At 58.1% G+C, this 113486-nt stretch overlaps 3 protein-coding genes across 4 annotated transcripts; 1 reads left to right on the top strand and 2 right to left on the bottom strand.

The window, feature by feature from the left end:
• Positions 1-1481: 1481 nt before the first annotated feature.
• On the top strand, positions 1482-18585 carry TNFRSF25 (TNF receptor superfamily member 25). The gene is made up of 10 exons (XM_084651509.1): positions 1482-1668; positions 9644-9875; positions 10252-10383; positions 10600-10752; positions 12238-12316; positions 13913-13971; positions 14555-14641; positions 14803-14840; positions 15442-15607; positions 15815-18585. Exons 1-10 carry the CDS (start codon positions 1639-1641, stop codon positions 16099-16101), a joined length of 1263 nt encoding a protein of 420 aa, XP_084507635.1. The 5' UTR covers positions 1482-1638; the 3' UTR covers positions 16102-18585.
• A 2773-nt stretch (positions 18586-21358) lies between these two features.
• On the bottom strand, positions 21359-99628 carry ESPN (espin). Of its 2 annotated transcripts, XM_084651632.1 has the most exons (14): positions 99164-99628; positions 92525-92718; positions 69886-70072; positions 68990-69172; positions 68113-68244; positions 65123-65342; positions 61867-62138; positions 49119-49280; positions 48252-48456; positions 33731-33876; positions 31533-31808; positions 22007-22086; positions 21903-21914; positions 21359-21698 (listed from the first exon to the last, which is right to left on the bottom strand). In XM_084651632.1, exons 1-14 carry the CDS (start codon positions 99455-99457, stop codon positions 21551-21553), a joined length of 2511 nt encoding a protein of 836 aa, XP_084507758.1. In that variant the 5' UTR covers positions 99458-99628; the 3' UTR covers positions 21359-21550. The 2 variants fall into 2 exon arrangements, with proteins under 2 accessions (XP_084507758.1, XP_084507759.1); XM_084651633.1 differs by lacking the exon at positions 21903-21914.
• LOC311532966 (espin-like protein) lies at positions 26446-28149 on the bottom strand (the record flags this gene model as incomplete). The annotated part of the gene is made up of 1 exon (XM_084651993.1): positions 26446-28149. The coding sequence occupies one exon, from the start codon at positions 28147-28149 to the stop codon at positions 26446-26448; it is 1704 nt and encodes a 567-aa protein (XP_084508119.1).
• Positions 99629-113486: the final 13858 nt, after the last annotated feature.

The following is a 113486-nucleotide window of genomic DNA, read 5'->3' as shown; positions in this document are numbered from 1 at the left end:
CTAGAATCCAGCCCCGGCTACTTCGGGCACGCCAGCTCCAGAGCACCAGGCATTGAGCTTCCTGGGTCCCGTGAATGCTGGGAGGTGGCAGAGCTGGGGTTAGGCACCATGGGGCAGGCCCCAGCCTGGGGGTCCAGTTCCAGCCGTTCTCCCATGAGAACTCCTTTGTGCTTTTCCATGGCGCTAGGCCCAAGGAGCAGAAGCTGGTGTAGGGGCGGCGTGTGGCTACTGCCAGCTGGGCCTGCAGTGCGGGGGGTCAGCCTCACTCACCTGCTGCGGGAGAAGACCGCCCACGGCTCTGCTCCCAGGTGCCAGCCACAGGGGTGGTTTGACTTCTATACTTGGGGCGGGGCAGCAGCACCAGGCAGGTCAACTGGGCCATGCGTGTGTGTGGTGAGGGGGGATTCCATGCCTGCCCAAGGCTTGCAGCTTTGGGGGGCAATGCCTCTGCCCCCCAAACTATACCCATGGTGCCAGCGTCCCTGGCAAGAGGCTAGGGCATGAACCCTCGGCTGCTTCTCTGCAGCCCTGCGCGGGAGCACGGGGCCAGGGCTCTGGGCTGATGGACTATGAGACGAGGCAGGCTGATAAAACTGCCAGGTTCTCTTGAGTTTTAGAGTCTCCCCCTTCCCTGGCTCCATGGCAGCACGAGCCCCTTGCTGGGGCAGGGGCAGGGCAGCTGTGGTTGTGCTGGCCTGGGGCGTTTAATGGCTCCCTGGGAAAACTCCCAGCCCTTGTGTGAGGCCCCCCATCCCCCACCTGAAATTTGGGGTTTCAACTCAACCCCTTTTTGTGACATGTGCCTGCATTCCACAGAAAGCTCCGAGTTTCCAGCCAAAAATGGGGTCCAGAGCCCTCCCTGGCCATCGCTGGTGAGGGCAGGCGGGCAGAGGCCGGCGTGCTAGGACCCAGGCCAGGCCTTGGAGAACAAAGCCACAGGTGGAAGGGGGCTGGGCCCCGGCCCCACCTCGGGCTGTGGTGCAGGAAGCCAGGGTGATGGGCTGGAGCCCTGGGCTGAGGGGTAGTGTTCGGGTGCATTCGCTGCCCTCTGCTTGGGGTGGAGCTGCCCTTTCTCCACAGCCCCAAGGTGAGGTGTCCGTAGGCTTTCTGGGAATCAGGGTCGGCCCTCACTGTGTGGGGCTGGGGCTGGGGCTGGCTGGGCTGTGCAGATGTTTAGTTGCCACCTGGCAGTGCTTGCCCTGGAGAGGCGGGTTGCAGGAGAGCCCCAGGCCAGCCCCGCTGGGAGAAGGCTCTGGGCCTGGGACTCACCGGCTATGGGACATGTGGGAGGGGGCTGGCTCCCGGCAGGGAGGGGCAGGAGCACCAGCCCCTGCAGCTGTGCTGCCCCTCCCCCTGCCCATCTGCTTCCATGCCAGCTAGGCCCCTCCCCGCATTCGCACCGCCCTCGGTAGCTGTCGTGGTTTCACACCCCCCGGACTCATTTCCAGAAATGGATTTCCTCCCACAAGGGCTTGGTGTAAAAGCCTCAGCTGAGCGGGTGTGAGCTCACTCGTCGCCAGGGGGGTTACTGAGAGCATGGATTAGCTGCTGCCTCGCTCTGCCGCTGGGTTGTGACCAGCTCCCGCGAGTAACCCCCGTACCCCGCCCCGGCATGAGCTGGCTTTCTAGGGCTCGAGGATGGAGAGCTGGGCTCTGAAGGCAGCTGGGGTAAGTCCTGCTCACTCTGGGATGTTCCTCACTTGCTCTAGAGTGAAGCAGGAAGCGCCCAGGGCTGGTGCAGCCTTGCTCTGGGAAGCTAGGGGGAAGTAGGAGAGGCCAGGAGATCTGGCTGGGGATGAGGGCCAGATCTCAGCATCGGTTAGTTTGGTTCCTACAGGCCAAAATCTGGTTTCTCGGTCTGAGCTGCTGCTTGGTATCTCAGGCATGAGGGACCCAGTCAGTGGACTGCTGATGCCCCCATGAGATCTTGGGAAGTTTACAGGAAGGCAGCTGAATTCACTGATGCAGGCATTGCTTTAGAGCCCCAGGGGCTTTCCAGGAAAGGGAAGACAGGGAGGAGAGAAAATGAAAGTGTGGGGGAGCCGCCTCAAGTTAACAATAATCATAAATTCATTCATCCCGAGGGCTCTGGAGCTCTTTACAAACTAGGTATGCCAGGATCACTTCCCCAACCCTAAAATGCAGCCGCCTCTGGGCTGCACACTGAGCCAGCCAGCAGAGAGCAAAGCTTGCTGTATTGTGTGTCAGGCTGAACAAACTCTTGGCGGCAGGGGCCGGGTCTCCACCCCATATGTGTGCACAGCACCCAGCCCACCCTGCCCTGGCTGCTGAGTGCCATCATGGTTCACATGAGCAATAAGGAGACCGTAGGCGCTATTGAGGACACGGGATGGGGTGTTTCGTGGGCAGCCCAGCTGCTGGTGTCAGAGTCCAGGGGCTGAGGCCTGAGTCCTGCGCTTACAGACGAAGAAAGGGGGCTGTGCTGGGGGGCCTGGCGGAGTCCTGCATCCTGCTGCAGCGAGGACTTGTGCTCTAACTGGCTTGGCAGGAAGTTGGGGTTTAGTGCCTTACATTACTTCACACCCTGGCCAGCGGGCTGTGTGCAGGGCTGCCGTCAAGTGTCCTGCTCAAAGGTCACTTTTTAGACCAAGCTACGGCGGGGTGGGACCGGGGTCAGCTGGTGCAGGGGGCTGCACTCAGCCGGGCTCGGGTGCCGGCGTGCTCCCTGTGCCAGCCGAGCCATGTACCTGTGGAGCCTGGGGGCCGCCCTGGGCTCACTTGCATGGGGCTGGGGAGGGAAGCAGCCGGCTCTGCCCCACTGGCTGCCTGCTTGTAGGAGCAGCCTAGGAACGTGGCTGGGGCCTGCTCACTTCCCAGGGTGCTTCTGTCCAGCCTCTGCTTGGGCGGTAGGGCCTGGGGCTACCAGCTGCGTTTCCTGGCCTGGAGCCCCTCCCTGCTTTGCGCACTGGGCCCACAGCCGCTCGCGCTGGGGGGACAGAAAGGCTGTGACTTCAGCCCCTGCTACCAGCCTGGAAGGGCTGTTCTCGGGGCAGGACGCTCCAGGCCCCTTCCACGGGTGCCGCTCCCCACCTCCGCCCAGCCCTGCTCCAGCCCGGTTGCTTTCCTGCCGCCCTGCTGGGCCTGCTTAGGCGAAAGTGCTTTTCTTTAAAAGGGCAGCACCTGCCCAGCTCCCCTCTCCGCAGCTCTCTGCCCCAAGGGAACGGGGAGAAGAGCAGGAGCCCGGCTCTGCACCTGGCTCTGACAGACAGTGGCTGACTGGGCCCCAGCGTGGCTCATTCATGGGCACATGCTGGCACCCTGTGGGGCAACGAGCTGGCTGGCGTTGCCAGGACAAGGCCAGCTGCAGCTGGCCGAAAAGGCTCCACCAGGCGCCAGCTCAGCAGGGAGGCTGAGGAGACAGGTTCCCCGTCCCCTCAGCACTCGGCTGGGAGGGGCGTGGGGGCCTTGGGCTGCTACTGCCTGCAGTGGGGTGAGAGCTCAGGCCGGGGCTCTCCGCTGGAAATTCACTTGAGCAGCATCTTGGGGTGACGGAGTGGGGAGTGCGAGGGGGTGACGGGGCTGAGGGGTGGAACTGTGCAGCCACGGGGGGACTGCAAGGCCACAGGGGGCGCGGGTGTGAGCCTGCGGAAGCGAGGGAGCGTGGCCATGGCGTGTGGCGCGAGGCTCCTTTCAGGGCAGCCCAGCGTGTGAGATGGGTGCAGCTGGCTGGGGGAGCGGACCCTGCCCTGTCCCTCACCGAGCGGGCACATGGCCCGTTCCCCAGCGGGGAAACACGAAGGCAGGCAGTGGGAGCCGCAGCAGCCGCCCGGGGGAAGATCGCACCTCGACTCAGCAAGGCACCACTGACTCAGCGAGGGGGGCGGGAGGAGGGGCCCAGGCCTCCTCCCGAGCCTGCCAGCGCCAGGCCACGATCTGATCATGGAGCTATGCAAATGGGTGAGTTCATGGGCAGGTTCCAGCACAGCTGTGACAGATTTAAGAGAAAATGATGCAGCCCTTTAATCGGGGCTATCTTCACCCGGAACTCCGCCCACGGGCCAGAATCTCCAGGAATCCACACCCACGTGGCGGGGCTGGCAGGGCCCTGCAGCCCCTTTGTGGAGTGTCCGAGGGCCTTTCTGGGGATAAGGGCATCCCCTGCCCTGGCACGGGGGTTGGGGGGCCAGGCTCTGGAGAGCTGTGCGTGGGAGAGCAAGGGGGCTTGACGCTGGCCCGCCTGGTGCCACGGGAGCTCGGTGCGTGGGCGGGGAGAGCCGTGGGCCAGCGGGGCCTGTGCTCAGCCACCATCTCCAGGTGCTGGGCGGGCAGCCAGCAGGGTCTGCGTTACATCCTGGGCACCAGACCCGGGGCTGGACAGCCCAGGGGCGCCAGGGCCAGGACCAGACCCAGCTGTCATGTCTGTGGCATCCCGCCCAGAGTGACAACACACCATGTACCAGGCTCTGTGGTGGCTGGGGGGCGGGCGTGTGGCCTTCGCCTGGGGCAGGCTCCCTCCTACCCGGGGTCAGGGGCTGTGGCCGGTGGGCTGGGCATGCATCTGAGGAGGAAGGGAGTCAGGGCCAGAGCCCATCAGCTGGCCCCACGGCCGGTGCTGGAGTGTGGGCTGGCTGCCCCGCCGGAGCCACTCAGGGAGCTGGTGGGCCACGCCATGGAGCTGGCTCGTATGGCTGTGTTGTGGTCTGCAGTGCCTGGAGCCCCCTCCTTTCTGCCCCCCCCGGTCAGGGCCCCACTGCGCCAGGCTCTGCCTGCGCAACACAAAGCCTCTACCTCGAGGCGCTCGCACTGAGGGCTTGGTGACCGTCAGCTCTTGGGGGGTGGGGGTGGGGGGGCACTTGTGCGCTCATGTGTGTGTGTGGGTGCGTGTGTGTGCGTGCAGCCCGCAGCACAACAGGCCCTGAGCCGCAGGGCGGCCCCGGGCACTAAACCCTGAGCGGTACCAGGGCGCGAGACCCACCAGCGCCCTGGTGCCCCGCAGAGGGGTCAGCCCAGCCCGCAGCTGGGCCCAGTGGCCTTGGCCCTGGCATGCTGCTCCCCTCCCTGCGGGGCTGTCAGGGTGTGGCGCTCCCCGGCGGCTCCGGAGGTGGTGTGCAGCCCTGACCTACTTGGGCGGCACGTACTTGGTGCGATACCATCAGAGGCGAGGGGGAGCTGGGCCCGGCTTCCTCTAAGGGAGGAAATCACCTCAGCACCACGGCAGAGATTAAATAGGAGACTGACATTAACCCTCTGCTGCCCTGCCCGCCCCAGCGTGGCCCCCTCCCACGGCCATGGTCTCCGCCTAACCCAGCAGAGCAGCTCTGGGGCAGGGGCTGGGTACGGTGGGGCAGGGAAAGGCGAGGCAAGGAGCCCCGAGTGCCCCAGCCCATGGGCACAGCGAGTGACATAATCATGTCCCATGGGAGGCCCTGGGCTCTCCCTGCTGCCCAGCCCTGAAGGCCAGCGGCCAGGCCGACGGGGCGACGCCTCCTTGCCCTGGGGCCAGTGGAAGTGGCCGTGTGGTGGGGGCTGGCCCGCCCAACGCTATCCCACAATGCCAGGCACACGCGCAGGCTGGTGCTGTCACTCCCGCTGAGTGTCCCATGCCCCCTTTCCCCAAAGCAGCCCCCACACCTCCCCCGCCCAGGGGGGGCCGGGAAATCACTGGCAGCACGAGACCGCCCCCCCAGGTGCCCCTGCAGCCCCGGGGTGCCTCTAGCTCCAGCCACAGTGAGCCGAACAGCTGGGAGCAGCCCCAATGGCTCAGGGAGGTGGAGCCGCCTCAGCGAGGAGATGGGGCCGTGGGGTGGGGGCAGTCAATGCCAGTGGAACAGGGCCCTGGGGAGAGGCAAAGCCTGTCCCTGGTGAGGCACTTAGTGCTGTTGGGGCAGGACCTGGCCATGATGCTACCCGCAGCTCTCCAGCCCTGTAGGGAGGGCAGCAACACACACACCCCTGCCCTGTTCCAGGGGAATAAGGGGGGCCAAGGCGGGGCTTTGCTTGTGGCTGCGTGGCACACACTGGGCATATGTGAGAGCAGTCTAGGAGCCCCAGAAGCTGCCCATGGTGCCCCAGGGGCAGGGGCCTGGGCACCATCTCTGCATGGCACCACATTGCTGATGAAAGAACATAAGAACGGCCTGACTGGGTGAGACCAAAGGTCCATCTAGCCCAGTATCCTGTCTTCTGACAGTGGCCCATGCCAGGTGTCCCAGAGGGAATGAACAGACCAGGTGATCACCAAGTGATCCATCCCATCGCCCATTCCCAGCTTCCGGCAAACAGAGGCTGGGGTCACCATCCCCGCCCGTGCTGGCTAATAGCCGTTGATGGGCCTGTCCTCCCGGAGCGTATCGAGTTCTCGTTTTAAAGCAGAGCCATGGGGCCTGGTTCGCACTCACTGAGGCTGTGTCTCAGGACTGCCCCGCGCAGCGTGGCCTGGCCACAGACTCAGGTAGGGCGCGGCGCTGGCCGGTTGCCCTGATCTGGGTAGAGCAGGGTGGCCAGGAAGTAAAGGAGCAGCCAGAGATGCCCAGCTCAGACTGGCTAGGTTCAAGCTGCTGAGGTAGAATATCAGGGTTGGAAGGGACCTCAGGAGGTCATCTAGTCCAACCCCCTGCTCAAACCAGGACCAATCCCCAACTAAATCATCCCAGCCAGGACTTTGTCAAGCCTGACCTTAAAAACCTCAAAAGAAGGAGATTCTACCACCTCCCTAGGGAACACATTCCAGTGTTTCACCACCCTCCTAGTGAAAAAGTTTTTCCTAATATCCAACCTAAACCTCCCCCACTGCAACTTGAGCCCATTAGTCCTTGTCCTGTCATCTGCTACCCCTGAGAACAGTCTCGATCCATCCTCTTTGGAACCCCTTTTAGGTAGTTGAAAGCAGGTATCAAATCCCCCCTCACTCTTCTCTTCCGCAGACTGAACAATCCCAGTTCCCTCAGCCTCTCCTGGTATGTCATGTGTTCCAGTCCCCTAATCATTTTTGTTGCCCTCCGCTGGACTCTTTCCAATTTTTCCACATCCTTCTTGTAATGTGGGGCCCAAAACTGGACACAGTACTCCAGATGAGGCCTCACCAATGTCGAGTAGAGGGGAACGATCACGTCTCTCGATCTGCTGGCAAAGCCCCTACGTATACATCCCAAAATGCCATTGGCCTTCATTGGTGCTGGCAATGCCCTGAGCTGGGGCTGCAGGGCCCTGCCTTGTGCCTGCCTGACGGGGCCCACAACCTGCTCTCTGCTGGGCTTGCCCTACACCAGGTCTCCTCCCGGGGATGGGCCAGGCCCTGGGCCTGCGCTGGGGGATCCCTGGGCTCTCGCAGTGGCTTTGTGGCTCTGTGGCAACAGGGGGGCTGGACCCCGGGGGCTGACGAGCTGGGTGGTGTCCCTGTGCGTGGGAGGGGATCCCTGAGCAGGGTTGCCAGCGCCCCCGGTCATCGCTTGGGCCTGCAGGCGCTGCAGGGGGCTGTCTCCACACCAGGCCACGGGAGCGTTCCACCCCGGGCTCCAGTAAGCTGCCACGCCAGGGAGCTGGCTGCTGCCAGACCACATACAGTCCTTCTTGGGATGGGACCCGTGAGACCGGCCCCACTGCCGCCTGGCTCCCAGCAGAAAGGAGGCTGCTCGTGGCCTGGCCTGGCCGCTGCCAGCCCAGTCCTGCCTGTGCCCAACCCTGCCCCGCTGCTCCATATCACACCCCTATGGAGATGGGTCTGGTCCCACCCTGGTACTGAGTTTGGCTCTGTCAGGCGGCATGCGGGGAGTGCTGGAGGCCCAGAAGGGCGGTCGCATCCTGCCTGCACAGCATCCTTCTTGGAGCCGCGGCAGTGGGGGGCGGGGCCCTGCCGACAGCCTCAGCACGCTAGCTGGGCTGGGAGCCCCACTTCCGCTCTGCTGAGCAGCCTGCTGCCACGAGCACCGTGCCCGCCGACTCCTAGGAAAGTGGTTAGCTCAGAGCCACTTACAGGAACAACTGCCCCAGGATGCTTATGCAACACTTTTCGGTGCCCTTTCAGTGTTAACCACACGGCCCATTTCTCCTCCTTTACCAGAATCTGTACCTATGGCAGGAGCCTGGCCTGAGGTCGCCCCTGCTTCCGGCCAGGCACCTCCGCACCCAGTGTTCCCTGCAGTGGCTCGGTGAGCCAGAGGCTGCTCTGCGCAAATGCCACACGCCAAGTGGCTGACACAGGCAGGGGAAAATACCCGGCAGGGGCTGGCAGGGGGCATTCCCAGGGGGAGGGGGCTGAGTGCTCTGGTGGGTTAGTCATGCAGAGCGCTCCACAGCCGCCCTGCCAGGAAGGGCTCCGTGCAGTGCTCCTCGCTGGCAGCTTGGCTCATGCAGGTGCTGGCCCCAGCAGTGTTGCCAACTTGGGTGATTTTAGCACGAACCTCATGCTATTTGGTGTGTTCTTAAAGCTCCAGCTCCTGGAGTCAAGTGACTGCTGAGCAGCTCGCCTTTCAGTAACAAACCCAGCAAGTGTCCTGCCCTGCTGGGTGTGGGGCAGCGCCTGGAAACAAGCCCCAACTGCAGTCCACAGCTGCAGTGGCTGGGACTTGACGTAGGGATGTTTCAGTCAAACTCAGGCCCTAAATCCAGCTGGGCTCACGTATCACCCATGGCCCCAGCCCGGCTTTCTCTCCTGACCCCCTGAGTGGTCCCCAGTGGCGTACTTGGCACCCCTGCTACGCCACAGGACAGCTAGCCCTGCCCTTACATCAGCTGGGCACCTGCAGCGGGATCAGGCTCTGCGTTTGACAGCACGCAGGCTGACAGGCAGGGCAAGCCTGGGGGTGGGAGCAAGGGTGGCTGGGTGGGCTAAGCACCATGCTAGCCCCAGGCCCGGGTGCAGGGTTTTCCTGCCGCATCTCCCAGTGAGGTTCAGGACCATGGTTGTTCCAGGACACAGGCCCCTTGCAGCTGCAATGCACTGACTCCCTCTAGCGGAGGAGCTGGGGCACCCTCACCTAAGCCAAGTGGGTTTGGTTGCAAGGGCTGATCACTTACTACTGGAACAGTAGCACCAGCTGCGATCAGCCCCCAGGCCCCCTCCCCATTATAGCAGGCCATGCACTGACCCTCAGTGAGAGACAGTTCCTGCCCTATAGAGCCGAGGCAGACAAAGGGTGGGAGGGGAAACTGAGGCACAGGGTGCAGCCGGTTCCACGGTGACTTGCCCAAGGTGACCCAGCAGGTGTGGAAGGGCCAAGAATAGCACCTAGGCCCGCTCAGTCCCAGGCCCCAGCCCTCCCCACTGGCCTGGGAGAGTCGAGAGTGCATCTGACTCCTGCACTGCCGTGGGGGATGCTCCAAGGTTCCTTCTGGTTACACCTCCCCCAGGCTCCCATGCGACAGGGTCCCCCGGAGGGCAGCGATCACAGCACCTGCTGCTCTGGACTCCGCTGGAGCCTGGGTGGGACGAGGCAGTGGGCTCTGGTCAGCCTGTCCCACCCTCGGCGCCCCAGCGCTCGGTGCAGGGCTGGGCACGAGCTACAAGTGTCAAACCAGGGCCAGCTAATGAAGCGTTAGCTGAAGGCTCCTCTTGCCAGCTGAGGCCTGGCTGCTGCTGCTGACCTGTGGCCGCCCCTCGGTTTGAGCTCTGGGCTCCCAGAGGGCGCGGGGCTGCGGGTGCAGCAGCTCCAGTCCCTGGCAATGTTCCCCTCTCTGTTCCTAGGGCTTTCTGGCTGCACTGCTGCTGACGGGCAGTGGGTTCCCGTTGTTGGGCACCCCGAAGCCACGGGCGGCCGGGGCTGCCAGCGAGCCCAGGAGGGCGAGGAGCCCGGCTGACTCTGCCGTGGGGCTGCACCATCACCAGCGGCACAAGAGACACGTGGCTAGAAACAACTGTGCGGCTGACCAGCTCTGGTACTCGACAGACAAGCTCTGCTGCCAGAAGTGCCCGGCAGGTGAGGCTCGGCACACCCCCAGCCCAGCACCAAGGCTGTGCCCGGCTCAGCGCTCTGCAAACAGGAGCGAGTCCGGCCCCGTGCGCCGGGGAACTGGGCCAGTGGTTTGCTGAGGTTACAGAGGCGCCACGGGCAGCGCCCGGACCTGACTCAGGGCTCCCTGCTCTAGTCACGGCACGAGGACCCCCCTCCAGGAAGGAATGGGGGGGCAGGGGCAGGGCATTGCTCCAAATCACGGGGCGCGCAGAGGCTGCTGCTGGCCTGGAGGAGCCGACCCAGTCAGCCAGCCCGAGCCCCTGGGTATCCCGGGCCACCCCCGACCTGCACAGCACCTGCGACTAACCCGCACGCTCACCCCGGCTGGTGTTGTTTGCAGGAACGTTTATGAGGGCTCCCTGCACGAGCCGTGGCTATGACACGGCCTGCGAGAGCTGCCCGCACGGCACCTACCTCTCCTTCCAGAACCTGGAGCGGAAATGTCGAAAGTGCTCCGAGTGCCACGCGCAAGGTAAGGCGCTGGGCAGGCCCCTCGCTGGGACGGGAACCCAGCCGCCCTAGCACTGAGCCGCCAGCCTCTCGGCCAGCCCTTCCCCACCCCACTGGCCGGGGCCCTCGAGGGGCAGGAGAGAGCCTGGGGAACGTGGGCCACACTCTGAGAAGGAAGCAGCCCCCTTCCCTTCCCCTCCGCACAGAGGCCCGCTCAGGAAGCCTGTCCTGTGTTCAGCTTCCCAGGTCGTGCTGAAGAACTGCACTGAGACCAGCGACATCGAGTGCGGCTGTGGGGCCGGCCACTTCCGGCAGTGCACGGACCCTACCTGCAGAGACTTCACCTGCCAGGAATGCCGCAGGTGCAAGGGCAGGGTCACCCTTCAGAACTGTGAGTGCCCAGAGCACTGCCTGCTGCCTTTGGATCCTGGCACTGGCCCCTGCTGCTGTCCCTGTCCCACTGAGCCCCGCGCAGCTCCCCGCCTGCCCCCTGCGCTGCCCCACTGCCCCCCGAGCAGCTCCCCGCCTGCCCCCTGCGCTGCCCCACTGCCCCCCACGCAGCTCCCCGCCTGCCCCCTGCGCTGCCCCACTGCCCCCCGAGCAGCTCCCCGCCTGCCCCCTGCGCTGCCCCACTGCCCCCCGAGCAGCTCCCCGCCTGCCCCCCGCGCAGCTCCCCGCCTGCCCCCTACGCTGCCCCACTGCCCCCCGCGCAGCTCCCCGCCTGCCCCCTGCGCTGCCCCACTGCCCCCCGAGCAGCTCCCCGCCTGCCCTCTGCGCTGCCCCACTGCCCCCCGCGCAGCTCCCCGCCTGCCCTGCTGCCCCCTGCACTGTCCCACTGCCCCCCGAGCAGCTCCCCGCCTGCCCCCTGCGCTGCCCCACTGCCCCCCGCGCAGCTCCCCGCCTGCCCGCTGCCCCACTGCCCCCCGAACAGCTCCCCGCCTGCCCCCTGCGCTGCCCCACTGCCCCCCGAGCAGCTCCCCGCCTGCCCCCCGCGCAGCTCCCCGCCTGCCCCCTGCGCTGCCCCACTGCCCCCCGCGCAGCTCCCCGCCTGCCCCCTGCGCTGCCCCACTGCCCCCTGAGCAGCTCCCCGCCTGCCCTCTGCGCTGCCCCACTGCCCCCCGCGCAGCTCCCCGCCTGCCCTGCTGCCCCCTGCACTGCCCCACTGCCCCCCGAGCAGCTCCCCGCCTGCCCCCTGCGCTGCCCCACTGCCCCCCGCGCAGCTCCCCGCCTGCCCCCTGCGCTGCCCCACTGCCCCCCGCGCAGCTCCCCGCCTGCCCCCTGCGCTGCCCCACTGCCCCCCGCGCAGCTCCCCGCCTGCTCCCTGCGCTGCCCCACTGCCCCCCGAGCAGCTCCCCGCCTGCCCCCTGCGCTGCCCCACTGCCCCCCGCGCAGCTCCCCGCCTGCCCTGCTGCCCCCTGCACTGCCCCACTGCCCCTCAAGCTGCTACACCCGCCCTGCCCTCCCCGCTTCGCTGCGTTGTGCCTGCCCCCCCCAGCCTCGCTGCGTTGTGCCCCCCCCAGGCTCGCTGCGTTGTGCCCCCCCTCCCCAGGCTCGCTGTGGCCTCAGGCCATGGCCCAGCTGGCTGAGGGAGTGCTGCTCAGTGGTGGGCTGCCATCTCCGACGCCCGCTCGGCCTACAGCCCACGCGAGGGGCGAGGGAACAGCTTTGCCTAGGCGAGCACCTGGTGGTGTGAGCTCAGCGCCCGGTGTCTGAGCCGACGCTGACCCAGTCCCTCTCGCCCAGGAGAATGTGCCGAACGCCAGCTGCTGAGCCCCTGCCGACCTGCAGCCTGCCAGCGAGGACAGGCCTGCCTCCCTTACCCCCAGGCCACACCCCTCCTCGCTGGCAGGCGCTAGCTATGTGCAATGTTTTTCAGGTTCAGAGGAGGATGCCCAGTGTGGGGACTGCCAGCCTGGCTTCTACCTGGAGGGCAGCGAGTGCCGAGCATGTGCCACGTAACTACCCTGGGCTTTCTTGGTTTGCTTCCCCCTACAGCTCTCCCATTAGACACCATCCTAGGGGATTCACCCGGCAGATCTCAGCACACTGGCTGCAGATGCCAGTCCAGCTGTTAATGAGGCGAGCTCTGTGCCCCTGGTGGTCTCCATGCCTCCCGCTGGGCAGGGGCCCTCCAGCAGGCTGGGACAATAGTTATGAGCCCCAGAACTTCACAGTGATGGTTTGTCAGCAAACTCGAGCTGGGAAGTGCCTTATCTGCGATGCTCACCTGCCACAGTTCAGTCATCCCATCCAAGAGCAGAAGCACTCTCAGGTGACTGGCTGACCACTCACACTGTCACTAGCAAATACCAGTCCCTGGGGTTCGCAAAACCCCCTGGTGTGAAACAGACGTGACCCATCCAGCAGAGCCTGTGTGTGCAAGACATGGAGCCATGTGCAGACACCAGGGTGATGGACTGGAGAACAGAGACTAGGGCTACACTCCAGATAACATGGGGATTGTCTACATGTCGCATTGTTCCTGATTAACTCCTGTCACGGAGTCCCTGGGCGATGCTCTGGAACTGCTCCCTACGAAGCCAGGCAGGACTCTGGGGAAGTCTCCTTTCTGGGAGCAGCCTGTCTGCAGGGCACACAGCTCACACAGCTTCCCCCTTCCTGGGTCTGACCTCGGAGCATTCAGCATCCTCTGCCCCTCCATGCGCTTCCCACAGCCAGTCCGCCCAGGCAGGCTCCTGAGGAAGCCAGAGGGTCCTGCCCCCCAACTTTGCAGTCAGACGGGACTCTCAGCCAGCCAGTAAAACAGAGGTTTATTAGATGACAGGAACATGGTCTAACACAGAGCTTGTAGGTGCAGAGAACAGGACCCCTCAGCTGGGTCCATTTTGGGGGGCAGTGAGCCAGACAACCGCATCTGCAATTCACTCCATGTCCCAGCCAGCTCCAAACTGACTCCCCCTCCAGCCCCTCCTCTCCTGGGCTTTGTTCCTTTCCCTGGGCCAGGTGGTCACCTGATTCCTTTGTTCTCCAACCCTTTAGCTCTCACCTGGCAGGGGGGAAGGGCCCAGACCATCAGTGGCCAGGAAACAGGGTGTCGGCCATTCTCTGTGTCCAGACCCCTGCACACACCTGCCCTCTAGGGCTCTGCAATGATCATACACCCTTACCCCACCCCCTAGATACTTCAGAACTGCCTAGGGGAAACTGAGGCACCCCCACACTATTCAGAGGAAACATTAAGAACAGTCCCGCTTCGTCACAACTCCTTGGTCTGGAATCGGAGTGGCCACACATGGAGCTGGTCAGGCACAGCTAGTACACTTGCCATTCACCCCCTGCCTTAATCTGCATTGACTGTCATGTGTAGACAAGCCCCTAGTCAAACCAAACAGCTGTCTGGTGTTGAGCACCAGGGGGCGTGGGAAGGTGTCTCCAAAGCCGCCCATGGAACGTGGCAGGCCTGGCGGTGGGACACTGGCCCTGACCGAGCCGCACCGGACCTAGTGCCAAGACGCTCGCTCTCCCGGCGCTCTGGGAAAGGACAGGTTAGACGCCCACTTTCTGTTTCTCTTCACCATTCTCCTCTGCAGCCAGAGCCCCGAGAAGTGCGGAGAAGCGTGCGGCAGGCCATGTGGTGGCAGCAGCCAAGGTAGGTGGGAGGGTGGCTCATGGGGAGGCGCTGGCATGGCATGGCATGGCAGGAACGGGGGGTGTCAGGACAGGGGCGGGCGCTGGGCCAGGATGTGCTCAAGGGGCTGCAGGCTCTGCCTGGCCTACAGGGGCGAACGCAGGTCTACTCGGGGGGGGCTTGGGGCGGGTACTGCAGGGATTCAGCGCTCAGGGGAGGCCCTGCCTCCTCGCACCATTGCCTAGCCAGGAGCAGTGGTATCGAGCCCCCGGAACCCACATGCTCGTCACCGGCCCCCAGCTAACCTCGCTGCGGCTCCATCCCGTCCCCTCCTGCGGCTCGCTGGGGCAGGGCCTGGTCTGAGTAAGTGTCCTGTGATTCCTGAGCCAGGCAGCCCCTTGTGCTGGTGTCCAGGGCGGTGTGTGCCGGGAGCTGCGGCCAGGCTGAACTCTGGCACTGCTGGGCAAGACCCCAAAGCAGCTGCACCGGCAGGAGCAACCCCAGCCTTGCCTAGGCTGTCCCTGGCGCCAGGGCTTCAAGGGGGAGGTGAGCAGAGCATGCTGCAGGCAACTGAGCTGGGACCTCCCCTGCGTCTTTGTTTCAGGCTTCGGGCTGGAGTACGTCCTGCTGGGCCTCATGGGGCCCCTCTTCCTGGGAGCGCTCGTCATCTACCGCAAGAGGAAGATTCTCAGTAAGGATTCCCCAGCAGCTGGTAACCCACCCCCGCGATGTCCTAGTGATTAGCCTTCCCCTCGCGTTCGACTCGGAGTCTTGCACAGCAGAGCCCCTGGCCTGGGCTAAGGGAGGCCCTGTGCTCAGAGTTGACTAATGGCTCCGTCTCTCTCCTCGCAGGTGAGGCCGCAGCAGTTAAAGACTCGAGGCTGCAACAGGTGAGAGCCCAGGCCGGGCACACAGGATCTGGCCTGGGCCTAAATGCATTGAGCATGCTGACTGCGACCCTTTGCCTGCGCCATCGGCGGGGCCCATGCGGGGTCTGGCTGCCCATGGCATGCGACAGTGCTCGCCCAGCCCCCCCCACGCTGCTTGGGATGGTCGTGGCTGCTGGCCCTGCTTGTGCTGCGACCTGGAGGCTGGGGGCATTTGCAGCCATTTATGGCTAGTTTGGATCCAGATGAAGGGCCGTAGTTCTCCCCTGCAGGCTGGTCATTGGCACGAGGAGATGCGTTCGATGGGTCTCAGCTAGTTCCCAGTGAGCAGGTGCCCACCCCCGCTCAAGGCCCCCTCACTGGCAGCCTCAGCAGAGGGGCTGGGGACTGAATGGACGAGGCACTTTCTCCCTCTTATTTCAGAGCAACTTAACCTGGCCCAGGGTGTCTGCCCAGCCAGGAAGCCCCCACCCCCTGCCCCGGCCTGGTAGGGAGCTGCCCCTTCGGCAGCCTTCTCCCCTGCCCTGCCGCACCCGGCTGCTGGCTCCCCGCCCGCCAAGAGATCAAGGCTTCCCTCGCAAACAGTGGCTTCTTTCTGTTCCAGGTCTCAGCGTGTCCGTCTGGCACCGCAGAAAAGCCCCTGGAGTCGCAGGGTTTGCTCCACCTTCAGATCACGGAGCCATCGCAAATGAACGGCAACGCCTGTCCAGTCAGGCCCCTCGGCAGCCAGGACACCTGGGAGTCGCCCGCCAAGCCCCAGGACACAGCAAGTAAGCCACGCACTGCAGAAAGGCGCCTTGTGCCACGGCACATACAGCCACCCAGCGGCTTGCCACCATCCAAGCCCCCCACCCGGGGCACCGGGGCTGGCACAGGCATGCCATACAGCTCATCGCTGGCTCCCCTTCAGCTCCTCCTTCTCTGCAGGGCTGCTGTGCCCCGGGCTCTGGCTGACGCTCTGTTCCGCTGTCCCGCAGGGCCCCTCCCTGGCGTTCTCCCGCAGGGCAGCAAGCTGTACGACATCATCAACACAGTGCCCGTGCGGCGCTGGAAGGAGTTCATGCGGGTGCTGGAGCTGCACGACGGCGAGATCGAGGTGGTGGAGCTGGAGTTCACCCACGTCCGGGACCAGCAGTACGAGATGCTGAAGAGGTGGTACCAGCAGAAGAACGCCACGCTGGAGTCCATCTTCTCGGCCCTGGAGCGCATGGAGCTGGCCGGCTGCGCTGAGGAGCTGAGGCAGCGGCTGCAGAGGTGCCCGTGAGCCTGCCCAGCAGCGAGTGGCTGAGGCTGCTAGCCAGGGCTGGCTTCCCCGGCTCCCCTCCATGGGTTCTGACTTGGGACGGGAAGGAGAAGGCCTCTCCCAGGCCAGTGAAGCCAGCCCTGCTGTCGCTGTGGGCAGGGCCTGCTGTGGCCTGGCGCTTGGAGGAGCAGGTCTGGCTGCTGCTCTACATCCAGGAAGCTGCGTCCCTGGCCCCGAGTGCGGGAGGGCAGGTCTCTCAACGCCCGCAGCAGTGTTGTGCCCGGGGCCAGCACAGGCCCCTCTGCACAATGGCGGCACTGGGACGAGAGGGGACACACAGCGGGCAGCACCACTCCCTCCCCTTGTAAGGAAAGCCTGCAAGTGCCACCCGGCTTCACATCTCCGCCCGCGAGGAGCCGGGTGTGCGGATGGCAGCAGAGCTGTGCCGGGGGTCACCCTGCGAAGGACAGCGGGGGGAGCAATGCACCCCTGGAGCCACAGACTTGGTGGTGGCAGCCGACCAAGGCAGGCAGAGGGTCGGTCTCAGCATCATTGCCTCTGTGCTGCTGAGTCACGCTTCCCTCGCCCGGCCCTCAGCCTCAGCCGGGCTCCATTTCCAAACGGGCCTCTCCAGAACCCCCGCCCCACAGGACGCAGGCCCTGGAGAGCCCTCTGCACCCTCCCTGGCCGTGCCCAGTGGCAGGACGCAACAGGCCCTCTCCTGGAACCCCAGCTTTCCCTCTGAAGCGGGAATCGGGGGCTTGATGGAAAGCCCCTCCCGCATCCTGCTAGGTTTGCAAATCAAACCCTGCTCACCAGCCCCAGGAACAGGGCATGGAGCGTTCCCGCACTGGTTTGCATTAAGCAGCCATAGCTAGGCTGAGCACCACGGAGCAGCCCAGTGCGGGGGCTGCAGGAGAAGCCCAGGAGGGCTGGAGCACCTGCTGACAGCTTAGTGCTAACTCTCCCAGCCGTGGCTGGTAGTTTGGGCAGCTTCCTAGATCCCATTGGCTAAGGAAGGGAGCGTGTCTCCTGGCTAGTCAGGGCACCAGGCAGTCCCCTGGGCCCTGCTGCTGAGTCAGGGCATGACCTTGGGCCAGTCAGCTCACCGCTCTGGCCCTATTTCCCTGTGTGGGATGCTGCTAACCTGCGTCAGGCAGCGGAGCTCACTGAGCCCCGGGGGCAGGAGATGCTGCCAGCAACAGGCTGGTCCTAGTGTCAATGCCCAGGGTTCTCTGGAGGAGGGGCTCAGGACCAAGCCAGATCAGAGTTGAGCTGAGGGGCCTCATCCTGTGCTCAGTGCTGACCCGACAACACGAGCACCTGATGAAGCAGAGGGATGACTCCTCTCGTGCTCCCTATGGGCTCAGCATCCCCTGGGGCTCCCCACTGCCCATACCCGGGTCCCTCGCCTGCCCCCAGCCTGCTTAGCGACTCTAAGCCACCCCAGGGAGATGGCAGCTGTTCTAGGGGCCTCACTCCAGGGCTTGCCGTCTCTGCTGAAAAAGGCACTTTGTGTGCGTGCCTGTGTGGCCAAACTCAGGAAGAAAAATGCTCGCCAAAAATGCTGCCTCCCCCGGAAAGAACACACCTCTGCACAGAGCCTTAAAGGGACAGGCAGCTGGGTGGCACGGCCCAGGAGACCTGCCTTGTTGGCAATCTGCAAAATTCCCCCATCACGTGGGAGCCTTTAAAAGCAGCTGGGCTGGATTACTGCCACCTGGGGCCTCTGCTCGGCCCAGGTGGGGGCAGGTTTTCCAATCCCCCAGTGGCCAGCTCAGCTGTGAGTGCGTTAGTCCAGCAGCCCCTGGGGGAGGGCTGGGGCGGGGGGATTGGAGCACTGTACCAGTAAGTATTGTTACTTATCTTCTGTAGACATTTTATGTCAATTATTTGTATTGCTGGCTCTGTCCTGCAGTAGCAGGGGCAGACTCGTTCTGTTCTTGTGCTGCAACAGGTCGGTGCCTCTTCCGAGCTGGGGGCTCTCCCCACTCGCTGAGGAGAGGTGGCGGTTTTGTACCTTATTTATACCCCATGTTGCCTTGAGGAAACCGATCAGAATTGGTTACATGTCACACCCACTGCTGCTGCTTCATAACTGAAAAGGGGTCTCAGCCCTCTTGCTGGGGAGAGGGGTGGGGAAGCCCTGCCTGGGTCTCTGCTAAGGAGAGGGTGCCTAACGATGGGTGTTTGTGGTGGGGCAGGTCATGCTGAGCCCCAGGGGAGCTGGAGATGCTCAGTGTCACTGAGGTCAGACCTTAGGTGCCCTAGCTCCTAGTGCTAGGGGCTTCAGTGAGCCGTGTCTCCGTGTACAGAGAAGGAGCAGTCAGCACCTTCCTGAGCAAGTCTCTCTGCTCCAGCTGGGCCTGGGAGCACAGGCTGCCTTGCGGCAGGCTGGGGCTGCGTGTTAAAGTGGGCTCTGGAATGCTGCAGGGAACAGCAGAGCTGGGGGACAGGGACCGGGCTCTTCCCCTGTGTCTGTAACTGACAATAAATCCGTGTGGTGTTGCCCAGCCTCAGGTGTGGCTTTTCCTCTGGGAGGGGCTGGAGGCCGGGAAATCCCCTGTCCCTGAGCTTGGGGAGAACCAGCTGCTCCCAATCCCTTATTTCTGGACAGTCCCAAATACCTCATGGACCAAGGAACCAAGCAGATGCTGGGGAGCTCTTGAAATGCAATCCAGAGGGCTGGGCTGATGTCAATGCATGTGGTTAATTTTGTTAGTGCTTAGCTAATGATAATATTTGCTAACTAATTACTGTTAAATGAACTAGACTCCCCTCTGGGCTGCCTTAATGAATTTAGCAAGCTGGCTCAGGGCAATTCAAACCCACTTACTCGGGTTGCCTAGGTCCTGCTCTCCTCCCCTCGCTTGGCTTTTTCTATCTGAAGTTTGGGTAGCTAACTAGAGAGAGGCAGGAATGCAAAGGGCCCAGCTGCCCTGCCACAGGAGGACAGGGAAAGGATGCTGCCTTCTGGAAGGAGTCCGTGGCAGGGGCAGATGCAATTGGAACCAAAAGGTCGGGTACCCCCGCGGGAGCTGACTCGAGGTTGTGTCTGTAGCAGGGCAAAGTCCTGGCCCTTGTCGCCTCTCCCAGAGTCCATATTTAGATAATATCAATTTTCCAGCTGGTGGAATCGGCCTTTGCTCATGAGCTGTCTTTGGCCTCAGCGGGTCTGTTGCTCTGAAGAGGCATTGTCCGGTCCCTTGGGAGCAGGTTGGCGCTGGGAATCTGTACCCAGTGCTGCACATTCATAGCCAAAGAAAATCCACGTCAACAAGAGAGAAAATCAAGGAACTGGCAGAAGCTGTCAGGGGGTGTTCTGTGCCCAAGCAGTTCCCTGGAGAAGGGGCAGGCCTGCCCCAGCTGGGCTGTGCTGGCAGGGTCCTGCCCCTGGTCACTTGTTCCTGCCCTTGCCATGGAATGAATATTGGGGGCTAATTTAAGTCTTGGATGTGACCGAATTGAAAGCAGAGCTGACCCCCCCCCCGCCCTAACTCCTGGGCAGGGGCAGCTCAGTGCTCTCTGCGTTGCTGGTCCGTGCTTTCCCCGGGTGGAGTAAGGGTGGGCAATCCCAGAAGCTGGGGCCCTGGGCACCCACCTCTGGGCCTGGAAGTGACCCGCTGGAACCTGCCCAGGCCCGGGACTGGAGGGGGAAGGGTATCAGTGGATGTCTGGTGCCTTCTTCCTGAAAACAAACAGATGCCCATGCGGCAGGGGCCGCAACAGGCTGTGACTCACTGGGCAGGTTGCTCAGCCAGCCCCGCACCAGGCATGGAAAGTCCCAGCAGCTTTACAGGGCTGGCACCCATGCTCAGGCTGGCTGCAGGGTTATCAGCTAGTGCGGGCTTCCCACCCTGCCCAGGATCCCAGACTAAGCACAAACCCACTGACAGGAGCCCAGGGCTTGGAAGGCAGGGCCCGGACCCACAGCGAGTGTTGGGGGCGGGGGTGAAGTTTGGTGGGCATGGGCCTGGAAAGCCAGGGGAGGAGGGAAGGGAGGGTTGGGCAGGGACCAGAACCCAGTGCGGGAAGGGGAGGGTTGTGGGGGCAGAGCCCAGGGGAGGGGGAGGGTTGGGCAGGGGTCAGTGGGGAGGGGAGGGTTGGTCAGGGGCCAGCAGAGTGGTTGGCGGGGGCTGGAGGAGAGCTGGGCCCAGCCAGTAAGCCTTGGAGTGAGGTGGGAGAAGCAATGTCCTGGCCATGCTCTGAGACTGCATTGGGCAGCACCCAGGCAGGCCCAGCATGGATGCAGGGGAGCCCCCAGGGATTCACAACAGGCCTCCCCCTTCCCTGCGGGGGGAAAGGCTGCCCCAGGCACAGGGCCAGGGTGGCGGTGAGGGCACACACCCAGCACTGCCCCTTCTCCCGCAGGCTGGTGCTCTGGCACTGGGACCAAGGGAGAGGGGCTGTTGGGGGAAAGCCACGAGGCCCAGCCAGCAGGCCTCATGCCCCGGTGCACACCCGGCAGGCGCTCGGAGAGCAGGGCCCTAGGCTGCGTGGATAGAGCTCGTTGTGTGGCGGGCGAGAGGGGACCACAGAAGGGAACAGGAAATGCCGGGAGGTGGTTAGTGTTTTATTGGTGAAGATGTAGAAGTTCTAGGTCAGAAACAAGCTGAAAATCTCCCTCTAGAAGCTCCAGGAAACACCAGACAAAAACGTACAGAAAACAGATCGGACCCCCCCTGTTCTAATGGCCATGGTGCCAATGCGGGAGCAGGGGCTAGACGTAATATGGCAGCTGAAGAAACGGCTCGCATCAGCCTGACAGGAGCACAGAACTGTTTTTAACTATAAATTTTCTTTTAAAATGTCCATTTTGCAAAATGAAAATGACACCCAAGCATGGTCTATACGCCAGCATCTACAGGGCACCAACAGAACATATATTAGTAGCAACTGACTCTATGTACACACAACGTTCAGCCTGTCTGCATAGCCTTGTAGGATCTCCACTATTCCTGGTAAAAGTATATTTTATGGTAAACAAATGACTGACAAGGAGTGGAAAGCCTGTGCAAGGGGACACTTAAAGGAATGCTGTTTCGTATTAAGGTGAAGGGAAGGTTTTATGTGGAACAGAACAGGCTACAGAGTCGACCATATTTACAGTCATGAGGCGTTTCTTTTGATCCCATTCACAGCTACTTACTGACTTCATTTCACTTGTGAGTTCCACTTTTGAAAACCTTACCCATGCCCTAAAACTCTTTCAAGCTAAGTTGTTTATGGACGTGGAACACCAGGGCGTTGCTAGACAGGGACAGAGTTCTCTGCGATATGTTAGTGGTTACACTTATTGCATTTATTTCATTAGAGGGATGGACACTAGGCCATTAGGTAGGAAATGACTTTTCAGCTGGTAGTGTCTGCAGCGGGGCAGAGCAGCTGGCCCCTCCTCGGCCTACTGAACAGCTCACGTTAAGGAAGAAAGTTCTTAACTTCACAAGAGGAGCAATGGAATATTGAGCGCCTAATGCTTTGCTATATCCCCTTTCTTGAGGATGATTTGCCTTTGCCAGGGGGCTAGTTTTGTTTCATCGTACCCAAGAGTCCTGAGCTTTTCTGACTGCTCTTTCTCCTTCTCTGCCTCTTCTCGCTTCAATTTTTCTTGCTCTTTTCTGTTTAGAAACAAAACAAACATGGGGGTGTTGGTTGCAAAGAGCCGCCTGAGGCTGAACTGGTCGGTGTGGAGCAAGGGTATAAGTAAAGCAAAGCACACAAGCCTGCTTAGTCTGGCCCTGCCAAGGTACAAAGACCTGGCCAGGAGTGAACATACTGGGTTCTTAGGCTACTTGAGAAGTAAATGGAGAAGCAGGACTCACCGTTTTTGCTCTCTGTGAAAACAAGGAGAAAGAAAATACAATTAGCTCCCAGCGGTACAGCTATTGGGCAACCACTGTCATGCCCCAGCCCAGGGACAGCTCACCTTTCCTCTTCCATCTTCTTCCGCAGGATCTCTCGCCTCCAGGCTGGCATGGTGGCCAAGCGAGCTTCTTCTTCCTTCTCCTGTAAGACAGTAAAAGGCATTAAGGAGGCCAGCGAGCACCTGTAGAGCTGGAGAGAGGGCAGAAGGGACAGGAGAGCTGATCGGTTAGACTAGGCTGGAGGGCACGTCTCGCCTAGGCCGGCCCTATGGAGCTGGACCAGCCCAAGCAGCGACGAGGGGAGATGGCAGGTCGATTGGGCAGGGCTGCCAAAGGGGGAGAGGGAATTCCATGGCTCTCAGGTGGCGATGAAGCATCTGGAGGAGTTTTGACCCAAGAGGCTGTGGGCAAAGGCAGAGGTGCCACCATTGCCAAGGGCCGGAGAGAACCCTGAGGACACATGGAAGGTTACAAAGAACGGGCCGTTGCCCCCAGAAAGGTGGGTGTGCAACTCACCCCAGGGAACACAGCAATGGAGAGCGAGGCACCACCACTGCCCTGACGCAGCAAGCCCTGAACAGGGAGTAGCTGTGGCTAGAGTCAGACAGCTCTGGGAGGGCCAGGCCCCACTAACACACGCACCCCCACCTGGCCAAAAGTCAGCAGAAATCTCCTCAGCTGAGCGGCTTGGCCTGGAGAGGAGGGACACTTGGATAGCTCCTGGTACCCGGGGCTGGCCAGAGCTTAGCAGAGCCGTTAGGCAAGGGGCCAGGAGCTCAATGCTCCACTTGTGCTGAAGGGCTGAAATTCCCAGGAGACATCGTGCTGAGCGGGACATGGGATCTGCGGCCAGCAGAGGTTGCTGCCTTGAAGGAGCTGGAGGGTTGTTTGTACGGGCACCATCCTGCCTAGGGCCTGCCTAAGAGCAAAGTAGAAATGGCACCGCATGGAGGGGCAGATGCATGCCCTGCTTCTGGCTGGCTACACACCGGGCTCCCCTGCTGGCTGGGAACGCCACATGGGCCTTTTTGCAAATAATCCCTCCAGCGTTCCCAGTGCACTGTCCATTGCTGCACGAGCTGTGTGTGCGTGGGTGGGTGTGTCCGCAGCCCCTCTGTCCAGCTTGCTAGGACAGTTCTCAGGCACAGCTGGGGGCATCTCTCGGGACCACGGCAGGGGATGGGTTGTGTGACTCAGTGAACTCGAGCCAGAGGAAGAGTGGTGGAGGATTGCTGCAAGCTGGCGATGGCTGATCTCAACACTGCTTGGCAGGGGAGCTCACACGCAGCCAGGACCAGACTGGTCCAGCCTAGGCAGTAGCCAGTGCAAGGTTCCCATGGTCTCCCCAGCACTCTGCCTCACCCTGCCTTGGAGAGCCCCTTTGGGATGGGAGAGGTTAGTTCAGCATCCTCCCTCTGGGCAGTTGGTGGCTTTGCCCATTAGTGCTAGCCCAGGGGATGTTATTTTAGTGTTTGATGAGGGAATGGGACTAAAAGCACCAGCCTCCCCCGGGCCACCAAAGACTTGGCCAACAGGACCGTCTTTCAGCCTTTACTTCCAGAGATAGATTTGAACGGGCAGAGCCAGGCCTGCTCTCCGTCCCAGCAGTGTGATCGCAGAGTAACTCCACAGGATGGGATCCTGGCCCTTACGCCTCAGTCTTCAGCCAAGTGCTAACGATGGGCGACCAAGATGGGACCCAGTGTGGGGGCGCAGATTCCCCCAGATCTACTGCTGCAGGCCTCTTATGCCTTCCCCTGGGGCACGTGGCGCTGGCTGCTGTCAGACACGGCTCTTGGGGCTCAGCCCCATGTCCCTGCAGCCGATCGCTGCTCCCCCAACCCAACCACTCCCCTAAGACTGAAAGAACGAACCCGGCCTGGTGTGGGACCGGTCGCCTTTGGCTACAGACAGATGGCTTCTTCTCTGGGGCACTCTGACCGCAACGCAGGCAACAGCCGAGCTCTTGGCATCGAAGGGCTGGGCAGGACTAAAGCCATGTGGGAAGTCCAGGGTTCGGCACATGGCCTGACTAATCAACAGTGCCACGCATCGGAGGCAGCACCTGTGGAGCGAGCAACCCTTCCCCTAACTCCCCCTTTCCCAGGTCGCTTGATGGTTTCCGAGGAGCCGGTTCTCACCACTGCGTGCCTCCGCTTTTATGTGCGTCAGCGGGAGAAGAGTCAGCGAGCTCTCGCCTGCACCAGCCCCCAGCCTCCCAGGCAGCGTTGGGGGTGTGACCTGGCGGGACGCTCCGTGGCATGGCTCTGCTGCCGTCTAACTCCTGCTTTGGTTGCGAAGAGCGATGCTCGCAGCCCCGGAGAGTCTGCCAGCCTCTCTTGGCTGGTGCGTCCCATGGGAGCGAGCTCTTGGATAATTCCTGGCTTGTGCGGGGGATGCTGGGAGAACAGCCCCTCTCGTGTCCCAGCGGGTTTTGGAACCGGGCTTGGCAACAGACCAGGCCCTGAAATGTGACTGGGATGGAGTTAGAGTCAACTACATCCTGCCCTACGAGCTCAGAGCTGGGGCAGCATTCAGGCTGGTCCTGATTTCATCTGTGTGTCTCCATGAGACAGGGCCCAACCCTGCCACCACTGAAACCACTGGCAGCAGGACTGGGCCTAAAGGGCCATGCCAGATGGAAGTTTCCCACACATTATGCTTGGATCACTCATCCCTGCTGTCTAGCCTGATTACTGGCCCATGGAAGCTTGAACCCTCAGGGCTACTCCCTGGGCTGGGGGCTCCAACAGATCAGTGTTAGCAGAAGTGAGTCTTGTCAGACACGGGGCTGCCCGCACAATCTCCCATTAGCAGGACCAAGCCATGCTCTCGGCACCAAACCAACCTGCTGCTTGACAGTGCAAGAGTGCCGTCCTTCAGGGCTTTCCTGCTGCTGGCACAGCTACGGTGAAGGATTTTTATATGCCACCCTCCCCCACACCCCCCATCTTTTCCTTTCTTTAAAGTTGGCTGTTTTGATGCTGCAGGAACCAGGCTAGTTGCTGGGCACTGGGCTTCAGGCCACATTCACCAGGACAAATATACATCTGGCCCTATTCCTTGGGTGTTTGCAGGACACTTGGCTTGGAACAGCCAGTGCCCCAGAGCAAGGTGTCGAGGGTCCCAAATCCCACTGAAACAGCCTCGACACTCCCTTCCGAGAGCAGAGAGCTTTATTCCTTCATTGTCACAAGCAGTGTCAGGGAAGATGCAAAACGCGCACAGACACACACTCCCCCCATTTAAAGCAAACCTCATTTCCAAATGTCTATACAATAAACACTCTGGTCCTATTTCCATTCCAAGCCATGCACATTCCACTAGGGCAAGCTTGGGACTCTTGGGAATCTTCAAAGAACAATGTGGTCCAAGTGGTCTTTAGTTTGAAAGCACACAGCATCAAAGGGAATTCTCCACACGGCTTTAACATGATACGGAATTGCTAATCTGGTTGCAGAACCATGCACTGTGAGACCAATTAGTACAGCACTCAGCCTGTGCTCAGTATGGACCCAGGGCAACTCTGGTGCGGTCCTCCGCCTCGCTAGAGGAAGGATGGGGATGCTCATACCAGTTCCTACTCCCAAATCACTCTCTTCCCAGCTAAAGGAAACATTAGCTAAAGAAGTGTCTGTAAAACGCAGAAAACTGGAGATAGCTCGTGTCATAGTACATTTGTCAGGGATTAGCTCTTCCTCCAGCTAATTCAGAACTACAGCAAATGTACACGCTGCTCGAGAGGAAAATCCATGGACCACCTCCTACGGAAAACGGCAAACAGCCACAGCGTCACGTGACACATGGTTACAGTCGCACCCTGGTCAGTTCAGCCAGCAGGGAGCACGCAAGAAGCTTCTCTTGAGAAAGAAGGACTCTGAGACGGTCCATGTAGGGAATTCAGGATTCAACAGAACAGTGCAGACTCTGGGACTAATCCTGCAGTTCTTATGCAAACCAAACTGCCATTGAGGTCACAAGTTGCTGAAGCCCATGGGAGTTCTGCCTGAGTAACAACTGCAGGATTGGGGCCCCTCTGACGCTACTTACATGAATACTAAATTGTTTCTATTCAGAGTCCCTAGTCTGCCCAGTAGAATCCTGTACTGGGTTCAGCCGGGGAATATGTGTTTCTTTGTTCTGTTTTATAGCTCTTCACCTAGCCATCACATAAAATGATTACAGGCCTCTCCCCAAAGTTTGTCTTCGGCTCAGACAGGTTGGGCTCAGTTCATCTTGGAAATACAATGGGTCCCTCAAATAATTAACTGAGCCAAACAGCCCTTGTCAAGTCCTCTGGGGCCGGCGCATGTTTGATTGTCCCCTGCTGTCACTGGAGCTGCTTCTCAGCCAGCAATTCCCTCTATGAGATGGACCAACATCCCACCTCAAAGAGGATGCGATCGCCTTTACCTGCGACTTGTGAGCCGTGCGGGGCAAGGGCACGGAGGCCCCTGCCTGCTTCTGAGACAGCGTGCGCTGGGCACTGCTTGGGGGGCGCTCAGATATCAAACATCTCCGCCTCCTTCTCTTTCCAGAAGGAGAAGCTACGGTCTATGTAGCGACAAATGTCCTCGTTGCTGAACTCCCCTAGCTCGGAGACTAGCTGGATGGAGCTCTCCCTGCTCTTAGGGGCAGGGGCAAGGCCCAGTTCATCGGGCGCTGGAGCGGGCTGTGGGGCATCACTGACTAAGCTCTGGGAGGATTCCTGATGGAGCAGCAGTGGAGGCTGGATTCCTGCTGGGAGCTCTGGTTCCGCTGCGGCCGCTGGCTCCGGCTCCAGGCTGTCCCCAAAGAACTCCTGTTTGAGATCTTCGAAGCCATCCAGCCAGTCCCGCTTCCCGGCCTCGATCTCCTCCATCACCACCTTGTGGAACTGGCGGATGAGCTCCCAGCTGTGGCTGCCCAGCCGGTCAAACATCTCGTAGCACAGAAGGTGCCGGAACTTCCTCTCCTCGCGGCTCATGCTCATCTCCAGGAGCTGGAAGTAGCCCAGCATGAAGAGGTCCAGCGTCAGGCTGCCGTATGCTGCTGGGGAGCCACAGACGTGCGGCAGGAAGTGCTCGGGCCAGTACAACATGCTAGCACGGCTCAGGCGGCGGATCTGCCGTGTCGGGACCTGGCTGATGATGGTTCTCCAGTGGGCGATCAGCTTCCCCACCACCTGCCTTTGCTTCATGAAGTACAAGAGCCGGTCATCCTCGCTGGGTTTCTTCCCGGTCGCCATGGGGAGCGGGGCGCTGACCTCTGAGTCGAGCGTTTCGGCGAGCCCCATTTTCCTCTTGGGGCGAGCGTGGCTAACCGACTCGGTGAACGTCCACTTCTTCCAGTGCTCCAGGAAGAGGTAGACGATCCGCTCCTTCCGCATGTCGATATAATCCTGCACGCAGCTCAGCTCCGTCTGCACGGGGAGGCTTCTGGTCAGGTGGTCGGCACTAAATAGGGCCTCCCCGAAAGGCTCCGTGGCTGCACTCTGTGTCTCTGTGTCTCTGGAGGGCCGGGGCCCAGCTTCGCAGTAGGGCAAGGGAGCCTGCTCTAGCGTACTGGGTGGCTCTATGCCATCCGCTGCAGCATCTTCGCTTAGTGCACTGAACAGATCGCTGCTCGTTATATAATCCTCCTCCAGGATGGGCTCTCGGCCGTAGCTGTATGGCATGGTTCCCACAGGCAGGGACCTCTTCCGCTTGTACACCCTGCTGGACACAGCCTCCAGCTGCTGGCACTGCGTGTGCAACTCATAGTTGGCCTTCAGGTCCTTCACCGACACACCATATTGCACAATCTCCTTCTCCACCTCCTCCCGAGTGCAGCTGAAGGACTGCGATCTCCCGATGTTAGCAGAGCCCTCTTTTAGCGGTGCTGCCTTGGGCGAGGTGCTCGCGGCCTGTCTCGTGTGCTCGGATGTGTCGGGGCTCACCATATCTGCCAGGTTGACTGCCTTGCCCCCAAGCAGAGCCAGGAGAATGGCCATGCTCTTTAGGAGAGTGGAGATCTTGCTGCACCAGGCCGGGAGGTCATCGGCTTGGCCTTGCATGCGCTTGGGGTTTGCCGTGAAATGCTCCTTTGCCAAGGCAGCAGAGAGTGGGAGGAGCTGCTGCATTTCGTGCCCCAGCTGTTCCAGCTCCGTCTCCACCTTCTGAACTTTGTGCATCACTTGGAGGCTCTCGATTTGCTTCTCAATGCGGATTATGTCCTCCTCAGTCATCAGCTGCCCGAAGGGTCCCAGAATGCCATTGTGTGCATGGGAATACCTCCAGCCTTCGTGATTGTAGTAACTCCCGGTCCCAAGCTAAGGCAGGGGGGGAAAAACATCTCCCTCAGGACAGAGCTCCACATTGTCCTTTCTCTGCACACGCTCTAGACTTTACATGTCCTTAGTGGTGTAATGGCAATGGGCAGGCTGGAAATACTGAGCGCAAGGAGAGGGCAGGGGAGTGTAGACAAAGGCAGACGATACAAAGCAAATGGAGTGAGGGAATGAGGCTGGAGGAGAGAGCCTTACTGTTTGCATCGCGCACGCTCTGCTGGAGAGAGAACTTTGCTAAGAATATCTTGTTGCTAGTCCCTGATCAAAGGATACAGCAGCAGATGCTTCCAGGAACCGCTCACTCATTACACCACTGAATGACCATGTAAGACATTTAAACCTGCAGTATCTTCTCCGTATGAAATGGGAGAGTTGAGGGGTTTGGCTTTGCTCATAAACCTCCCCTTGGTCCTCATTTTAAAGTAGAAAATGGCAGTTCTGTCCCACTGCCCAGCTTGGGCGATCGTTGGTTCGGATGGAGTGGGTACCCTCTACCAGCTGTTAATGGCTGATACGTGATCAGCTTTCAGCTCCGGTGACAGGCACAGCTCATATTCGATAGCCCCGCATGTGCTAAATACTGCAGTTTAAATGCATCTCAGAGTTGACCAGAGCACTGCAAAGAGCTCAGCCTCATGCAGAATGCTTCAATTCATGCAGAACTCTCCACAGCACACACAAATCTTAACGGGTCAAACGTTTCTGAAGGGAAGCAAGTCCTCCGTGTGAACAAGGCACGTATTGCATGCCCAGAAGGAAAACACTGGGGACTGGGCTTCGGCCTTAACAAACTGTGTCTAAACGAAAATCCAAGCCCAGAAACCAACTGGAGAAAAAGAGACTTTTCAAGCTGACAGCTCCAATAATGCCTTGCACCCCCAAATCACTGACTTTTAGGGTTACTTTCTAACAGCGCTGAGATGGCCTGGCTGGAGGGATTGCGCAGTGGCAGGGTTTTATGGTAAGTTTTAATGGATTTCTTTAGAATGAATCCTTCACAACTGACCATTTACACAGCTGTAAGAGCCCTGCCAGGGGTAGGTGGCTCCAGCCAAATGGAGCTGACGTCAGAACTGCTGAGATCCATTTGAGCAGGAATCTGAGGAAGGATGGCTCCCCATGAGGACCACGGGCACAACCAGGCCGAGTCCTGCCAGGATAGGCTAGCAGACCGTCCTGGCTACTGCCCCGGCTGTGAGCTCCCTCTTTTCCCGAGTCCAGCTGGCATGGCTGTTGCCAGGTCACTAGTCCCTTACCCAGCATGCTCTGGCAGCTCCTACAGCAGCGCTGGGGCTGAGCCATGGTCCCAGTTATCTACCCTGGAGCCCGTTCCATTAATAAAAAGCTTCCTGCTGCATCAGTCAGGGCTGAGATTTCTCAAAGCCCACTAGCTGCACTAACCCCCATTAACCTGGATGGGGGCCGTGCGTGGGACACTGATCAATTGTCTGGTCAGCTTCAGAAATCTCCGCCCAGCCTCCCTCTTCAGAGAATCCAGACGGAGCAAGGCAACGCACGCTGTGCCAGGGTGGGGGGAGCCCCGTGGTGGGAGTCGATACAGATGCTGTGGGGTGCAAACCCTCACCACACTCCGGTGGGAATGTCGCTGCAGTGGAGGGAGGGGCCCAGCTCCCCAGGGCTCTGTCCAGCGAAGGCGGATGTTCATGCAGTTGGGGGGAGGGTTCTTTCCTTTCGCCAGGAGCCAGATTGCTGCTGCTCATGCTACTAGTTGGACTCCTCCAGAGGGACCCGCGCTGTGGCCGGGTCTCTTAGGGTCTGGCGCTGTCCCCATCACCTCACCATTGTACTTGAGCTATTGCGCCTCCCATGCTAACGAGAAAATCCCGAGTCGATGCTGTGGAACACCCACCTCATCTGCAAAGGTCTTAAATACGGGTTGACCTCGATACTTCCCCTGGCCTCCCTGCCCAGTCTGTTTACCCACTTTGCTCCGCATTTGGTTTCTGCAACGAGCCCAGGCTGACATGAGAGCGAGCGTCTCTGCAGGGCTGAAAGCAGCCGCTCACTTGCCTCTGCTCTTGGACAAAGGTGTCAGCCAGACTGCATGTTCCTTCCGCCTGGGGCTGTCTCTCATGCTAACATGCCTTGAACTGCGGGTGGCTCCTACGTGGCCCTGCTCTGGTTCTCCAGGACATGCCAGCCAGCCTTGCCTTCCATGGATCCTGTCTCTGCAGCCCTTGGGGAACGGCAGTCAAGAAGCAGCTTAGCAAAGACTGAGCTCTGGGATGGCTTGTGGCTTCGGCTTGCCTCTGGGGAGGTTTTACATCACAAAGCCTTCTTCCCACTGTAGGGCTACCATGGCTGCCTGGAAGGACGGAAGCCTGTCTGGGTGTGTCAGGAATGAGTGCACACCTAGTGTGGCTGCTTGGGCCCTAGCGCAGCAGGGTGTGCGTGGGTACAGACAGACTGTGCTGCACAAGTGCACCTTGGCCTCCCGCTGTCGTACCGAGCCTCACTGATGTACTCGCTGAGCGGTTCCCCCTGGTGTGAGCAAGGATGGCATGACCCATCCCTTCGCTGGCACCTGAGCCAGAGCAGGTGGGAGCCTCTCCACTCATTGCTGGGGGTGGCCCCTCTGGGCCTAGGTGTGGGGGAGCCAGGCTGTCGAGTCAGACCCCGACCCCAGCACTCTCTGATGAACACCCTAAGTGAGTGGATGTGATGGCGTACCAGCTTGCAGCTGCTGTCTGGGCAATGCTGCGTAGAATGCAAGATGTGTTTCTGCAAGTGCAAAACCCTGAACTCCTGCCTATAGGCCCAAGGGAAACTGGGGGTTAACAGGTGGTTTATGGGTTAGACGCTGGGCTGTCTGCTTTTCCTGTAGCCATTGAGATAAAGTCGCAGGCGCTGTTGGATGCCCTTCTCTACTAGCTGGTCACGCGTAATGACTCCTGCTTGTTTAGCTTTATCAACACTAGGAGCTGCTGCCTGGAACCAGCCTAACCTGCACCAGGGCTGCTAGCCTGCACCAAGCCTTGATGATTGCCTCTCCCATAATGCACTTTGCCGGCTGGGAGGGATGAGGGGTTTTTCCTCTACCTGTCCCAGAGGCCCAAATCCTGCCCTGTGCAGCCCAGCTGGCCATCCTGTGTTTCCCCATCCCGCTTTCTGAGTCACCCTGAGCCGCCGGGTCCAACCCAAGGGCGGTTAGAACGGCTGCCTCAGGCCCCTCTCGCAGCCTCGGCCCCGTCACAGCACACGGCAGGGGATGGTCACAGCACACCGCACTCCAGCACGTGGAGGGCCCCCCTCCCTCTTACCTTGCGCTTTTGCTCCTCCTCTTCCTGGATCTTCATCTGCAGCTTCCGCACCATCACCTGCCTCTTCCACTCGGGGATGGGCCGCCCCTGCTCGTCGTGGGTGGGGATCAGGGACTCGATGTCCAGCTGGCTGGGCTGCCCCGAGGCCATGAGCGGCGAGTTGCCGTTGATGACCGGCTCAGGGGAGCTGGTGGCCCAGGGGACGGAGGCTGTGTCGGGCGTGGTCGGTGGGGTGAGTGTCCTTGCGGGGGACAGGGAGGAAGCTGCAGTCTCTAGCTGGATGGCAGAAAGAGGAGAGGGCTTTAGTTCAGGGAGTGGTGTGACACAAGGGAGATGCTATGTGAGAAGGCGCTCGCTCCGAGAAAAGCTACCCCTCTCCCCGCGGGAGGGAGCCCAAGATCCTGGTCATCCGTGGACTCCCTCTGCCCCGTGCTGGCAGTGCTCAATTTGTGCTAGGGCTTGCTGGGGCTGAGCCCCGGCACCTCTGGGCCCGGCACTTCAGAGTCCCAGCACCTCTAGATTTGCTGTGTAAGTTATGAAAGTTAAAAAATTGCTTGAGTCCTGTCCCCTCTGTCATTACAAAGTAAGTCCGGTGTGTGGGACTGTGACGAAGCGGGACTGTTCTTAACGTTTCCTCTGAATAGTGTGGGGGTGCTTCAGTTTCCCCTAGGCAGTTCTTAAGTATCTAGGGGGTGGAGTAAGGGTGTATGATCATTGCAGAGCCCTAGAGGGCAGGTGTGTGCAGGGGTCTGGACACAGAGAATGGCTGACACCCTGTTTCCTGGCCACTGATGGCCTGGGCCCTTCCCTCCTGCAAGGTGAGAGCTAAAGGGTTGGAGAACAAAGGAATCAGGTGACCTCCTGGCCCGGGAAAGGGACAAAGCCCAGAGGAGGAGGGGCTGGAGGGGGAGTCAGTTTGGGGCTGGCTGGGACATGGAGTGAATTGCAAATGTGGTTGTCTGGCTCACTGCCCCCCAAAATGGACCCAGCTGAGGGGTCCTGTTCTCTGCACCTACAAGCTCTGTGTTAGACCATGTTCCTGTCGTCTAATAAACCTTCTGTTTTACTGGCTGGCCGAGAGTCACGTCTGACTGCGGAGTTTGGGGGCAGGACCCTCTGGCTTCCCCAGGAGCCCGCCTGGGCGGACTCGCTGTGGGAAGCGCAGGGAGGGGCAGAGGATGCTGAATGCTCCGAGGTCAGACCCAGGAAGATGGGAGCCGGGTGAGCTGTGTGTCCTGCAGACAGGCTGCTCCCAGAGAGGAGACTTCCCCAGAGTCCTGCCTGGCTTCATAGGGAGCAGTTCCCGAGCATCGCCCGGGGACTCTGTGACAGGGACATTCTGTGCTGGGGAACCGTGGGGACCAAGCCCCTTCCTCCAGGTGTCTGAGCCATTCCGGAGAGGGGCTGAGCTTTGCCATTCTCCTCCCCTCGCCCAGCATCTGTTGTATGGGGCAGCGCCTGCCACTCGCTCGGTGCTTGTACAGCGCCTGGCACAGCAGATCCTGGGGCCTTGGGGTGCAGCGTGAGACCCAGAACTGAATTCTACAGGAGGGCTCAAACAGCCCAGGGACAGGAGCCTCTTTCCTGTCAGACCTGTTGAACCCGTCCATGCGGAAGCCTCACAGCGGACCCCGGCCTCAGGCAGCCCTGCGTCTGGGGGCCAAGCCAGCTCCGGGGGTGCTCTGGGGATTCCTCACCCCAGCACTCCCTAGGAGGGCTGGTGTCCCTGTTTGAACAGCTGCTCTTGGCTGGGGTAAGCCCTCTTCTTTGCTGGGTGCTCGGCTCCCGGGGGAAGGTTACATTGACTCCTGGCCAGGGCGCTCTGTGGGGAGGGGGTTCAGGGGCTGCGGGGGGGGTGGGGTGGGGGAGGCCTGCCATTGCCTGGGTTTTAGCACGGGAGTACCCAGCCCATTCAGGGCAGATCTCTGCCCATGACTCCCCAGGGCTGGGAGCAGCGGCTGTCTCCTGTGGAAAGTGCCCTCCCTCCTGGACCCCCAGCCCCCCCTCCCCAGCGGCTCCCTGCTTACAGCACAAAGCGGATCATGCTAAATTTTGCTGAGGATTCCAGCTGGTTGTGACAACTGCAGCCAATCAAATTTGCCGCCCTTAATTAAAAAGTTAATCCAGTTCCTAACCCAGCTCCCTGCCCCGTGGAGCTGAGCGGGGCCCGAGTGGAGTGGGGCCAGCCAGTCACCTACATTGGCCCCTGCCTGGCCGCTGCCTGAGAAGACAGTGGTGAGGCCTTTGCTCTGCGGAGTCGGCTTGAGGCTCTTCCCAGCCTTGATCTCTGCCAGCAGCTCGGAGTTGTCACCAGTTGGGGACATCATATTGAACGACTTGGAACCTGGCAGGAGGAAGAGGGGATGTGGTGAGGAGACTCACAGCAAACTCACCCCAGGGCTTTGCTAGGCCTGGCCCCCCAGAGCCTCGAGCCAGCGGATGTGGCCCCAAACTGCACCTTGGAGCTCAGCAGCTTCGGGCCACTTTGAACAGGGGGAGAGTAATCGCAGAGTCAGGGGCCCTGTGGGCAGCTTCGCTCCAGGCCCGCTGCTGCGGCTGAGCTCCCCTGCAGCAGGACGGGGAAGAGGCATTGCCCACGCAGGCAGCTCCCAAGCACCTGGGGCATTAGAGGTCAAAACCAACCCTGAAAGTGCGAGGCAGCTGGCACAGGTCCCAGAGCTGCTGCATTCTGCCTGCTGATGGACGGCAGGGCCCAGCCTTGCAACAGCTGAGTCTGGGTACAGCCCCCGGCCACAATCAGATGGGAGGGAAGACACGCTCTGAGCCATCTGAAATCACCTGGGGAACCTGCCCACCCTGAACTCTGAACCTGGAGATGAATCACCGTCTAATCTCAGCCATCTCCTGCAGCTGCTTCCCCTACACCTGCCTCTGGCTAAGCCTAGCGCCTCGGGTGCTTTGGGCCAGCTCACCCTCAGCTCAAGTGGGCTGTGCAGGGCAGAGGGCTCAGGAATCGCACCCCTGCTGGGTCCTCAGGAAGGGGTTTTACTTGCATGGGGTGTGGGCATGGTGAAGCCAGGCAGTGCTCTGCTGCCCCAGCATCATCCTGCTCTGGGGCCTAGGGCTCTTCTGGCCAAGTGGGGGGGTGGTTCCCCCAACTGCCTCCTCACAATGTTACTGCCCCACAACGGAGATGGCTCCCTGTTGCTCTGAAACGACCCCGAGCCCCAGCGGGGCCAGCGCCCAGGCATGACCTCCAAACACCTCCCTTTGGGGTGTCCTCCCCTCTCCCCAGGCTGGAACGGGGACTCTCTCATGAATTCCTTTCCTTGGCTGCTCCTATTGCCAACGCGCTGCCCCTCGGAAATGCAACTGATTCTACACCAAGTGCTACAACCTAATTACTCAGCAGACAAGGAAAATGAAGTTTAAAAAGATGCTCACATGTAGTTAAAGCACAGCACAGTGGGGTCCGGGTTAATGACTGGGCCCCCAAACACCACAACAAGACAAATCACGCAGCTCTCGGGGCTCCCGGAGCATTCCCCCCTCCCGCAGAGGAATATCCACAGGGGAGAAATCTCCTCTTGCCCTAGTGAAATCCTGGCTTCCTAGATCCAGAACAAGTGTGGCCCCAGACAATTACTGGGAGGGAAGGGTCCTCACTGCTCGGGGTTGTTTCAGAGCCACAGGGAGCCGTCTCTGCTGTGGGGCAGTACTTGGACTCAGCACTGGGAAGTCTGCAAGCCTTTCAGATACCAGAAAACACAAAGCAGGAAACCAGACGGCATCACCTCCTCCAGAGTGCAAACTCCACTGAGTCGCCAATGGGCTGAGTGGAGAAGGAGGCAATCAAAGGAAGGAGCTGGCTGTGTGCTGCCCTTAGGACCCAGAGCTCTTTCTGTGCCTCACGAGCTGATCCTACAGAGCCTGCGGAAACACCAGCATCTCCACCAGCATCTCCACCGTGCAGCCCCCTCCCTCCAGCCCGCGAAGCAGGGCTCCGCCAGAGAGCTGCACACCCTGGAAATCGTTCGACAGCCCTGTTGCCTTTGCGGCAGCAGGATTTCCCTGTCTTGACTGGTCACTTCTGAAATGAAGCCTCAGCAGTAACTCTGCAGCCAAAGTTAAAGACGTACTGGCTAAGAATAAAACCGAGCACACTCACACGGGAAGTCAGGAAATGGACCCAGCCTGGCAGCCAGGGGCAGCCCGGTTCCTAATGGCCCCACGAGCGCTGAGCTCTGCTGGCAGGCTGACTCAGCAACGGGCTTCTCTTTTGCCAGCAGCACTGCCGTGCCACTAAGCCCGTGCCCCGCGCCCAATCCCTCGCTACCAACCCCATACTTGCCTTCCATGTGTGAAGCAACAGTCAGGTAAGGTTAAGAAGGGATAAAGCCGGCAGCTGCGGGGTCAGAACAAGGTCAGCCAGGTAAGCCCAACTTTCTAGTGCTCTTGAGCTTCACTGAACAGTAAAATCCAGTCTGAGCGCAGCCCTGCCAGGGCCAGGCTAGCCCAGAGGAGAGCAGGGCCACCTGGTGCCTGAAGATGCCTGTCTGGTTGGTTGCTGGCGGTATCTACAGAACTATTCTCCCCTTGCTGGGTGCATTCAGCCCCCACAAAGCAAACCTTCAGCATACACGGGAGATGAGTTTGCCCTGCAGCCAAGTAGCCCTGTTTCTATAGGACGTTCTGATCATCTAACCTATCAGCAGTACCTGGTCCCACCGCTCTTGCAGGCAAACCATTGCTCTACAGCAGTTGGAAACACTAATATTCTGTGCGAGCTAAGAATTCTTGCTGCTCTTTGCAAAGACTTGCCCTGTTTTGCTTTGTCTACGGCTGTGCGTATTATGCAGCCCCAATGCTCCAGTTGACAAAACTCGCCAGCCCTTTTACCCACCATAGGTCCTGTGCCACGTGAGTGGAGTCTCCTAATGAGCCGGTATGTGGCAAGGAGGCAGAGTGCTTTCCCAGCTGTCCTCCTGCCGGAGCGAATGAATGGGCTGAAGCGCGTTTCCTTCTTGGCTGAGGCTGCGCAAGTGGACAAAAGGCTGTTTGGCTTTAATGGCCCACTTGGGAAAATGAAATGTCGTTAAGCGTCTGCTGTGCCCCCCAAATCCTCCTGGATTCAGTGGTAATAAGACCAAGCACTGAACGGCTGCCAAACTGTAAACAGTAATAAGCTGTTGATGGCAAAAGACATGGTGGTATTCACGTGTCCAGCTAATGCTGGCCGTATGAACATGCACAAAGGCTCCACTGTGCAGTCTGCAGGGGATTCATCTTAGAGCTTTTAGGGGTTTCCTAAGGAGCCAGGGCTCGAACCAGCCCAGTTGCTGCTGCTCTTCCCGATGCAGCTCAGCATGTGGGCCATGAGAGCTGCACCAGGCACCCCAGTCCCATTCATGTACCGACAGCACTGGCTACACTGAGCGCCCAGCCCTGGGGCCAGCCGTTACTTTGCAATTTCAGTAAAAGGGACGGTCACGCTGATTTCCTCACCCGCCAGTCTGACCCTGCTGCCGTCAAAGGCCCTGGCACAGCGCCTGGACTGCAACGCGACCTGGATCGAGGCCCCATGCTGCTACCAGCATCCAAATTACTGAGGCTGATGGCGCACTCAGGGAGGGGTTTTCCCTGGCTGCCAATGGCAGTTTTACCACTGATTTCAAGGGGAGCAGAGTTGGGCTAAAGCCGAGTACTTTGGAAAACCCGACCCTACTTGTGTGTGTTGCCATCCTGCTCTCTCTCAGCCCGGGCAGTGGAAGTGGGACCTTTGATGTGTTTCAATGTTGCAAATACTTGTGTTTGTTTAAAACAAACTATGACCCCTGCCATTTACTCCCCTCCCACTTCTGGGCCTGGCTAGCTCAGGGGAAGGAGACTCGTACAAACTCTCAGTGAGGGGCCGAGGTGCCTGCCTGGCCCATTCAGGCTGGACATGGGACAGCGAGTGCCCAGGTCAGAGCTCGGCTCTGTTTCCCCAGAGCTGGGATGTGCAGTCAGATTGCAAAGGGGTCCTGCTGGCCCATTGCAAACACCCCTGGCAGGTCTGCTCTGCCCTGGGGCGCCCCCAAGCTGTGTGGCCCTGGAGGAGTGTTAAACTGTGGGGTGTGGTGGGGAGACCCTCACAACCAGGCCGAGTCAATTAGCACAACTGGGGCCCCTGTTGGGGTGCACACAGAATGGGCCCTGCGGCCTCCTCCTTGCCACTTGCTGGGGTGGGTGCTGGGTCGGGGGGGCCAGGTCCTGCTGCCCCAGCCAGTGCTGCCAACCGCCGAGTTTCCAGCACTGCTGACTGTCCCTTTGGAAAGGGAGCATGGCAGTGCAGCCCCGGGTAAAGGTGGCGGAGAATGGAGTTTAGGTCAGCCGACCCCACCACACCCCTGCGTCACCTGGGGAGGGACCAGCTCCCGCCAGCGTCCGAACCCCGGATCCCGCGCAGGCGGCAATGAGCCGGTCTCTGCGCAGCACACACAGAGCTTGTTAGCCAGTCAAAGGGAGTTTAATAAACCAGGCTCTTGCTGAGCCCACAGCCCCCAGGCATCGGAGAGCCCAGAAACCCTCCTGCCCCAGAGCACAGCTGCACCAGCCGGCTCCTGCTTGACGAATGTCCAGCTGCTTTCAACATGTTGTTTGCTTTCCCTGGATGTGTCAGCACCCTAACCTTGCTCAGCCTGGCAGCACATCACTTCAGTCAGCACAGAGTTAGAGCCAGCAGGGCCCACCTCGGCCAGCTAGGGCCTACACCGTCCCGAAGGGATCAGACGGCAGCTCCTGGGACGCAGCCATCAGCCCCCACCCACCGCAAAGCAGGACAGATTAACCAGCCAGCGCCCGGTCACCCACTGCCAATAAACATGCACACGAGCTCTCCTAGCAGCTGTAGGCCTGCCCCTGGGAGCTGCTTTGGGTTTGTAGGAGCCAAGTGAGGGCTCTTCCCTCCAGGCCAGCCGCTTCCTCGCCCGGAGGACAGTGAGGACTGCCCCTCTCCATGTGGTGCCCTGGAGCTCCAGGCTGCTGTCACAACAGAGCAGCCTCTGGCATTAGGCAGATATTTCCTGCTTGCTGCTGCTCCAGCTTTTTGGGGTTCCCGCCTTTCCTGGGCCAACTAAACTCCCAGAGCCAAGCTGCTCTGTGTGTGTGTGGGCCCACTCCCAGTGATGTGAACGGGGCAAGGCTCCTAACACACGCCTTGCACCGCCGAGTCCAGGGTGAAGGTGTGGGCTAGGAAATAAACAGCTCCAATACGGAAGAGGGAGACCAGCCCCCGGCTGGTGATTAAACACAATTATTTTCATCTGGACTCCTGTGCCCCGCCTGCTAAAGCTCCTTGAGGGAAACTGCCATGCCAGGGGAGCTGGAGGGGGGCTGTGGTGGGAGTGGAAAGGCTGGTGCCAGGCACAGGGCCTTCTCTCGCGCACTGCACAGCTGCTCATAGTAGCAAGGCTGGCCACTTTAATGCCAGCTCCCAGTGCCAATCAAGCCTAACATGGCACGAGCGTGTGTCTCTCTAGTACGGTGCTAGGGCCCCTGACTCTGCCTGTCTCCTGCTGCATGGCAGGGGGTTAGTCACCTGGTCCCCCCGGACAGAGACCATAGTGGTACCAGGGGGCTGTGGGACTAGCAGCCTCAGTAGGTGCAGTCCGTTTCCCCAGGCGCGGCAGCCAGCTCCTCGTGCCAGCATGGGTCTGTGGTGCAGTGCCAGTTACCCTGGCAGAGGAGCTGCCCCCGGGGCCCTTTCCCTGGCAGCAGGTACCTGGCATGCTCACAGTAAAATGGACACTGTCCTCAACGGCCCATGACGTGTAGCGCACAGCCAGGGCCATGGCCCACCCTGGTTCCTGGAGTGGGGCTGTATCCAAAGGGGCTGGGGAAGACATTCACGGCCAGAATGAGAAACTCTCTGTCCTTTGGCCTCTGAGGTGAATCCCCCCCGATCTAGCTGTGGCTCCTGTCAGCAGCTCTGGAAGGGCCAGTTTCACAGCAGAGGGGATGCTACTCATCGTTCTGCACCCACGTCGCTGGCTCTTTGGGCACAAACCACAGCCCCTGCAGCAACGTGGGAGAAGCGGGCACGTGGACGACTACCCGACAGGTCAGTAAGCAGGTCCTCAGTTGGACCCAGCTTGTAGTTGTGGTGACGAAGTGGGACTGTTCTTAATGTTTCCTCTGAATAGTCTGGGGGTGCCTCAGTTTCCCCTAGGCAGTTCTTAAGTATCTAGGTGGTGGGATAAGGGTGCGTGATCCTTGCAGAGCCCTAGAGGGCAGGTGTGTGCAGGGGTCTGGACACAGAGAATGGCTGACACCCTGTTTCCTGGCAACGGATGGCCTGGGCCCTTCCCCCCTGCAAGGTGAGAGCTAAAGGGTTGGAGAACAAAGGGATCAGGTGACCTCCTGGCCTGGGAAAGGGACAAAGCCCAGAGGAGGAGGAGCTGGAGAGAGTTTCAGTTTGGGGGCTGGCTGGGGACATGGAGTGAAGTGCAGACATGGTTGTCTGGCTCACTGCCCCCCAAAATGGACCCAGCTGAGGGGTCCTGTTCTCTGCACCTACAAGCTCTGTTTTAGACCATGTTCCTGTCGTCTAATAAACCTTCTGTTTTACTGGCTGGCTGAGAGTCACGTCTGACTGCGGAGTTTGGGGGCAGGACCCTCTGGCTTCCCCAGGACCCCACCTGGGCGGACTGGCTGTGGGAAGCGCACGGAGGGGCAGAGGATGCTGAATGCTCTGAGGTCAGACCCAGGAAGGTGGAAGCTGTGTGAGCTGTGTGCCCTGCAGACAGGCTGCTCACGGAGAGGAGACTTCCCCAGAATCCTGATTGGCTTCATAGGGAGCAGTTCCAGAGCATCGCCCGGGGACTCCGTGACAGTTGTTCATGAGACAGAGCCTGGAAAATTGGCTCCAGCATTTTCCTTTTAAAGAGCAGATTAATCTGGAGGTATCAGCTCAGTGCATCTCATCAGAGCTCCCCTCCATCCAGCCTGTAAGCTCCTCGGCACTGGGACCGGATCTGCTAACATGCACAGTGCACATGGGGCTGGGTATGTGCCCAATCCTGCCCCACTGAAGCCACTGGGAGCTTTCACGATACTGGGAGGAGGATCAAGTCCCACATAATGGTCCTTCTCAAACCAATGTGTCATTGGTGGCCAAACTTGATGCCTCCCTCTGAATGTGGGAGCCTTGCTTTACACACAGGGGCTTGAAGCGTGTCTGATAATTGTCGGGCAGTAGAGTTGGGAGAGAATTGCACATGCAGAGTTAGAGGGAAGGGCTGGGTCACCAGCTAGGTACAACTACCCGTCTGTTACAGGAAAAGCCTCTAGAATGGCACCAAAAGTGGTCACTGTTCCATAGGGTTTCTAATCCCCCATTAGTATTATATAGACTCTGCTATGGAATTCTATAGGGTGGCTAAAAACAAGCCTGGAGAAATGATCTCATTCCTTATTAAATGCTACGGGGTTTCAGAGCAATTTCAAGAGAAACCTAGTCACTTTCTCTAGAATCCGACTGCCAGCAGACCTATTAAACCCTATGGCCTTTCTTTTGACGGGGTCTGTCTGCAAGTACTAGCATGGACCTGCACAGGCACGATACCCCCCTGTAGCCACAGCCCATGCTCCCCGTGGAGTCTCACCACTCCATGGAACAGGAAGCAAAAGAGCCCCTTGAGTCCTAAAGCTTGTGCAGAGGCAGCTGGACCAGGTGGGCAGAAAGTCCCTGTTCTAGGGAGCCCAGGGCAACAGAGCACTAAGGCAGCACAGCTCAGTGTTCTAGCAGGGAGCACTAGGCCAAGCGAGACGCAGAGGCAAAGGGATTTACTACCCTCTAAGTGCAGTGAGCGGGCCGTGGAAATGACAGCGGGCTGATGCTGAATATCTAGTTTGCGCCAGAAAATGAAGCACTTATACTGGCGATTGCTACATCACTGCCATTTGTCGAGACAAGGTTATTTGTTAATAGTTAAACACAAGGACTCCAAAGGCTCAGAGACTGAGCCCAGTGACATAGGGCAAAGCTCAGAGGCGTGAGCTGCTGACAAACAGCTGTTCTAACCCAACAGGAGGGGGGCAGTTTCTCATGGTAGCAACAGTGAGTAACTGCCACAAGCTTCGTTCCAGCTCCTGTGCCCTCCACCTGGAAAGTACAAACTGCACCCAAGTCCCCGAGCAGCAGCTGCCGAGAGCAAACGGCTGCATCACTGGTCTGGCTAGTCCACATCCAGAAAGGGAAAATTACCCCCCCAGCAACAATAACCACCAGCTAGCCATCCAGACAGGGCGACGTGGCAGCAAGCAGCAGCTTTCCCACATGAACAAGCCCTCCACCTGCACTAACGATGCATGGACGGAAACGACTCCCGACAGGGCAGCTTGAAGAGGTAACTAGCAGAGGGATGGTGTGTTACTTTGCTATCAGTATTTAAGTGGCTAAAACACAGTAACAAATTTACTAAAACAACTATTCCCCTGACAGCCACATGTAGTTTGCAGGGGTGCCCCACACATTCTCTGAGACCTGTCTTCAGGGTCAGCCCTCCCTGGGGGTGTTTATGCACTGAATTGTACTGGAAACCTTGGGGCTACAGTAAAGTTGCTGCTTAAAGGGGCTGGGGATTGTAGTTTGGATCCTCTGTGCATGTTCCCCTCTCCTGTATGCTGGTACAGTAACCCAGGAAAGTGGGGAGAAGAGATATTCCCTGCTGGGTCCTGGCTGGGCAGCTTGAGAGGGAAGCTGGAATGTGTCCTTGGCCTTACAGAAGTAATGGGAGGCATTCAGAGTTTGAGTGCCTAAATCCCGGTCCTTTCTGGCAGCCTGAAGGTCTCGGAGGAGCAGCTGTTTGTTGCCAAGAGCAGATCAAGCGGACAGGTGCCCTGGGCCATGCTGACACAGCAGCTCCTTGCCCCGAGGATACCAGCAGGGCTCTGCAGCGCCATTCGTGCCCCACCCAGCTGATCAGATTTGTGTGTGCCCCAGCAATCACCAGCGGGTCTCAAGTCATTAAATAGCCCCCATCCTAATGGCAAATAGCATCAGCCTTCCCTGTGGAGGAGGGGAGAATAAACTGGACACTGACCATTAAGGGACTAGTAGAAAGGAGCCAGGGCACTTCCCTTCCCTCGCCCCCCCCCCACGCTCTAGGCACTCTGCTGACTTCCCACAGGGATGGTAAAACAGCTGCAGGACTTGGTCTCTTCCTGTGCCCCAAAGCTTTTCCTTCTAGGAGGTAGAGAGAGAAGCAGAGAAGTGCAGTTAGAAGAGGAGGCATTTGGCTCCCACAAGACAGAGAAGAGAAGCAGCCAGCAGGGAGAACAAGTGGGTACGAGCAGAAAGGAGCAATACCACGCAGACCCCAGTGAAGAGGACAGACAAGCCCATGGAGTTAAGGTTAAAAAACGAAACTAGAAACACAAGTGAGAGTGAAGCCAAGGGGGAACATTGCTAGCTGCCACAGAGAACCAACGCAAGGCTGCGTAAATTCATAAGCTGACGCTTACGCTAACGTTTTCAAGTTATTTTAAAATAAAAGTTAAGAAATATTTCCCCTGTCTGCCAGCCTGGGGGTCTGAGCCAGTCATAGCAGGTTCCCACGAATGGAAGAGAGCCTTGAAAGCTGCAGAGTGGGTTCAAGAGGAAAGCGCGATTCAGAGTCCTTGCTGACAGGGCTCACTGCACCGGAGCACAGGTGGGGGGTACTGGCGAGCAGACGCATTTCGGAGGTTTAAGTTAAGTGGCAGTTTGCTCTGCCATTGTCAGTTGTCTCTGGCTGGATTTTGCATGTGTGTCTCTATTCTTAGAAGTCCCCTTTATTCTTCTGTACTGTTCAATCAAAGCATATCTGATCTGCAAGGATACCTTTCTTTAAAGCTCTGTTTGGTTTAATAACGTGCCCGTATTGCTGGAGGAGATTCACCGTTACAGGCAATCGCCTGCACACGCTGTTATTTTAGCTACTGTTTCCCGGGTGTGGTGCAGGGTCTGCCAAAAGTTACCATTAATCCTGAGCAGTTTCTTCAGGAGAGGCGTGAGGGGAGCCAGCCTTTTGGAGGACGAGGAGATCTCCGTAAGTGTCGCCCATGTGACAGTCATGACTCTGTCCCGTCACTAGGGTGGCGGGCAGCAGAAATCCCCAGTGCAGCAGCTCTGCGGCGGGGTTATATAGCACCGTGCAGGGCACACCTACAGAGTAACTGGCTTCAGACAATCTTGACAGCTGCAGGCTCAGGTATCTGGGACACCAGTGGCTTGCTGCTCTTGGGCTGCCAGCTCCAATTGATCACTGCCTCTTAAAGACACAGCCAGACGGGCTGAGATTCGTCATGCGACGGACGTGGGGCAGGCTCTGTGGGTCTGACCCTGAGGCCAGCGAGCGAGCAGAGGGAAAAACATCCCTAATGCCCTACAGGAGCATTGCAATTAACACATGCCAGAGACGGTCACTAGGCAAAGCTCTCCCGAGGCCAGCAAGCACAGGCTCTGTGCAGGTGCCAAGGAGCAGCGCTGGGCTAATCCCCCTTGGGGTGGGTGACACTCAACTCCTGCAGCCCACTGGATGAGCACAGGAGCCCCCAAGGCAGCAAAGTGCCACATGGGGTCACCAGACAGCACCCCCAGGGCACTCTGTGGGCTGATGGATGGTGGCAGGTGCGCTCAATGGGTCTGCAGGCAACCTGGATCTGAGCAACAAGGGACCTGCCAGGTAAGATCAGACCAGGAGCCCACAGGCCCCAGTCTCCTGTCTCCCCCAGGGGCCGGCACCAGCTGCCAGAGGATGGGGCAAGAAACCCCCTAACGGACAATGCTTGGATAACCTGCCATGGGGGGTGTTTCTTCCTATCATGGGACATTGTTAACCCTGCCTGTTGTGGCTCTGGGTGGTCTCGTTATCATGGCTCTGGCTAGCTCCTGGCTAGTCCTGCCCGTGGTAGGTCTCCATGATATCTTGTGGCAGTGAGTTCCACAGGCTAACTATATTGGGGGGCCCACCTTCTCCCAGGACTCTGTATGACCCAGAACTGTGCAAGGGAGATTTTTCCCCCACCCCACCCCACTCTGGGGGGACTAGCACCTAGGAGCTGCCGCCCTTCTCCCCACTATGTAGCCCTGGGGGAGAACTGTGGAGAGCTGCCAGCCAGAGCCCCAGTGGGTAGGACCAGAACCAGACAGAGCAGGGGCCACTGGGTATTCCGAGACCTTCCGACAGTTTGACCGGACTTTCTCTGCCCCCGCTCCCCCTGGTCTCTTCACCTCAGCTTCACTCCACACCTGCACCCTTACTCTTCCCTCCCCTCTCCCGTCCCCCTCAACCCTGCCCCTCCCTTCCCTGTTCTTTCCATGTAGCTGATCCCCTCCTACGTAACCCCCCCACCTCCCCAAAAGAAACAAACCAATAAATCCTGACACTGACATGCCGTTTGCTGCCATCACGTAGGTCCCTGCTGGTGCGTTCCACCCTGTGTCTGTCTGGTCTATTGCGTCTGGTGGCTCTTTGGGGCAGGGACTGCCTGCCCCTCTGGGGTTCCCTCTGAAAGAACCTGCCCCTCTGGTGGGCCCCCCTCTTCCTGCCCCTCTGGAGGGGCCTCACTCTGACACCCTAGGGGCCCCCTTCTGCCTGCCCTCCAGGGGAGCCTCCTCTGCCTGCCCCTCTGGGGGCCCCTCTCTGCCTGGCCTGTAGGGGCCCCCCTCTGCCTGCCCCCTCCACAGTCACTCACACGATCAATAATGTTCACTGTGCACCTGACACCCCCAAAGACGGGGACGGGGGCAGCAGGCCCTGGTAGCGTCTCCTCCCCCACCCTGGCTGTGACCTAGCTGCCCCCCAGCTCTGTGACCCGATGGCACAAAGCAAAACTCTTGCAGGCTCCACTGCCCAGCAGGCAGGCCCCGAATGCAGAGGGTGCAGGCACCTGTGTCCTGTCTGTGCCTAAAGCTCCCCCCCATTTGCGGGCACCAAGCCCAACCCCCACCAATGCTGAGGAGCCCAGCCCTGCCCTCTGAGAAGAGCAGCATGACTGCTGGGCACAGGGACAATGCAGGGGCCGGGCAGGGGCGGGGGGTCAGGGGAGCCTTGCAGAGCCTTGCAGGGGCGGGGGGGTCAGGGGGCCTTGCCTGCCCTAGGGCAGCTGGATGGGGGATGCGGCAGGATCCGGGGGGTCACCGCGACCAGCTCACACAGATTTAAGGGACACCGCCTCTTGTCTACATGAGGACGTTCACCGTATGCAAACACACTGTTTGCGAGCGAAGACAAGGAGGGGGCCTTGGGTCTGGTGCTTTACAGCAGCACGGCTGAGCCACTCCTGGGGCTCTTGAACAGCCTGGCTTGTCTGTTCAGCTACCCTGGGCTTTGACTGGTGGCTGGCTAGGGAAGGGTTAACCCTCTCCCCCTGGCTGGAGGAAGGAGCCCAGCTGCTGCCTCTGAGTGCAGGGATATTGGGCACAGGGCTGGGCCAGCTGTGGGCCCTTAGGGCCACCTCCCCAGCTCTACAAAAGGAGGAGGTTTGAGGCTGGGGAGCTTGATAGCAAAAGGGAGGGAGGAAGGATGGATTGATTGATATTGGCAGGAAAGGGAGGGGGATGCTATGCAGTGGAATGGGGGGGCCCTCAGAGGGGCAAGCTGTTTGACTGTTCCATGCTAACACACCCTGCAGAAGGGGCTGGCCCCACAGCCCCTCATGCTGGTGACAGGGCCTGCAGGCAAACAGCCTTGCCACTGCCAGGCACAGGGGCGCATGGTGGGTTTGGGCTGCAGGCTTTGGCAGCTGGGCCGTGTAATTCAGGGCCGAGGGACCCGCTACTTGTCTTTTTCTCTGGGGGCCTGCTTTCCTCCAGGCTGGCGGGTGCATCCCCTGCTAGGGAGCAGGCAGCTCCAGGCTGCCTCTTCTAACCCTAGCTGAGTTTGGGGACCCCCAGCAGAGCGGCTTCCCAGGGCCCCTCTGCTTGCTCAGCCAGGCTCTGGGAACAGTCCCCGAGGGCTCCCTGCGGCAGGAGCACGGTTCCATTCCAGACGCATCCGGGCTCCCAGAGGAGGGTACAAAGGGAAGGATCCAAGTGCAGCTTCTCCAGTGACAGCTGCAGAATAAAGCCTTGGGCTACAGGGTGCCGTTCTGCACTGCCTGGCAGCCACGGCAGCTCCTCATCAGGCCGGTCTGGGCTCCGGCTAGTGCTTGCTTCGAGATGCGGTTTGGACTGTAGCTTGGGCTCGGATGCCCATCCCCCTCGCTAGGCTTTGGGGTCTGAGCTGCACCTTCAAAGCGCTGTCTATACCGCTATTGTCAGCGGGCCACCGTGAGCCCCACTCTGGGAGCTGGGCTGGGGACCCCCTGCCATGGGCTGGGCGGACAGACCTAATGGCTCCCCAGTCACTGGCACCGGCGATCCGCTGAGGGAATGCTGAGGCATGTGAGGATCTGAGAGTGTCGCTTCCCAGGGGTCAGCGCTGTCTTTACCAAGAGCTCCCACATCCCAACCCCCACGGGCCACTCAGAGACAGACCCCGCATCACCTGAAGTGCTGTATGTGGCAGCCAGAGCCACAGTGCCCAGTGGGGACAGGAGCCAACTGGCCTGGTAGAGTAGGTCAGCAATACCGCCTGCTCAGTCTGAACACCCCACTGCCTCCGGCTCCCTGCTGCGGTATGCATGTGCCAACCCATCTCCAGCTGTGCCATCCTCGGGGCACAGGGAGAGCTCCCCAGCAGGGCCCCCAGTGCCAAGAGAAAACCCAAACCCTGGCAGCTGCTCCAGAAGGGAAGCAGGGTCAGGAACAAATAACTGGAGACTGTTTATGAGGTGTGTTGCACAGAGGAAGCTCCTACTTGGCTGCCATGGGGCCCAGCTCCAAGGGGGCTGCAGGGCTGGGTTTGCCTGAAATTGGCGTCACTCAGACAAACCACTTAGAAAGATCAAAGTGTAGCATCCTGAGTGTTAATGACACGTCCCTTTTTCTCTGACACTTTGCAGCGGTACCCTCCGCTCTCCCTCCGGCTAGTTCAGGTGACAAAGGTTAGGCACCAATTCACAGTGGCAAAGGAACCAGGACTTGAACCGCAACAGCCAAGCTGCGTGTCCTGTGCCTACTTAGAACGGAAGCTCTTGGCAGCAGGGACTCACCTCCTCCCCTGTCTGTATGTGACAGAGCTAACCATGGCTTGTTGCTAGTCTCAAGCCTCTGAGGGTAAATGGCAGCTACAGTAAGGCTGGTTGGGAGGTATGTCAGCTGACTCGGTGTCTCTCTTTACTGATCCCAGCGCCCACCTGTCCCCCTCCATGCACGAAAAATCCCAAACATCCTTGTGTCACAATCATAAACCTGCTTGGGCGAGGCTGCAAGCTGGCCAGGTGTCCTCATGTGCCCCGCAGAGAAATAGCAGGGACCATGTACAGCAGAGTACCTGCATAATCTTATGTATGTTAGCCTTTGCCTGCCCCCCTCGCTCAGCTCCTAGAGACAGGGACTAGTGTGTGTCCGAAAGAACAGCCCCACATACGGTGCCGCACCCAGACTGCCAGAGCTAAAGCCTTTTGCAGGGTGTGCTCTGATGAGCTTACCTGTTCCCACTCATTTTACATCGCTCTTGAAGCCCTTGGGGCGGGGGGAATTCTGAAAACAAACCAGCAATTTTACTTGACAACCCTGGGTTCCTCCCTCGTTTGGCAGGAAGCTGCATTACCAGCCCACAGATCAGAGCCCAGGGTGTCAAACCAGCCAGAGGAGGCCCCGAATGTGCGGCAGAGAGCTCTGCAACTTACTTCCAGTGGAAGAAGACGAGCGGCGCTGGCTGAAAGAGGGCACCTGAGTCTCCGTTGGCAGTGGAGGGGGTGGGGGTGGAGGACAGATGTTCTCAGGAAGAGGAGGAGGAGGGGGAGGAGGGGGAGGGGGCGTCATCTCCCCAGAGGGCTTGTTCTCAGCTGCACTCCCATTGTGCACGTTGTCGTCGTTGGAAAGAAGAGACGCCTTAAACAAACCAACAAATAAATCCATTGAAAACAGCCAAAGAAAGGTCCAGCAAGTGCGACTGTCAGGCGATGCTAAACACTCCCTCCCGCTGTCACCCTGCCAGCTGCTGCCTGTGGCAGGGCCTGAGGGCCTCCCAGCTGGGGCTGTGATGAGTCCCCTTGCTGGGAAGAGCTGGCAATGGAGGCCAAAGCCCACCCCCCCGAGCAGGGCCAGCAGGCAGCTTCCCCACACACTGCTCTGGGGCAACGCAGCAGGGGCTGGGCCCCAGGCAGCTCTGGGCCCCGGCTGAGGCTGCTGGCGAGATCGCCAGTTCATGCCAGCTGCGGTGGTGGGCTTTGCGATGCGGCCATCTGTGCAGTGGGAACTGGGCTGAGCCCCCCCCTCGCCCCCCAATTCATTTCATACAAGCCCTGGAGAGTCACCAGCACTGGGGTTTGGATGGGTCCCCGAGAGGGGGAGTCTGTGCTTCCCAGCCCCTGGGCCAGGCAGGTCCATGTCTGTACGAACAGGATCTGCCTGGCGGCCTGCCCTGCCCAGTCAGACCCGCTCAGACGCCGGGAGCTCACTCAGGAGTTCAGGCTCGATGCCCTGAGGGTTGGGGGCCCCAGAGAAAAGCAGCTGAAGGGTGGATGGTGGGAGCAACGGCCCTAGCGGCTCACCTCCTCGCTGTGTGCCATCTTCCAGCTGCCAGGCTGCTCCCCCACACTGTTGTCGAGGTGTTTGTAGTAATCCCCAGTGCTGGGCTGCTTGCTGAAGTTCCGAGATTTCCTGCTGGAGTCGACCCGCCGGAGGCCTTCCAGGCTGCTGTTGTGTGTCGATAACTGCAAGCAACAAGGGGTAGCAGCGTTTGCACGGGAGGGATGGGGAGGCCCCTGATGAGAGCAGGGCCCCATTTGCTGGGTGCTGTCAATACATGGAGTGGGAGACTGTCCCTGCCTTGAAATAGACAAGGGTGGGGAGGAAGGAGCAGCTTCACCCGGCACGGGTGGGAACTGGGGTCCAGAGACACAATGTGACTTGCCCCGGGTCATGCAGGGAAACTGAGGCCAGACCCTCCTCCACAGAGGCATCATTTGCTCCATGGCACACCTCGTAGCACTGCACCCCGCGCGCTGGTGAATGCCACCAGGGCTATTCTATTTCTTTGGATCATTGGAGGGTCTAGGAGCCCCAGTTATTGCTCTGGACCCAATGTGCTGGGCGCTTTACAGACATCGAACAAAAATCCATTGACCGCTCCAGTGCCACTCACTGGGAGACGAACACCTGGAGAAATAACCCGGTTCTGAGCTGCTCTTCAGTTGTTTAATCATTTCCATTTCCAGCACACAGCCAGCAATGTAGTTTGCATTAATATCTCCCAGAGCTCCTCTGTGCCTCTCGTGCGATAAATAACAAAGTAGCTGAACGCAGCCCGGCCGATACTCCATGTGTGGAGCTGGGATACAGACCGCTGAGCCAAATGCCACATTTATCAGCATTAGATACCCCATCCGTTCTGTGACGGTGGCAGGTTTAGGTCCCAGAGCAGGAAACATCATGGGTAATTTTCTAGTGAACTGAAAAATCTCATTGACTGTTTTAGGTTTTCCTGGTGTGCTCATCTCTCTAGCGTCTAGCTGCTGAGGTGAGAGCAGGGGAATGCAATTCCATAAAGCCACGGAGGGCCCTGAGACCTGCCCTGCACGCAGCACTAAGAACCTGGTTGAATCTTTGCTTTCGTAACCCCTTTTGGGGAGAGTTTAGGACCCACAGCACTCAATCCCAGCCCCTGCGGATTAGCTGGGGCAGCTTATCCCTTTGCAAAACCAGCGGAGCCGGGCGCTTCCCACAGCCCCAAACTTTGCTTTCAGTGGCCATGTTCTTACATAACGGGGCTGGGAGCAGCAGCTTTAAATCGCCTTGGTGCAGATCTCAAGGGCTTTGTGCGCAGAACAGCTGAGTGGCCTGGATTTTTTTATGAGGCAGGTAATAGCACAAAGATCCTTGGAAACAGCACTAGCTGTTTTCCAGAGGCTATTGGAGCCTGAGCCAGGGTTCATTACTCTCCAGAGCGTGATTCCTCATGTGCATGGCTACAGGGACAGTTACCAGGCAGTTCTGCTGGGCGAGGGGGCAGAGTGCTGAGCCAGGGACAGCTCTCTGCGGGACAGCCTCAAGCCGGGGTAGGGAGGATGCCGTGATCACACTGCGGGGACACAGGACGATGCTGTAAGCACCTGCAATTGGAGGCTGGCCTTGAGCCCTTGGGGAGCTGGCCTGCATTGCTACAAGAGAGCTGCCCCAGGCCAGGTTTGATGTGCTCTTGGGAAGAACTGCCCAATGGTTAGGGCACCAGGCTGGGACTCAGGAGACAAGAGTTCAAGTTACCACTCTGCCATAGACTCCATGGGTGAGTCTGGCTGTGTCTTGTTCCCCCTCTGTGGAATGGGCTCGCTAGCCCTGCTCTGCTGCACACCGATGTGGTGGGGTAAATACATTAGTGATGACGAGGCACTCAGAGGGGGGACAGATACATACCAGACCTAGATCTCTGCCCCTGTGGAGCCAGTGAGCTGGGAACACAGTAGGGGCCTTGTGCTAAGCCACTGGGGCACGAAGAGTCTCCCCTTGCCCAAGTGTGAGCCTTCCTGCAACCAGACAGGGGCAGCCCGAAGAGACTGCTGCCTTGGGGCTCGCACACACAGCACAGCTGAGAACTGCTGGTTGCATCTTTGCTAGAGAATCTCAGAGTCCCTGACTCCAGCTCACAAGCTTTTTTGTTCCAGAGGCCAGGCTATTTGCATTCATCTCTCTTCCCCCTTGCATACGATTTTGCATGGCCATGATTTGTATGACTGGAACGTTAAACAGACCAATCTGCATTGGTAATTGCCTACGTGCTGCTCACACAGTCTCCTTTGGACTCAAAGCCAAATTCTGCTCTCAGTTAAATCAATCACAATCCAGAATAATGCAACTGAGGTCAGAATGACAGGGTTCAGAGTAGCAGCCGTGTTAGTCTGTATCCGCAAAAAGAAGAGGAGGACTTGTGGCACCTTAGAGACTAACCAATTTATTTGAGCATGAGCTTTCGTGAGCTACAGCTCACTTCATCAGTATGCATCCGATGAAGTGAGCTGTAGCCCACGAAAGCTTATGCTCAAATAAATTGGTTAGTCTCTAAGGTGCCACAAGTACTCCTGTTCTTTTTGAGGTCAGAATGTGGCCCTTAGCAAGGAAATACAGATCCAATGACACCTTGGCGAATGCACAGCGTGGACACTCAAATGCCAAGGGGCTGTGTTCTCCAAACGGACCCAGAGATTTTGGTGGCTAGTGGCAACTGGCTCTGAAGTCCTGCTCTGTGAGTGAAGAAAAGACGCTTCCTTGACTGCCTCGCTATCCACTGCTGCTGCAGGCCTCAGCTCTGGCCAGCAGCTGATGCAAAGCGAAGAGGGCAACTGCTAAAGATGGCAACTCTTGCCAGCCTCCTGCGCTCTGGGTGTTGCAAACAAGCAGGCTGGTGGCTGCATTGAGGAGATCTCTCGCTTTTTGTTCCCAAAATATAAATGACCGGGGAGGATGCAAACCACTAGTAAAGAAATGCTAACGGGGCGGCAGCATGTTCCAGTACCGTGGCCCGGCTGGGCACTGGTGAGCTAGAGGGCTCACAGATGAGCAGAGATCTGATTGCCTGATGTGCTGCAGGAGCCCTGCTAGCCAAGGCCCTTGCTGCAGCCCTACCGACCCTCATGCGAGCCGCACAGAGCTTTGCTTCCCACGGAGATAAGAGATGTGTGGGGGACAAGGGCCCAGCTGGCCGGACAGCATGTGAGCGCAGTGCTCCCTTCCTCCCTGACAGACGCCCCCGTGTTACTCTGCGTACCGATATCAGGGGGGCATGGAGAAAACCATGGAGGATGCATCGGCTCAACAGTGCCGGTGATGGAAACGGAAGGAGAGAATCAAACATGCTAAACACTCCGGTGCCAGCCACAAAGCCCACGCGTCCTCCCCAGAGGAAAGGGGCCACGAGGACAGACAGACAGACAGGGGCCACCTGCATCACTGGATAGCCCTTTGCGCCTGAAGCGCCTACCTCCCGTCTCGCTGGGCACTGCACACAGAGGCCAGCCAGGCATGAATTCATGTCATTGTTGATAGCCCCGTAGGATCAGCCCCATACCTGCAGGGATGACTGGGATGGCTCCTCAGTCCTGCCTCCTCAGGGGCATACGGGGTGGGTCACAGACAAGGGGGGAAAGTGTCCCAGGAGCCCCTTACTGAGACACCAGCATCCCCCCTCATGAGCTGCACAGTTGTGGTGCTAACAGGAGACCCCCCCAAGTCCTCCTCCTCCAGTCCCACTCTGCTCCCTCCACAACTAGCCACTGTCATTGCAACAACATAAGCACACTCCAGCACTGTCCCACGCAACCCACCACCTGCAGAAGTGCCCTGGCTGTGTTCAGGGCCCATCCTGCAGAACCCAGCCCCAGTCTGTAGCAGGGCACCAAACGCTCCCTGGCCCAGCGCTGCAGGGTGAAGGACCAGGGCGTCCGTGGGAGTGCAAAGCAGAGGGAAAGAGCCCAGCAAAGACCCTCCACCCCCAGGCAATGTCTGTAGGGTAAAGTAAAAGCCCTTCTTACCTGCGCCTAGTGAGGCTAAGACCCACTGAACCTGCCAGCCTGAAACAAAAGTGCCACCTGATACCTGGCCTCAGCACACCTGCTGATATCTGAGCCAGCCTCTCCGGTTACAGCAGCTCTCGAATGAATTGCCCACACCTATCGGCTCACCTGGCAGTGACATCACTTGAGAGTCACTAGCCAATCATGGGGCAGCAGCTCCCATTTCTCTTCACAAAACTTTAACTAAAGATTAACCTTAAAATGGGCATCTCAAAAACCTGCTCTGCACACAGCATCCCTGTCCTCTGAATCCTTAATGTGGTTCTGGCCCACCCCAGGCTTGCCCCCCGGGACCACTGGGGTGGTCAATGCGAGCCCCGAGCCCCAGGAGATGCCACTGGCCTTGTCTGTGAAACACCCACAATCTCTGTGCCTTCCGCACACATGCAAGGGGCGGCCCCGGACCTGAGGACATCCCAACCTAAGGCAGGCCCAGTCCGCATCCTGGAAAGGAGCACTGGGATCATGACATGAGTGCAGCTGTTGTGTGGGTCAAACGCCAACCTCAGCTGCGCCATGTCTGCCCTGCTTTCACAGAATATCAGGGTTGGAAGGGACCTCAGGAGGTCATCTAGTCCCACCCCCAGCTCAAAGCAGGACCAATCCCCAATTAAATCAACGTGCCGATGGGGGCTGGCGTGGCATGGCATGGCTGCATCGCTGCCAGTGAATTTCCTCCGGGCACACAGAGCCCCCAGCACAGGCCAGCTGGCGCGAACGTGGCCAGCTCTGAAGCAGTGCATGGTTTGGTCAAGCCCCTCCAGTCTGTGCAGGCTTTGTTGAAGAGATGCTCGCTACGGGCAGGGTGGGGGGCTTAAGGAGGCTTCTGCTTTCGGAGGGGTTTGACAAAGGGACTGAACGGGCCAGGAATAAATGTAGCTGGAAATGAGAATGTTTGTAACCGTCAGAGGGGTGAGGGGTGGGATCAGCCTCCCAATGGCAGGAGCGGGGGCCCTAATGAGCTGGCCATGTTTGTGAAGGGGGTTAGATGACGGGGCTGCCTGTGACAACAGGGGCTGGACTCTGTCACCCGGGAGATCCCGCCCAGGCCTGTGTCCCTCGCTAAGTGCAGTGTGATGGTCCCCACGCCAGGTGGCTGAGCCCTGCGGCTTTGCAGGGCACTTGGCCCCCTTTGGCTAACGCTGCAGGGGCTTTGCTGGCTCGTTGCAGGACGGCTCCTGCAGCCCTGGCGATGCCACAGCTGGGTTCCCACTGACTGCAGAGGCAGGAGGAATTGGGGGGTGGGGGGCTGCTCACCTGTTGTCTCTGCCCATCAGCACCAGAGACCCTGGCTCGGACTCTGCCAGCCGCTCCCCCCTCACTCAGCCCCCTGGGTAAGGGCAGGCCCTGCCCACACTCCCGCTGGTCCCAGCCTGGACAGGGTCCGTCTGTTATGTCTGCACCTTGGTGCTCCTTGCGGGAGATGCTCCCGGGCTCTGTTATTCCAGAGGGGGCCAGCGCCCCGTTTCCCTGAGCTCTGAACCCCCGTTCTGCAGGGTGGGTAATTGCCGGCTCCCCATGCTGCTCTTTCCAGTTTGACCGTCTGGCTACCCAGCTCGCATTACCCTGGCACCCTCCCACTGGCCCGAAGTGCAGACACATCTCTGGCAGGCATCTCTCAGCAGCACTGCGACAGGCATGGCTAGCATTACATTGGGCCCAGCCCCTGCCTGCCACGCTCCCCTCTCCGCACTGGGCGCTTGGCCCAGCCCCCGGGAGCATGTGTGGGGCGCCACAGCGGCGGGGCTCGCGGGTTCCTCACACAGAACAGCCCGGGCGCCAATGCAGTATTTATCGTCTGCGCTGCAGCAGCACCTGCGGCCTGGACTGGGAATCGGGGCCCTGCACTGCTGGGTGCTAACACGCGCACACAGACAAAACAGGCCCTGCCCAAAGAGTCTGCGAACGACCCAGTGGAGCAGCCCCTGCCGTCTGCGTGCTAAAGGCCCGGGTCCCGTTGGGCGGCTGGGAGCAGGGGGCAGGCCGGGTAGGGAATGCTGGCTCTCTGCTCTAGCCAGCTGTCAGCTCTCTGGGGCAGGGGCAGGGCCCAGCTTTCTGTTCAGTGCCTGGGCAATGGCCCGTGGCTGGGACTCCGACACACTACGGTAATACCAATAACTCAGAATCCTGCGAGAAGCCCAGTCTGTTCCCCAAGGCAGCAAACAGGCCTGCATGACACTACTCTCCACCCGCTCCATGCCCGTCAAACCTCGCTTGGCGTAGCCGCCCTGACGCACCCTCGCTGCTGCTCTCCACGCTGCTCGGCAAGCAGCGGGGACTCCCTCGCCCACTGAGCCAGACACTTCCGCTGTGTGAGGCTCCCCTCCGACCCTTGCTTCTCTGGGAGCCTTTGTGACCCCATGAATGGAGGGTGCGCTAGGAAATACAATGGTGCTAAGCCACTGGGCAGCAGTACAGGCATTCGCCGGTGCACAGGCGAGCTGAGTATTTATTGACTTTGCTAATCTCAAAGCAGCTGGACTAATACCCGCCTCTTATGGTTGTGCTGCCCAGAGACACAATGAGAACAGCTCTGGGGAGCTGATAGTAACACAGCATGGGAGGTGGAGAAAAATGTCCTGCACCCTGCACGCTAGTCCCTGCAGACTCTGCCACTTTGTAATCACCCACTTTAACTAGCTTCAGTTGGGCACAAAACATCTATTTAGATATAGCTTTACAGGTTATTGTGGGTCCAGCAGTTGCTGGTGATGGAAGGAGGGTGCTGGTACACAGGTGGGCTAGGGCAAAGGATCTGATGTCTGGGGGCAGGAGTGTATGCATGAGAGTAAACCAGAGGATCACAATGGCCCCTCCTGGCCTTGGAATCTAAGAATCTATCATTCAATGACCTCACTTTCCAAAATGGTGAGCATCCAGTGGAGAACAATGGAGAACCCCTCTCCCACGGAGAACAATGGAGAACCCCTCTCCCATTGAGAGAACCCCTCTCTCATTCAGAACAAAGGAGAACCCCTCTCCCACCAAGAACAATGGGAGCCACTGGGTGTTTGTGAGCTCTGGCTGCTGGGCTGGGGTCACTGTCCCCTGTGGCAGGAGATAAGCCAGATGCAGCCTAGAAGGATACAGCTGGGGTTCCCAGAGGAGTATCTGCAGCACCACAAGGCTTAACAAATGACAAAAGCTGGTGCTGATCACAGCGTAATGTGGCTCAGAGCAACAGAAGCAAACTGCACTTGGGTGTACGTCTGTCCCCCAACACACCAGTATCCTGCTAGCACGTTGTCCCCACCCCAGCCCCACGGCAAAAAGCAAACCCAGCAAGAAGTCCATCACCATAAAGGAAATTCTGAGCATGGGAGCTGTAACCAGGACACGCCTCCCTGCCCAGACATGCCCCCGTGACTGCCATAGGGGAATGCACATGGGCATCGGGCTCATGGGGCCAGACTGGAGCCAGTGCTAGAGGAGAAAGGCCCTGGACCAGCGCAGGAGTCAGGCCAGAACGTGCACTCTCTGCTGGGAGCGACAGGGGCATTCAGCTACATCAGACCTGGTCCCCTGTCCGGAAGGGGAGCTGGTGGCTTGTAACCTGGGTGGCCAGTTACTGGAGCGGGCCTGGAAGTGGAAAGGGGGCGAGGGCGAGAGTGCCATCTCCTCACGCCATCTCTCTCCTGGAGAGGGCAGCTGGGTCTCCCTGCGCGGCTTCACCCCCAGCCTCCAAGCTCTGCCCCTTATACCCTGACTGGGGTTTCACCCCCCGCCTCGGCCCCCAAGTATAGAGGGATCTGCCCCTTATGCCCCGCAGCAGGATACATTTTACAAGCCCAGCCCCGCAGGGAGCGTAGCGCCGTCACTGGCCCCGATGCCTGCTCTGCCAGCCGGAGCGGAGCGTGGGCCAGCATTGCGGCGGTCCTCAGCCCAATCGAGCGAGCAAGACACCAGCAGGCCCAGGACAGACCGCTGTGACTACAGCACATCGCAGGGGCAGCACGAGGTTCCCATCCTGTTTGGTCGCAGCTGCCAGGCAGGGGCGCGAGGAAAGGCAGAACCCCTCAGGCTGGTCCCCATCACGGACACCCTTGGGAGCGGGGAGCCATGGATCACACGAGTCTCAACGGAAGGGCTGAACTGCCTCTGCTACCAGCACCTGCACGAAAGGCCTCTCAGCCCCAGGCCATGCCGGACGCCGGCTCCAATAGCCGAGAACGTGGCATGCCAGCCGGCTGATGTACACACTGCATGAAAGGCCTCTCAGCCCCAGGCCATGCCGGACGCCGGCTCCAATAGCCGAGAACGTGGCATGCCAGCCGGCTGATATGCACGCTGCAATAGCTATTTAGCCCCAAGGATTTCAGACGTGTTGTCTGCTGCATGAGGTGGCGTAACGGGGCCGGGACGCGAGTGGCCATTTCCTGGGCAGGGATCCCGTCCCCCATGCACCCCAGGAATGAACAATGGAAGAAGGTGAAGCACACAGAGGTTAGCACCTCTCCCGACTGCTGTGGCTCCGGAATCTCCCTCATCCATAACGGCTCACACGAGCCCTCCGTGGCACATGCAAATGTACTTTGCAAATGTACAATAAGGCCCAGTGGCACCAGGGACTCAAAGTGATTCTTTACTAGGTTAAAAAATAAAACTGCCCAAGCCACTGTGTGCACTAGTCTTGCAGATGGCGGCGTGCGGCAGAGGGGAGAGGGCAGCATCGGCTGGGAGGGAGACAGCCTGGGCAGCTCTCCCCGCACTGGGAAGACGTGCCCCATGCCTGGAAGTGGCGTGCGGTTCCTGCCCTGCAGCGTTTGTGTCTCACCTTACAGCCCTGGGCATTTTTGCCCTATTCTTCTTATTTGTCTATTTCATTGTCAAGTGGCTTTTTCGTTCTCTGCCGGCTGGCTGAGCTGCTGGGCTCTCTTTTCTCTGGGCTGTGTGTTCAATAGTTAATGAGCCTCCAGCTGCAGGGATCATTATCTGGGCTAAGTCAGACATTGGACATGGAGGGAGCATGCAGGGCAGGCATCATTAAAGCTTCCTCGGAGGGGATACATTTCCAACCAACTGATACTCCATGCAGGAGGGCAATTTCCCTGGTTGGATGTTCCCCCCGGGAGCGGCACATCCGCCTGGGGTGGGCTCTCCTCAGGGGGCACCGGTCCATGGGAAAGCTGGGTAAAGGGCTAGAGACTCACGTGGGGGTGCTCCAGCTCAGCTGTTACAGGAGCTGTCTGGCTCTGGGGGGATTTGTGTGTGTGAAAGGGACAGTGTGGTGCAGGGGCCACTTCTGGCCATTTGCTACTCCCCTTGCACCGGACACCCACCTAGGGCCGGTTGTCCAAATTCGGCCCTACCCTGACTCAGTCTGCAGGACTGGGGCTAGCCCCAGGCCAGTGTCTGCAATCAGGGTAAGACCCATCGATAGCAGCTGGAGCTCCAGTCCGGGGTTCGGTTCAGAGGGAAGCAGGGTCTTGGGCTCGCCCATGGCCATTGGGCTCATTTCAGAACACATTGGCATGTCAGCTCTGCTCTGCTTGCTGGAACATCCGCTGCCTTGGGCAGCCTCCAAACAGCTGTGCCCCCAGGCGCGATGGCCTGAGGATAGCGGCACGTCCAGGAGGCAGTGTGGCTAGGAACTCTCACAGCACCTGCTGCTCAGTGCTAGGGCACTGGAAAACCATAGCACTGAGTCTGCGGGAAACAAGGGTGTCCCCTGTACAGGGTGGGTGAGCAGGGATAGGGGGGTCCTCAATCACCCAGGAGGTGGGGGATCACAGCTTTCCAGACTGTGGTCCAGCTTTGCCTTGTGCCTTCTGGGGTGTTTCCCACCCACCCAGGCTGCCCATCCACCCCACAGGGCCCAGCCAACAGAAACAGGCATGAGAAGTCCCCTGCTAACGCACTGCCAGTTAAACGCGTGCCTCTCACTGCCAGCCCCACAGTCCCCACACCCAAGAGGAGCCTGTGAGGCTGTCGGAGTGCCATTACACCTGCCATTCCTGGGGCTGGTAGGTGCTGGCTTTCAGTCTAATGTCCAGCAACCCAGAGCCTGCTCCTGCCAGGGCTTTCCAGAGGAAACGCTCCTGTCCTCGGGCCAGGACTCGAGCTAACTGGAACAGGAAGCTGCTGCTGGCTCTCAGGAGCCCAGGAGCCTTCTGAGCGTTGAACTGTCGCTTCTGCACTAAGCTGCCAGGGGGTCGCGTTGCAGAGAAACTGGACACTTGTGTATTTATTTTCTAGCAACGTCATCTGTGCTATGCTATTGCAGCCAGCGAGGCCCTGAGCATTGGTTGTAGCTTCTCAGCTCTGCAGCAGGATTCTTTCCTTAGTTCAGGACTTGATTCTTGCACGAACGCTCACTCATGTCAGAGACCAGACAGCGCTGCCAGCTACTCCCTCATGCCCAGAGCACCGCCAGATAGGCCCTTGCCCGGCATCCCAGGGCATGCCATGGGGCTGTGCACCACCGCAGCCCTGGGCACCCAGAACTAGAGCCCTCTCAGCCTGGCCAGAGAGGCAGCTTCATTCCAGTCAGTCTCATGTGTCACAGGTGGGTCCCAGAGCCCAGGGATGTCTGTGTCAAGGGGTGTCTGTGCTGAGGCCCCTGCTGCCCCGGAGCAGGCCTGACTGGGAGGCCCTGCCGTCCAGGTTCTGTGCTGGCAGACAGCACCAGGCACATGGCCGTGAAGTCCCAAAGGGCACCACATTCACACCCTCTGTGTTCATGCCTGTGCCGACAGCCATGCCTCATCCCAGCGAAGAGCATGGGGGCAGGAGGCAGGGAGACTGAACTTGCTGCACCCTGACAATGGTCCTTGGGGCCGAGGCTCAGGGACACAGACCAGGACCAGCTGCTGCCAGAGCCATTTGGTGGGGATGCAGAGGACGTCAGCCTCCAGGGCTGGCTGTGCGGCACTCTTCAAAGGGGGGTGCTGTCCCTGGGGGCCAGGCGCAGCCGGGGCAGGCTCTGGACAAAGGGCAAGGTTAAGCTTTTTGCTGCCTTCTGAGCTGTAATCGCCTCCTTCCAGCCTGGACGAGCCCTTGCGCAATTAGGCAAATTAGAAACTCGGCCATCATGTTTCCAAACGCAGCCTGTGGGAGAGGTGCGGATGCCAAGGAACTGCACAAAGAGCTACTGTTGTGGTTCCCAGGCTCCCGGCCTCCCATCAGACAGGCACTCCTCACGCTCACCTCTGCAATCGCCCACAGCTGGGAGCCCTGACGATACCCAGGCACTGAGGGCAGGCTGGGAAAGCGCCAGCCATGTCCCGGGAAGTGAGGGGCTCATCCTGCTCCCTGGAATACCGGGGTCAGGACTTAGAGGCCACTTTTATCCCTGGCTAATAAACATTCTTCTGAGGAGCAGAAACCCCTCAGACTGCAGTACGGGTCTGGGAAGCCCCCAGCCAGGGCCCAGACCCGACAGCAGCAAGGCCTGGGAGCACCCGCAGCAGGGGACAGAAGCTCGTCCCTTTATCCCTCGTGCAGAGGTGACTCTGGTAGAAGAGCGTCCCCACACGTGGAACGGGAAGGGGGCAAGCCGTGGCTGTGGGCGAAGGCTGTTTCCCAGGGGCTCTGACAGAGGGTGTGGCAGCCCCCTGAGGGCAGAGGGCAGAGGGCAGACAACAGACAAATGCCCAGGGCCAGGCTCCAGCATCAGAGGCAGAATTTTACCAGCTGTAAGTTGCCCTGCGGAGCAGACAGGCCACATTGCAGCCAGGACTGAGCCACGGGGCAGAAGCTGGCCTCTCGCTCTGCTGCTGTGCCGAGCCCCGCCCTGTGCTGGCCCCAGCCTAGAGAAAAGGCTTGGCAGGGACAGCGGCACTAGCCCTAACCTCCCCACCCCCCGTCCGCACACGTTACGAGAGCTTCGAGCAGAGCACAGTCAGCTCCTGCGCCTCACCTCTCGTCCCACCGGTTCCTTGCCTGCTCCCTGCGGCACGCTCCAGGGAGACTGCAGCCTCTTTGGAGCCCCCTGTCTCTTGCTCCGAATCTGTACAAGGGGGCCCCGCTCCTGTCTGGGGCCTCTGGGTGCCACCCATCAGCAGCAACAGCTGCTCACACGCTGAGTGGGCATTTCCCACGCAGGCACACCAGGGCTGGGACTCTAGCCACAAGAGCCAGTGAACGTGCCATCGACGGATTGATCGCGGCTCTGGGGCGCCCTGGCACAGGGGAGCTGTTTGTCACCACCAGCAGCCCTGGTCAGACCTGTCAACCCCTCCCCTCCTTGGGGCTGTTGGCCGCAGCCGTCAACACCTCTGGGCTTTACTAGCCACTGCGTGGGAGGGTGGCTAGCATCCTTCCCACCCCTGCCAGCAGACTGCCCAGGAGCCTCCCACCGGGAGTCTGAGCCTTGGGACGGACCAAGCAGCTGGGCTAGGGATGGCAGATGGACACTTGGCTCTGGGGGGAGTGGACAGGGGCATCTTCTCCACGTGTCCTAGGACCTGAATCAACCACCCCCTCCTCCCGCCGCACCACGGCGCGCTTCCTGGGCCTGCTTACTGACCTGGGGGGCCGCACAGCGGCCTTGCTTGCCCACAGAGCATTGGAGCTCTGCCCGCAGCCCTGGCGTGGAACTAGGACCATCACCACTCGCACAGCTGAGCCCTGCTGCCCTCCCGGGCGCACCCAGCACTATGGTACACCAACCCCAGGGAGGCCATGGCACCTGCAGCAGGGGGGAAATGTCTGGCCCCCCAGCGGGGAAAGGTGCCTTTGAAGTGCCTCCCTGTCCCAGTGGCGTCTCAGGACCCTGCAGCATCACGGGAATTACCTCTTTTTTCAGCACCTCGCTCTCCACGTGGCGCAGGTTGTTTTTCGCTTGCACATACATCTCCGCCGTGTGCTGGGCCTCGGGGGGCTCTGGCGCTGGGTAGCCGGGAGGAGGCGGTGGAAGCTTGGAGTTGGGGGGTGGAGGAGGAGGGGGGAAGCTCGGGGGAGGTGGCGGGGGCGCCTCGCCCTCCCTTTTGCCATCCCTCGGCCGAATCTCGGGGTTGAGCATGTCCATGTACGTCTGCATGTCCGTGATTGTCGTCTCGTGTCCCCCTGTAGGAGAGACGAACCACGTCAGCGTCGGCAGCCGGACACCGGGGCTCTGTCCCGCAAGCCGCTCCGCCTGCCTGGCAGCCATGGCTACAGCTCCTGCCCTGGCACTCCGGGCAGCAGCCCCCGGCTCACAGGCAGGGACTCTGAGGCCTTGGATCACAGAGTGTCCTGAACGGCTCCCTGCCCGCGAGCAAAGATCCCGGGCGCTGCAGAGGGTCCCTGCAGCGAGCAGAGAGCTGTGCTCCCATCCCAGCTCCGCGCGGCACAGCGAAGAGGTGGTCTGAGCCTGCCCCCGGCCTGGCCTGGCCTATGCTGCTGGGTCATGTTGCACACATGAGGGGCAGCACAGAGGGGATCAGCTTCCGGCCTCGGCCAGTACGCGCTGTCCCGAGCCAGCCCTGTCCTGTTCGTCTTGTTTCCTAACACCCAACACCAACCCACTGGGCACCATTTCCAGCACCGGAACCAGCTACCCTGGCCCTGTTGGCAGGCTGCTGAACGCCACCCAGAGAGGGCTGGGGCCCAGGCCCACGCTCACTGCAGGGTGTCTCAATAATCCAACAGGGGAACAAGTTCTACTCAACCAAGCTGGGGAGCCCCTGTGCTGCAGAGAACCTCTGGGCTCAGAACCCAGTGGGCAGGCAGGAGACAGACGTTTTGGGAAGGTTTGAAAGGAGAAACGGCCTGAGCCCTCCCTGTGGCTCCCCCGGAAGCAGAGACGTCTGGGGAGCGTTTCCTAAGTCCAGCCTAAGTCAGAGGGCAGATGTGCCTGCAAATTGCAAAGGGAGAAGAGAGAGGCTGTGGCTGTTAGACATGGAGGGGCTATGGTTCATCTACTCAAAGCCCTTGGCACCCTTTGTCCATCACACAAACAATGCGGCTCAAACCCACGTCTGACAAGCAATAGGAACCAGGGGATGCTTTTAATAAAGGCCCTGAAAACAGGTTTTTAATACAATAAACGCTCCCCTCCAGTGCCAAGGGCCCTCAGCAGGGGCCACTGGGCTAGCACCGGAGACCCACGACTGGTTGGACTGTAACTGTCAGAGAGTGACTGGTGGGGGGCAGCTGTGGGAATGGCGGGTCTGTCTGCCCTGGCCAAGCTGAGTGAAGAGCAGCACGCCTTTAAACAGCATCAGTTTATCAGATGATCAGCATCAGTCTCTCAGCAAGCCACTGAGAGAGCTAATATCTTCCAGGGCCGTGTCGATGTGCTCGACTGAATTCAGCGGCACCTGGCCTTGTGACCATCTACTGCCTGGTCCTGCAGCGGGCTCCCTCATTAATGGGGTCCTTTTGCGGGTCCCTTGGCAGAAGCGAAGCCTAAGTCTCCTTGCTGATCCCACCCCTCCCCTGACTGTTGTCATGTCCTGTCTCATCTGACCTGGAGCTGATCCTGCCCGTATGGTTTGGTGTTGTGCTTCTCCGGGGCCCCTCTCCCTAGTCAGCACTGCAGCGGGGAGTGCGTGTGCGGGACCCTGGCCCACCTGGGGAGTGTGTGTGCGCCTCCGGGCAGGGACCACATCTGCAAAGTGCAGATCACCCCCAGGGCACTGAAGCATTAATCAATAACAGCAGCAGAAATTCCACTGGGAAACTCCGTGCGTGCCAAGCGCTGGCCACAAATGACTTTTGACCCCAGAACTTAGCCCAAGAGCAGCTTCATTTATGGAGCCCGGAGTCTGTGGCTGGAAACACCCCAGCACTGGTTGCATTCAGGTGGTTTAACATTCCTGGCCCTGGGCCGGGGGAGTGGAGCTGACGGGCCTGGCACGATGCAGGCATGGCGATTCCACCAGATGGCAGTGAAGAAGTCAGTGCCCACCCTGAGTATTTCAGCCGCAGCAAAACACTGAGTGCTCCCGCATGGCAGACCTGGCTGCACACAGGCAGTGAACTGGACACGGTGCTGGCAATGGTGCCGAGATAGCAAGCGTCCTCCCACCCCTGACACCTCGTCCCTCCTTCTGGCAAACGCCTCCAGCTGCTCAGAACGGCAGGACAGGTCCCTGTCTCTCCACATACCAGTATCAGGAGCAGCTCTCGTTGCCATCTGAGTTACACTGACTGAGATTCAGCACCATATTTCTTGGCAAAAATGAGCAGGGGGCCCGGCTGGCAGGAGGCAGCATCGGAGTCCGACCGCCGCAGCACTGCAATGTCCAGCCAGCCCCAGCTCTCGCCAACTCCTCACCCGCGCTGCACATCTGCGCGGACAGGCCCCCGCCGCCATCTCCCAGAGAGCTTGGCCCGTTCACGCCGTGCGCCTCAGCCGGAGCGCTCCCACACCCGCCCTGGTTGTTGTGATGTATCTGAGGAGCTCGGGGCTGCCCTGTGGCACCCCCTATCGGGAGAGTGGCATGAACGAGGGGCCAGCGCTTTGGCACTTCTTGGGGCATCGCAGACGAGAGACAATGCCAGGCAGGTCACTACAGCTACTGGAAACCTTGTGCAAATCCTTGTCTCCTGATCAGCTACAGCCCAGAACCACCAGCCACATGGCCAGCCAAGTCTCACGCAGCATTAGACATTTCTCCAGAACAGCAGCTCCCGCCGTTCCTTATTCACCATCGCTGGCCCTATAAGCAGTTCAGCCTCGGGGCCTGTCGATCCAGGGGGCAGGCTCCCGAGGGAAGAGCTAGCACCAATACCCCCATTACCCGTCCCTCGGGGGATGTCTGCACTACAGCTAACATCTGCGGCTGGCCCGGGCCAGCCGCGGGTGTCTAACTGCAGCGTAGACAGTGCAGACCCTCGGAGACATCCAGCCTCACCTCTTCTGACCCACGCCCAGAGGGCTGTGCCATTGTCGTTAGAGGGGCAGAGGCCTGGATGTGAGCAGGGCCTGGGGGGCTTTGCAGTGCCCAGCTCTGGTCCCCAGCCCTGCCCGCTGCTTTCTCTTTGCAGCCAGACTCTGTGCTCCAGATGTTTCTGAGCAGTAGCTTTGTGAGAGCAGAAGGAGCCTGTTGCGGGGCCGGACTTACTTGAGCCTTCACCCGCGGGCTGGCTGCTCCTCTTGTCCCCAGTGCTGGATTGGCTTGAGTTACAGGAATCGTAGTTGGAGAGGGTGCTGGTTGGCGAGCCGAGGTCGAAGTGAGCCTGCTGCGCAGACATGGTTGTGTTGGGGGAAGACATGCCGGAATCGGGCTGTTTGAACTCCAGCTCGGCCGAGGGGTCTCGGGACAGGACTCTGTGCTCCATGCTCTGCAGGCCAAGCACACGCAGGGGTTAGTCACAGGCAAACACTGTGGCCAGGAATTCACTAGCATCACTTTATGCCCATGGTGGGACCTCAGCACCCAGCTCCAGAGAGAACCGGCAACTGAGCGGCACCGGTTGGAATCAGCAGAATCCTGCCTGGGGCCACTCAGAGAGACGCGCCCGGAAAGGCCCTTGCTTTCGTAACGCCCAGAAGTTTTATTAGCTGACAGCAAATCTGCTGCCTGCTGGCTCCAAGTCACACTTCATAACTAGAGATGGACTGAACCCCAGAGCAACCAACCCGAGCTGCTGAACTCTGGGGGACCTGCCTAAATGGGACTTGCCTGGAGCCATCAGGGCAAGCCCCACGAGCCCGTGATGTGCCATCCTGGAGGGGATCCAATGAACTGTCTGTCCCAGACCCCCGGTGCTGCTCACACCTGCTCCGGGGGGAGGCACATGAGCATCCACAGGCCCAGGGCCTCTGTTCTCCAAAACAGAGGAAAAATTTCCTCCAGTGAGTAGCCCGGCAACCTGCGCACTGTGCCCAGCTCCCCCCTCTGTGGGGCCTGCACCCCAGGGACTGACTAGACCCCAAAGCATGAACTTCCTGGCCCTTCACTGACCAGAACTGGATTGATCTCTCTTTGCTAACAGGGAAGGGGCATACAAAGTGTTTGAAGGGATGGAAGCTCCTCCTTGGCCTCCCTGCAGTGAGCGGGTCAGACACAAGTGCCAGAGCTGTGGAGAGAAACCCCCGGGGGGTGCTTTGCTCCCCACGTTTTATACCAACTGCCTTTCACTGGGCTGGCGAGGTGCCCAGCATGAGGTGCAGCAGGAGGTGTCCGTGTCACCGTGGGTTAGACTAGAGACCGTAACCGCTGCCCCGCTGAATGAGTGACACGGCAGAAGCGGAGTGAGCGTCTCAGGGCTTGTCTATACTTGAAAGGCTATGACGGCAGAGCTGCGCCACTGTAGGGGTCCAGCATGGTCCCCACCTCCACCCACAGGAGAGGTTCCCACCGGCTCAGCTAATCCACCTCCACGAGACAGCTGACAGATGAATTCTTGTCGCCCTAGCGCTGTCTACACAGGGACTCGATGGCTTACCTGTGTCGCTCCAGGGTGTGGATTTTTCAGGGGTGCAGTCCGCAGATCAGCCAGACCCTCCCCCCAAAGATTCCAGTCCCCGCTGAGAGCCAGCAGGATGCCACACACTCGCCTCAGGCCACGTGGTGATGTGGGAGGACACCACGTTCTCAGGGGAATCTCCTGCTCCCTGAATCCCGCACCGGCCAGGGCTCTGGCAATGCGGCAGCTGCCCCTGCCAGCAAGGGCCCCGCACCCACAGACCCTTCCTGCTCTGGGAAGCTGGAGGCAGTGAGCACGGTCCTGGCCCTATGAACAAACAGCACCTGTGGGTCTGGAGAGCTCCGCCTTGTCACTGAGAGGATGTGCCAACAGACAGGACTTTGGTGAGCAAAGGGTTAACGTGCGGGGAGGTGAGAGCTGCCCAGCCTCTCCTCAGTCTCGCTGCAAAAGGCCCTGAGAGAAGGTGCAGTTTCCATCCCCTGAGAGGGGGCACAGGAGCCCCGCCCTCTGAGGGCCGGCCTGGCACCCTGTGCTGCGCCTGGCACCCTGGCACGGCTGCAGAAACACTTGCACTGACTGGGCAGAGCTAGCAAGGAGCCCCCATCCTCCTGCCCCTCCCCCCCCAGCACCCCAGAGACCCAGCTTACGTTGCCTGGGCTAATGGTTGCCCAGTGGCTTGGGGACGCTCCTCCTCGGCGGCCCGCTCACCCGCTGTGGCACAGGCTCACGGAGCAGCCGGGCACAAGCTCATAACCAGCAGCAGCCTGGCTCCCGCCACGGGGCCAGTACACGTGTCACAGGTCCTCAGGGAGCCCCCGGGCAACCGTTATGCCCGCTGCTCAGGGTAACGTCCAGCTGCCAGGCGCTCATTGGCCCTCGTAAATAGCAAGCCTAAGTAATACTGGTTTCCAGGAATGGCGTCCTTGGAGTCTCTGCAGAGCTGAGCTGGGGCCGGGAAACACACCAAGACTGCTCAGCTCCTGCAGCGTGGCTGGGCACAGCGTCCCTCGGGAGCTGGGTGTGGTGCTCCCACCCCGCAGCAACAACGGGCAACAAAGGGGCCCGGCAGCAGCCGGCAAGTCACCAGCAAATCAGCTGCTGCTGAGCACAATGGGCTGGTGGAAAATCCAGCAATGAGCAACGCGGCAGTGGGCTCTGCAAGGAGGGAGGCCAGGGGCCCTGGTTCCAGTGGGCTGGGGGCCCCGGGACCTGGGAGTGGGCATGTCTGTGCACGGGAAGGGCCCTGCTTCTGGAGGGAGGGGCAGCGCCTGCAGGTGGCTCCACTGGTACATGGCTGGCACTGGCTGGGGGGCTCTGGCCATCCCCCGCTCTCTGGCTCTGGGCTCTACGGGTGAGTTTGGGACACTGATTGAGGTCTGGCAGGAGAGGCAGAGCCTATTGGTGCTAGGAGAAGGCACTTGGCCCAGCTGCTACTGAATGTCCAGCCCTGAGCGGTTTCTGAAGTCCGCTCCCCTGTGTCTGAACTTAGCAAACGTGAGATAAAAATGCAACCAGAGCCATGCCCCTCCTGGTACTCGTGTGCCCCAGCCCCTACACCAGCCTCTGCCTGCCTCTCTGCTCCACACTCTTCCTCGTGCCCGCCCCGGGGGGCACCTCTCTGAACGGGGGAGCCAGAGCAAAGGGGCCGCGTGGTGGGAGCTGGCAGCGCGCGGGGCCGCACCATGTTCTCGACGGTACGGAGGTACTTGGCGCAGTGGCTATGCCCGTTGTAATCAGCGAGGTCAGCGGCCGTGTAGCCATCCTGGTCACGGAGCCCCAAGTTGACACCATTCACCACGAGGATCTGACAGCACTGGAAGGAGATACAAGGAAGGCGTGATGGAGGGTTTGGCAGGGGCAGATCCCACTCAGGCACGATCCAGCTGGGGGAGGGGCTGCTATACACCTGACCCAAGATGAACCTGAGCTACACTCGGACTGGGGTGGCAGGGAGGGGGTGAGGCCAGACCCCACTCCGTATGGTGCGTCAGAACAGTGCCATGCCAGGATCTTACACAGGGTGGTATTGTGCTGGTGTGCCATGGCAGGCTGATACTGTGTTGGGCTGCTATAGCTGGGTGGTACCGTGGAAGGGCGATACTGTGGCAGGGTGATACCGTGGCAGATTGGTGCTGTGGCAGGGCAATGTTGTGCCAGTGTGGACTGGTGCCGTGGCAGGGCGGTGCCATGGCAGGGCAATGTTGTGCCAGTGTGGACTGGTGCCGTGGCAGGACGGTGCCGTGGCAGGGTGGTGTTGTCTCCATGTGGACTGGTGCCGTGGCAGGATGGTGCCGTGGCAGGGCGGTATTGTCTCAGTGTGGACTGGTGCCGTGGCAGGGTGGTGTTGTCCCAGTGTGGACTGGTGCCGTGGCAGGATGCCATCACTGCCCTCACCCTCTGATATATTTTCATTGACTGGAGCTTTCCCAGTGCAGAACCAACTCTTGTCACAATCAGATCTGCCCCGAGGCAGCTCCATTTCCTCCCACAGCTCAGCGCCCCCCCCAGGGCAAAGCCTGCAGCAGCTTCGCTCTGTGCCCCACCCGCACCACACTGACCTCCAGCTCTCCGTTCTCAGCTGCGTCGTGCAGCGGCGTCCCCCCCCACTGGTCGGTGGTGATCTCTCCCCCGTGCAGAAGCAGCCAGCTCAGCACTTTGGCGTGGCCGCGGCTGGCAGCAAAGTGCATGGCCGTCGCCCCGTCGTCATCCTGCTCCGACAGGCTGATGCTGGTGAAGCTCATCTGTAAAATGGAGAGAGGCAGCATGGGCCAAGCCCTGTCCATGGAGTGACACTGCAGCAGCCAGGACCCCAGCAGCATGGCCTTCTGACGGACAGCCGTGCCTGGCGCCCCTGGGCCAACGGAGCAGGAGCCTGGAGTCCCCGGCAGCTCGGGGGGGTGCGCCGGCAGGGCGACTGGGGCCCGTCTGCACCAGAACGTCAAGGTGAGCCTTAACCAGCGCCAGAGGCTGCGTGGCAGGCACCCGGTGCAGGAGCGGCAGCCCGGGCTCAGCGCAAGTTGCTCGGAGCAGGGGTAACCAGCCCCCCGCCAGCTGTTCTTGTGCTGACCCTGGTACTCTCGCAGAGTCAAGGCCAGTTCAAGCGACCCCAGAGCGAGCGGCCGCTCAGACCAGCCCTTCGACAGGGTCTGGGCGGTGCCCGGCTCCGAGTTCCCGCACGGCCGCGGGCACGGCCCTTTAATCTGTAGCAGCCTCAGCTCCCCGCGCCCCCTGTGACACTGGGTGCAAATTCCACGGGCCTGGAAATGGGGACGTGACCCAGCCCGGGGCTGAGCGCCCCCCGGCACCATGTGCAAATTACACCGGCGTCGCCAAGGCAAGCTCCTGCTCTCAACCCCGCCCCCAAAGCCCCTCCCACCCCATGCCCAGACCGCCCTCGGCGCGATCGCCTGCCAGGCGGCCGTGGCTGCAGGGGCCTGGCACAGGAAGGACTCACCAGCCAGACGATGACGCTGTTGTGGCCCATCTGAGCAGCCGCATGGAGCGGGGTCATGCCGTCGTTGGCGCGCACGTGGGGCTCTGCCCCGCAGTCCTTCACCAAGTACTGGATGATTTCCAGGTGGCCTTCCTGGCAGGCTAGGTAGAGGGGAGTGGCACCGTTCTTGGTCTGGGCACTGACACTGCTGCAAATGAGAAGAAGGCAGGCAGGGGAGCTGGTTGCTTTAAATCTCCTTTGCCCCGCCCCAAACGAAGTCACGCAGCCGGGGGAAAACACTGCTCTGGGTTCCTGGGTCTCAGGCGGTTGTCAGCAGGGATGGGGAGATGCCTCCTGCCCTGTTATGGCATGACCCAGCCTCCCGGGTACAACACACTGGCTCAGCTGCCCTGCGCCTTGCTATGGGGTGACCGCCCCAGGGGTCTGACACATTGTGACGGGTTTCCAGGTGCCGTCCGGACCAGCGAGAGGCTGTGTCAACCCTTGCCTGTAACCCTGGGTGCCTCACAATGCTTTGCCACTGCATCTCCCAGCCTGGGACACTCCCAACCAGCCTACCAGCGTGCAGGTCACACCCTGAGTCAGAACCGTCCCTTGGGTAGGGCGAATCGGGGAGACCGCTCCAGGCCCCGCACTTTGGGGGGCCCCGTGGGCCAGTGCAGTCGGTCCCGGAAGACATAAGTGTGGGAACTAGGGGAGCAGGGGGCGGGTGTGGGGCTGCAGCACCCCCGGGCTCCAGGCTGCCGGCCCTGCACACCCGGGGATCTGCTGCTGCCCCACGCCTGGGGCCCTGATGCCAATGCAGAGTGGGGCACCCAAGCCAGTGGGGGCTGATTTGTCCTGGGACCCGCATCCCCCTAGGGAAGGCCCTGCCATGCCCTGAGTGTCTGTGTAGCAGACAGCCCTGGGCCAGCAGCTCCGACCCCAGCAGCCTGGCTACAGTCCCACCATCCCCTTCTGGCTCCCTCCAGCCTTGGTTGCAACCAACAAGGTGACTCCAACACACTCCCCATCCCGAATGTTCCCCAAACCGTGTGCTTTGCAATGGCCAGCCCTCTCTTGGACAGATCAGAGAAACTAAGGGGCCCTTCATTCCTCTAAAGACACAAAAGCACATCCAGCAAGGTTCAGTCTTTGCCTAAGCAGGTTTCTCATTCAGTTCCCAGAGACTTTAAGCCCTCTTGGTCCAAGGACCCATCTTTCTCAGCTTGCAAGGGTATCTGTCTAGTGATGGATGCCAGGATGGCTTCTCTCCTGGCTTATGTCTTCCAAAGTTCAATGGACTTGTTTCAAGGGCAGGATGACCTCATGCTGTTCTTCCCTTTCTGTGGGCTTCCTGTCCCCGTATGATTTCTGTGTCAATGGAGCTTCCACTGTTTTCATTCCACCCTGCTTAATTTACACAGGAGACAGGTAGAGAGCTGTGACTTTCCCTCCTGTGGGAGGGAACCTCTTTCTCCCTGTTTGGCCACAGACTTTAAAGCATAATATCATTCAGTAACCCTCTTTCCTCATAGAGCAACATTATGGACAAGTCCCAAAGATATCAGCCACCAGCGTGACATGAATGTTCAGAAAAGACCTCTCTCTATCCACTGTTGTAGTACAGTAATATGGGATACAATCATTGATTCAATAGCTTATCACTAGAGTTCCAGCCCCCTTCCCCCTCATCTTTATAGACCAGTAAATCTTTGAAATGGATTCTTCGGAAAAGTAAAACTACACTGCAAAATTGTGTCAACCTAAGGTACATCTGCATGGAGCCACCGCCGTAATGAAATGGCTTTTGAGTGTCCACATTACACTCCTTGTGTCGAGAGCGTGCATCCTCACCCGGAGCGCTTGGACCGACAGTCACAGCTGACGTAAGCGACGCAGGTTTGCACGGACACTGCATCCCCCTAACTACATTGACGTTGACTCTGACCACTTGTGGAGGTGGAGTTATTACATCAGTGTAAAGGGGTGGGTACGTCGACGGGAGCGAAATCTTAGTCTAGACACTTAGAGTTAGGTCAACAAGCTGCCTTGTGTCGCCCTAGCTCGGTAGTGTACCAGGCCGTTGTCTAGCCAACCTTGTTGACAACTCCTCCTGACACGCCTGATTTAAACGCACTGTAGTGATAATTCCAGCATGTAGCCACCACTCCTTACACCCACCACGTACATACCTCACACACAAATATTAATGATCAGAGTTATTCGTTTTCAAATGAAACCTCACAAAGCATATTCCGTACAAAGATCATTACAATAGTGTGTAGGGTGTGACTATAGGGGAGCTTTGTGTCACACACAACATCACTTAATTGCCCTCTCTAGGGGCTGGTCTGCATGGAGGATAAAAGCCTGCAGCAGCTACCAGACTTACCCCTGTAGTTCTGGTGGAAGGGAGCTGAGCTTTCTAGTGGTCCAGGCCCTAGGTTCAGTCCCTGCTGACCCATGGCAGGGGCTGTTACATGTTCGTTGGGATGCTCGCTGCTCTGCCGGGGAAGCCACTGAAGGGGTTGGTGCAGAGCTTCCACACCAGTTAAATAATGCCACATCCTCCCAGACATTTTGGGATTCCCAAACACCTCCCAGGCACGTGCCCCAGGCTGCCTGGACATGCACACGCCCCACACCACTTGGCCGTGCTGGCAGAGAGGGCACGTGGGCTGGAGATGCCTATAGGGACACAGGCACCCCAGCAGGAGAAGTGGCCAGGATAAGGCCCAGAGCCCGGGGAACACGAATCGGGGAGGGGAAAGGATAAATCTCCAGTGAGGGGCTGAGCGCTTGGATCCTGTGGGGACTGGCATGACGTGATGCCCAGACAGGCCGGGCACAGGGAAGGATGCAGCAGCTCGCTGGAGATGCTCAGGGCAGGCAGGAGCCAGGAGGACAGAGAGGCTGAGAGGGCCCTGTTGCAGACAGCAGAGCACATGCCACAGGCAGGGGGAGCAGCCTCCCCTGCACTGCCCCCACCCAGCCGTCCTCCAGAAGGGAGCGCCATGTGTGACCATGGGGGGGTGCATTACGCCTGTGTTAGCCCCCAAGGCTAACACCCCTCTGCTCTGCTCTCGCTCGGCGTTTCCCTTGTTCCCCGTGCAGATGCAGCAGCCGCCACAGGAGGTCATCCCGTTAATAAGTGTGCTTAGGCTAATCTCGTTCCTTCGGCTGTTTTTGGACACTGCAATTTCGCAGTATTTTCAAATAAGCAGATTAGGCGTCCAATAAACACAGACACTGCGGCCGGCCCTGCCCATCACAGCAGAGGAAGAAGCTGTAATGAAATAATTGGGATGATGAAGAACCCACCCAGCAATGTAATTGTGATGAAGCGGGACTGTTCTTAATGTTTGCTCTGAATATTGTGGGGTTGTCTCAGTTTCCCCTAGGCAGTTCTGAAGTATCTAGGTGGTGGGGTAAGGGTGTATGATCCTTGCAGAGCCCTGGAAGGCAGGTGTGTGCAGGGGTCTGGACACAGAGAATGGCCAACACCCTGTTTCCTGGCAACTGATGGCCTGGGCCCTTCCCCTCTGCAAAGTGAGAGCTAAAGGGTTGGAGAACAAAGGAATCAGGTGACCTCCTGGCCCGGGAAAGGGACAAAGCCCAGAGGAGGAGGGGCTGGAGAGAGTTTCAGTTTGGGCTGGCTGGGGACATGGAGTGAAGGGCAGACGTGGTTGTCTGGCTCACTGCACCCCAAAATGGACCCAGCTGAGGGGTCCTGTTCTCTGCACCTACAAGCTCTGTTTTAGACCATGTTCCTGTCGTCTAATAAACCTTCTGTTTTACTGGCTGGCAGAGAGTCCTGTCTGACTGTGGAGTTGGGGGGCAGGACCCTCTGGCTTCCCCAGGACCCCGCCGGGGCGGACTCGCTGTGGGAAGCGCACGGAGGGGCAGAGGAGGCTGAATGCTCCGAGGTCAAACCCAGGAAGGGGGAAGCTGTGTGAGCTGTGTGTCCTGAAGACAGGCTGCTCACAGAGAGGAGGCTTCCCCAGAGTCCTGCCTGGCTTCGTAGGGAGCAGTTCCCGAGCATCGCCCGGGGACTCCATGACAGTAATTACTTGGGCTGGTGGCTTGAACAATACGCCCAACCCGAGTGTTAGCAACGAGAGGAGCTGGCAGAATCGCCTCAGCTCTGGGATTCCTCCGGCTGGGTGCAAGGCGAGGCCCCCATGGCAGCGTGGGCTCCCCCTCAGCTCACAGCTCTGGTTCCCTTTCAGCTGGGACCCAGAAGTGCAGCAGAGAGTGAGCTGAGGGGGGCAAAGCCCGCCAGCCCGCCCTGAGTGTCCAGGCTCGGTACTGGGCCGGTTTGAGGGCCGCCACTGTCCCTGGCTGATCGGCTCGGAGCAGGGCTCCGCAGGGCCTGCCTCAGACACGCTCCGCGGGGATGTGCTAATATGGTCACGAGCTATTTTTTAGGCTTCTGGCACTTCCGTACGCAGTCTCATTGGTGCCCCGGCCCTGACAGTGCCGATGGGCAGGCGGTGTTCAGAGCCCGCAGATCCCCCCAGCCCCATCCTGTTGCAGCGAAGCCCCGTGCAGCCCTGCCGTGCAGTGGGGCAAAGCGGCAGCGTGGCAGTGGCCATGGGCATGAGGGCCAGATCCCACACTCCTTCCACCAGCACCGCTCCCGGTGCCTGCAGTATGGACTGCGGGGGGAGGGGCTGAGAGGGTGGCGGGTCTCCGTTCTCCCTCCCCAGGGGAAGCAATTGGCTGCATGGAGTATGACTCCACTTTGGGACACGCTGCTTTTGCAGGGCCCTGCACTGCGCAGTATCACGCAGACCACGGACGGCTGGGCAGCCTGCTGTACGACAGGCCCTGACAGCTGGCCTAGAACTGTGAGTTTCGCCCTGGGAAAGGGGAGCGAAGGAGATGCCAGCGTTGGGCACAAGCACTAGGCAGCGGCGAGCAATGCCCCTTCAACTGGGAAGGCCCTACGCCAGCTGGCACAGCGAGGGGAGCCTCCCATAGCAAGGGCTCTTGAGACGTGAGCTCAGCTGGGATCCAGGAGCAGTTGCACCACACAATGGCTGGCATCCCTCGGGATAGCCGGCCATGAATGCAGGACACCCGCTGCAGCTCAGGGGGCTCATCCAAACAGGTCCAAATTCAGGCCTCGCCCATCCCCCAGCACACTCCACGGGTTCAGCCTGGCACTGAGCTGACCAATCCCATGACGTGTTATTGCTGGGGGCTAATGCCAGGTGGGGACACAGCAATGCCAGGGCATGGGAGGTGCTGCCCAGTCAGGCCCTCGCCTATAGCCCGGTGCCCCCGAGTCCACCGGCAGACACAGGGATTGACCAGGATTGCTGGGGTGGGGTGCAATGAAGCACAAAGAATTCCTTCACTCCAGCCCCCTCCCCAGGCCATGCCCTGAGCACACCTGGCCCCCAGGCCCAGCGCAGGGCAGTGCCACCCTTGGCATTTTCCCTGCCAGCGCTAGAATGTCTCCCCAGCGCCACCTGCCCGGAGCCGGGGTGGCGGGAACAGTTCTCCTCCTCCTCTGAGAGCGGGACCAACAGGCACGCAGAGCGGACGGCTGGGCCGAGGCTACGTGGCAAGCCGGCAGCACAGCCCGGGAACAGAGCTGCCACGCGGCAGTGCCCTCCTTGAGCTAGGAATGGGGGGAGACCCCTCCCGACACACACTGCAGCAATTCTCTCAGCAGTTAACCTGCTCATGGAGGGGTGTTCTGCTCAGCCCCACTCGCTCCACCCAGAGCTTATTCTGAACACCGTTCTCCCAGGGAGCGGTCTCTGGGATCAGCGGCCTGAAAGCCACGGGGACCTGTTCAAACTACCCCAGCACTCACAGAGGGCCAGTGAAACTCCCTAGGGCAGTGCCCAACTCCGAGAAAGCCGCGCTTGCTATCCGCTGCGTCGGGGCTGGGAACGCCGACGGGCCAGGCCTGCATGGACCCAACCTGGGTCCCAGGGATCACGGGATGCCGCTCTGCTGAATGCAGGTGCCCAGCACTCAGCACTTTACCAGGAAGAAATTCCCCCAGTGAAAGCCCTGTGACGTCAGGATAAATCGAGACCAGTGGGCTACCAAGGGTCTGCTATTAGTAGCCTGCTGCTAACCACTGGTGGCCAACAATCCTAGGGACAGTATCTAGGCGGTAACTACACTCAGCTGGGCTACAGGCTGTCCTCAGGTGCCAGGCGCCCCACTCCCTCCGTCCCCCGCCCCTTTTCTCTCTCCACTTGCTCATGCCCAGGTCCGGCACCACATCGACCCGCGCTAAGCGTACAGTTGGCAGCTCCCCTGCACCTGAACTCACAGCTGCAGCCCATTGCTCCTGAGGATTTCTTTTCAGCGCTCTCCTACGGCTTCCTTCCTCCCGCCAGTGCACATGGCTGCAGGTTACCCGCCCCAAGGCTGCAGAGACTCACGCGCTCACAGCCTGCACCACAGGACAGCACTAGAGCGGTGCGAATCCATCGCCCAGCTGCAGCCACAAGCCATGGCTGCAACTTTGCAAATAGACTGACTGGCCCCAAAAGGGCACATTTATTCTGCACAATCATTAGAAGCAAAGAGCTTTGGGCCAAATCTATCGCCGATGTAAATCCCTGGGATTCAGTGAAGTTGCACCGAGCATGACTCAGCCCGCGGTGCCCGGTGCTTCGCTGCCCAGGCCTTGCCTCAAGTCTGGGAACTCAGAGCAAGTCGCTGTAGGACAGAGAACTCCAGCCTGCTTCCCTGTCTCAACAGGGGGGTGGGCAAATGGGCTGTGGCTGCACCCCGTGCCCGGGGGCTGCTGGGATTGTAAAAGCTCCACACAAGCGATCAGGCGAAGCCCATCCTGCCAGGGAGGGGGCCTGGCACTGCTACTGAGCAGGCTGTCAAGCCACGGTGCGGCTGGTAGAGACACAACACAAGAGGAGGAAAACCGGCCAATGTATGGGGGGGGGAAGGGAGGGGCAGGAGGCGATGGCTTGGGGGAGCCAGGGAATAGGAATTTGGTGATTTCCCCTTCAGCCCTATTTGTCACCACTGAGCCGCTGCTTGTTGGTGGGGTCTATTTTAGGGCCTTGGGCGTTACACCAGGGACGAGGCCAGAATGTGATGTCGGTGCACGGTCTCCTGTAGGCCGTGGCAGGTGGGAAGGGAACTGGGCCCCGGAGGTGGCACTGAAGGTAGTGGGGGATGCAGAGAGAGAAGCAGCCGGTCACTGGGTCACTGCCATGCGCTCTGCATGGGGTTTGAGGGAACAGGTCGGGACGGATGCCAGGCTGAGAGCAGCTCCAGAGAGGACCGCGGCCTGCTCAGGATAAACCCGCGGCAGGCAGCGGGCAGCAGCATCACAAGCTTCACCCATAGCCGCCCTCCTGATCAGCCAGGGCCCCTGCACAGGGGTGCCTCCTGCTTGCACGTGTATCCAGGGCGCTCTGCCAACCGCAGCCCCACTGCCCAGCAGGGACGGTGTTTTCCCGGGTGTGGAGACCTGCTCAAGGGGATCTGCAGCCACCACCCAGACTCATTTCCTAGCCGGCCGGCGCTGGATTTCATGCAGCGACTGGTGCTAGCTCCGACCAGCCCAAGTGCCACGCATGCTAGGAACACACCTGGGGGGCTGCCAATTAGAAACCAGCCCTTGGAGCCAGTGGCTCTACAGAGCCCCCAGAATACGCTGGCTCTGGGGCTTGCCACAGGGAGCTGGGTCATTGAGCCCTCAATAAAAACCTGTTGAATATTTTAAGAAGGAAGAGCAATAAATACTCTGCTCTGTTATCCAAAAGATCCCAGGCACCTTAATAATTGATCCCTGTAACTCTGAGAAGGGCTGAGGCTGCAGCTGAGGTGCAGCGGCTGCCCTGGACCCAGGGCTCGGGCGACCTGTGGGGAGCACAGTCACTGCTTCCATGTGTGGGGAGCTAGCGGGAGGGGCAGGGTCTCGTGCCCTCTCTGGGCGGGCAGGCGGTGACACCTCCAGGGAGGCTGGAACCAGCCCTTTGCAGTCAATCAGGATGGGATGTTCCGCCAACACCCCTCCCCCCGTGCCCACTGCCCCACGCCCACCGCCGCCCCTGCATGCCAACAGCTCCTGCCACCCCCACACACTGCCACCCCGTGCCCACTGCCCCACGCCCACTGCCGCCCCTGCATGCCAACAGCTCCTGCCACCCCCACACACTGCCACCCTGTGCCCACTGCCCCATGCCCACTGCCGCCCCTGCATGCCAACAGCTCCTGCCACCCCCACACACTGCCACCCCGTGCCCACTGCCCCACGCCCACCGCCGCCCCTGCATGCCAACAGCTCCTGCCACCCCACACACTGTCACCCCGTGCCCACTGCCCCACTGCCCCACGCCCACCGCCGCTCCTGCATGCCAACAGCTCCTGCCACCCCCACACACTGCCACCCCGTGCCCACTGCCCCACGCCCACCGCCGCCCCTGCATGCCAACAGCTCCTGCCACCCCCACACACTGCCACCCCGTGCCCACTGCCCCACGCCCACCGCCGCCCCTGCATGCCAACAGCTCCTGCCACCCCCACACACTGCCACCCCGTGCCCACTGCCCCATGCCCACCGCCGCCCCTGCATGCCAACAGCTCCTGCCACCCCCACACACTGCCACCCCGTGCCCACTGCCCCACGCCCACTGCCGCCCCTGCATGCCAACAGCTCCTGCCACCCCCACACACTGCCACCCTGTGCCCACTGCCCCATGCCCACTGCCGCCCCTGCATGCCAACAGCTCCTGCCACCCCCACACACTGCCACCCCGTGCCCACTGCCCCACGCCCACCGCCGCCCCTGCATGCCAACAGCTCCTGCCACCCCACACACTGTCACCCCGTGCCCACTGCCCCACTGCCCCACGCCCACCGCCGCTCCTGCATGCCAACAGCTCCTGCCACCCCCACACACTGCCACCCCGTGCCCACTGCCCCACGCCCACCGCCGCCCCTGCATGCCAACAGCTCCTGCCACCCCCACACACTGCCACCCCGTGCCCACTGCCCCACGCCCACCGCCGCCCCTGCATGCCAACAGCTCCTGCCACCCCCACACACTGCCACCCCGTGCCCACTGCCCCATGCCCACCGCCGCCCCTGCATGCCAACAGCTCCTGCCACCCCCACACACTGCCACCCCGTGCCCACTGCCCCACGCCCACCGCCGCCCCTGCATGCCAACAGCTCCTGCCACCCCCACACACTGCCACCCCGTGCCCACTGCCCCACGCCCACTGCCTCCCCTGCATGCCAACAGCTCCTGCCACCCCCACACACTGCCACCCTGTGCCCACTGCCCCATGCCCACCGCCGCCCCTGCATGCCAACAGCTCCTGCCACCCCCACACACTGCCACCCCGTGCCCACTGCCCCACGCCCACCGCCGCCCCTGCATGCCAACAGCTCCTGCCACCCCCACACACTGCCACCCCGTGCCCACTGCCCCACGCCCACCGCCGACCCTGCATGCCAACAGCTCCTGCCACCCCGTGCCCACTGCCCCACGCCCACTGCCGCCCCTGCATGCCAACAGCTCCTGCCACCCCCACACACTGCCCCATGCCCACCGCCGCCCCTGCATGCCAACAGCTCCTGCCACCCCACACACTGCCACCCCGTGCCCACTGCCCCACGCCCACCGCCGCCCCTGCATGCCAACAGCTCCTGCCACCCCCACACACTGCCACCCCGTGCCCACTGCCCCACGCCCACTGCCGCCCCTGCATGCCAACAGCTCCTGCCACCCCCACACACTGCCCCACGCCCACCGCCGCCCCTGCATGCCAACAGCTCCTGCCACCCCGTGCCCACTGCCCCATGCCCACTGCCGCCCCTGCATGCCAACAGCTCCTGCCACCCCCACACACTGCCATCCCATGCCCACTGCCCATGCCCACCGCCGCCCCTGCATGCCAACAGCTCCTGCCACCCCCACACACTGCCACCCCGTGCCCACCGCCCCACGCCCACCGCCGCCTCTGCATGCCAACAGCTCCTGCCACCCCGTGCCCACCACCACGCCTGTCGCAGGCTTCCTGGCCAGTGCTTCCAGAGCAGCATATGGATGTGCAGGCAAAGGGCCCACATGTGGGTAGCACTTAAGTGCTCTTCTGTTTTTTAACATTTTAAATCTGTTAATTAACTCACGGCTAATGGCACTTGACCGGATTAGCTGCTAATCGTGTGAATGGGCACATTTTAAATCCATAATTGCCAGTTCCCAAGTAATCTAGAATGGGTTAATCTGTGCAGGTTCAGTTTTGCTTAATGCAGCCTATGATTTGGGCCTATCGGCAAATTGAATGTGTGAGTGAAGTGCTTTGCCATATGCCAGTGACCTCCGGATTGTCTCCGCACCAGCTGCTGGGTTTTGTAGCTCTCTCTGGTCTGCCCATGGGACACCCGGTCTGTTTAATACCCTGGCAGCACTGACGGTCTGTGCTAAACCCACCATCATCCAGAGCTGCACCCGGTGTGGTCACCTCTTGGGGGAGATGGGTGGGTCATGGTCACTGCGTTGAGTGAACCTGCACAGGGCCTGACTCTGACCGCCTGCTGGTTTTCCTCTGGTGCAATTCCTTTGACTTCAGCCTGGTTACTCCTGATTTACACAGGTGGCAGTGACAGCAGAATCTGGCCCTGGAGCGCTAATATCACATTTGCTGGGGCTGGTTCTGAGCGTGCTCAGGTTTGCCATTTCCCGTGGGCAGAATGTGAGCAATCCAGGCACAAGAGCCAGAAGGGCATGAGGAACGAACCGGCAGCTCTGTTCAGTGGAGATGCTGGGAAGGACTCGGGGGAATGCGGCCTCTGCAAAGGGCACCTGGGAAAGGGTACACGGTGCAACACTGCTCAGGTGCAGAAACCTGGGCCATGAGCCTGGCTTTGGAAACATCCCTGTGCGCACATGGCTCGACTGCTCGGTTCCGACTGGCGGCGGGCGCTGCCCAGCGGGAGGCGGAAGGGGTCAAGCCGTTATCTGAAGTACAAACCCTGCGCTCCACTTCACAGACTCCAGGCTAAAAAACAACTCCAGCAAAACATTGGGGGATGGGCTGGATTATGACCCAAGTTTTGGCAAATGGGGACGGGCCTTTCTTCTGCTTCCCAGACCCTGGGTGAAAGGTGCCCCTGCACTGACTGCTGGGGAAATTGAAGGGCCCCGGAAGCAAAGTGTTGCCATTTTGAACAAGGTAAAATGTCCTTTTGAAACCCCGAAACGGCATTTGCTGCAAGTGGCAACTTTACGTCTGGGATGAAATGTGCCAATGACCCTGCGAGGAGCTGGCGCTGCCCAGGAATGCCTGGAACTCGCTGTCCCCATGGGTGAATGAACAGCTCTGAGTGCTGATCACGCCCGGGCATTTCAGAGCACGCTCCACTGGGGGCTCCTACTCCTTCAGCCCAGCAGGGGCCCTGCTGCCATTCAGATACGCCATATCGCCTCATTGCACGAGCAGAAGGAGCCTGCTGCACAAGGTACAGCCCTGTGCCTGCTGCCAGGCTAACAGACTGCGGTAAATCGTTGCTTAGGGGACCTGCTCCGTTGTGCTGGGGGTTCGATAGCTAGAGTCGCTCTGAAGTGGCTATGGGCTGCAAGAAACACGGGGGCAAAACTGGGCAGGTGTTGCCCAACCCCCAGGCAGAGCACAGCTTGCTCTGCACCAGCTCCAGGAGGCGACAGTGAGACAAGCAGCAGCCTCAGAGCCGGAACAGACACAGTAATGGGCAGTGTCATTATCAGCTGGGTCGCTGCAGCCTGCGGTTCGAGACCCCCCGCCTCCCCTTGCTGCAGCTCAACGGGAGTGCTTGGGAGCAGCTGCCAGCGCAGTGGGGGTTTCCTGTCACCAAAAGAGGCAGCTCTCCGGGGAGTGGTCCCAGGCCTAGACATCACCCCACTCCCACTGGTGCAGGTCTGAAGTGGTGCAAGTTTGTCCTGTCCTTCTGCGTGGGCGCGAATTTCCCCCTAGTAGGGATCTCCAGCTCTTTCCGCCCGCAAGGGGCGAAGCACGTGTCCAGGAGCAAAGGGAATCCAGTGGGCATCGTTCTCTCCCTGTTTTCATGCTAGGCTGCCTCCGCCAACCCAGCGTGGCAGGCTGAGACGTGCCATGTGCTCAGCGCCGGGGGCTGCCCCACTGCCTCCGGCCTACACTGAGACAACCTCTGCGGCCACGATCCCCGGACAGGCCCAGGCTCATGGCCAGGGCCTGCAAGAAGCCTGGAAGGGCTGGACTCCTGCTGCTCCCCAGGACAAGAGGGCAGCCTCTCTCCTGTGCTCCAGAGAGCTTGTCCCTGAACTTTCCCTTCCTTCGCTCAGGCCACGAACCCTTGTCCTACCATCACCCAGGCTGCTGATAATTCCTCCCTGCCTCAGGCTGCTCCCCTGATTCTCCTGTATCTGAGCTGCTCAGCAGAGGGGTCTGCAGCCGCTAAGGGGGAGCAAAACCAAGGGAGGTGCTACATAGCCAGGAGGCAGGGGAAGCATCCCAGCTGAGGAGAGGCAGGGAGCAGAGTTAAAGGAGGGGAGGGGCAGAGGATTGCACCAGATTCTCCTACAAATAATCAGGGCTTATCCTCTGCCAGGGGAGTAGGCCGTGTCCCCTTCCCCGCCCACTCCCAGACCACAGGGGCACATGGGCGAAGGAGAGCCAGCCCTGGCCCTCCATCCAGGTTAGCTTTCTACAGGTTCGCTCTGCCGGTTACCATAGTGATCACAGCAAACAATGCGGGATGGAAACCAGCCACTTGTTCCCAGCGATCGCCACTAGCCAAGCTGATTAAGAATTAACGAGACAAAGCCTGCAGCTTGAGCCTGTGGCAGGGAGCGGGTTTAAAGTGTGCAGATTAGGGGCAGGCTTAGGAGGCCCGAACCAAGAGAGCTCCATCCAACGTCCTGAGACTTAACGGAACTAACCTGGTAGCGGCGGGAGTGCAGCAGCCTATTAATAACTTAAATTACTGTTGCTAATAATACTAGTTAAATTCATTTAATCGTTAAAGTTTAATGCATTCTTCAGGCTGGCCCCAGCTTGGGGACAGCATGTGGGCGGGAGCTGGCTAATGTCTCCAAAAGCAAACCTAGGGGTCTTTACGTCTCACTGTTTGCTGCAATAAGCAGCCCTAGAATACAGTCTCCCCAGTGCAGAAATAACTCAGTAGAGAGGGCGGGATTGGCCTGGTCCTGCTCTGAGCGCCACAGTCTGGCAGCTGGAAGCTATAGTTCATTTCGGGGTTCAATGTGTCAGATTGGTACTTAGCAGCAGGTGCCCATAGTGAAGGATCCTTTAGAAATACAAGGGGCAGACCGTTCATTGGCACCCATGCCACCAGGTGAGGCCAGACAGGCCAGCAGGTCCACCTTGTACCCAGGAACTCTGGCACCTGAGCTCAGACGTATGCCACCTTCTGGAAACGAGCCATTGCTCGGAGGGCCAGGGAGTGCTTGTTGGGAATGCTTCCCCTTGTGCCAGGAGGTAGAGGGAAAGGTGGCACCAGCATCCCAGCAATGGAGTCTCTCCTGGTAGCTCAGCCTGCAGAAGCCCAAGGGATTGGCTTTCTGGGAGCAAAGAGCATGAAACCAGCATTTCTGGGCTGGCCCAGCAGCCTGCTGGCTCATGCCCATCCCCCCTGAGCATCTCACTCAACCCAGGCGAATGAGATCTGAAAAGCCAGACCCACCCCCACCAGCTATTGTCCTGTGGCTTGGCTGGTGCAACAGACACTCAGAGGGGCGGGGAGTCCCACACACTCGTGCTAGCAATTGGCACACCGTAAAGAGTCATTCAGAAGAACGTCCCAGAGCCTGGGTGCTTCTCTGAACTATCAGCCGCTCTCCCGTCGACTTAATGAATCCAGCCCCAACAAGCAGAGATAGCTGTGTTGCTGGGAGAAGCTCTGTCCACACAAGCACTTGTGTCGGTGTAACTTACATCACTCAGGGGGGTGATTTATTCACCCCGCTGAGCCACATACATTCTGCCGACATACGCTGTAGGGTAGCCTCAGGGGCACCCAGCACGTGGGGTTGCGTACCTGACCATCTCGGCTAATAGCCATTGGAGGACCTATCCTCCATGGACTTATCTAGCTCATTGTTGAACCAAGTTATACTTTTGTGTATACTTTCACAACATTCCCTGGCCAGAGGCTGACTGTGCATTGTGAAGTAGCACTCCCTGATGTTTATTTTAAACCTGCTGCCTATTAATCTCAATGGGTGACCCCTGTGTTACGTGAAGGGGTAACTAACACTTCCCCATTCACTTTCTCTACAGCAGTTGTGATTTTACAGCCCTCTGTCATCTCCTCCCCCAGTCGTCTCTTTTCCAAGCTGAACAGTTCCAGTCGTATTAATCTCTCCTCCTGCTGAAGCTGTTCCAGACCCTCAGTCATCTGTGGGCCCTTCTCTGTGCTTTTCCCAATTTCAATATATCTTTTTTGAGATGGGGTGACCAGCCCTGGGTGCAGTATTCAAGGTGTGGGCGTGCCGTGGGTTTATATAGTGGCATTAGGATATTTACTGTCATCTTATCTGTCCTCTTCCTGATGGTTCCTAGCGTTCTGTTAGCGTAGTTAGGTTGCCCAGCACTTTCCATTAGAAGTGCCTGTTTGCAGTTGCTTATGACTTTGTCACGCTATAACCATTTGGGCTGAAATTTTCCAGACCAGGCATCTGCCTCAAGCTGTTTCTTTGGGGTAAATTTCAGCAAAATCAGTTCAGCCATGTCCATGCTCTGCCTTGAGTGCAGGGGACTGGACTAGATGACCTCTCGAGGTCCCTGCCAGTCCTGCACTTCTATGAAAAACGAAATAAAGGAAAAATATGGTTTGTTTGGTCAAGGTTAAAAAAATTTTTACAGCTGTTTTGTTGAGGAGCTTCACGTTCCAGAGCAGGCCCTTGAAAAGCAGCAGGGCAGGGGGTGAGCATGGGCTATTATTCTGTGTTCAGGAAGGCTCCTGTCCCTGTAAAAATCCACCAAATTTGGCCAGGTTCTGAGCTCAGAAAATCAGTTCACAAAAGCTCAGGCAGCATGGCGGAGAAGGAGGAAGTAATCTGATGTGAATGCAGAAGGTGGGGGCAGGGGTAAAGCCAGGTGGTGGGTAACAGGAACAAACTGGAGGGGGCAGGGTGTGTCTGAGTGTCTGTGTGTGGGGGGGGGGGGGAATGAGGGGGCAAAGGGGTCTGTAGCCACTAGAGAACACTCCTGTCCAGAACATGGAATGGTATCCAGGATTCCTGAGGCCCAACGTTCCCCTGCTGCCTGGCAAATGGTGCGGCTCATTGCCCTCTCGTGACTAGTCCACAGAGAAGATAAAAACCTTCTACTACTACCAGTTACTGATTTCCTCAGGTGCAAAAAGGAGCCTTAATTCTGGCATTTCCTAGCTTCTGGGTGCTTGACTTTGCAGCCTTTCCTGGTCTTTCAGCGCAGCTTTTGTCTGCAATACAGATACAAACACACTGTCGTTCCTCCCCATTTGAACTGTAACGCTGCAGCCTGCCCGTTAGCTGGTGTTGCGGCTCCCAGAGGTAGAATTTCAAGGCTTGTAATGGAGCCTCCCATCGGGCAGTTGGCAGGAAGTACTGTGAGCACAGCAGTAAATAATTGATGGGATTTCTTAACTAAAGGCGGCAGGTGCTCACAGCAAAAGTAACTGCAGGAGAAGCATAAAATTAAATGTAAAAGGGCTGTGACCAAGAAATGCTTAATTAAGAGCCTACTTAGCAAAACTCCGGGACCCTTCTTCTGTTGAGTGAGTTGGGGGGGGGTGACTGTGAAGTCTTTTCCCACTGATAACTGGGGTTTTGCCATATCACCTGCATGGATTTTGCTGGGAGTCTTACTACATGGACAGTCAATGATTCCACTGCCGAGCTTCCCATTTGTAGTTTGTGAGTTTGGTCTGGAACAACCTCCCTGCCCCAGTGGAGCCCCTGACTCTTTCCAGCTCATCTGCGTTGCCTTGCCCCGTCCCTAACTAGGGCACCATGCGTGCAGCCTCCTAGTGTGCTCCCTCGCCTGTCTGGGCTCAGGTGTTTCGCGTAGAAGCTGCACAGCGAGCTCTGCACTGCCAGCAGCCTGAGACACTGTAATCCACTTAGTTTACTTGTATTTACCTGTATGGGTTAATCTGCTGGGAAGGGTCTGATTCCCTGTGCTGGAGACAGTATGTAAACGTAAAGGGCACGGGGTGCATTTGTGCAAGTCATGCTCGTTCTGGTGCTCCCACAGTAGCATGGGCATAGTCAGGACACTACTCATTCAGTTGTGAAAATCCGATACGTTTGCACGCTGACCCCATTTCCGGCCCCCAGGGGAGCTGACTATAGCTGGAATTCGGGGAATATTCAGGTCAACGCATTAGCAGCAGCTGCTGCTGCGCTGCTCTCAGATCAGTGGATTGCAGGATGAACCTGATCCGCAGGCCGCTAGTCCAGGGCAGCCAAGGAAAGGTGCACACACATTTTGCATAAGACTTTGCAGGCAGTGGCTGCACCAGGAGAGGGTCCTGTTAAAGTTTTTGCCTGAACACACATTGGTCCCAAAGCAGTGACGGCGTCTGAGAGCAATTGCCATGGTTACTACAATAATTGGTTAAGATTTTACATTAAGGATATAAAATATACACAAAGGAAAGGCTGCTGCTTATGGGAAAGCAATCAGGGTAAATTCCCTCTTGATCTTAACTTCAAGCTCTCCAGCTGTAATAGCCAATTCGTGGGGTGGAAACATTAAAACCACATTTTGTTGTTCATTTAAAAGAGAAAAATATTTTGGCCCTTTCCTTTGTTTGTACAAACAGAGTCGTGATGTGTATAATAGACAGCAAAACGTGCAAAACTACTCCAGACACTCCAGCGACTCTGTCTTGTCAAGGAACATGCGCTGGTGACTGTCTAACCAACCTTCTGACGTGTCTTTGTGTTCCTTTTGCTCCATAACACACCCAGTGCAGAGATGAGATTCTGCACACACCATCCGTCGGCAGAGCAAAGACCAAGTGGTGTGTCCCCAGGGCCAGAGTGGTGTGTCCTCTGGCCCATCACCTAGTTCGCTTCCCAACCTCAGTGAATACTTTAGTGACTCAGTGGCTTGGCTCCATACCTGTGTACGAGACCTTACACTGACTCCATGTGCGGGAGGACAATGCACAGGGGGGTTCTAGAGCAGCCTCCTCACCAGTCATCTGTCATCAACTAACGGGTCAGCTTCAAGCCAGCAAAGGCTTTGCTCTCACTAGATCTCGGTTCTTCCAGCCTGCGTATGTAAAAAGCGGCCGTAGCGAGCCCATGCTATCAAACCCCTCATGAGGCTTGTGCAATGTGGCTCTGCCAGCGCTTCCGAATGGAAACACTCGAGGGGCCTTAGCACGGCTAGGAGCTGGAGCTCTTGATTTTTATTCTTCCGCAGCAGGGGTACGCAGAATGTAGCCAATGAGTCACATGCAGCTAAACCCGAGGGAGTCCAGCACACTCCTGTCACATTGGCAGGCAGGCCCGGGGCTCGCAAAGTTTCTATAGTCAGGCTTGCTGTAGCGATCTGCTGGGGAGCAGAGACCCAAGCGGGCTCCGGCAGGGATGGGGTTAAAGCATCTCTTCAAAAGCCAGTGCATTCTGCTAGCTAGCAGGGTGGGGGGCAGCAGGGAGCCTCATTAGCAGCAGGCAGCTTTCCAGGAGGGCCAGAGCCTGGGAGCAGTGGGACGGGGAGCTCTGGAGCTTGGCTGATAGGAGGCACAGATTAGACCTGGCTGCAGGAAGCCCTGTTGGGTGGAGGTTTGGCATTTAAAGGGCGTGGGATACTTTTACATTTGCTATCTTGGCTTTCCATAGAGCCTGGCTATTTAAACTTCCCCTAGCCAGTCAGAATCCTCTCCTGGCCTAGCTATTGCTGTGATCACCTCACACCCCCAGACCCAAGATTTCAAGCACTCTGAGCCCCCCCACGCCAGCTGCTGCACCCACAAGGATCCTGCCTGCCTGAGCACTACCAGAGGTGGACACACAGCTCTCAAAAGCTTCTGCAGTGGCATGCGAGGCTGAGTGAGGACGTCCCTTTGAGAGAGCAGCTGCAAAATCCGCCAGTGGTAAATATTTCTTACACAGCACTTGAAGAATTCCCTCCGTTCCTGTGAAAGCAGGAAAAGTGGAGCAAGCCAGGCTTCCTGCTGCCCTTACAGCCGTTCTCACAGGGCCAGGCTGGAGTGACACCCAAATGACGTTCAGATTCATCTCCTCCTTGTGAAATGGGGAGCATTTCTAGCCTCAAATTCTAACATTCGGCCTGAATAACCGATAACTCTGGGGCTAACCTCAGACACCTGCCTCTGCTCTCAGAAGCCAAAGCCCTGCCATGCCTCTCTCTCCTACCCACAAATATCCCCTTCTCCCCCACTGCTTTTGGGGTAGACCCAGAACAGACAATCCTGGATGTGGGGGGTTGGATTTGTTATTTTCCATGCGTCTGCCTGTGGCAGAAACTCCCGTCCTTCCGCCAGCCACGCGAGGGACAGAGGGCTGGCTAGGCCAGGCCAGATCTGGGATCCAGCCTCCAGCACACACCTAGGCCTGATTCTTCTGAAGCAGCCAGCCCGCAGTGACACAGCCATCCCAGGAATTGTGTTTTCCACATTGAGGCCTTTTATTCTAAGGCCCATTTCTCTAGGGCGAGGGGAGGGGGAGCACTGCACAGGTGAGACAGCCAGCCCCCAAACAGAGGGCAATGCTGCTACCCAGTGCCAGCAGGCTCACTCCTCCCTACCCTTTCCACCTCCCACCCGCTACCCGAGGGGCTGACTCTCCTGATTCGATTGGGGCCTCGCAGAGGGCTGGGGGCAGGAGCCTTTCGCCCACAACCCCACCCAAAATCCGTCAGGTTTCAAAATATTTCACAACACAAGCCCCTTGCCCTGAAAATTCCCCACTTCGAACTCTCCCGGGAGGGGTTTTAATGAACCAGCAGAGGAGGAGGGTTTCCCCTGCAAACATTCCTGCAGGAGGCATATTCCTCCTGCTCTTCTGGCAACTGCCTGCCCGCCCCATGAAGGGTGTTCTTTCACCTCCACAGGCCCGGACAGCTCTCCTGTCTCGAGTTCACATCCCATCAGTCTCCACTGGTCCCTTTCAGCAGCTCTCTCCATCCCCAGGGAAATGCAGGCGCGGGGCAGTTCTGGGTTCCATGGGCTTTGGAACACCGGAGAGACGTCTGCCGGCCTGTCCATTAGGGAGGGACGATGGGGCTGGGGTGTCGATGTGTCCTGCTCGGCAGCCTTCCAGCACACTGCTTTCATCAGCTATGGGGCGTCATCTGAAGGGGTAGAGATGCTGAGCACAGGGCCCCTCTGCCTGCCCTGTCTAAGTCCTGGGCATTGCACTGCCCATCAGCTGGGAAACATCTGCTGACAAACGTGGCAGCCCCTGACCAGCATGGCACAAAGGTCATCCTGACCCCTCCCCAACACACACGGAGTCCCACGGGTGGAAGGTGGGTGAGGATACAGGGGCAGAGTGAAGGCTGGTGCTGAGTACCATAGAAATGCCTATCAATAAACAGAGACAGTCTCTGTCTATCTGTATTTCCATCGCAGCCATCGCACAAGCAATGGACAGTTCTGTCTGCTACCAGCGCTAAGGAAGGGTTGGGTTTTGTGTCCCTGGGCATCCCAGGGTATCCTGCCCCACCACACAGCTGTCCTGGCCCTCACCGTGATCAATGCAGCTAGCGATAGCTGACACGCCTGCCCCACCTCCTGCAGGAATCCTGTCCTGTGGGTGCTCTCAGACCTCCAGTCAATGCTAGGGTTGTCAGCACATGGTTCCCAGCCAACCCCATGAGTTAACACACCACTTCTCTTTGGACAGTGCATCAGTTGAAAGCTATCCTGAGCCATGATTTGCAGACTGGCTTTGGCCAAGGCCTCGAATGCATTTGTATGTTGCTGTGGGAAAACTGGGTAGATTTAACCAGCTTTGACATCCCTCTCCAAGGGATCTGGAGTGCACATTGCCGGCCGACGAAAGGCCCCAGACTTGTGCAATGCTCTTGGACACACAAGAGCACATCTGGCTCATGTGGCTGTCCTCCCCTGCCCGTCTTATGCCCTGCCCACCATATACTTTTCATCATGGTGCTTGGTTATCAGAGTTGTTGGCGCCTTATTTATGACCCAGAATCATCGCTTGCTGCCTTGTGGTCCCTGCGCCCAGTTGGTGGGGTGGGGTGGGGTGGGGTAGGGGGGTTGGTGTTTTTGCCAGGAGTTACACTGGAAGGGACTTACTTTATTCTCCCACATTCTGCTGCTACATGAGTGGGAGCTGTTCAGGGGGGAGGGCGGGGTTTGCTGACACTCACTAAAGACCCAGAGGTGGCTGCATTTTGGATGTTGTCATTACTGAGAATTTGATTCTGTTCCGCTTTGTCAAAAGTGTGTTTGCATTGTTAAGAATCTTCCTGGGAAAAGTCCCCGAGTGAGTGACCGTTAATTACCATGCGCGTTCCCCAAAGAGCTGCAGGGTATTTATAACCCCGTCCTCCAGCCCGTCACGGAAAATAAGATTAGAAGTTGTGTAATCTGCAGTGCACAGATCCATGATGTTTGGGTAACCTGCTTTTCTCACCCCTGATCATTTTATATTTGCTCTTTGTTGACCTTCTAGCATTTTGGCTCCACATCCAGCAGGCTATGGGAGAACTTGTATAGGGTCCCGGTCAAGAGCTGGGACCCCCATTCCCAGCTGCAAAGAGAATGCAGCTATTTTGGGGACAGACGTCTAAGTGTTTTAATCACCAGGTGGGAGCATTAAACCCAGAGAGAGGCTCATGGTCAGAGAACAGAGATTATCAGCACAGGTGAAATTCCCCCCTCCGTGGAGGGCCAGTCCTAGGTCTGGACACCACTATAGGATTTATGTGGAATTTACGGCTTCCCTACACTTTCTGCTGTCTCTACATAAGGATGGGTTTCACACACACACACACAGCATACATGGGCAGAGCTCCCTGGAAGTCACCAGAGCCACACTCATGTCAACAGTGAGCTTGTCCCAAATTTCTGACAACATCATGGGGTTTGATTGCGAGCTTGGATCTGGGCAAGTTCTAAGCACCAGAAAGCAGGAGTTAGAATGGAAGGCCCATGCTAGGCCATAACCAGCAGCGCTGGCTATCACTGGCCCAGGAACGGGTTTGTTTTCAGAGCACCCTGGAATTCTGAGGTTACTCTGTAATAACCAATGAAAAGTACCCCAGTACTCCCGGACTTTACCATGCACACAATGTGTCACCTGAAAACACACAGGGGCCTTGACGTCCGCAGCCCTCTCTCACAAGTCTACATTCCTTAAACAAGGCGGAAGCTTGTCTTTCCACACATTGGAACAGCCTTTTTAATCCTGCAGGGCAGCCTAATCCATTTACATAACTATAGCCTGGACAAAGGCGACTGTGTTATCGCCCAGTTCCAAAAGCGCAGGGAACAAATCCTCCTCAGCCCCACCTGCAACAGGGAGCAATATTTCCATCAAAAGTGAAAATCCAGCCTCTTGCCCTTTGTTACTAGGGTAATAAAGAACGGACGTTTGACTTCCCACTGTGATAAAGCTGTCATGTTGTTAGCAAGCCCAGGTTTTACAAATGAGAACAATTCTTTTAGCAGCCAAAGCAGGCTCTGTGCCGACTGTTTGTTGAATGGCCTTGTGTCCAAGCCAGATGAGCCTCACTAGGGCCAGATGCTGCAAAGGCTTAGGCAGGTGAGTAACTTTATTCAGCTGAGAGCTCTCAAGTCCTGTGAATCGAGTCGCTCACCTGCACTAGCCTTGGCAGGATGGGGCCCTAGGGCAGAAGACACAGGGCACATACAGTTCAGCAAGCACTTTACACAGTATCCTGCCACTTGTGGAAGAAAGGACTAAAGAGACTCAAAAGGATTGTAATGTAATTGACCAGTGCAAGACACACCATGGGCCAGATTCTCCAGCACCTGTAGGAAGGATTCTTCCCTGGTGGTGTTTTACATGCAGTTTGCACCGGTGTAAGTGGCTACAGCCAGGTCCCACGGGGTGGAGAATCCGCACGTATGGATTTAGCAATCCAGGCATTGCAGGGTTCTCATTACTCACACTACACTCGAAAAACTCATACGACTTGGAATCTGAAGTTAACGTTGAAATTTGCTACTATGTTCTTGTTAGTATTTATTTTCAGCAATGCCCACCATGTTTTCAAACAGTCTTGGCACCGAGGAATTCACAATCTAAGGAAAATTAGATTTGATTCGAGAATTAGATCCTAAGGAATCTTTCCTTGGGTAAGAAAGCCCTTTGCTTGGTTTACAAAAATAAAACTAGCTATAACCATGCATCAGATGAAAATTGTACGAATGTATAAAAAGGGGAATCTTAATATGAATGTGCAAATTTGCCATAAGATCAGGCACATTAATTTTCACTACAGGATGGGAGGGCAAAGTTACAGAAATGTTAGCAGTGCTGTAATTACAGCTTTAGCAGTGTGGACTCCATAAACCCAAGACCTGGGTTACTTCTATTGTGCACAAGCTGAAGAACAACTAAACGCTATAATTGCTCTAGATACTCTGACAAGGCCAACACACACACAAAACCAACCACCTGAACTCCCTGCAAATCCATCCCCTACAAACAAAATTCTCTTACTTTGGACAGTGCCCTAAGAGAAGTCGCAATGAAGGGAAATCTCCTTTGGCTGCAGCATAGTGAACAGGTAACGCTCCTGTGTCCGTGGCTATCATCGGGTCACTGCCTCCAAATCGCAGTAGCCAGTCTATTACTTCGTGGTGACCAAAGCGGGCTGCGAGATGCAGGATGGTGGCACCGGAATTGTCTGTGTCCTGCAGAAACGAAACAAGACAGTTCCTATTACGATCCGCTCCTCGCGATGCTTCAATGAGTAGGTGGCGAGGTTTTCTGGACTGCCCACTCAGATGCACACAACCGTGGCAGATCCTCCGACCCTGGTTAGCAGCAGTGCTTTATCAATGGCTGCAAGTCTGGGAAACTGCAGCGCCATCCTGCACCGAGCGTCTCGCACGAATGGTCAGTGGCCTCTGTGAGACGCGTTCAGGGGGTGAGCCAGGTTCCTGGTGTCCACATCACTCCCCCCCACACACACACACACCTGGTATTAAATAAATAAATAGCATCCTTCTCGGGAGACTCAGCCAAGAGGCCAAGGGCTAGAGTGGAGTGTGGGGGGGGAAGGCTGCACCAGTTCTGGGGACAAAGAGAGGCCTTCAGTAGCACCAAGCTCACAGATGCAGAAGGCAAGAACAGCTGCAGGAGAGCCCCCACCTATGAAATGGGAACCAATGGGCGTGGGGAGAGGGAGCAGCACAAAGCTATTAAAGCAACACAAAGCAAAGCAGCCAGTATCCAAAGGAACGTGGTTGCCACTCTGCCAGTCTTGGGGGCACAGAGAGACAACGTGCAGGCTAGAAGCAAACACTGGATATTGTGAGACCCTCTGAACTCCCACCTCTCATCCCTTTGTGCTGCTCCAGACAGAACGCCCTGTGACTGCACTCCTGACACTCCCCGACACAGAGGAACCCCACAGAGCTGACGCAGTGCCCTTAGCCACCAGTATACAGGGCTGGGTGCGAGGGCTGTGGTCCAGTGAGCCCAGCACCAGAGCATCACCATGGGCTGCTCTAAGCCATGCAGGGACAAACCACAAAGCAGCTTCTGAAGGGCCTCAGGATAGGAGAGCTTCGCTCTCCCTTCCCAGCCTCGCCAGGCCGGAATATTCGGCCCACTGGGTCTATCTGCATGCGTAAGAGCTACTCATCGTGAATAAGAGCTGGAATCAGGGCATCAGAGCCCAGTACAGCACTAGGTCTGGGACCTTAGCCATCTCCTGAGAAACTTCAAAAAAGAAATGAGCCGAACAGGTAGGGAACCTTGAACCTGTGCCAAACGCTAGGCCTGCTCAGTCGCGAAGGACGTGCACTTCTGCGAACAAGGCCTTGGTTGGACAAAGTCAGCGTTGAAAGTTCCATGACTACTAACATTGCTGAGACCCAATTACACTGGCTTTGCCCCAGCATCTGAGCCTGTTAATTCTTCCAGCTTCTCATCTGGTGACTTTTCACATAGTGCAATAACCCAAGTGCTTTTGGGGAGACTTACAAAACTCCGACAACAAGCTAGGACCTTGCAAGAAATGCTGTTGGGGCATCTAGAACCCCAAAGTCGGAAGAAGGTGAGGAATGGGACTAAGCTACTGAAGAGGAGAGATGTGGCTGCTGTAAGACGTGCATAGTGACTTACCCACAACTTAGGCAATAAAGAACCTTTTTCATATTCACATGCTCAGATTGCCGGGCCCTGGCCCTACAGCTCTGCCCTGCACAAGTTACCAGAGCCCCTGCCCTTTCCTCAGCCCTCATGTATTGATCTCAGGAAACTGACTCTCATCAAAATCCCAGAGCAGAAAGGATTAAACAAGTTCTCCCTGCTGTGTTTAATCACAGTGTTGCCAACTCAAGTGATTTTATTGCAAGACTCATGATATTGGGTGTTTGACTTAAAGACCCAGCTCCTGGAGTCAGGTGATTATACGAGGATCTGAGCTTTCATTAACAAAAAGGCAGTTTCCAGCCCACGTGGCCAGGCAATCTGAGCATGTGAATATGAAAAAGGTTCTTTAATGCCTCAGTTGTGGGTAAGTCACTATGCATGAGTGGTTTCTGGCCTTTATGGTGCACTCAGGCCACGTGTTCAAGAAGACAAAGAACAATAATCCAACATATATTATTCTTTTAATATCTCATGATTTTAAAGCTGGCCTCATGAGCTTTGGGGCCTGATTCATGATTCTTGAATGTAGGGAGCTAGCAAAACTGCACTTAGCCATTAATGCTGAGACATGAGCTGGGTCGTTTCCACTTGCTGTAGTACGTCCAGGTGAAAGTGAAGGGGCTATTTAAAAATAGCAACATACAGATCTTTGGACATGACAGCACCTCTTAGTTACATGGGAATGTATGTGCAACCCACTGACACTCAAGACCTACTACCCAGTAATTTGTTACATTTAAACTGAGAGCACATTTGGGAGTGTATGTTCAGCCATCCCCTTAACTGATACTTCTGCCCGTGAATGGATAATTTGCTGATTGTTCTTCCTGGGCACTGACCTGCCTGTTAATGGGAACGGCATTCCACCACTCCATTGGTCCTGCCCCAGGGAAAGCTGGCATTGTACTGCATGGCCACAGCAGAAGAGTAATGCTGTGTTGGCTGCTTTGGCGTGCAGTCCCTTGGTTACGGCACAGCCCCACTGCAGTCACCAGCACTCATGACAATGTAGAACAGCAAGTGGAATTCGTCCAAGATGGCTCCTAATTGTGCTGAGCCTGTCCTTCCAGCTTGATCATCTCTCCCCCCTCCTCAGATGGCTTTTTAAATCACAGGAACATCACATGTTTTCACCTCTCAACCCACATCATGCAAGCAGCTTATCCCTCAAGTGTCTGCACTGATTGCATACTGAGGTGAAAGAACCACTCAGACAGAATGCAGCGTGCTACCCAAAGGCATGAACCATTTACATTTCAGCCTTCCTGCCTCCAAAACCGTGCCACGCTGTGCGGAAGGAATCTGGGGTGCTTGTCGTTAGTTTCAGTGGGTTCAGCAATGTCTGGGCCACAGAGAAATACTGGGTCCAGCCTTGTGGCCAGCTTTTAATCTGATCACTGAACTTTGACTGCCTGACTGACAAGAACAGTAACAAACAGAGCTTAAGCTGATAGGTTTCAGAGTAACAGCCGTGTTAGTCTGTATTCGCAAAAGGAAAAGGAGGACTTGTGGCACCTTAGAGACTAACCAATTTATTTGAGCATGAGCTTTCGTGAGCTACAGCTCACTTCATCGGATGCATCACGAAAGCTCACGAAAGCTCATGCTCAAATAAATTGGTTAGTCTCTAAGGTGCCACAAGTCCTCCTTTTCTTTTAGCTTAAGCTGAGTAACCCAGCCCCAGCAATCACACACCAGATGCTCTGGGGATACTGAACTCCTAGAGGAAATAGTAACTTTATTTGGTTTTATCCTTGCATATACTAGGGCCAAACCCTGTGGTCTGGGCTCCAGTAAACACCTGCTGAAGTCAATAACATTCATATGCAAGAGCCACTGTATGTAAATACAATACGAGCTGCGTAAAAACTAGATTCAGCCCCTGTGCCACTGAATTGCCGAGTACATTCCTCCCGATCACCTCTGGGTCCAGGGCGAGGTTTCTGAAGGTCATTAGACTGCAGGGAATTTCAAGTGTTGCGCAATTTCGATGAGGTGCCTGGTGCCTCTGAATGGGGCACTGGAGGAGACAGTGTCTGCGATGCTCCAGCAGACTGGCTATTGGAGATGGCAGGACTTGTAACGCATCGTGTGCGTTTGGAGGGGAGGAGTGGGCAGGGCAAGTCCTGCTGCATCCAGTCCTGAGTGATCTTCTCCACACAGTGCGGGAGAATGTAACTCCACACTCACGTTCTCCCTTGCAGCTCCCTGCTATCACAGCCCGGGGCCTCTCCGGAGTAGAAACGGCCCAGTCCGGCAGACTGCGTCTGTGGTGGACACGTCCCTGCCGGTGACCAGCTTGGGACCAAAGTCCCACTTCAACCCACGCCACCAATTTCCAACGAGTGTTTTAGCTGGCTGTGCTAGCTAGTCCCTCACCCACCTCCAGCCCGTGACATCAACTGCCTCGCCTGCTGGGCCACCTGTCCTGTCCTCATCTCTCTAGCTGATGCACCCACTCTGCCACCCCCGCCCACCCCCACCCCCTCCGCCGCCCCTGCCCGCCTCCTTAGCCCAGAGGCAGCTGTTAACCAGCTGGCAGAACCCATTACCCCTTGGCCCAGCCAGGCCCCACCGTGTCCGGGGCCCAGTCCAGGCTGACTGCCCCCACGATGTGTCTGATCCACACACCCGGGGACACAGGGAAAGTTCCGAGCTGGCTCTGAATATCATGGCTGCACGGCAGAAACCAACCCTCTATGGGTCTGGCTTCCAAAGCGCCCAAGCTGCAAGCCCTGGGACGCCCCCTCTGGAAGGTCTGATGGATAACTCCTCCCCACTGCATTTTAAAAGGGTTTCCAATGGGGTGTGGCCCAGGCACGACACTGGTCATCTGTCCCCTCTCCTCACACAGGCACAAAGGCTCAGGTTCTCCTGACACACCTGCACTGTGGGAAGTGCCCTGAAATTGGCAGTGCAGGTTAACCGGCTCCAAGCGTGGGTGGCTCCGGGCGGGACTGCTGATCACAACAGAGCTTGGTCCCATCCTGCGATCAATAAAAGTCCTGTGCTCACGGTTCAGCACGGCGAGCACAGGCCTGGGAGTCAGAGACTGCTGAGCTCCAATCGTGACTACGGCACTGGCTCCCGCTGTGGAGCAAGGCACAGCCCTCCCTCCGCAGCTCTGGCAAAGTGGAGCTGACACATCTGCAGCGGCTTTCCAGACCTGAGCAGAGAGGGAAATTGACCCCGTGGATGTGTCCATGCTGCAAAGCACCTTTCAGCCTGACCCTGCTCGATTCTTGTGAACATATGCGGCCCTGACTTTTCTTAGCACAACTGGCTACCGAAAACGGCTGCTTAGCATCAACCCTTGATGCCCTGAAGGCAGCTCGTTTCAGGCTGTGTCGTGGATTGTAAAATGGGCAGTTCACAGCTTGCACCATGCTGGGCAGGCCGGTGGCATTAGTTCTGTTCTGTTTTAAGGAATTAACCCACACGATGTGAACGGTGAAGATTACAATTTGGAATTGACGCTGTCGGTTAGTGACATGAGCTCCATAGCCACCTGCACTTTGCAAACTGCGGGTGAAACTGATTTGATAATTTGATAATTTCAGCAAACAGATAAATCAGCAACTCTCACAATCTGTTCCTGGACAACACACAGACAAGACAAGAGAGGTGAAATTTGCTGCATTCATGAGGGGAGGGTGTTTGTGGCGAGTGAGGAGTGACTGTTTGTAAAGCGCTGTGGAGATGATGAACAGTGCTTGGTAAAGGTCACGTCTGGTTGTTAGGACCAGCCCGTGGGTCCACAGGGCAGGCTGCATCACCAGTGAGCACCAGGACTCCTGCTTGGAAGGGAGCAGGCAGGCGAGGAAGATAAGGCTGTGGGACGCTGTGGGACTGCGGGGCTCTCAGCACCAGCTCCCTTCCCGCTCTGTGCTCCTGCTTCCCCTCCACCCTTTAGCTGCAGTGGCTAGTCCGAGTGCAAGCTCATAGGCCCGACCTGTGCTGCTGTCTCTGCCTGGGGCCAGGGCCTCGAGAAATACCAGTGATGATGAGGTGTCACCCAGACATCGTCCATCCTTCTGTCTAGGTCTGGGCTGGAATCCAGCACCAAAGCGAAGGGCACCGTGTGGGGCCTGAGGAGCAGGACCATCCTCCCACCTTAGCAATACGTGGGGCTGGAGACATGGCACAGCCTGGCAGAGCCTAGCAGGGCTTCCAGCCACCATCCAAGTCCAGGGCCTCTCCTAGTGTACACGGCACCTTTGCAGCAGTTCCCTGACACCCTGGGAGGCAGGGGGAAGGAAGTGGAGTCCTGGAGAGGGGAAGTGACTGTGTGTGGGAGGCCCTGGCCCCAAACTCAGCCCACTGCTCTCCTGCCCATGGAGGGCTGTCAGCTTCCAGGCAAGGCCCCGCACAAGGGAGCTAACTGTGTTCCAGCAAGGCGGACACAACAGCAGGCCCTGGGGAAACAGCTACTTGGTGCGGGGGGAGGCCAACATGGGACCATCCTGCCAGAGGCCTCTTGCATTTGTGGAAACCAGCTTCTCTGACACAGGCGACGCCATTCCCCAAAGACAGGTGAACAATCCCGTGTCCAGACACCCCCCACCCCAGCTGGGCCAGTCTCCACTCTGCCTGCCATGCCGCTGCGGGAAGCTCAGGACAGGAGAGCGCCCGCTCCCCTTAATCCAGCCTTGGTTACATTCCCCTTGCCTGCGGCCACCCCCAGAGCTCCATGGTGCGGCCAGGAACGCCAGGCTCTTGCCCAGCCCCCACAGTGCCCTGTACCCAGTGCGGCTGCCCGCCTAGAGGGGCACTGCCCAGCAGTGGAGCGCTGCTTGCCCCGCAGGTCCTCAGCTAGAGGGCCAGGGCAGGGGGGGCTGGTCCCGGGCCCCGCCAGGCGAGAGGCCCCAGCTTCCCAGCACCCAGGCACACCCGGGCTCCCGCAGCAGGCGGCCCCAGGAGCCCTGGAGGCAGGGTGGGGCTGGGCCCCGGGGGAGGGAAGCCGCGCGCGGTGCCCACCTGAACGCAGCAGCCTCCCTGGGTCAGCAGCCACTGGAGACAGGCCAGGCTGCCGGTGGCCGCCGCGTCGTGGCCCGGGGTGGCCCCGTTGCGGGCCCGGCCGTTGCCCCGCAGCGCCGCCTCCTCCACCAGGTAGCGCAGACAGTTCAGCTTGCCGGCCCGGGCGGCGTGGTGAGCGGGCGAGGCGCCCAGCGGGTCCCGGAGCCCCGGCTGCAGCAGCCGCTGCGCCTGCAGAGCCTTCAGGGTGTCCACGTCGCCCTGGCGGGCGGCGACCAGAGCCCGCTCCAGGGCCATCTCCTCGGCCGGGGAGCCGGAGCCGCGGGCCCCTCACCAGCCCGGGGGCGCCATAGGGCTGCCCGGAGCGCCGAGCCGCTGGCGTGCGCTTAGCTCCCGGGAGGTGGCCGCTGCCAGCGAGCCCCGGGAAGGAGCTGCCGGCCGGGCACTGCGAGATCTGTGCCCCGGGACCCCTCCTGCCCCGCGCGCCCCCCGGGACCTCTCCTGCCCTGTGCGCCCCCGGACCCCTCCTGCGCTGCGCCCCCCGGGACCTCTCCTGCCCCGTGCGCCCCCCGGGACCTCTCCTGCCCCGTGCGCCCCCCGGGACCTCTCCTGCGCTGCGCCCCCCGGGACCCTTCCTGCCCCGTGCGCCCCCCGGACCCCTCCTGCGCTGCGCCCCGAGGAGCTGCCCGGGGTGTCTCCTGCCCGGGGACCTGCGCCTTGCGGGGTCTCTCGCTCCGGCTGTCAGGCTGGCTGGGGCTCCCGGGCACTCCGAGTCGCACAGCGCAGCATGGCCCCTGGTCTTGGCACTTCCCGTCCCCCCGGTCAGACTCCAGCTGCCCCGCTCCCCTCCGGCTCCGCAGCCCTCCCTGCCTCCGGGGAACAGCAGCCAGGCGGCGGCAGGAGCTCGCAGCGATCCCACCCCCAGGACGGCTCCTCCTTCCCTCAGTGTCTGTCTGGGGAATCGCAGGGGCCGCTGTGATCTTCCCCTCCCCTGCGCTTCCCGCCCAGCTCCTCCTGCTGACACCCCACTGCTAATTCCCAGGGCCAGGAAGGGGTTAAACTGTCTGGCTCCCTGCTGCCGGGGGACCTGGCTAGAGTCCCTGCACTCCGGGCTGGCAGGAGCTGTGGGGAGGGGAAATGCCCCAGTGACTAGCAGGGCCCAGGGCGTGGGGAAGGGCCCACAGGCGGGTAGCTCTGTGCCTCTGGCAGGGGAGTCCATGTCCTGCATGGCTGTTGGCTGGAGCCAGGGCTGGCCCTACCCCAGTTAGAGCGGGGGGATCACGTAGCCAGTGGTTTTGTGGCCCTTTCCCTGCTTACTGACCCTCCCTGGTCTCTGCAAGTGGCCCAAGTAGATTCCTGCCTATAACCCCCCCAACCCTTCAGCTGTACCCTGTCGGTGGCATGTGAGGTCCCTGAAGTCACACGGTGTTGTGGGTTACAGATGTCAGGGCCTTGCAGAGGGGTGTCCCATTGGAAGAGGAATCAGTGATGGGGAGTCGGGGTCTTTTCTTGGTGTAGTCTAGATACACCAGTCCTAGAACAGAGCGAGTCACTAATGGCACCAGACAACCCCCCTCCGCCCCCCGCCAGGAACCTCAGCCCAACACCAATGCCTGGTTCCCAGGAAACAACTCTGCCCCAAGAATTTGCTCTGGCTAGAGCGATTAAAGCAGAGAGCAAAACTCTCTTGCTGTTTGCCACAGCTCCCCCCAGAAAATCACATCACAAAACTCACAACAACACAACCTTGTATCCAAGATTGTGCACTGCTGCCATACTGAGATGAAGGCTGTTTGTACAGGTGCCATCTGGTGGCTTCTGCCCTCAGAGTGTTGTTCATGTTCCCTGTTTCAAACGTAGAGCTTTTATGACAGGATAAAGACATGTGGATACTAGTGGTAATTATAATGGTGATTATTTGTGTTACAGCAGCATCCAGAGGCCTCACTCAGGATCAGGGCCCCCATGTGCTGGACACTGCACACCCAGAGGAGCATGTGGCCTATTCTAGTTTGCGTGTGATTGCAGGAGCGCCTTCCTCTAACACTAATGTGACCAGAACCCTGCTTGCGAAGGAGATACGGCCAAACTGGGCAGCTGTTTGGGGTTTGATAAAACCGGATCATGTGCGTAATTACACAAGACTCTTTGCTACACAGGAGAAGTTTGGTCTGCTGGCCACTGGATCTCTCCCTAGTTTGTTCATGTCACTCTGCCCGCAGGGACTCAAGAGCGAGTCCCATGTCAGGGCAGACTGTTCGGAAGCCCAAAATGGATGTGAGTTGTGTACTTAGATTTCACCAAGTAATGATCTACTGTAAACTCCTCAGGCACTTTAACAGTGTGATCAGGTAGTCACAGGCAGTCCCCATGGATACTCCGGTCTGTCTAACAACCACAGTGAGCTTGCCTTTGTGAGAGATGGTCCTTTACACCAAGGATCACAGCAATATTCAGGTTATTCCCAGTCCCAAAGGATCAGTCATTTACCCCACCAGAGACGATGCTTATAGCCAGTACTATAATAAACTATCTAAAGATTTATTAAGTAGGAAAAGAAAAAGAGAGTTATTGACAAGGTTAGTGCAGGTAAAGGCGCACACACAAACGAGTTACAATCTTAATTAAAAAATAATAATAGTGACTTCTCTAATCAGCAAGCTTTATATGACTTTTAGGGCTAACCCTGGCTGAGCAGCTGGGGATCTCTTGCCTATGCCTAGAGACCTCGTCCCCCAGAGTCCAAGCCACATAGAGACACAGTTCCTTCTTGTTAGGGGTTTCTATCTCCCTCCTTCTTCACGAACAAGGTCAGCTCCCAGACTACTGCGCTTGGCATCACAACATGGGGAATAGATGGCCAGCCCTCTGTGGAGAAAGAGGTGGTTAGGGACTATTTAGAAAAGCTGGACGTGCACAAGTCCATGGGGCCGGACGAGTTGCATCCGAGAGTGCTAAAGGAACTGGTGGCTGTGATTGCAGAGCCATTGGCCATTATCTTTGAAAACTCGTGGCGAACGGGGGAAGTCCCGGATGACTGGAAAAAGGCTAATGTAGTGCCAATCTTTAAAAAAGGGAAGAAGGAGGATCCTGGGAACTACAGGCCAGTGAGCCTCACTTCAGTCCCTGGAAAAATCATGGAGCAGGTCCTCAAAGAATCAATCCTGAAGCATTTACATGACAGGAAAGTGATCAGGAACAGTCAGCATGGATTCACCAAGGGAAGGTCATGCCTGACTAATCTAATCGCCTTCTATGATGAGATTACTGGTTCTGTGGATGAAGGGAAAGCAGTGGATGTATTGAATCTTGACTTTAGCAAAGCTTTCGACACGGTCTCCCACAGTATTCTTGTCAGCAAGTTAAAGAAGTATGGGCTGGATGAATGCACTATAAGGTGGGTAGAAAGTTGGCTAGATTGTCGGGCTCAACGGGTAGTGATCAATGGCTCCATGTCTAGTTGGCAGCCGGTGTCAAGTGGAGTGCCCCAGGGGCGGTCCTGGGGCCGGTTTTGTTCAATATCTTCATAAATGATCTGGAGGATGGTGTGGATTGCACTCTCAGCAAATTTGCGGATGGTACTAAACTGGGAGGAGAGGTAGATACGCTGGAGGGTAGGGATAGGATACAGAGGGCCCTAGACAAATTGGAGGATTGGGCCAAAAGAAATCTGATGAGGTTCAATAAGAATAAGTGCAGGGTCCTGCACTTAGGATGGAAGAACCCAATGCACCGCTACAGACTAGGGACCGAATGGCTCGGCAGCAGTTCTGCGGAAAAGGACCTAGGGGTGACAGTGGACGAGAGGCTGGATATGAGTCAGCAGTGTGCCCTTGTTGCCAAGAAGGCCAGTGGCATTTTGGGATGTATAAGTAGGGGCATAGCGAGCAGATCGAGGGACGTGATCGTCCCCCTCTATTCGACATTGTTGAGGCCTCATCTGGAGTACTGTGTCCAGTTTTGGGCCCCACACTACAAGAAGGATATGGATAAATTGGAGAGAGTCCAGCGAAGGGCAACAAAAATGATTAGGGGACTGGAACACATGACTTATGAGGAGAGGCTGAGGGAGCTGGGATTGTTTAGTCTGCAGAAGAGAAGAATGAGGGGGGATTTGATAGCTGCTTTCAACTACCTGAGAGGTGGTTCCAGAGAGGATGGATCTAGACTATTCTCAGTGGTAGAAGAGGACAGGACAAGGAGTAATGGTCTCAAGTTGCAGTGGGGGAGGTTTAGATTGGATATTAGGAAAAACTTTTTCACTAGGAGGGTGGTGAAGCACTGGAATGCGTTACCTAGGGAGGTGGTGGAATCTCCTTCCTTAGAAGTTTTTAAGGTCAGGCTTGACAAAGCCCTGGCTGGGATGATTTAATTGGGGATGGGTCCTGCTTTTTGAGCAGGGGGTTGGACTAGATGACCTTCAGGGGTCCCTTCCAACCCTGATAGTCTATGATTCTATGATTCCTTTCTTGTGCTCTGAGCTGCAAGATCAGCTGACGGAAGAAATCCACTTGCATGACTGATCTTCATGGTGGGGGAGGGCAAATATCTTTTATCCTCTTTATCCTCCCAAACTGTCCACCCGGAGTCCAGGGACCTTTCCCGCGGGGCAGGATGTAGCACCGTTTGTTGCAGATTAGCACGCCACACTAGTTAGTGTCTCTCTCCTGTCCGGTGACTTACGTAGATTTTCTCAGTACAGCAGCTCGAATATTACCGTACAGTATGGGATACAGCTGTCGTACGTGAGAAGAACGCAGGCAGCAACTCGCAAGCATTCAATAAAGTCGAAACACGAAACACATTCTTATCATGCTAATACCTATATTAAGAAAACGAACACACAGGTGAGCCAGACTGGCTCCGGCTATTTAGAAGCCAGGGCTCCCTGGAGGCATGGGGGCCTTGGCATGAGCTGGCATCTGCTCTGCCAGTGTCACCATTTATATGACACATTATGTCCCCACATGAAAGTGCTCCCCGGGCTACCCAGGACCAACAACCACCCTTTGCATCAGGCTTCCTTTAAACAAGGTCAAGCACCCTGTGACCCTCAGTCGTCTGAGGCTCCACCCCCAGACAGCAGTGTGGCTCCATGAAGTGTATCATAGGGATGTGGGGCTGGAAGGAAACTCGAGAGGTCATCAAGTCCAGCCCCCTGCGCTGCAGCAGGACTGAGGAAATCCAGACCATCCCTGACAGGGGTTTGTCCAGCCTGGTCTTAAAAACCTCCATCACGGGGATTCCACAACCTCCCTTGGACGCCTGTTCCAGAGCATCACTATCCTGAGAGTTAGACCCTAATCCCCCCACATCCCTCGGCCACCAGAGTCTGGCTGAGCCTCGTCTGTCCACTAGCTGCTGGCTCTCCGCGTCACTCCTCACTCCCCCATCTCGAGGAGGAGGGACACAGCGAACAGCCGAGAACTTCGGGGGGCGGGGGTGGAGTGGAGGAGGAGGCGGGGGCCTCAGGGAAGGGGGGGGGCACCGCAGCCCAGTTGTCCCGCGGTGGGTCGGCGGTAGCGCCAGGGAAGTCCCCCCCGGTCATTTCTCAAGATTAACTGTGCCCAGTTTTTTGACCCTTTCCTCTTGGGTCAGGTTTTCTACACTTTGCACCGTTGTTGTGGTTCTGCAGGGTACTCGCTCCGGTTTGCCCACATCTTGCTTTAAGCGCGCTGCCCAGAACGGCACACAGGACTCCAGCTGAGGCCTCACCAGTGCCAAGTAGGGGAAAACTTCCAAAAGCAGGGCAGAAAATGGAGTCTTCAAAGGCTAAACCAAAGGGAATGTGATGACATATTGGGCACTACAGACAAAGCGTTCACGTCACATTGTCTCTCTCGGCTCATATGACAGCGCAGAGCACTGAATTAGCAGCACGTAGCTTTTACCTGCCTGGACTCAAACTTTAGTTTGACGTCTTATTTAACGCATGCAAAGCTGGCCAAAGCGATACGCGAATAGCATAGGCCAGGAGAGCTGGGGGATACGTTGCATGGCCTGTTCCACCTGACCTTAGATACCAAAGAAATCTAGCAGGGAAACATGTCAAATGTATCCCTTACTTTAGCCTAATCCATGGGAAACAGTATCTGAGAAACGCTCACAAAGCAGATCTCCCAGCCTTTCCAAGCACAGAGCTGTGTCAAACATCACCAATCTTTCAGTGTCCTCCGAGCCTGATGTCCTCAGGCTCAGGAAATCTCTTCCCGCTCACACATACGTACGCACAACGTCCAAGCCAGCAGTGCACCCACTCTCAGCTACTTCCGTCACTGCATTTGCCCTGGGATCCTTTGTAAACAGGACTTCATAGCAGGATACAGCAGCTGCAACAATAGCCCCTAGGCTGCCCCCCACAGCCATCCATAGGGAGTAGCCGCATTCAAAGCTTGGGAACCCTGGGATTTTTAGAGACACCTGTAAAACAAAAGCAAAGTGCCAAGACAACTGAGTGTGAGCAGTAGAAAATGTGTCCTGGTCACCCTGGGGTCACTGCAGTAGCTCCAGCATAAAAGTGGCGAATGACATCTATTGTTAAAGCTACCGCAGGCAACCTGTCTGCAAGGGTAGAAAGCCCAGGTCCTGAGCTGGGTCAGATTTGCTGAGGGAGCATTTCCCCAGCGTGGTGTTTTGTTGCCATACACGATATTTGTGAGGCTCCTCATTCGTTCAACTGGCTGAACTTGATGAACTCACGGAGGGCCAAATTCTGCACCCAGTTACACTCTCACAGCCCTAGTTAGCTGGCTACGGGTGCAGGTGCATAAAGAGAGCGTGGTGTGGCCCAAAGGAAATAGAAATGCATTGCATGGTGCTCGCCCTGTGTTACATAGAGTGATCCTGGATCCCTTGGGCCTCTCCCAAAGAGTGGGGTCAGTAACACTTCTCTGTCTGCCCTCTGTTCAGATTAGGATGAGACCTGAACGGGATCTGTAGGCGCCTTCCAGACAGATCTCTTGCTGACAGCACCAAACCAAAACAGCTGTTAGTCAAAAACCAGCTCACTCATCAAAGCGATGGGTGGATGAGCGTTATGTGGAGCCTTTCAAAGGTGACCAATACACCATTATTCCTATGGCAGCTCCAGCCCATTGTGTCCCCTCAGATCCTGTGTCTGAACTGCCTTGTCTGGTTCCGAACTCAATTGTAAGCTCCCTGGGGCAGGGGCTGTGTCTCTTACGTATATGTAAAGTGCCAGGTGACCGGGGGGGGCTCAGTAAATAACGAACAGTAGGTGCTGGTGACAGTACCTCGTACTGGTGCAGGGAGTAGACATACACGCAGTATCTTACGACCCCAACAGAGGTTGAAATGCCTGAAACAAAGCAGAGAACTCTGTGATTCCCGCAGGCTTGGGGTAGACCCCAGAGAGCAAAACCTCCTGTCTGCTGGCATGTGAGTTTGGGTAGGTCCTGATGTGTGCTGGGCCCCTGGGGAGATTTCGAAAGGGCAGAGGGTGAAAAGAAGAGACACTCCCCAGCTACCCTCAGATCTTGTCGTAAATGGTCATTTAGAAATGTGTGTGGGGAGTTCCAGCTTTTTCTTATGATATTTGTAAGCAAGTGGCATTCCACTCTGCTCCTAACATGGTTACACACACCCCTGTGTGCACACCCACAGACACACACTGCACAGCTTCCCCCGCCCCCACACACACATGCATGGCACAACTTCCCCCTAAACACACACACAGCACAGCACAGCTTCCCCCTACACACACACACACACAGAGACTTGTTCAGCTTCCCCCTGAACACACACACACGCTGCCTGGGGTTTCTTTATAACTCAACTTTCATAACAGCAAACATAAACATCCAGTCCGCTCTTGTTCCCAAGTGTGGCTGGTCCCTGCAGGACCCCCCTGTTCCTGACCCTGGTTCCCTCTGCCACAGAGAGAGAGAGAGAGAGGCTTAAACCTCCTTACGCCCAGGGTTGGCGCTAATGGGGCACACCTGGTCCAGCTGCCAGGCTAAGTCAGGGGAATCAGAGAATCATAGACTATCAGGGTTGGAAGGGACCTCAGGAGGTCATCTAGTCCAACCCCCTGCTCACAGCAGGACCCATCCCCAATTAAATCATCCCAGCCAGGGCTTTGTCAAGCCTGACCTTAAAAACTTCTAAGGAAGGAGATTCCACCACCTCCCTAGGTAACGCATTCCAGTGTTTCACCACCCTCCTAGTGAAAAAGTTTTTCCTAATATCCAACCTAAACCTCCCCCACTGCAACTTGAGACCATTACTCCTCGTTCTGGCCTCTGCTACCACTGAGAACAGTCTAGAGCCATCCTCTTTGGGGAAGAGCCCTGCATCTCGGCGGCGGGCCCTATAACCTTCCATCCTGCTGTGTGATGGGGCTGGAGTCATCCCGGGCTTAGTCTGTTTAATAAGAGCCTGGTGTCTGAGCCCTACACATACCACTACAGCTATCCCTACAGGTACCCCTACAGCTACCCCCTACAGATACCCCTACAGCTATCCCTACAGATACCCCTACAGCTACCCCCTACAGCTATCCTTACAGGTACCCCTACAGCTACCCCCTACAGATACCCCTACAGCTATCCCTACAGGTACCCCTACAGCTACCCCTACAGCTATCCCTACAGATAACCCTACAGCTATCCCTACAGGTACCCCTACAGCTATCCTCTACAGCTATCCCTACAGATACCCCTACAGCTATCCCTACAGATACCCCTACAGCTATCCCTACAGGTACCCCTACAGCTACCCCCTACAGATACCCCTACAGCTATCCCTACAGGTACCCCTACAGCTACCCCTTACAGATACCCCTACAGCTATCCCTACAGGTACCCCTACAGCTATCCCCTACAGCTATCCCTACAGATACCCCTACAGCTATCCCTACAGGTACCCCTACAGCTATCCTCTACAGCTATCCCTACAGATACCCCTACAGCTATCCCTACAGGTACCCCTACAGCTATCCTCTACAGCTATCCCTACAGATACCCCTACAGCTACCCCCTACAGATACCCCTACAGCTACCCCCTACAGATACCCCTACAGCTATCCCTACAGGTACCCCTACAGCTACCCCCTACAGATACCCCTACAGCTATCCCTACAGGTACCCCTACAGCTATCCTCTACAGCTATCCTTACACATTCCTCTACACAGCTACCCCTACAGGTATCCCTACAGGTATCCCTACAGTACCCCTACAGCTATCCATACACAGCTACCCCTACAGCTACCCCCTACACATATCCACACACATATCCCTACAGCTATCCATACACAGGTACCCCTACACATATCCATACAGCTATCCCTACACACCATTTTCAAATAGTTTGATTTTGATTTTAAAATTTTTATTTGTTTTGTTTGTGGAAACTGAAAAGGGAAAGTTTTTGTTTTTTACATTAACATTTTCCATAGAAAACTTTTGACAAAAATTGAATTTTTTCATGGTGGAAAAAAACAAATTATTTCCTGACCGTCCCTAATGGCCACATGGCCAGGTGCATGGGCACACATGCACCCGTGTGAGGGCATTTTCACGTGTGTGTGGTCTTCCCTAGCTGACTGACCTCGCACGCCCTTTCAGGCACCCAGCCAGCTTCACAACTTGGGATGGCATCTCCTAGAGGTTTCAGAGTAACAGCCGTGTTAGTCTGTATTCACAAAAAGAACAGGAGGACTTGTGGCACCTTAGAGACTAACCAATTTATTAGAGCATAAGCTTTTGTGAGCTACAGCTCACTTCATCGGATGCTGTAGCTCACGAAAGCTTATGCTCTAATAAATTGGTTAGTCTCTAAGGTGCCACAAGTCCTCCTTTTCTTATCTCGGAAAAGCAATTTAAAGAAGCGCTCTAGAGAGCCCCTCTGAGCATGTGATGGGGTGGAGCAGAGCTGGGCGGAAAGCATAGCCCCAAGAAGCCAGCATACCTTTCAAAATACAGTCCCCATGTGACAGATTCCCTAACACTGCCCCAACTCTGGCTGTGAGCCTCTCTCAGGGGCCTGTTTCAGAGTAGCAGCCGTGTTAGTTTGTATTCGCAAAAAGAAGAGGAGGACTTGTGGCACCTTAGAGACTAACCAATTTATTTGAGCATGAGCTTTCGTGAGCTACAGCTCACTTCATCGGATGCTGTAGCTCATGAAAGCTTATGCTCAAATAAATTGGTTAGTCTCTAAGGTGCCACAAGTCCTCCTTTTCCTTTTGCATCTCCTAGAGGGAGTTCATTTGTTTTAACAGGTTTTATTTTAGAGTTTGGGGAGAACCTACCTACAAGGAAGAAGAGTCCGGCAGCCAGGCGGAGACAGCGTTGTTTAGCCAGAGGCCCCTGACAGCAGCTGAGATATTCAGATCCCAGGAGCAGGCAGAGGAATGCCCCAGCACTGGCGATGCTGGAAGTGATCAGCAGCGTCCGTGTGAGAATGATTGCAGCTTATAAAAAGAAGCAAACAAAGCATGAGCGGGAGAGGGCTAGAGAGCGTGCCCAGAGACGGGGGGCTAGTGGGTGCGGTCCTGGATGTAGGGCTGTACCAGCAGAGGATGGACGGTGCAGGGGGTGGTAACGGGCTACGGTGCTGGCCACCAGTCTGACCCCATTGCAGATCAGTGGTGACTGCTGCGCAGTATCCGCTGATGGACTGAATGAAACATTCAAAAAATGGGAAAAATCAGTGGCAATTTCCTGGACGTTGTTCCAGCCGGGGGGAGAGGGGTGCCAACATTGTGAATTTTTCGGATGAGCTGTAGAGCTGGGGACAGACAGTGTGTGGGCTGTGGGGCTGAAGGATTTAAACGGGAAGCAAGGACTTGTGCAGCTGGCAGGCTTTAACGTGTGTTACCAACGGCGTTCGGCACAGTACAGATGAGCCAGGAACACAGAGAAGTAGTCAAGGCCTCACTCCGCATCGGGAGCTGCCAGCGCGCACCTGGTTGAATCCAAGTGCTCAGGTGTAACCATGAGCCATTCGAGAGACCCTGCTAGGCTGGCAGCCTCATCCGCGGCCTTCTGCTTCCCGAAGTCCATGGCATTCTCGCGTACGCGCCCTCCCCTCCTTGGTCAGTGCTTAGCCTCTGTCTCGCAGTGCCACCTAGCCCTAGGAAGGGGGATTTGCCTGCTCTGAACAGTCAGCTGGGTGCGGCGCCCTCCTGCCTCTCTCCCCAGCCCCGTGTCCCGGGGAAGAATGTGCCCCTCCAAAGGAAAATGACCAGGAGCTTTCTGGAGTGGGACAGTGGGCTGGCTGAAGGGAAGAGCCCCATGTCAAGAGACTCTGGAAAGCCCCATTTTGCACGGAGTTTCCCTGACTCTAGAATGAAGTTTTATTTGTAGAACTTCACCGTCTGCAGCACTCTGATCTGACTGAAAGTCATCCCCAAAGCGCAGAGGGTAGGTGCTATTGGTAGGAACACAAGAACAGCGGGTGGGTCAGCCCCAAGGCCGCTCTAGCAAAAGATCTGGCTCCAACAGTGCCAGGTGCTCAGAGCAAGGTGCAGAACCACGCAGTAGCGGGTGTGAGATAATCTGTCCCACAGGAAGGGCTCAGCCTACCCCGGTAGTTAGCGAGTGGTCTAAATCCTTGGGCAGGGGGGCTGAGCGCCCTTTCATATACCATTTGTTGTGTTCTGATACATCAGCCTCAGGGCCTCGCTCTTTGTTACCTGGATGTGGATTCAGGTAGGAGTTGAAAACATCACAGGTCCAGATCTTCACAAACTTGTCCCAGACACATTCTCTCCAGAGGCCACGACACCGGGTGCTCAGAACAACTGAGCCTTTGCTGTTAATCTGAGAGGGGAGAAGGTGCAAGTCATGGGGCTTCGTATCCTGCCGTACAGTACAGCCGCCTGGTGCCTGGTTTAACATCAGGGTTTCCTCTCACCAGGAGAGAGAAAGAAAGTGTTATCGCATTTCCCCCCATCCCCTTGACTATCCCGTCACGCTATACAAGACACCCTGCTTTTATTCTAACTCTCTCCTCTACCGTCCTCAGACCCTGGCCTCCCTCAGGGCCTGCTCTAGCACCTGTATGGGCGGTAGATGCCACGCTCTCCGGAAAGCACCAGGCCCTGTTTGCCAACAACACTCTTCAGCTCTGGTCAGTAGCAGCATTTGACTGGTCATTATAATGTGCTCCCCTGGGGCCAGAGTTCGAGGCTCAGCACCACCAGCTGGGGCCAGATTTTCCGCAGAGCTCAGTACCCCGTGCGCAGTGCTCGTTCAATAACCCGGGCTGGAGCGACTCCAGGGCAGCGAAGCCTCATCGCTCCACTTCACCACCCTAGTTCTGCTCTGAATGTGCTGTCTGGAGCGCGCCGGCTAATTACACCAACCCAGAGTCTGCGTAGATCCCGACAAGCCCCATTCTTCAGGAGAGCGAGGGAAGTGCTCAGATACCACGGTGATGGGCCCTGCGTAAGAACCTGGCTAGACTAGAATTTACAGCTCCTCTTTGATGTATGGGGCATGTTTGTCAGAGCAGAGGCTGGGGGGTTTCATGCTGCTCGGGGGATTTCCTAGGCATGACGACCCAGGGCAGATAGGAGAGTTTGCTGAGGGATGCTGCATTGCCCCATGTGAGTGCACACACCAGCCCAGGAGCCCGCCTCAGCAGGGAGGTCTCCATAGCCCAGTGACATTTACCTTCCCAGATGGGACAGAAAGGACACCAAAGTGCATATTACCTGCCAACAGTCTGTGCAGAGCGAGGTGATGGTGCTGGCCACGGCAAAGACCCCACAAAGGATGGAGAAGATGGTCACGGCACCGCCCATGGGATCTGAGAGCGGGCGGCAGAGCTGCGGAGGCCTGGCTGTGGAGCTGCTGAAGGTGATTCTGATCCTGCCCCGGCCTGGCAGCACCTGGCTTGGCTTTGCAGACAGCAGAGCCCAGCGGCTAGGGGTGACCTCTGAGTCCCTCCAGAGAAGCCTGCAGGCCTTTGCTGGGCATCTCTCAGTTCTGAGCTGGCCTTGGAGATCCTTTTTTCATTCGCTCAGGAGCAGGATGTTCTCCTCGCAAGCACAAACCAGCTCTGAGGCAGTGGAGAGCTGCAGAGGAGCTGACTCTGGAGCAGCCCCTTGCACTGCGGAAATGTCATGTGGAACAAATGAGGCAGGCCAGAGCGCGGGGCCCCGCTGGTTAAATCTCGCTCCAGGAGCCCCTGACATTAAATCTCCAGGCAGATGATCATTATTGCGTCACTCGGTTTCCTTCTAAACCTCAGAACTGGACCCTTTCATTGCTGAGCTGGCCTGCCTTTTCCAGCTGGGGATGGGGAAAAGGAGGCTTTTCCCATGCTGAGGCCCCTGGGTCTTGCCTTCATCATGTCTCTAATAAACCTTTGCTTGTATGTTTTAGAGAGACGTATTTGACCACACTCCCTGCTAGGCCAGCAGCACTTACGTGGTCTGCTCAGAACCACGTCGATGATACGGCAGCTCAGAACAGTCCCCTGAATCCCATCATGGTGAATCCCAGATGTAGCCATTAAACGCTTCCACCACAAGATGGTGCTAGCCACTAAACCACTGAAAACTCAGAACAACCCCCTCAAGCCCCAGGCCACAGAGGAGAAGTCAGGGTGTCCCAGGGTGCCAGGGGATGTGACAAGTGCTCAGGGCTTTTCCTTCTGGCTGCCCATCTCTGCGCTAAACCTGGTGACCACTGTATAAATCTGTCTGGGAGAAATCAAAGCTCCATTTTCTCCATCCACAAGCATCACTGACCTTTCTGTGTAAATCCGCAGCCTCTCAAGCTCTGATACTGAGTGTCGTGAGTGTCATTCTCGTGGTGGCAAGGCCCTTTCCTCCAAACATGCAATAAAACTCTCTTGAAATCTATACAGAGGCAAAAGCAAAGGAGTAAACCTCAGGCATAAACACACCCAGTGTGAACTCCCCAGCGCCAGGTCACAGAAGGGTGTTAATGAGGTTATTTTCCTACGCACAGTATAGGGCAGCACATTGGACAATGTCACGGATTTCTGTTGGTGTCACTTGGTTTTCTGACTATTGCTGCACAGTCAGCTTCCAGGAATGAATTCTCTTCTTTAGGGCAAGGTGTAAATCACTGGGTGGGGCTCTAAGGCACACGCTTGCCAGTGGAAGTGGAGATTGAAGGGGCCAGACATGTGCTCCCCCTCCACCCACACACCAGCGGACAAGCCCGGCTGCAGCACTGTATTTTGTAAAGTAATCTTTGGCCTTCCAAAGACGGGAGGAGAGCAATCTCTAGCTAGCCTGTTCCTTCCTGCCAAGAGCCACCAAGGCCTCTCTCTCAGGACGGACACATCTGATCTGATCTTCTAAGCAACTGCTCTAAAATTAAAGTCTGA

The sequence above is a fragment of the Lepidochelys olivacea genome (genome assembly GCF_965140295.1).
Source record: "Lepidochelys olivacea isolate rLepOli2 genome assembly, chromosome: 18".
Lineage (NCBI taxonomy): Eukaryota > Metazoa > Chordata > Testudines > Cheloniidae > Lepidochelys > Lepidochelys olivacea.
This window is presented reverse-complemented; position numbering and strand designations above follow the sequence as displayed.

Excerpts from the sequence above, each read along its gene's own strand:
- TNFRSF25 (XM_084651509.1), top strand. The coding sequence starts at position 1,639 with ATGGAGAGCTGGGCTCTGAAGGCAGCTGGG. Across the intron at positions 10,384-10,599 it reads CTCCGAGTGCCACGCGCAAG|CTTCCCAGGTCGTGCTGAAG; the intron begins GTAAGGCGCTGG and ends TCCTGTGTTCAG. Across the intron at positions 14,642-14,802 it reads CCGCAAGAGGAAGATTCTCA|GTGAGGCCGCAGCAGTTAAA; the intron begins GTAAGGATTCCC and ends CTCTCCTCGCAG.
- ESPN (XM_084651632.1), bottom strand. The coding sequence starts at position 99,457 with ATGGCCCTGGAGCGGGCTCTGGTCGCCGCCCGCCAGGGCGACGTGGAC. Across the intron at positions 31,809-33,730 it reads GCGGCCAGGCAGGGGCCAAT|CTAGAGACTGCAGCTTCCTC; the intron begins GTAGGTGACTGG and ends TCTGCCATCCAG. Across the intron at positions 22,087-31,532 it reads AGGAGGAGCAAAAGCGCAAG|GAGAAGGAAGAAGAAGCTCG; the intron begins GTAAGAGGGAGG and ends ACTGTCTTACAG.